This window comes from Oncorhynchus mykiss, chromosome 32, assembly GCF_013265735.2.
Source record: "Oncorhynchus mykiss isolate Arlee chromosome 32, USDA_OmykA_1.1, whole genome shotgun sequence".
Classification (NCBI taxonomy): domain Eukaryota; kingdom Metazoa; phylum Chordata; class Actinopteri; order Salmoniformes; family Salmonidae; genus Oncorhynchus; species Oncorhynchus mykiss.
Genome location: NC_050572.1, coordinates 23,471,368 through 23,615,546, shown reverse-complemented (window position 1 = coordinate 23,615,546; position 144,179 = coordinate 23,471,368). Strand labels below are relative to the sequence as shown.

Below are 144,179 nucleotides of genomic sequence, written 5' to 3'. Positions count from 1 at the left end.
GTGATGTCTGTGTTGTCCTGTCTGTCGTCCTGTCTGTAGTACTGTCTGTAGTCCTGTCTGTGGTCCTGTCTGTTGTTACACTCAACCTGTCTCCAGTGTTTGAGGTCTGGTGCTGTCTGTAGTCCGGTCTGTTGTTACACTCAACCTGTCTCCAGTGTTTGAGGTCTGGTGCTGTCTGTAGTCCTGTCTGTAATCCTGTTTGTAGTCCTGTCTGTAGTCCTGTCTGTAGTCCTGTCTGTAGTCCTGTCTGTAGTACTGTCTGTAGTCCTGTCTGTAGTACTGTCTGTAGTACTGTCTGTAGTGCTGTCTGTAGTCCTGTCTGTAGTGCTGTCTGTAGTCCTGTCTGTAGTCCTGTCTGTAGTCCTGTCTGTAGTGCTGTCTGTAGTCCTGTCTGTAGTCCTGTCTGTAGTCCTGTCTGTAGTCCTGTCTGTAGTGCTGTCTGTAGTCCTGTCTGTAGTCCTGTCTGTAGTCCTGTCTGTAGTCCTGTCTGTAGTCCTGTCTGTAGTCCTGTCTGTAGTGCTGTCTGTAGTCCTGTCTGTAGTCCTGTCTGTAGTCCTGTCTGTAGTCCTGTCTGTAGTGCTGTCTGTAGTCCTGTCTGTAGTCCTGTCTGTAGTGCTGTCTGTAGTCCTGTCTGTAGTCCTGTCTGTAGTCCTGTCTGTAGTCCTGTCTGTAGTGCTGTCTGTAGTCCTGTCTGTAGTCCTGTCTGTAGTCCTGTCTGTAGTCCTGTCTGTAGTCCTGTCTGTAGTCCTGTCTGGTGGGCGGCTACAGTATTTTTTCTTCCTCTTTTTTTCACCACGGAGAAAGAGAGGTAACTTTGAGCTTCAACCAGCACCTGTTCTCCTGATGAAAGTTCAAACTCAGACAATGCTTTGTACTTCTCCTTGAAGCATTTGATGTTCTACGCCTTCAGAAACTTACAACATCCATGGGGTATCCTGGTTTTCAAGCAGCTATTTAGATGACATGAAGCAAAATGTAGACATTTTTTAGAGCGCGAAAGAAAGGTAGAGAGAGGGAGCGAGAGAGAAATGGAGGGAGAGAGGGAGAGAGAGGGGGAACACAGACATAAAGAAGATATACATTGGCAAATTAATGTGTCAGCCTCGTGTCATTATTCGCTTGTTAAGTCTGAGTAAATGTCACCTCTGTTATAACTATTCTCATTTCAGAATCCAGACACATTTATAAAGATATGAAACACAGAGATAACAGAACTCCAACCCTTGTCCCCACTGAGTATCAATAAGTCTGGCAGTTCAGATTATACATTACCATTTGTTTGGGACATCACTCTTTAAATATAAGAGAGAGAGGAACGATAGAGTGAAAGAGAGAAAGATAGAGACAAGCGAGAAAGAGAGAAATAGAGAGAGAGAGAAATGGAGAGAGAAATAGAAAGCGAAAGAAATAGAGAGAGAGAAATAGAGAGAGGGAGAAATAGAGAGAGAGAGAAAGCGAGAGAGAGAGAGGGAGAGAGATCACACCATTCAGTGTTGTCAGGGTGACAGGGAGCAGCAGCAAATGCAGAGAGAGATCAGAGGTGAGGATCAGGGAGAGGAGAGGGAGAGGAGAGGGAGAGGAAGGTGGATATGAGTGAGGACAAGGTGCTTTAATCACTTCTTCCCCAGGCTGTAAAGGGCTGTATCTGTGGTGACGCCTGTGTTTATCTTCAGGAACGCTTGCCTCGCCACCACACAATTTATCACCTCTACTGAGAGATCTATCGTCCGTTTCTGAACGGCTAGCTACACAACTCTGACCTTGGGGGACCTTGTGGATACATGGGGAACTTTAACGAATGACTGACGGAGGCAGGAAGTTAAATCAAATCAAATCAAATTGTATTTGTCACATACACATGGTTAGCAGATGTTAATGCGAGTGTAGCGAAATGCTTGTGCTTCTAGTTCCGACAATGCAGTAATAACAAGTAATCTAACTAACAATTCCAAAACTACTGTCTTGTACACAGTGTAAGGGGATAAAGAATATGTACATAAGGATATATGAATGAGTGATGGTACAGAGCAGCATAGGCAAGATACAGTAGATGGTATCGGGTACAGTATGTACAAATGAGATGAGTATGTAAACAAAGTGGCATAGTATAGTATAAAGTGGCTAGTGATACATGTATTACATAAGGATACCGTCGATGCTATAGAGTACAGTATATCCGTATGCGTATGAGATGAATAATGTAGGGTAAGTAACATTTATATAAGGTAGCATTGTTTAAAGTGGCTAGTGATATATTTACATCATTTCCCATCAATTCCCATTATTAAAGTGGCTGGAGTTGAGTCAGTGTCAGTGTGTTGGCAGCAGCCACTCAGTGTTAGTGGTGGCTGTTTAACAGTCTGATGGCCTTGAGATAGAAGCTGTTTTTCAGTCTCTCGGTCCCAGCTTTGATGCACCTGTACTGACCTCGCCTTCTGGATGATAGCGGGGTGAACAGGCAGTGGCTCGGGTGGTTGATGTCCTTGATGATCTTTATGGCCTTCCTGTGACATCGGGTGGTGTAGGTGTCCTGGAGGGCAGGTAGTTTGCCCCCGGTGATGCGTTGTGCAGACCTCACTACCCTCTGGAGAGCCTTACGGTTGAGGGCGGTGCAGTTGCCATACCAGGCGGTGATACAGCCCGCCAGGATGCTCTCGATTGTGCATCTGTAGAAGTTTGTGAGTGCTTTTGGTGACAAGCCGAATTTCTTCAGCCTCCTGAGGTTGAAGAGGCGCTGCTGCGCCTTCTTCACGATGCTGTCTGTGTGAGTGGACCAATTCAGTTTGTCTGTGATGTGTATGCCGAGGAACTTAAAACTTGCTACCCTCTCCACTACTGTTCCATCGATGTGGATAGGGGGGTGTTACTGATATCTCCCACTTTTTACACTGACCTCCCCTTTCAGACACGCACAGGTGCAAGATGGGATACATTAGACTTGGTTGAATTCCATTTTCTCATGAAGTTAAAGTCTGAATAAAGTGATATTTACATCGCTGATCCACCATAAATGCTGTCACAGCATTGCTTCAGGTTCTACATTACTATGATACCATGCTGTTTTTTTGCCTGTGTGAAAATGCCTTTAAAGAAGCAATATGTCACTTTTTGGGTAACCAGACCAAACTCCCATAAAAATGTATGTCATAGATCTGTCATTCTCATTGAAAGCAAATCTAAGGAGTGGTAGATCTGCTCACAGTGTGCTGTTTTTATGCTTCCCGTTCTTAAGTTTCCTTTTTGCGTATTTTACCTTCGGTTTTGTAAAAACTGGGAAATATATTTCACAGCTGTTTAGATGGTACAGTGATTTAGATGGTACAGTGATTTTCTACACTATACTGCTTGTTTTGTCACATCAACTGAGATTTTGCAAACTATTAGAATGTTAGCAACCAGGAAATGGCAGATCGATTTCTGTATAGTGCATTTTTAAGTGTTATGAGTAACTATTGTCTTGCGGTAGGGATAGTATAAGCAGTAGACTATGAATATGGGGAATATGTCCAATGACTAGGAACAAGTGAGCAGAGCACATTAGTGAGCGTGGGTATTCTTAACTGTCCCTGAACCTAGGTGCTCCTGCCGAATCGCACTCTGGGTAATTACAGGAGGCAGCGCATCCAGCGTCGTCGGTTTTGGTAGAGCTGCTTTCAACTCTCTCCCTCTGTCTCTCCACCGTCTCTCACTCCATCTCTCACTCTATCTCTCCCTCTGTCTCTCCACCGTCTCTCACTCTATCTCTCCCTCTGTCTCTCCCTCTGTCTCTCACTCTATCTCTCCCTCTGTCTCTCCCTCTGTCTCTCCCTCTATCTCTCCCTCTATCTCTCCCTCTGTCTCTCCCTCCATTTCTACCCTTTTCAATTTGCTGCCTGGTTGAAGACGCTGGAGGAGAGACAATGCAAGGCCAGGGATGGAGCCTGAGAACGTAAGCAGGACAAAAGCTCCTCATAATGAAAAGTGATCGGACTAGGCTGAGTAGAGCTGCAGCCATGATAACCTCACTTAGTATATCTTACATTTAGAACAGAGAGAGAAGGAGAGACGTTTAAAAGAACTGGGGGGAGGGAGGGTAGATAAATAGTGGAGAGAGATGATTGGCTGCTGAGGGGAGGACAGCTCATAATAATGGCTGGAACAGAGCGAATGGAAAGGCATTATACACATGGTAACCATGTGTTGGATGTATTTGATATCATTCCGTCCTCCCCAATTAACGTGCCACCAACCTCCTGTGGAGTGGAAAGTGGCATGACGAGAATTTGAATTATTTATCTCAATGGATCATAAACCAACGATCGATCCCTCGTGACTGTTTAAAATTGTTATAGACGTAATTTATCAATCGATAAATTGTTATTCGTAAAGGCTAGTGCTTTTTATGAAGTCATTACAGAACCCTTATTAAAGACAATCACAAATAGTGGCAATGAAACACTAGTTAAGCACGTAATTCAAAAGTTGCCCAGACAAATGAATTTTGTCTAGAGTTAGTATGAACCAGTGTGCCAAAGGCTGGACTCTGCCTGGCAGAAATGGCACAGTTAAAAGGAATTTATCTCAGAGTGAACTTTAATTAAAGTACTAATAGCCCACAGCTTAAAGAAAGCCAAATAGGCAATTGCTTAATCTGTTTTAATTACTTAACTCTCAGATGAATTATTAATTGAATGTTATACAATGTGTTTGCCATTAACATTTCAAGCCAGGAATAAGGAATCAAAGTCTCCTTTAGGTGGAGGGGAGTCTGGGGACCAAAGAGACAAAAGGATCACATTTACAAAAGGTCATTTCCTGATAAACAAAAACACCACGTCTCTCCTTTTAAAAACACATTACTGTATCAAATGTCTAATTGTACAGTGAGCCTATCTGAAGACTTGTTTAAAATAAATTGAAATGATCCCATTTCCAATACATTCTATTTAAAACACGTTACCGCTCACGCCTGGCTGGTTAGATCTCTCTGCATCGATCCAGAGATTGATTACACTCAAGAGATGGTGGAGTTTGTGTGTGTATGTGTGCTTGTGTGTCCGTGAGTGTATGTGGGACGGGAGGACGAACAAGTGTCCCAGTTCAGCGGCTAGGAGGCGGGGAGTCTCAGAGCACTGATGGCTGTTCCTTCATATTTGATTGGACCACGTGTGGCTGGGTGGGTGGAAAACAGGTTCTTGCAGATGGCATTACTGACTGACACACACTCACCCCCCTCGAGTGCTCATCCTCCTCACACTCCTCTCCCTCCCACCCTCCCACTCGTTTGTATTTTAACTCTCCATGTACTGCACAAGTCCAGGAGCAATGGACCCCACCAAACAGCCTCCGTGCTGCCATGCTTTTATCTAGCTTCAAGCTGCACATCAAATCAGAAGCATATTTTGTTCAGTCATTACAACCTCATGTTGCTTTAAATGATGGAGACTCACGCATGTACGTTATGTTGTTTATTAACTGAATTCTCAATCAGATAATCATATTTCCATGTTTGAGGCAAGACATATTCCAAAGGGAAAAGGAACAAAATGGAAACACAAATGAGAAGCTAAAATCAGTGTATTTGATTTTCAGGTCCTTGAAGTGTGTGTGTGTGTGTGTGTGTGTGTGTGTGTGTGTGTGTGTGTGTGTGTGTGTGTGTGTGTGTGTGTGTGTGTGTGTGTGTGTGTGTGTGTGTGTGTGTGTGTGTGTGTGTGTGTGTGTGTGTGTGTGGGTGTGCGTGCGTGTGATTGTTCCTTCAGAACAGTATTACTAATCAAGCCACCACATAGAAGTTACTGTTTTGCTATGGGCATGTAAACACCCAGCCCTATAGCCACATATAGCGATGAAACATGATGCATATTAAATACAATCACAGATAAAAGAGGAGCAGAATGGTCCCTCAGGGAATAAATACATGAGCTAATTAGAATGTATTGTTCTTAAAGCAATATTATACTCCTACTTCATAGGAATACAATATTACAACGTGCAACTCTTTCTGTCGGCTTGGAAGCACTGATTGGAATAATATGAAGAGGACTCTGGTCAGGATGAATTCAAAAGCACTTTTCAGACTGCACTACAGAGCTCCTTTACACTTGAGCCAACATCTTCATTTACCATTATTGCCATCTTTGCCAACATTGGGGAAATTGCCTTAAAAGGTACATTGTCGGTTTCAAACGAGCCTTTGAATGAATCCCAGCTTCATTGTATTCTATTAATCGTTTGTGACTTTAACCTTGACTACAGTTAACCCCGGCCCATTTTACCTTCAACTCTCTGTGTCAAGACATCCCCTGCTTTACCAACAGGACCAATCAACTCTCTTTACCAAGCCTGAAACTTAAGGCTGCCATTATAAAGTCAGTTATGAGTTCATATGAACAAGATACCATATGTAGAGGGCACTTTTAATCAATATTGAGAGTCCAGTGTTGTACCGTTTTCAAATGAATTGATATATGAAAGAAAATAAAGAATTGTGTGATTGGATAAGTTAATTTTTTTGAGAGCATAGCAACACTAGCTTAAGGATGTGGCCGTTTGAGAATGAAATGCAGTAATGTGATTTCTCTGAATGTCATTGAGTGGGGTGGATCCACTAGTGGAAAGCTAAATGTGTTGTGTTTAACGTCGCCTCATTTGCTTTATGAAATACCTTCAGAAGTAGAGCAAAGGGCAACTTTCACAGCTCCTCGAGATGAAAAAGTTACTTTTTTCCAAACTCTGCACAGAAAAACTAATAATTACATTGTTGACTGCCTTTATTTGCTCCTTGATTGAGCATTGCAGGCAGACTGGAGCAGTCAGATTACTGTGTGTGTGTGTGTGTGTGTGTGTGTGTGTGTGTGTGTGTGTGTGTGTGTGTGTGTGTGTGTGTGTGTGTGTGTGTGTGTGTGTGTGTGTGTGTGTGTGTGTGTGTGTGTGTGTGTGTGTGTGTGTGTGTGTGTGTGTGCGCACATGCAGGTAGACAGAAGCAGGCAGTTTAATTAACTAGCTAATTGAAAACCTTTATTCTTAGAGCGCTGTCACTTTGATGGATGGCTGATTAAAGTCAATGAGATCGCTACCAGTACACACAGGGGCGTCTGAACCCCCAAAATCTGAGGAGGCACAAGATACGTGAGGATGACTGGGGTGTGGTCTTTTTCAAATAACTGAAACAACTTTTTCCTGCAATCGAGATCCACAATCATTATCCTTAATTCTATGTGAAAAAAAATATTTTTTTTGTATATTTTTCAGCATATCTAAGCATAACTATTAAGCTGTCTGTATCCTCCTCACTGGTGATTATTTTTTTAAAGAAAGAAAATATGCTTCTATGCATAAACGATTGAAAGGAATGTGAGTTTTATTCAGTACATTTAGTTATTGATTGCTTTTCTAAAGTCTACCATCCTTGCCAGCAGGCATACCAGCTAAGATAGTTTGACAAGCTAGCTGCTGTAGCTTGATTGATAGCCTGAAATGGCTTCTTGGTAGTTAGTTATGAGGTTGGGAGATTGGGAACGTATCTAGCTGGATAGCTAAAACGAACTTCATTTGAATTGTATTTAGTTATTTCACCTTTATTTAACCAGGTAGGAAAGTTGAGAACAAGTTCTCATTTACAATTGCGACCTGGCCAAGATAAAGCAAAGCAGTTCGACACATACAACAACACAGAGTTAGTTACACATGGAGTAAAACAAACATACAGTCAATAATACAGTAGAAAAATAAGTGTATATACGATGTGAGCAAATGAGGTGAGATAAGGGAGGTAAAGGCAAAAAAAAAAAGGCCATGGTGGCAAAGTAAATACAATATAGCAAGTAAACACTGGAATGGTAGATTTGCAGTGGAAGAATGTGCAAAGTAGAAATATAAATAATTGGGTGCAAAGGAGCAAAATCAATAAATAAATACAGTAGGGGAAGAGGTAGTTGTTTGGGCTAAAATATAGGTGGGCTATGTACAGGTGCAGTAATCTGTGAGCTGCTCTGACAGCTGGTGCTTAAAACTAGTGAGGGAGTTTCCAGTTTCAGAGATTTTTGGAGAGGCGGCCAAAGGAAGAATTGGTTTTGGGGGTGGCCAGAGAGATATACCTGCTGGAGCGCGTGCTACAGGTGGGTGCTGCTATGGTGACCAGCGAGCTGAGATAAGGGGGAACTTTACCTAGCAGGGTCTTGTAGATGACCTGGAGCCAGTAGGTGTGGCGACAATTATGAAGCGAGGGCCAGCCAACGAAAGCATACAGGTTGCAGTGGTGGGTAGTATATGAGGCTTTGGTGACAAAACGGATGGCACTGTGATAGACTCCATCCAATTTATTGAGTAGGGTATTGGAGGCTATTTTGAAATGACATCGACAAAGTCGAGGATCGGTAGGATGGTCAGTTCTACGAGGGTATGGTTTGGCAGCATGAGTGAAGGATGCTTTGTTGCGAAATAGGAAGCCAATTCTAGATTTAACTTTGGATTGGAGATGTTTGATGTGAGTCTGGAAGGAGAGTTTACAGTCTAATGAGACACCTAGGTACAGTATTTGTAGTTGTCTCCGTATTCAGAACCGTCCAGAGTAGTGATGCTGGACGGGCGGGCAGGTGCAGGCAGCGATTGGTTGAAGAGCATGCATTTAGTTTTACTAAGAGTTGTATGGCATTGAAGCTCGAAGGGCCAGAAGTATACAGAATGGTGTCGTCTGCGTAGAGGTGGATCAGAGACTCACCAGCAGCAAGAGCGACATCATGGATTTATACAGAGAAGAGAGTCGGCCCAAGAATTGAACCCTGTGGCAGCCCCATAGAGACTGCCAGAGGCCCGGACAACAGGCCCTCCGATTTGACACACTGAACTCTATCAGATAAGTAGTTTGTGAACCAGACGAGGCAATCATTTAAGAAACCAAGGCTATCGATTCTGCCGATGAGGATGTGGTGATTGACAGTCGAAAGCCTTGGCCAGGTCAATGAATACGGCTGCACAGTATTGTTTCTTATCGATGGCGGTGAAGATATCGTTCAGGACCTTGAGCGTGGCTGAGGTGCACCCATGACCAGCTCTGAAACCAGATTGCATAGCGGAGAAGGTATGGTGGGATTCGAAATGGTCGGTCATCTGTTTGTTGACTTGGCTTTTGAAGATATTAGAAAGGCAGGGTAGGATAGATATATGTCTGTAGCAGTTTGGGTCAAGAGTGTCCCCCCCTTTGAAGAGGGTGATGACCACAGCTGCTTTCCAATCTTTGGGAATCTCAGACAACACAAAAGAGAGGTTGAACAGGCTAGTAATAGGGGTTGCAATAATTTCGGTAGATAATTTTAGAAAGAAAGGGTCCAGATTGTCTAGCCCGGCTGATTTGTCCAGTGGTCCAGATTTTGCAGCTCTTTCAGAACATCAGCTGACTGGTTTTTGGAGAAGGAGAAATGGGGAAGGCTTGGGCGAGTTGCTGTGTTGGGGGGACAACAGTGCTGTTGACCGGGGTAGGGGTAGCCAGGTGGAAAGCATGGCCAGAAATAGAAAAATGCTTATTGAACTTCTCAATTATAGTGGATTTATCGGTGTTGACAGAGTTTCCTATCCTCAGTGCAGTGGGCAGCTGGGAGGAGGTTCTCATTATCCATGGACTTTACACTGTCCCACAACTTTTGAGTTTGTGTTGCAGGAAGCAAGTTTTCTAACTGCCTGTGTATATTGGTTTCTAACGTCATACAATTGCTAGGTGGCTAGTAGACATCAAGAATGAACCAGTAGGCTACCAGTAGGCTACATAGCTAGCTTGATCAAAAATGATACTCTAAGATTCCCTCCATCTTGTGCCAACATCAGCTCTTTCTAAGTCATGGTATTTTTTAAGAGATTGTCAGGTGGATAGGCTCTCTGCAAGGTTCTGTATGTCTTACCTATCATATAAGATTCCCTCAAAGTTACTCTGACGTCTATAAGATTTCAAGTCAACATTTTGTTATATGAAACGTTTAAGTTGTATTTGTGTAACGGTTCTCTTGAGGTGAAGGAGAGGCGGACCAAAATGCAGCGTGGTGGTTATTCATGTTTTAATTTATAAAGACACTATACATGAATAAACACATGAGAAAACAATAAACGTGAGAAAACCTAAAACAGTCCTATCTGGTGCAAACACAGAGACAGGAACAATCACCCACAAACACACAGTGAAACCCAGGCTACCTAAATATGGTTCCCAATCAGAGACAATGACTAACACCTGCCTCTGAGAACCATATCAGGCCAGACATAGAAATAGACAAACAAGACATCCAACATAGAATGCCCACTCAGATCACACCCTGACCAACCAAAACATAGAAACATACAATTTGGGGAGAAAAAGGGGTAAAAATGTAAAAAAGAAATGGAAACGTATTGCTACTGTTTGGACAAATGATTATACCCTAAATCAGCCAGATGCAGGCAAGATTGTGCAAGGCGGTATTGAATGTGTCACTCACTGTCTGTCACCTTGATTACTCCAATTTGTCTCTCGACAAGTTATAAACTTTAATTCGTTAGCTAGGTTGTAACAACCTCATGATGGGTATAAGGACAATTTGAGTATCATGTAGTAGCCTGAACCTATCGATGTTTCATTGAACTGGATGAATGGAATATGAATGACAGTCATCCAATATGCTGTAATAGAAATAAGGCCATGCTCATGAAAAAAAAATCGTCCTCCCCAACCTTAAACGGCACCAACCTCCACTGATGCACATAGATCATTCCATCTTGCCCATAACATGATAATTACTAGTGCTAGGCTAATTATACAAGTATAAACCGATTAAAATGGTCCCAAGTCAGACAGTCTCTGACAATACTCTGTGAAGATAATCGACTCAGGCCGTTTACCATATAAAAAAGGTAAGTTCCGGTCTACTTAAGGGGGTTGCTCTCCCATAGACACCGATGCAATAGCAGCTGAGCTACTTTGAATTTCTCATTGAATTTCATTATAACATTTTAAATGAGGGAGCCAGAGGTCTCTTCCGTCTCTGCTCTACCCTCTCCTCTACTGACGGATCCGTGCACCTCGGAAAGAACCACTTAATACTCTTTGCCTTAGTTTAGTAATTCATTTAACATTTGATTATTCTTTTTTTTGTCTGTACGTATGTTTTTTGTAAATGTTTTTTTGCTGACAAATATGAGGGGCCACGTGCCCCTGTGCCCCCTTTGGGCATGATGCCTCTGAGTACACAACAACCGCAAATCACAAGACCAAAAAGACCAAAACACAGCATCACAGAAACACACACACACCAAACCCACAAGTACTTCTAGCATGCTGTACAAGAGCACTTTCAGATTGGGAACAGGGACACATATATTTAATTGGAGGTTGTGGAGGAGGAGAGGAGAGGGAGAGAGACAGAGAGCGCTGCCTGTGTATCATGCCAGCCGCCGTCTCAAATTGCCTGGCTTCAGCATCTTTTGATGAGATTTCTCATTAGAGGTATATACAGCCCAGACTTTGGAAATATCACAGAATTAATTAAAATGATAGGAATGGAGAGAGTGGGGAGAGTGGGGAGAGTGGGCTGCCAAAGGTGGGACAAAAGAGGGACTCAGTGTAATCAATGTTCTGATCAGAGTACCATTGTTTCTGTAAATACCCCCTGTTGACGGCGGTGGCCAGCGGCGCTCTCTCGTTTGGTGTGTGTGTGTGTGTGTGTGTGTGTGTGTGTGTGTGTGTGTGTGTGTGTGTGTGTGTGTGTGTGTGTGTGTGTGTGTGTGTGTGTGTGTGTGTGTGTGTGTGTGTGTGTGTGTGTTTACCATGTATGATTGCCAGGCCGGTTGGTTATTTCCATTGATAAAGTATTCAGCCTGGATGCTGTGGTGAGCTTCAAAGGATCGACTTGCCAGGGCATTGAATGCTCACCAGGCTTCTGTGTTGTCAGACGTTTTTATCAGACATTTTCATCAGCAGTTTTTATCAGCCATTTTCAGATGTAGATGAACAGATTTCTGACTGTGTATTTCTCCCCCTCACACATAGTCTCTTGCTCCATGCTGAGAAAAAAATCCAGCCTCACAGTGGCAACCATTGTCCACTTCAGAACGTGTCTTTAGAGGTCACTTTAATAATGTAAAATACATATTTCATAAAAAACACGTACATATACAGTAAACTAACCTGTACCCCCACGCATTGACTCGGTACCGGTGCCCCCTCTGTAGCCTCGTTATTGTTATGTACATTTAATGTGTTACTTTTTGATTGATTTATTTAGTAAATATTTTCTTAACTCTATTTCTTGAACTGCCTTATTGGTTAAGGGCTTGCAAGTAAGCATTTCACAGTAAGGTACCTGTTGTATTTGACTATATGTTTCTCTCCTCTTCCCCAACAGTTTTGTTTTAGGCATTTTTTAATGACGTGTTTGCTTTGGAAGAGTCTCTCCATGTTCAGTGTCAAGTGATCTCTCCAGACACCATGCTTTTCCTCCTTGCCTCCTACACAGGTTCTTTAAGTTAACATCTCTTGCTGTGGCTTCAGGGATCTTGTTGCCAACTCTAGCAGTAGCAGGAAAGACCCCATTCCATCAGGGAACTGCCAAGCTTCACAGTAAAGACCCCATTCCATCAGGGAACTGCCAAGCTTCACAGTAAAGACCCCATTCCATCAGGGAACTGCCAAGCTTCACAGTAAAGACATCATTGCACGTTCAGGGAGCATGTGGCTTATTCTAACTCATGCTCAGTAAAGATCTGGTTCCATCTGTTTAATTACAGTGAAGATTATCAGATTATTATTGCTTTACCAGTTTCTGACGTTCCTTAGTCACATGATCAACCCAGGGGAAGGCTGACTGGCTGCTTAGCTATGGTGAGGAATCACAAAAGGATGGTAATGTAGGTTACGTTTCCCAGAGCAGGATCAATAGTGAAGTAGGCTAACTTCGATAAATACTTGAAAATGCCACGTGATTTTCTTTTTTAGTTATTGGTTAATAAAGAAGCTTTGGGTTGGTCAGAGTTTAATGAAGCTTTGGGTTGGTCAGAGTTTAATGAAGCTTTGAGTTGGTCAGAGTTTAAAGAAGCTTTGGGTTGGTCAGAGTTTAAAGAAGCTTTGGGTTGGTCAGAGTTTAAAGAAGCTTTGGGTTGATCAGAGTTTAAAGAAGCTTTGGGTTGGTCAGAGTTTAAAGAAGCTTTGGGTTGGTCAGAGTTTAAAGAAGCTTTGGGTTGGTCAGAGTTTAAAGAAGCTTTGGGTTGGTCAGAGTTTAAAGAGGCGTTGGGTTGGTCAGAGTTTAAAGAAGCTTTGGGTTGGTCAGAGTTTAAAGAAGCTTTGGGTTGGTCAGAGTTTAAAGAAGCTTTGGGTTGGACAGAGTTTAAAGAAGCTTTGAGTTGGTCAGAGTTTAAAGAAGCTTTGGGTTGGTCAGAGTTTAAAGAAGCTTTGGGTTGGTCAGAGTTTAAAGAAGCTTTGGGTTGGTCAGAGTTTAAAGAGGCTTTGGGTTGGTCAGAGTTTAAAGAAGCTTTGGGTTGGACAGTTTAAAGAAGCTTTGAGTTTGTCAGAGTTTAAAGAAGCTTTGGGTTGGTCAGAGTTTAAAGAAGCTTTGGGTTGGTCAGAGTTTAAAGAAGCTTTGGGTTGATCAGAGTTTAAAGAAGCTTTGGGTTGGTCAGAGTTTAAAGAAGCTTTGGGTTGGTCAGAGTTTAAAGAAGCTTTGGGTTGGTCAGAGTTTAAAGAAGCTTTGGGTTGGTCAGAGTTTAAAGAGGCGTTGGGTTGGTCAGAGTTTAAAGAAGCTTTGGGTTGGTCAGAGTTTAAAGAAGCTTTGGGTTGGTCAGAGTTTAAAGAAGCTTTGGGTTGGACAGAGTTTAAAGAAGCTTTGAGTTGGTCAGAGTTTAAAGAAGCTTTGGGTTGGTCAGAGTTTAAAGAAGCTTTGGGTTGGTCAGAGTTTAAAGAAGCTTTGGGTTGGTCAGAGTTGAATGAAGCTTTGGGTTGGTCAGAGTTTTGAGGTGTTGTATTGATATTTAACCACAGTAACCACACTATCAATACATGGTGGCAGTGGTTAAGAGCGTTGGGCCAGTAACCGAAAGACTTCTGGTTCTAATCCCTGAGCCAGCGAGGTGGAAAAATCTTCCCTTGAGCCAGGCAGTTAATCCCCAACAACAACTGTTCCCTGGGCGCAGCTGACTTCGATTAAGGCAGCCGTCCGCACCTCTCTTATTCAGAGGGGCTGAGTTACATGCGGAAGCACATTTCGGTTGAATGTATTCAGTTGTGCAACTGCCTAGGTATCCCCCTTTCCCTTCTACTGTAGATCTATCAGAGATTATGTTGAGGTGTTTCAATAATTAGTGAACTAAGATAGAAAACCGGGTTAGAGTTTCTCCCGAGCAGACGGAACTGCGTGTGTGACAGACTTAGGTGACTCAGCAGTACATTCCCTCCCCTGGTGAGCAAGGAAGCTCTAGGAACCAGGAAGCTCTAGGAACCAGGAAGCTCTAATCGTATGATAGGCTGACTGCCGCTCATTTTAAAGAGTTGGTGCACCAGGGAAGAGAGAGAGGAGGAGAGAGATGGAGAAAGAGAGAGAGGGGGAGATAGATGGAGACAGAAATGGTTCCAAAGCTCTCAGGTCAAATCTTTCTTGGTGAAATCTCAACGTCTTGATTTTTAAAGAGGAAGGGTTTGACAAAGAGACGAGATTACTCCATATGTTATGCTCAAAGTTATGATATGACTAAGATGTCTCACGGTGTTAGCAGAACATGTAGCTTCTTGAATAGTGAGTCATTGTTCACAACTCAATGTATTATCACTGCCTGCCTGGGAACAGGACAAAGATAGAATGAACCTGAAGAGACATTCAAATAATTACCTAACAATTACTCTTCACATCGAGTGGACACAAAAATTAATATTGATACAGCAAATGTCCCCCTGATATATCAATGGAGAAATTGAATAGCTTTAGGCATTTCTGGTGTGTATGTTCACATATAGTATGTGTTCTTGCAACATCACGTGTGTGTGTGTTCATGTATGTGTGTGTGTTGGCGACTTCACATGTTGTGTTGTGTTGTGTGTGTGTGTGTGTTGGCGTGCGCTCCTGAAGTGGAATTGCTCACGTTGGAACAGATAGGGAACAGCTGTGAGTAATTGTTTCGCTCAGTAGCTTAGGCTCATCCTGGTCCTTTATAGATAAGCTGCAGGAAATCTCTCTTGATGTCCTGGGAGAGGGACAGGGGAAATGAAGAGAGAGGGAGCGAGAGCGAGAGCGAGAGCGGGAGCGAGAGCGAGAGAGAGCGAGAGAGAGAGAGAGAGAGAGAGGGAGAGAGAGAGCGAGAGAGAGAGAGAGAGGGAGAGCGAGCGAGCGAGGGAGAGAGAGAGAGAGAGAGAGAGATAGAGAGAGAGAAGATGGAGAGAAAAGACCAGGCCATGGCTAGCTGCTGTTTGAACTGCCTCTTCAAGACCAGAGACTTCAAAATACTTGTTTCTATAGGCTGAAGGGATGGGTTAAGAACCATTATTCAAGGAATGGCTGGAGGGGAATAATTATACTGGTGTCGGTTATTGCAGGGGCCTTATTGGTGAGGGGTGTCAGTTATCTATCACTGAAGGGAGAGCAGAGGAAGGTGGAAAGGAATTGACGTCTTATCTTTTTCACGTTACAAGAATATATTAAAGCTATAGCCAACTCTCATCATCAGAGCACTGAATAATGGACGCTGCTTCCCCTCCAATGGACAACTGCATCAACGGGAATGTATAAGAGAGCCTATTGTGTGGAGTACATCATTCAGTGATGTGTTTATCAAGCAGCAGTAGTAATAACCTTCCTAAGGCAGATCAAATCACCAGCAATATTACCAGCCAGCTTCCTTCCGCCTTCCCTAAAGACCAGGCAGAGAGAGAATGGAGGTGTGTGTGTGTGTGTGTGTGTGTGTGTGTGTGTGTGTGTGTGTGTGTGTGTGTGTGTGTGTGTGTGTGTGTGTGTGTGTGTGTGTGTGTGTGTGTGTGTGTGTGTGTGTGTGTTTGTATATGCAGGCTTGTGTGTTGTCGCATGATTAATTATTTCATTTATTTTCTACTGGGCATGAAAGCAAGAGGAACCCTCCCGTTATGTTATCAGGCTCTCCCCACCTGCTAACTAATGATGGGATAAAGATGTTACCTTAACGACTACAACTGAGTGGCTAACAATATCTGTGAAATCGATTTGTTGAATTCAGTTTAATCACAGTCAGTCTATCCAGCAGCATCCTCAGTATCACTTTACAGAGAGAGACTATCTGGGCTGGACCAACAGTATTTTTCTCCCTTGCGGTACGGGGGTTAGGAGCGCATCGTTATTTGACAACCATGGTGAGATTGTGGCATTACATCCAGCTCTTAATGCTTGAGCTACATGAGAAGTAGAGACAAAAATAGCACACCTTTGACTAGTTTGCATTATCACTGGTGCCTTGTGCAAGCGGATTTGTGACTGACTGGGTATCGAACCCTCAAGGAAGGATAATCATCAAGAGTAGCCAACTGTAAGATGTCTCTACAACCACTGACGTCAATCATGAAGGAAGTGGACAAGGCTTATAAAGTACAGTAAATCTTCTTAATACAAACTCTTAATAAATGGCAGTATATCTCAAGTAACGAACACCTGTTAGAATGGAAGACGTACCATTATAGACAGTAAAGATATTATAAACACTAAAGACATTATAGACAGTAAACACAGTAAAGACATTATAGACAGTAAAGACATTATAGACAGTAAAGACAGTAAAGACATTATAGACAGTAAAGACATTATAGACAGTATAGACAGTAAAGACAGTAAAGACATTTAGACAGTAAAGACATTATAGACAGCAAAGACAGTAAATACATTATAGACAGTAAAGACAGTAAAGGCATTATAGACAGTAAAGACATTATAGACATTATAGACAGTAAAGACAGTAAAGACATTATAGACAGTAAAGACAGTAAAGACATTATAGACAGTAAAGACATTAGACAGTAAAGACAGTAAAGACATTATGGACAGTAAATACATTATAGACAGTAAAGACAGTAAAGACATTATAGACAGTAAAGACATTATAGACAGTAAAGACAGTAAAGACAGTAAAGACAGTAAGGGCATTATAGACAGTAAAGACAGTAAAGACAGTAAAGACAGTAAAGACATTATAGACAGTAAAGACGGTAAAGACATTATAGACAGTAAAGACATTATAGACAGTAAAGACATTATAGACAGTAAAGACAGTAAAGACATTATAGACAGTAAAGACATTATAGACAGTAAAGACAGTAAAGACATTATAGACATTAAAGACAGTAAAGACAGTAAAAACATTATATACAGTAAATATATTATAGACAGTAAAGACATTATAGACAGTAAAGACAGTAAAGACATTATAGACAGTAAAGACAGTAAAGACAGTATAGACATTAAAGACAGTAAATACATTATAGACAGTGAAGACAGTAAAGACATTATAGACAGTAAAGACAGTAAAGACATTATAGACAGTAAAGACAGTAAAGACAGTAAGGACATTATAGACAGTAAAGACAGTAAAGACATTATAGACAGTAAAGACAGTAAAGACATTATAGACAGTAAAGACATTATATACAGTAAAGACATTATAGAAAGTAAAGACAGTAAAGACATTATAGACAGTAAAAACATTATAGACAGTAAAGACATTATAGACATTAAAGACAGTAAAGACAGTAAAAACATTATAGACAGTAAAGATATTATAGACAGTAAAGACATTATAGACAGTAAAGACAGTAAAGACATTATAGACAGTAAAGACAGTAAAGACAGTATAGACATTAAAGACAGCAAATACAGTAAAGACATTATAGACAGTAAAGACAGTAAAGACAGTATAGACATTAAAGACAGTAAATACATTATAGACAGTAAAGACAGTAAAGACATTATAGACAGTAAAGACAGTAAAGACATTATAGACAGTAAAGACAGTAAAGACAGTAAGGACATTATAGACAGTAAAGACAGTAAAGACATTATAGACAGTAAAGACAGTAAAGACAGTAAAGACATTATAGACAGTAAAGACGGTAAAGACATTATAGACAGTAAAGACATTATAGACAGTAAAGACAGTAAAGACATTATAGACAGTAAAGACATTATAGACAGTAAAGACAGTAAAGACATTAAAGACAGTAAAGACAGTAAAAACATTATAGACAGTAAAGATATTATAGACAGTAAAGACATTATAGACAGTAAAGACAGTAAAGACATTATAGACAGTAAAGACAGTAAAGAAAGTATAGACATTAAAGACAGTAAAGACAGTAAAGACATTATAGACAGTAAAGACAGTAATGACAGAATAGACATTAAAGACAGTAAAGACATTATAGACAGTAAAGACAGTAAAGACAGTAAGGACATTATAGACAGTAAAGACAGTAAAGACATTATAGACAGTAAAGACAGTAAAGACAGTAAAGACATTATAGACAGTAAAGACGGTAAAGACATTATAGACAGTAAAGACATTATAGACAGTAAAGACAGTAAAGACATTATAGACAGTAAAGACATTATAGACAGTAAAGACAGTAAAGACATTATAGACATTAAAGACAGTAAAGACAGTAAAAACATTATAGACAGTAAAGATATTATAGACAGTAAAGACATTATAGACAGTAAAGACAGTAAAGACATTATAGACAGTAAAGACAGTAAAGACATTATAGACAGTAAAGACAGTAAAGACAGTATAGACATTAAAGACAGTAAAGACAGTAAAGACATTATAGACAGTAAAGACAGTAAAGACAGTAAAGACATTATAGACAGTAAAGACAGTAAAGACATTATAGACAGTAAAGACAGTAAAGACATTATAGACAGTAAAGACATTATAGAAAGTAAAGACAGTAAAGACATTATAGACAGTAAAAACATTATAGACAGTAAAGACATTATAGACATTAAAGACAGTAAAGACAGTAAAAACATTATAGACAGTAAAGATATTATAGACAGTAAAGACATTATAGACAGTAAAGACAGTAAAGACATTATAGACAGTAAAGACAGTAAAGACAGTATAGACATTAAAGACAGTAAAGACAGTAAAGACATTATAGACAGTAAAGACAGTAAAGACATTACAGACAGTAAAGACAGTAAAGACAGTATAGACATTAAAGACAGTAAATACATTATAGACAGTAAAGACAGTAAAGACATTATAGACAGTAAAGACAGTAAAGACATTATAGACAGTAAAGACAGTAAGGACATTATAGACAGTAAAGACAGTAAAGACATTATAGACAGTAAAGACAGTAAAGACAGTAAAGACATTATAGACAGTAAAGACGGTAAAGACATTATAGACAGTAAAGACATTATAGACAGTAAAGACAGTAAAGACATTATAGACAGTAAAGACATTATAGACAGTAAAGACAGTAAAGACATTATAGACATTAAAGACAGTAAAGACAGTAAAAACATTATAGACAGTAAAGATATTATAGACAGTAAAGACATTATAGACAGTAAAGACAGTAAAGACATTATAGACAGTAAAGACAGTAAAGACAGTATAGACATTAAAGACAGTAAAGACAGTAAAGACATTATAGACAGTAAAGACAGTAAAGACAGTATAGACATTAAAGACAGTAAATACATTATAGACAGTAAAGACAGTAAAGACATTATAGACAGTAAAGACAGTAAAGACATTATAGACAGTAAAGACAGTAAAGACAGTAAGGACATTATAGACAGTAAAGACAGTAAAGACAGTAAAGACAGTAAAGACATTATAGACAGTAAAGACGGTAAAGACATTATAGACAGTAAAGACATTATAGACAGTAATGACAGTAAAGACATTATAGACAGTAAAGACAGTAAAGACAGTATAGACATTAAAGACAGTAAATACATTATAGACAGTAAAGACAGTAAAGACATTATAGACAGTAAAGACAGTAAAGACATTATAGACAGTAAAGACAGTAAAGACAGTAAGGACATTATAGACAGTAAAGACAGTAAAGACAGTAAAGACAGTAAAGACATTATAGACAGTAAAGACGGTAAAGACATTATAGACAGTAAAGACATTATAGACAGTAATGACAGTAAAGACATTATAGACAGTAAAGACAGTATAGACATTAAAGACAGTAAAGACAGTAAAGACATTATAGACAGTAAAGACAGTAAAGACAGTATAGACATTAAAGACAGTAAAGACAGTAAAGACATTAAAGACAGTAAAGACAGTAAAGACATTATAGACAGTAAAGACATTATAGACATTATAGACAGTAAAGACATTATAGACAGTAAAGACATCAACTTTGAGTAATAGTTTGAACTGGATAGTGGATTGCAGAAAGCAGAAAGTTTCCAAACCATCAAATCACCAGGAGCCTTTGATAATCAGAGCACACTTGACGAAAGTTCTGATGTGCTCCGGAACACGAAGGGTGCAATTAGCATAACAATGACATCATTAATGGACACTCAACCGGCCTGATTGTTTAATTAGTGCTCTTTCTCTCTCTCTCCCTCTTCTCTTCCGCTTTCTGTCTCTCTCGCTCTCTGTATTGTCAAAATAGCCTGCTATCTTGCTTTACCAATCAAAGGCTCATCACATGGCATGTTTAAAGAGAGTCCGCCTCACCCCTTCTTGGCACCCCTCCCGCGCCCCGAACGCAGGCCAGATTACTCCTCGTTATCCTGCAGCTGTAAATAGCAGCCCCTGTCCTGGACTAGAATTTAAATTAAAACACTCACTGGATTAAAGACGCTACAAAAGGCCACTCACTGCAATCAGGCTCACTGATGAGGGTTTTCATGCAGAGGTTGGAGGATGAAAGCTGGGCGCTCGCTGCGCACGACCAGGGAATCGTTTTGTGTGACTCAGAAGCTGCTGCTGGTTCTTTAGTGTTCTCAAATAGACTTACCCCTGGCTGACTGTTTCCGGTGATTTTAAAAAGTACTGCATTTCAATGAATGCAGTAGAATAGCCATAGGGACAGTACATTCAGGATACGTTGGAATTCACTGGTATCTAACTTTGGAAGTGCAAGATTAAAGTGTCAGCAGATGTTGAACAAGATTTTCAATATATTGTGGGATGTAGTAATAAAACCAAAAGTGCGAAAACGCTAAACAACAGTTGTAACGATGAGTAACAAACGCTAACAATGCCTGCTAAAGGTCTTGACTTGATTGATCTCCTCCCATCCTCATTGACAGTCACGGAGTGGCCTATTGGAAGACAATATGACATGAAAAGTAATGTTTGATTTATGACACGGCCAATTTAAAATAATGATCAAGGATTAGCATGCTAGGCTAACCCCAGGAAACACCCACCTCTGCAAAAAAAGAAACATGATTAGAATTCATCAGTGACATGAGTCTCACCCTGCTACGACACGACATGGTAGAGGGGACGGTGTTGAGACACAGTGTTTTCAGGTGTTTGTTTTTATATCTTAAAGCCTCTTGCAGTTCCAGTGGGTGGATTATGACTGCTAGATCTTCTGTGGTAAAAAGTATTTTACCTCGTAATGTCAACACACCAACTCAGACAACACTATCACAACTGTCACAATGGGGGACTTATTCCTTCTCAAAAAGTGAGAATATATATCCAAGTAGGCCTACAATCTGTACATCCAATAACTAGAAAATGTCCATCAAATTCCACTATTGTCAATACTGTCATTGTCTCAATACTGTCATGTCTTTGTCATGTTCCAGAACCATTTTGAAGATGGTGTCACATAAGTTTAACGTGAAAAAAAAGACAAAAACCTCTCTGTGAAAAGTTTAAAAGGGGATCTATTCATTCTGTGAAGGAAGAAATCCCTCGTCTTGGTAGCAGGAAGAGAAGATGGCTGGAGGTGTTAATTTCATGGGTTAGGTTTTAAATTGAGCTTCACAATTTTCTCCCTGAGTAGATTAAAGGAAGAGGATGGAGAGAAGGAAGGCCTGGCTGTCCTCAGGTGAGAGAAGGTCTGGCTGGCTGTCCTCAGGTGAGAGAAGGTCTGGCTGGCTGTCCTCAGGTAAGAGAAGACCTGGCTGGCTGTCCTCAGGTAAGAGAAGGGCTGGCTGGCTGTCCCCAGGTGATAGAAGGTCTGACTGGCTGTCCTCAGGTAAGAGAAAGTCTGGCTGGCTGTCCTCAGGTAGGAGAAGGTCTGGCTGGCTGTCCTGAGGTAAGGGAAGGTCTGGCTGTCCCCAGGTGAGAGAAGGTCTGGCTGGCTGTCCTCAGGTGAGAGAAGGTCTGGCTGGCTATCCTCAGGTGAGAGAAGGTCTGGCCGGCTATCCTCAGGTGAGAGAAGGTCTGACTGGCTGTCCTCGGGTAGGAGAAGGTCTGACTGGATATCCTCAGGTAAGAGAAGGTCTGGCTGGCTGTCCTCAGGTGAGAGAAGGTCTGGCTGGCTGTCTTCAGGTGAGAGAAGGTCTGGCTGTCTATCCTCAGGTGAGAGAAGGTCTGGCTTGCTGTCCTTAGGTAAGGGAAGGTCTGGCTGGCTATCCTTAGGTAAGGGAAGGTCTGGCTGGCTATCCTCAGGTGAGAGAAGGTCTGACTGGCTGTCCTCAGGTAGGAGAAGGTCTGGCTGGATCTCGTCAGGTAAGATAAGGTCTGGCTGGCTGTCCTCATTTGAGAGAAGGTCTGACTGGCTGTCCTCAGGTGAGAGAAGGTCTGGCTGGCTGTCCTCAGGTGAGAGAAGGTCTGGCTGGCTGTCCTCAGGTGAGAGAAGGTCTGGCTGGCTGTCCTCAGGTGAGAGAAGGTCTGACTTGCTGTCCTTAGGTAAGGGAAGGTCTGGCTGGCTATCCTCAGGTGAGAGAAGGTCTGACTGGCTGTCCTCAGGTAGGAGAAGGTCTGGCTGGATCTCCTCAGATAAGAGAAGGTCTGGCTGGCTGTCCTCATTTGAGAGAAGGTCTGACTGGCTGTCCTCAGGTGAGAGAAGGTCTGTCTGGCTGTCCTCAGGTGAGAGAAGGTCTGGCTGGCTGTCCTCAGGTGAGAGATGGTCTGGCTGGCTGTCCTCAGGTGAGAGAAGGTCTGGCTGGCTGTCCTTAGGTAGGACGACCCCTCTCCATCCCTTTCCTCATCCTCCTTCCTCCTCACTCCTTCATCCTCTCCTCTCCCCCTCCTCCACATCCTCCACAGCTGGTCTCTTTCAGCTAACCTCAGGATAGTCTCTCTCACGCGCCAGACCTTGAGGTCCATCCTGAAAGTGGGGTTATACATATAGCTGGTGAATGAGACTGAAGCCTTGGGTGATATCATACCAATCACATCAACACTGCTGTGACTAAGTGGGTTTGACTGCAGTGCTAGGTAAATGCTCTGTTGACTACTCACAACTGTGAGCACAAGGTATATCCTTGGACGACCTATATTTTAGGATAATAGAATAGAATAACATTGAGTAGAATATCACTCACCTTAACTTCCCAGTGAGTTAAAACGTGTATCTACACTGACTGTTCTCATTAAGAATCAAAAACACAGTCGAATAATCAAAGATACTTTTTTGTTTTCTGTATGGTTATAATTTTCCCTAGGTTTTCCGTAGGTTATAATTTCTAATTAAATTCTCTCATCTAAATCTAATTTCAAAAGGTGGAGATGTGTTCTGCACATTGTAATAGAGTCAGAAATGGCCTACAACATAGTTAGATCAGCAAGTCAGCCTGGCTCTAAAGAATGATGGTGTTGTTTGTTTCATGTCCATTAGCAGAACAACCCCGCTTCTATTAATTCCTCAGCTTGGGTTTCATTCGAAATGGCACCCTATTCCCTCCTTAGTGCACCTAGGGCCATAAAGTGTTAGTAAAAATGTGTATGGGCTCTGGTCAAAATGAGTGCTGTACATAGGGAAACGGGCAACATTTGGAACCACACTTGGTTTCCTACCATTCTTCCTAATTAATTCGATTGGGTTTTTCCCGCTATGCAAGCCTCTCTCTGCAAATTAATGATGCAGAAACAAAATATTGTTGAGACACTGATGTGCTTCATCTACATGGGGTGAAATTTCTGTCATTAGAGAGGGAAAGCAAAGCGGCTGATGACTAGTTTTGTGGCTGCCAGTGAGTGTAGGGGTCCTTTGCCCGCGGGGTGTGTTCTGTCAGTGAATTGATTAGACCGCCAAAGAACTCTAATGACAGTCACGGTGAAAAATAATAAACGTATATTTGCATTTCCTATACAGATGCATCTCACATGGCAAGTCTGCCGCTTCTTACCACTCCCTATAGTAGGTGATTCTCCCTACAGATGTGAATGTTTGTATCAATGCCATCAAGAATAGCCATTAGAGACTCTTGTAGTCATGCTGTATTCTTACATTACTTATATATCAGTGTTTCCGACCTCTGTTTGAATTTGTGAAATGATTTCTGTGCCCTGGATGTATCACACCAACAGAAGCAGCAAGTCCAAGGGGTGTGCATGATGCTTTGTCATAAGGGGTTTTACAGGAATATGAGGCCAAAGTGAAACATTTGCAGTTAAATGGCTACAAAAAATATTTTCAATCACAATTCCTTTCTCTTCCCTTTGCACACACGCACGTCCATTAGCAGATGGGATCTAGGGAGGGATATTTCCTTACCTCATAACTCCCTTGGTTTGTTTTATTCACTGTGGCATCCGGCTCGTATCCACCTCGTCACGAGTCACTTCCTCCTTCAGCTCCTTCAACTCCACATCCTCCTTATGGCTGTAAAATATCTCTCTTGTTAATCTATGTTGAAATGGCTAATTATGTTGGATTCACTTCTCTGCATGTTTGTCTGTGAGAACATGCTTGGGATAACCCCCTCCTCACATACTAAACTATAATGTGCATGCACGGCCACAAACAGTAATGTTCTAGGGATTTGTTTCATCCCGTTTTGTTGAATGTACATTATAAGATCAGAGTGCATAGACACACATGAACCTAATAAACAAACGGACAGACATATAATTAACTCAGCATGCACAGACTTTTATTGGAAAAGAAAGGTCACCCAGTAGCCATGGTGTTTATCGTAGTTCCTGTACGCCACGACACAGAGAAAACAGTTAACAGTCAGTCAGTGAAAAATGATATTTGTGAACGGAACAGTTCAACGGAATTTACTGTTACGTGAGATTCAATCTGAATTCAGCCCCCTGGCATTTGCATATGAGAGGAAAACAAATGTCCTCCGACATTTCCTAATGGCAACCATCAGTAACTGTCACTTCATTACTGTAAGGAGAGCAACTGCTGAATGTTAGGAAAGAGAATAAGAGACAACAAATTCAACCCATACACTAGCATCTGTTTCAGAAGTCACCGTGGTAACACTTTGTTTGAAGGGTACCAACATAACATAAGAACTTCACAACACATTCAGAACGGTGTTCTGGCTCAGTAACGGTGTTCTGGTTCAGTAATGGTGTTCTGGCTCAGTAACGGTGTTCTGGTTCAGTAATGGTGTGCTGGCTCAGTAACGGTGTTCTGGCTCAGTAACGGTGTTCTGGTTCAGTAACAGTGTTCTGGCTCAGTAACGGTGTTCTGGCTCAGTAACGGTGTTCTGGTTCAGTAACAGTGTTCTGGCTCAGTAACGGTGTTCTGGTTCAGTAACAGTGTTCTGGCTCAGTAACGGTGTTCTGGTTCAGTAACGGTGTTCTGGCTCAGTAACGGTGTTCTGGTTCAGTAATGGTGTGCTGGCTCAGTAATGGTGTTCTGGTTCAGTAATGGTGTTCTTGTTCAGTAATGGTGTTCTGGCTCAGTAACGGTGTTCTGGTTCAGTAACGGTGTACTGGCTCAGTAACAGTGTTCTGGCTCAGTAACGGTGTTCTGGCTCAGTAACGGTGTTCTGGTTCAGTAATGGTGTTCTTGTTCAGTAACGGTGTTCTGGTTCAGTAATGGTGTTCTGGTTCAGTAATGGTGTTCTGGTTCAGTAACGGTGTTCTGGCTCAGTAACAGTGTTCTGGTTCAGTAATGGTGTTCTGGTTCAGTAATGGTGTTCTGGCTCAGTAACGGTGTTCTGGTTCAGTAATGGTGTTCTGGTTCAGTAATGCTGTTCTGGTTCAGTAATGGTGTTCTGGTTCAGTAATGGTGTTCTGGTTCAGTAATGGTGTTCTGGCTCAGTAACAGTGTTCTGGTTCAGTAATGGTGTTCTGGTTCAGTAATGGTGTTCTGGTTCAGTAGTGCTGTTCTGGTTCAGTAATGGTGTTCTGGGTCAGTAACAGTGTTCTGATTCAGTAATGGTGTTCTATTCCAGTAACAGTGTTCTGGTACAGTAACAGTGTTCTGGCTCAGTAACAGTGTTCTGGTTCAGTAACAGTGTTCTGACTCCAATGTGTGCCATGCCCGGGTTCACTCAGTGTAGAGGAAGAGCAATGTCTCCTCTGCTCCTTCTCTCACATCCACTGAGCCCCTCCATACATCATTGTCCTGCTGCTGACAGCCAGGCGCGCACAAACACACACACATGCGCAAAAGCGCACACCATTCAGTTATGTCTCTGTGCGTGTGTGTGTGTGCCTGAGTGCGTGCATGTGTGTGCCTGTGTGTGTGTTTTCCTGTGTGCGTGTTTGTGCGTGCATGTGTTTGAGTGCCTGCGTGCGCTCGTGTGTGTGTGATGGTCCCCACCTTGCTCTGATAGCCAGTGATGACGGATGGACGTCATTTATGGGGATGTATCAGCAGGCTACCCGCTTCGCACATCTGTCACCAGCTAAAGACATACCAGGGGGTAATTCATCTGGGCAGGACAGAGGGAGGGCCTGGGTGGTGAGAGGAGGGCCTGGGTGGTGAGAGGAGGGCCTGGGTGGTGAGAGGAGGGCTCATATAGAAACCAGGATGTAGGGATGCCGGGTCACCCTTAGTGCTCCAATACTGATCAGCATGGCCACAATCAGCCAACAAAGGAACAGCAGTCTCCCAGATGTGAAGATTACGGTGCACTATAATAGTGTTATCATAGTGTAATTGGCCCCAGATGTTACACGTGTGTGTGTGTGTTGTATTTTAAAGGAGGACATCTCGAGGGAGGGAACACTTCATTGCAATGACAGGTGTTTTCCCCAGCATCCCAGCGAAGCAGCAATACCTGTACTAACTAACCAACTCTAGGACACTGGTCTATAAGAGACATGATCCGGGTCTTGTTCAGTAGGGCACAAAGTTGCAAAATGTTTTAAAACAGAACACTCAATAAATATTCTGATAGTGCTTACCAACTTGAAAACATTTGCTCCTGTTGGTGCCTACTTAACACTTTCCATGTGTTGGGGCACATATCATTACATTCTGGCTTCAAATCTGGACTCAGTGAAATCTTCATCTGTTCTCTCCATCACCTCCCTCAACATCCAAGCTGAAAGTAGTACACAGGACAAAATCATTTAAGATGACAAATTTGCAGGTACATAGATTTGAAGAGGGTTTCCTGTCCTGTAGATGGGACAGACAGGAGTACAGAAGCAGGGTGTTTTCCCGTGCTCTCCTCTTCTCTTCCAGGCTAACGGAGGAGAGAGAAAAAGGAAAGCAGGTGAAAGTGTAGTAAAAATGAAAGAAAGTTATCCTCTGAGGACTTCCATGATGTTGCTAACTACTCTGTGCAGGGGTGCATAAAACGACCCCGCGACGACGCTTGGAGAGCAGGCTGTGTGTGTGTGTGTGTGTGTGTGTGTGTGTGTGTGCGTGCGTGCGTGCGTGCGTGCGCGTGTGTGTGTGTGTGTGTCGGCCGGGGCATCAATGGCAATTAATGCAAGTGGTGTCTCAGACAAGGAGGCTAATGAGTTTTAATACACATGCAGGTGAGGAAGAGCTGAGTCGCTGGAACCCATGACAGCCTAATTAGATGCAATTTACAATTCCAGGGGATTCTAATCAAAGTCGTTGGGCTGGCTGGCTGGCTGAATCGCTACCACAAATCTCTGTATGAAATGAATGGGTCCTTTTAAACGTGCCAATCTGTTGCCTTGATTGATAATTGGCTGTTATTTTTCTCTCTGTGTGAGCATCTCTCTCTCCCTCTCTCTCTCTCTCTCTCTCTCTCTATCTCTCTATCTATCTATCTATTTATCTATCTATCTATCTCTCTCTCTCTCTCTCTATCTCACACTCCCTTCCCCCTCTCTCCACCTCTCTCTCTCTCTCTCTCTCTCTCTTTCCTCACAACAGGATGGAATGGTAGATGTTTTGTGTATTTAAAAATGTCATTACATACGTTCCTTCATTACTGTGTTATAGTTCTGAGTGTGAATATAGGATAACTAAATGAATGTTGACAACTTATCATTACCATCAGGAATTGGCCTTGATGATATACTGATGGGCTGGTTTCATAAGACGCTCCCCATCTAACCTTAAAGAGCTTCAGAGGATCTTCAGAGAATAATGGGAGAAACTCTCCAATTACAGGTGTGCCAAGCTTGTAGCTTCATACCCAAGAAGACTCAGGTCTGTAATAGCTGCCAAGGGTTCTTCAACAAAGTACTGAGTAAAGGGTCTGAATACTTCTGTAAACGTGACATTTCTGTTTTTCTTTTTTTTCCTTCTAAATTTGTAAGACCTGTGTTTGCTTTGTCATTATGGGGTATGGTGTGTAGATTGATGAGGAAAATAACATTTTAATTAATCAATTTTAGAATATGACTGTAACGTAACAAAATTTGGAAAAGGTTAAGGGGTCTGAATACTTTCCGAATGCATTGTACATGGGCTTTCTATAGGAACCCCAAAGAAACAGGTGTACAAGGGAAACATACTTTGTGAAATGTCAATTAGCACACTTGTGCTAAGTGGTCAAATGTGTTTAATTGGGGTCCTCTGGTTTGTCAGGGAGGAAGAGATACATGCTCATGTTCCCTTGTGCCTGGTATGATATGGCTTTGTGTATGGGTTTATCACTTACCTAGTGATTCAGTGTTATTGGTTGAAGATTAAGGTTAGTGTACAAGGGACCTCTTCTATATACATCAATAGTAACTAAATACATACAGTAGTCATGTCCCCTTGTACCTGGTATAATATGGTGTCGTGTAGTAAGCAGGGCATAGTTAATCAATGTCTGCTGTTAGCCTCACTACATCTATCCACTCTCCCCAAGCGTGAAATTGCTGCTAATGATGTTAATCATGCTCTGTAATTTATAAAGCACCGTAGCCTTGTCCAGCTAAGCACATTTTGATCGTATGCACCACCACGGAGGTAAACATAGCTAGCTCTACAATACGTGTCCTATCATGGACGATCGCCTTCAAACGCATTTAGAATGCAGACAAAGCTAAGTAATGCAGATAGGCCGTTGGGGTTTGGTGGTACTACAGTACATCATGTAATTTACACATATAGTTTTGACATCTACTGAACTAACATTATGTTGTTTATAAATTGATATAATAAACATTTATTGGAAAATAAATTAGCTTCTATTTTGCTGTAACTATACATAATGCACAATTTTGCAAAAAGACAAATACTTATTTTGCTGGGTTCTGTTGCTAGATTGCATTCAATAATGTGTTTTAATCCCCATATTTGAGTGTGTGTGTTTGTGTCAATGTTCGTGTGTGTGTGTGTGTGTGTGTGTGTGTGTGTGTGTTTACAAAATGTGGCCCGGAGTACAAACCAGTATACACACTTGATCATTGCAGAGTTTTCAACAGCAATGTTCCACGGCTCACTGACATCTTGGCACAGTCACCAAAGCCTGAGCTGAATTTGAACATCTTTGATTTGCTATCTGTCCAAACAATGAGTAATCTGATTTGTCATGTCATTCTGAATGGGAATTTAGACTATTCATCTCCCCCTTTACAGTCCACGGCAGACCGACCGACCGACCGACCGACTGACCGACCGACCGACCGACAGACAGACAGACCGACCGACCGACAGACAGACAGACAGACAGACAGACAGACAGACAGATAATTCTCCCCCAGATTCACAGTTTTCTGAATAACATAATCAGATTATATTTTATTTCATCATTGACCTGCGCCACATGATACGAAATCTCACCAAGAGGATTAAAGACAGCTATTGAATACAAATCCATTCACATTTGCTTGAACATGACATCAAAACTTGAATTGACGTTTGGTGGGTTTAGAGAGTTTCATTTTGATCTTAATAGGATTTCCTGATCCTTCACTATAAGCCATGAGAAGAACCCTCCACCTTGTTTATTAATGCTACAATCTGTGATTTGTGTTTCAGCCCAACGGCAGCAATTTATATCACCAATTTTAATGACAAAACATTTCTGAAAATACCCCATATTGCACCTTTAAGAAGGCCTAAATGAATATGAATGTTTTCCAACAGAGTGTGAGGAGTCAATCATTCCATGGCGTTCGAGGAGGTATATGAAAAGGAAAGGTCAGGGATTATAGGGCTGATACAGTCTGTACTGCACTGTGGATCACTACCCAACAGTACTGGTGGTGGGAAACCACGACAACACAAAGACATGGCAAAGAATAACATCCCGGCTGTTGATATGTCAGTTTAGGATATTGACGATGAGAATACTGAGGGGGATTCGGTTGTTTGTGTCCGCAAAGTTGTAATATTTGTATTTGACTTGTCATTGCTGAATATTGACTTGATGAGAAGTTGGATTTCAAGGCACAGAAAAAACAGATGAAGATGTGGCATTTTTTGTACAAAGTGAATACAACGAATTCTGTAATTTCATGAATGCCTTACCAATGACATAGAAATATCCATTAGATTGGTCCTGTAATGGGCACTGTAATGGGGGTGATTTATCGCTTATTGCACATAAATAAGGGTGGCAAGTAGCCTGGTGGTTGGGCCAGTAACCGAAAGATTGCTGGTTCGAATGCCCGAGCTGACAAGGTGACAAATCTGTCAATGTGCCCTTGAGCAAGGCACTTAACCCTTATTTGCTCCAGGGGCGCCATCCTACTATGGCTTACCCTGTAAAACAACAGATTTCACTGCATCTATCTGGTGTAAGTGACAATAAAACATCTATCTATAATACCAGGCAAACACAAAGTAAATTACCAGATAATTATCATCATCATCACAACAAATACCAGATCAGATATGGTGGTTGAAGACCATGATGAAGACTGATCAGATACGGTGGTTGAAGACCATGATGAAGACAGATCAGATATGGTGGTTGAAGACCATGATGAAGACTGATCAGATACGGTGGTTGAAGACCATGATGAAGACAGATCAGATATGGTGGTTGAAGACCATGATGAAGACTGATCAGATATGGTGGTTGAAGACCATGATGAAGACAGATCAGATATGGTGGTTGAAGACCATGATGAAGACTGATCAGATACAGTGGTTGAAGACCATGATGAAGACAGATCAGATATGGTGGTTGAAGACCATGATGAAGACAGATCAGATATGGTGGTTGAAGAACATGATGAAGACTGATCAGATATGGTGGTTGAAGACCATGATAAAGACTGATCAGATATGGTGGTTGAAGACCATGATGAAGACAGATCAGATATGGTGGTTGAAGACCATGATGAAGACAGATCAGATATGGTGGTTGAAGACCATGATGAAGACAGATCAGATATGGTGGTTGAAGACCATGATGAAGACAGATCAGATATGGTGGTTGAAGACCATGATGAAGACTGATCAGATACGGTGGTTGAAGACCATGATGAAGACAGATCAGATACGGTGGTTGAAGACCATGATGAAGACAGATCAGATATGGTGGTTGAAGACCATGATGAAGACTGATCAGATATGGTGGTTGAAGACCATTATAAAGACTGATCAGATATGGTGGTTGAAGACCATGATGAAGACTGATCAGATATGGTGGTTGAAGACCATGATGAAGACTGATCAGATATGGTGGTTGAAGACCATGATGAAGACAGATCAGATATGGTGGTTGAAGACCATGATGAAGACAGATCAGATATGGTGGTTGAAGACCATGATGAAGGCAGATCAGATATGGTTGTTAAAGACCATGCTGGAGCCAAATATGATTTCCAATTGTGGGGTACATGGGGTTGACGTGGCAATGATAACCATAGGGACCAATGCCCATCGGGGGTATGCCAAACAATTGTTTGGTATTTGTTTTTTTCTCATTGGCAAGTTTATGACATTTTGTTGGAGACCTTATTTGAGACCTTATTTAATATTGTTCATGCTAGATATTGTAGTGTAGGCTGTGCATTTGACAGTAAAAATGGTTAATGTTGAGACAATGCATGACTCAAGCGTGCATTTTGAGTAGTAGGGTGTATTTTGAGTAGTGGGGTGTATTTTGAGTAGTGGAGTGTATTTTGAGTAGTGGGGTGTATTATGAGTAGTGGGGTGTATTATGAGTAGTGGGGGTGTATTATGAGTAGTGGGGTGTATTTTGAGTAGTGGGGGTGTATTATGAGTAGTGAGGTGTATTTTGAGTAGTGGGGTGTATTTTGAGTAGTGGGGTGTATTTTGAGTATTGGGGGTGTATTTTGAGTAGTGGGGTGTATTTTGAGTAGTGAGGGTGTATTTTGAGTAGTGGGGTGTATTTTGAGTAGTGGGGGTGTATTTTGAGTAGTGGGGTGTATTTTGAGTAGTGGGGTGTATTTTGAGTAGTGGGGGTGTATTATGAGTAGTGGGGGTGTATTTGGAGAAGCGGTGTATGTGTGTGTGTATTGCTTTGTGAACAAGCACTACATCAGGGTAACCTGTTCTTGGTTTAATGGTTGGAATGAAGTTGTTTATTACGTCTCTAGGTACTGAACGAGACTCCGCTACACCTCTACAACACTCTTAAGGTGTAATCTCCCTCTTCCCATTCCAGCTGCATCACATTGACCTAATAGAAATCTTTATGAGGCATATGTCTGAGGCCTGCGGATGAACTAGATGACAATCTAGCAGTCTATAAAATGTCTCCCTACCAGCACTACTGGCTCGCAGCTTCACCCAGGGATTTATATCACCCAGGGTGTATCCCAAATGGAACCACATTTCCTATGCACTGCACTACCTTTGACCGGAGCCCTTATAAGTAGTGCACTTTATAAGGAATGGGGTGCCATTTGAGATGCAGCCCAGGTCCTTAAAGCTCAGAGAAATACGATGGCCGTAGTCTACAGTCATTGTCCTTCAAGAGAAATGGGAAATAAAGGATCAGCTACGTTGTCTCCTCAACAGAGTGGAAGTCAGACATAGGGATGGACAGCATATGAGTATGTAGGAGGGTGGTTGAGTGTGAATGTCATAGTGTAAATCCAACCACCTTACCTTGAGTAAGGCCTTGTGCTGAAATGAGGACAATTTTTCTATAGAATTCCAACCCTGATATATTGCATTCAATGTTTTAGTTTTATTGCTGTTTCCCCCACTTTTCTACCACAATCAAAGATCCTGTAAATGGCACTGATGTGATGCAGCTAGCTAACCGCAGTGATTTTTCTTGATTCTGTTGAATGGCCATTTACAGTGCCAACACCAAATCAAATCAAATCAAATTTTATTTGTCACATACACATGGTTAGCAGATGTTAATGCGAGTGTAGCGAAATGCTTGTGCTTCTAGTTCCGACAATGCAGTAATAACCAACAAGTAATCTAACTAACAATTCCAAAACTACTGTCTTGTACACAGTGTAAGGGGATAAAGAATATGTACATAAGGATATTTGAATGAGTGATGGTACAGAGCAACATAGGCAAGATACAGTAGATGATATCGAGTACAGTATATACATATGAGATGAGTATGTAAACAAAGTGGCATAGTTAAAGTGGCTAGTGATACATGTATTACATAAGGATACAGTCGATGATATAGAGTACAGTATATACGTATGCATATGAGATGAATAATGTAGGGTAAGTAACATTATATAAGGTAGCATTGTTTAAAGTGGCTAGTGATATATTTACATAATTTCCCATCAATTCCCATTATTAAAGTGGCTGGAGTTGAGTCAGTGTCAGTGTGTTGGCAGCAGCCACTCAATGTTAGTGGTGGCTGTTTAACAGTCTGATGGCCTTGAGATAGAAGCTGTTTTTCAGTCTCTCGGTCCCAGCTTTGATGCACCTGTACTGACCTCGCCTTCTGGATGATAGCGGGGTGAACAGGCAGTGGCTCGGGTGGTTGATGTCCTTGATGATCTTTATGGCCTTCCTGTGACATCGGGTGGTGTAGGTGTCCTGGAGGGCAGGTAGTTTGCCCCCGGTGATGCGTTGTGCAGACCTCACCACCCTCTGGAGAGCCTTACGGTTGAGGGCGGAGCAGTTGCCGTACCAGGCGGTGATACAGCCCACCAGGATGCTCTCGATTGTGCATCTGTAGAAGTTTGTGAATGCTTTTGGTGACAAGCCAAATTTCTTCAGCCACCAGCTGCTGCGCCTTCTTCACAACACTGCCAGAACTTGAAGAAATCCCCACTAAATTGCCTTTGAACCGGTGTCACCACAGCCACCACGTTGCTGTACTCCATGAAGGCATCAGGGATGGACCTGGTACACTAGTGCAGTGAAAGCTGTGCATGTAGCAGACCACAATGATGTCAGACTGGTAATGTAATTACAAACCCATCTGTCTTTCATAGTATGACAAGCACAACATGTCCAATCATGGTTTCATTTAAATTCTAATTAGTTCGGTTCAATTTCACAGGCAGCTATGGCAATGCAGGCAGGCTCCATTGTGGTGTGGGAGCGAGCTGGAGCTAAGGATGGAGAGATAGAAACACCACCACCACTCCCTCTACTACCAGGAGACACAGCCTGGGACTGAGAGTTCTGTTCTGTTCCGCTGCTCACATTAATATACAGATTAGCATTTACAGTTATTGGTTTGAGGTGATTAACGGCAAAACAAAAAGGCTAGGAATGGGAACAGCTGATATCCAATCCATCATTTCAGGGCGTATCTGTCAGAGTATTGTACTGCTCTGATGAGTCTTACTACAGTACGTGAAAAGTTGCATTGGCACCGAACACACCAATGAGATTGGGATGATATTGGCTCCCGAGTGGCACAGCGATCTAAGGCACTGCATCTCAGTGCTTAAGACGTCACTACAGGCAGCCTGGTTTGATTCCAGGCTGTATCACAACCGGCCGTGATTGGGAGTCCCATAGGGTGGCGCACAATTGGTCTAGCATCGTCCGGGATTGACTGGTGTAGGCCGACTGGTGTAGGCCGTCATTAAGAATTTGTTCTTAATAAATCTTCTAAGGGATAGCCTCCTTTTCTTTAAATCACCTAAAATGACATACCCAAATCTAACTGCCTGTAGCTCAGGCCCTGAAGCAAGGATATGCATATTCTTGGTACCATTTTTTTAATTGGACCTTTATTTAAAACCAGATAGGCTTGCTGAGAAAAAGTTCTGATTTACAACTGCGACCTGGACAAGATAAAGCAAAGCAGTGCAGAACAAACAACACAACACAGAGTAACACATGGAATAAACAAACATACAGTCAATAATACAGTAGGGAAAAAAGTATATATACAGTGTGTGCAAATGAGGTAGGATACCGGAGGTAAGGCAATAAATAGGCCATAGTAGCGAAATAATTACAATATAGCAATTAAACACTGGAGTGATAGATGTGCAGAATATGAGTGTAAAATTAGAGATACTGGGGTGCAAAGGAACAAAAATAAATAATATAGATAACAGTATGGGGATTAGGTAGTTGGATGGGCTATTTACAGATAGGCTACGTACAGGTGCAGTGATCTGTGAGCTGCTCTGACAGCTGATGCTTAAAGATAGTGAGGGAAATATGAGTCTCCAGCTTCAGTGATTTTTGCAGCTCTTTCCTGTTATTGGCAGCAGAGAACTGGAAAGAAAGGCGGCCGAAGGAGGAATTGGCTTTCTCCATCCAGTGAAATATACCTGCTGGAGCGCATGCTATGGGTGGGTGCTGCTATGGTGACCAGTGAGCTGAGATAAGGCGGGGCTTTACCTAGCAAAGACTTATAGATGACCTGGAGCCAGTGGATTTGGCGACGAATATGAAGCAAGGGCCAGCCAACGAGAGCATACAGGTTGCAGTGGTGGGTAGTATATGGGGCTTTGGTGACAAAACAGATGGCACTGTGATAGACTGCATCCAATTTGCTGAGTAGAGTGTTGGAGGCTATTTTGTAAATTACATCGCCGAAGTCAAGGTACGGTAGGATTGTCAGTTTTACAAGGGCAAGTTTGGTAGCATGAGTGAAGGATGCTTTGTTGTGAAATAGGAAGCTGATTCTAGGAAACTAAGGAAACACTTTGAAGTTTGTGGAAATGTGAATTGAATGTAGGAGAATATAACACAATAGATCTGGTAGAAGAAAATACAAAGAAAAAAACTACCGTTTTTTTTCTACCACCATCTTTGAAATGCAACAGTAAGGTCCCACAGCTAGCCATCACTCTGGTTGTAATTCCGATGGCGTCCACAAGATGGCAAGAGTGTATGTTCAAACAGATAACGAATAAATTGAAGTATGATATAAACTACATTTAGTGTGAAGTCACCCAGGTACATTTGGGCAAATTGTGAAGGAGACATTTACAGTCACATTACATTTTCTGCAAGAATATTATCAAATCTGTATACTTGGACTTGATTTAGCTGTTCCAGTATTAGTAGCCATATTATAAGTTCAACATTTGCAAAACACCCAGTTTTCATAACCTCATAACTCTCCATATTCTCATAATTTTTGTCCAAAAGGAAAAGGCTTGCTGTCGCACAAGGTTAGCAGCTACAGTTTGCGACAGTTTGCGACAGATACGGGATTACTGATATGGGGATACTCGGGATACGGGGTTACTGATTTGGGGATACTCACATAAAGCCCAGTTCATTGGCTATCCAGCTAGCTTTGTTTGACCCCGATTGGTGCTTATTTGACAAAGATACAGTCGACTAAGTGAAGACCGCCCGCGTCTCTGACCAAATTTGGTGTCCTATAGGATATACTACACCCCTAATGATATAATGAAGTCTGGTTACGTTCTAGGATCTCTGAGAAATAAATATGAACGCTATTTGACTGGTTGAAACAACGTTTAGGGTTAAATTTTCACAGATTCCTTCCTTGCAAATTGAAAGAGTGGAAATACAAAATCGATCGTGCATGCTATATGGACCTTTGTAGGATATGTCACGGCTCCTCTGCAGTGCAGGGGCGGTTCCTCCTGCAGGCAGAGGAGGGTCGTTAGTGATTGGAGTCACCTGGGCTCAGGGTATTTAAACTGCTTCACTAATCACTCTTGTCTCTCTCTCTCTGCTCCTCGAGGTATGATCCTGTTTTGTTTGTTCCATTGTAGTTTTGCATAGTTTTCACTCAGTCATTCACACACACAGATTCACGCATCCTTGCACTTTACATACACCTTACATTATGATACTTTCACACCTCATTCCCTTTTCTTTATTTAAAGTTGATAGCTTGGTTTATAATAAATAAAAAAAATTATTGGCCTATACCTGTTGTTCACGTCCCCTCATTTTTGCCATAGGCTATGAGCCGGCCTGTGACAGATATGAAAAAGGATTTTATCTAACAAAACGACACTTCATGTTATCTCTGGGACTCTTTGGATGATAAATCAGAGCAAGATTTCAGAACGTAAGTACACATTTCATCTTCAGAGGTGAATGTATCAAATCTATTAAAAAAATAGTTTTGTTGTTAGGGGCACTCCTCAAACAATAGCATGGCATTTTTTTCCTCAGTAATAGCTATTGTGCATTTGACAGTGCAGTTATATTAACAAGAATTTGAACTTTCAGCCGTTATAGGACACTTATATGTACCGACATTTGTTGTTTCTCTTAAATCTGCGATCGTGACACAAGGCGCTGCATGATTTACAACTGTCCCGTTGACGGAACGCCTATCACTACCAAGTTCTTAGCTGACTTGCCTAGTTAAATAAAGTTTAAATAGATAAAACATATACATATATTGTTCAGTAGTTCACCACCATTACGTTCCCAAATCAGCTGAGTTAGTGTACAGTAAATTCAATAGGCTTTGGTTTGAAACACTTGATTCTGCATCAAAACTGGAATGATTAGACGAGTTCTTCAATGTGGGTTTCAAAGCTTGATTATTGTGCACACTTAATAGCATAGAGGTGGAGCTACTCGTTTGTCTTTGTTTTACTCTGTGTCTGTGTGTTTACTGTTGCTTTCTTGTTGTATGTATTCGGATGCAAATTAGAACTCATAACTGTATAAATATTGTCACCCGTGGAACATCAGGGAAGCTCCTTATTACATAATAGACGTTGATTTCTTTCTCTCCTCAGATTACTGGTCACATGTCTCTGAGGCAGAGGCAGGAAACTGGGACCGAGGCGAGGCGATGCTGGGTAAATGTGTTCCAGGCGATGGTTCTCCTCTCTGCTCTCTCTGTGTTTTGGTCATGATTAGCCTGTAATCAGCAAAGAACAAACTGATTATTAGCTTTGCGCCACTCAACTCCCTTCAGGGACTCTGCTCTCTCTCTGTATTTCATCTCCCTCTATCTCTTTCTCTATCCTCTCCCTCTCTCCCTTTCAATCTCCCTCTTTACCTCTTTCTCTCTCTCTCTCTCTTTCTCTATCCCCTCTCTCTCTTCCTTTCTCTCTTACTCTATCCCTTTGTCTATCCCCTCTCTCTCTGTGTATCTCTCTCTTCTCCTTAATCATTGGTATTTCCATATGTCAGTGGCGCCTCTCTCTATCTCCCCTTTCTCTCTCTCTCTCTCTCTCTCCCCTTCTCTTACCGCTCCTTAATCATTGGTGCAACATATCACCTGATTACACCTCAAAGTCTGATTACTGCTTGACGCCTGACGCATGGGCCTGACTTACAAGTCAACAGAACCCAGGGATAGGACAATTTTTCACCCCAAAGCTTCCTCACACAGCTTTCTGGTCCTGTGGGGAGAATGTCGCAAATCTGTCCAAACGCACACATACTATGCATACTATGGCATCCCTGTGCAAAATGTTGTGGGTATTTGTATTGCTTTTGCACATTTCAATAACGTGTTGTGAACAAGAAACAAATGAATACATCTCTACCTATTTCAAATCTTAAAGTCTCCCATTTAGCCTCAGCTCAGTGGGCTAACACATTCCCCAGTTCCATTATACATGTAAATGGGGTTTACTGACCCATCCAACCACGTCATGTTCATGGTATCCCCTGGATGGTACAACTTTGCTATTCAACCACCTAATGAATCACCCTACAACTGGTGTTACTCTGGACTGGTACCAAGGAGAAGAGCAGGCGGTTCAGCACACTTGATAAACCACCCGTGGTTCCATATGGCGGTGAAGGATTTGGAACAAAACACAACTACTGCATGAGGTGGAAAAAATCAATGACAGTGTTGACCCGGTTGGCGTCTCAGAAACCTGCGACACAGAGTAATACAGTTTTTCAAATGGTGACCTCTTATGGGAAACATGAAGTGGGGATGGTGTGCACTTGTGAAGCCCTGAAGTGTTGCCTTTTTACAGGAGCAAGCTGAGAATAGAAACTTGTGTAGAACTGAAGTGTTGCCTTTTTACAGGAGCAAGCTGAGAATAGAAACTTGTGTAGAACTGACATTACATTTAAACTGTGTTGGTCTTCAATGTGAAAGTATACTGTAGGTTGCCTATTATTATCACAGTTTTCAGCCTTTTTGAATTATTACGAATGATAACATTAATTTACATCTCCAGTGAAGCACAATTGCAATGGAAATTTAACGAGCCACAACTGAATGCGGTCTGAAACTTTAAGACCGCACAAACTCAAGGGAAAACACCCATCTCAACTTTGACGGGTCCTTTAAATGTCCCCGAAGAAGTACGTCCCCCACGCCAATTTTGCCTTTCAAATTACAGCTATCTAGGATCAACTAAATGAAATCTCGATGGCATAAAGGTTATGTATTATTCTCTCTTAGAGAAGCTCATTGAGGTCCCACGGCACTCCTTCATTACTGAGCAGATTGATCAGAAGATGGAGAGACGCTCTATTGAATCTAAATGACTTTCCTCGAAGCTCATTGGCTCCCAGCTAGAAGTCATTAATACCTCAGTCTCCTGGTGTCTAATAATATGGACCACCAAAACCATCAGCTTCATATTGACAAGTTTAACATCTCAATTGGATGTTGTTGTTTTTTAAGATGATGCCCACAGTGGGTTTTAACAAGGAATGTCTACTTTGTTCAGCGTAGTGGAGGTGGTGAAGTTCAGTTGACATAAGCTATCACCAACTTTTATCTCTCTTGTGTTTGTCTGCTTTGGAGCTGTACTTTCACAGTTATTCTTGCCACCTGAACACAGAAAAGAGAGGCTGGAGCATCCTCAGCATATCAGTTATAGCAAAGGACCACAGAAGCAAGGACTCGTCAGAAAATTTACTTCACACAATTCATCCTCAATTAATTTCGGAATTGACATTTCCTCCTAATTGTAAGGAGTGCAAATATACTATGGGGCGATGAAGGGCCTATATTGCCTTTTATAATCATACAGTACCGGGAATGTAATTATATTATATTTACACAACCAGGGTGTTATTTGCTTTGTTCCTAGGCATCTTATTACTGTGTGGACTCTGCATTGTTAATTATGCAGAGAAAATGAGTAGGAGCTGCTGCTTGCCTGCAGCCAGAAAATCAACCGACTACTTAGAGACCTAATACATTCTAATCTCCTCTCTGCGAGTTAAACAAATGTATATTCACTCGGCTGGTTCTGATTCGCTGCTGCAGCCGTGAGGTTAGTTCTGATTCGCTGCTACAGCCCCTAGGTTAGTTCTGATTCGCTAGCTGCAGCCTCAAGGATTCTGATGTAAACTGGCCCAGGGCTCTAGAGCTCCAGATTCACGACAGCACACAAACTAACATGCCACTGCCTACTGCCTAATTTCCTCTCAGCAGAATAACCGCTTTCGGTCTGTGTAAATACAATTAATCAGGAAGTAGGAAGTATTTAATTTCCTGTGGCATGATTAGGCCAGAGTTAAAGTTTATTTATTATTCAAAAGAGAGCAATGATGCAATGGGCTACAGTTCATGGGTAATGAATGCAAGAGGCATTGTGTGCAGAAGCATGACCCACCCACTCTATTAGATTAAGATGACCAAAATGGAAGAAGAAGAAGAAGGTCCATTGGAAATGTATATTCTGCTTTGTGCCATCTTCCTGGAGCTCTATTCGTCCATTCCAGCCTGGACCAAGGGAACTCTGCTTTCCAACCCCACAACACGAATTCTACACTCAACAATCACGATCACAGCTAAATTCTCCCATCTTTAGTTCCAAGTGCAGCCAAATGGTGTGAGATGCAGTAATTTAGTTTTCCGTGCTTTTATCTATCAACTCCAGTAGCTTTGGGTTTTTGAGTAGCCGCCTGCTGTTAGCTGTGTCTTAAAGGCCTCCACATGCTTCTTTGCTTTCCTCTTCTCGTTCCGCCTCTCCGGCTGCTCCATTAGTTCATTTGTTTGTTCCTAAAAAGGAGATGCACAACGTGATAAATCACTCTTATCAAGGTTAGGGATGTAATTTATTAACTTTTGAGGACATCTTCATATTAGCTTCAAAATGTCTGCTTATCTGTTCCACTACTTTATTAGCACACAGACACGGAAACAGACACAGACACGGACACGGACACGGACAGGGACAGGGACACGGACACGGACACGGACACACTCACCCTGCCGCCCCCTCTGCTCCAAGAAAGATAAGCTCATGCTGCCCAATTGTGCTTTTAAGATTCATTACTATCAGAGTAAAAAATAAATCTGTTAATTTTGCCATTGTTGTAAATCTGCAAGCTGAAAGATGTCACACAGAGATTTCATGTAATCTATTAGTTTCAATTCAAATGTAAGTGAGTCCTTTCAATAGCTTTTTAGGCAGAGCATTAGATGAAAACAGACTGCTTCGGGAGAAGTGGAGATTGCTGTGTTACAATACACCACTATTCAGTTAAAAATAGGCAGTTCCAAAATGATTGGCACCCTTGATAAAGATGATCAAAACAGACTATATAATAAATAATACAAATACTGAGCTACATAGTTTGCTCCAATGTTTTTATTATTATATCATTTTATACTAATACAATTGCTCAGAGAACTATATTTTGTTTAACAAATGATGGGCACTCCTGTTTTTAATACTCCTGTACCCTCCCCTTTTTCTAAAATGTTTGAGATTGGAGAACACATTGGGAGGGATCTTAGACCATTCCTCCGTACAGGATCTTTCCATATCCTTAATATCCTTCATCTGGCCTTAAGGACTGCCCTTCTTCAATGCAAACCACAGATTTCAATGGGGTTTAAGTCCAGAGACTGAGATGGCCATTGCAAAATGTTGATTTTGTGGTCAAGTAAGAATTTCTTTGTTGATTTTGATGTGTTTCCTTTGGTTATTGTCCTGCTGGAAGATCCACTTGTGGCCAAGTTTCAGCTTTCTGGCATAGGCAACCAGGTATTTGCCCAAAATGCCCTGGTACTTGATAAAGTGAATGATGCCGGCCCAGGCGGCATCTCTAGCCGCGACCTCTGAGCATGCACAGACCAGCTGGCTGGTGTGTCTACGGACAGATTCAATCTCTCCATATCCCAGTCTGCTGTCTCCACATGCTTCAAGATGGCCCCCATTGTTCCTGTACCCAAGAATGCAAAGGTAACTGAACTAAATGACTATCGCCCCCCAATAGCACTCACTTCTGTCATCATGAAGTGCTTTGAGAGACTAGTCAAGGATCATATCACCTCCACCTTACCTGTCACCCTAGACACACTTCAATTTGTTTACCGCCCCAATAGGTCCACAGATGATGCAATCGCTATCACACTGCACATTGCCATATCCCATCTGAACAAGAGGAATACATATGTAAGAATGCTGTTCATTGACTATAGCTCAGCATTCGACACCATAGTACTCTCCAAGCTCATCGTTAAGCTTGGTCCACCCACAAAGACAATAGCACCTCTTCAACCTCACAAAGCTGAAGAAATTTGGCTTGTCAACTAAAGCCCTCACAAACTTTTACAGATGCACAATTGAGAGCCTCCTGTCGGGCTGTATCACCGCCTGGTATGGCAACTGCACTGCCCACAATCACAGGGCTCTCCAGAAGGTGGTGCGGTTTGCACAACGCATCACTGGGGGAAAACTACCTCCCTTTCAGGACACCTACAGCCCCTGATGTCACAGGAAGGCCAAAAAGATAATCAAGGACAACAACCACCCGTTCCACTGCCTGTTCACTCCTCTACCATCCAGAAGGCGAGGTCAGTACAGGTGCATCAAAGCTGGGACCGAGAGACTGAAAAACAGCTTCTATCTCAAGGCCATCAGACTGTTTAACAGCCATCATTAGCACAGAGAGGCTGCTGCCTACATATAGACTTGAAATCATTGCCCACTTTAATAAATGGAATACTAGTCACTTTAATAATGCCACTTTAATAATGTTACATATCTTGCATTACTCATCTCATATGTATATACTGTATTCTATCTATTTCATCTTAGCCTAAGCCGCTCTGTCATTGCTCATCCATATATTTATATTTATATATTCTTATCCCATTCCTCTACTTAGATTTGTGTGTATTTGGTATATGTTGTGGAATTGTTAGATATTACTTGTTAGATATTGCTGCACTATCGGAACTAGAAGCACCAGCATTTCGCTACACTCTTAATAACATCTTTTAACGATGTGTACTGTATGTGACCAAAAATGTTTTGATTTGAAGTGAAATAGCCCCATAACCTCAAAGATCCACCACCATATTTTACACTAGAGATGAGGTTATTTTCTGCATATGCATCTGTTTTTTCAACGCCAAACCCACCACTGGTATGCATGGCCAAAGAGCTCTATTTTCATATCATCTGACCATGGAGGAACGGTCTAAGATCCCTCGCAATGTGTTCTCAAATCTCGTAAAACATTTTAGAAAAAGGCTCAGTGTCATTATCCTCACAAGGAGTATTGAAAACAATCATTTTGTACCCTATCATTTTTAGAAATACATTTTTCTGCTTGTTAATTAAACACAATCTATGTTTCTGAGCAATTGTATGTCAAAAGAGTTAGTGCAGGGTCAATGCATATTGTCCGGGTAGCTATTGGTTAACTATTTAACAAACTATTTTAGCAATCTTATGGGGGTAGCGCCTTGCGGTCGGATGCCAAGCAGTTGCCATACCAAGCGGTGATGCAGTCAGTCAAATTGCTCTCAATGGTGCAGCTGTAGAACATTTTGAGTATCTAAGGGGCCATGCAGAATCTTTTCAGCCTCCTGAGGGGGAAGAAGTGTGGTCGTGCCTTCTTCACAACTGTGTTGGTGTGTGGAACATGATAATTCCTTAGTGGGTTGGACACCGAGGAACTTAAAGCTCTCGACCCGCTCCACTATAGCCCCGTTGATGTGGATGGGGGTGTGCTTGGCCTACCATTTCCTTCAGTCCACAATCAGCTCCTTTGTCTTACTGACGTTGAGGGACAGGTTGCTGTTGCACCACACTGCCAGGTCACTGACCTCCTCCGTATAGGCTGTCTGATCATTGTCGGTGATCAGGCCAACCACAGTCGTCATCAGCAAACTTGATTATTTTTATAAATTTTTCTTAATTTAACCTTTATTTAACCTTTATTTAACCAGGCAAGAAATTCTTATTTACAATGTAACCTGGACGCTGGGAGTCGGGAAGCAAGTGCAGGTGGGGAGTTTGATAATAAACCGAACATGACATGAGTAGCGTACAGACATGAAACACATAGTCAATACTGCCTGGGAAATGGAACTAAGGGAGTGACAGATATAGGGGAGGTAATCACTGAAGTTATAGAGTCCAGGTGTGCCTATAGATGAAGCGCCGGTGCGCATAATGATGAAGGCCAGGACCGGTGGTTAGTGAACTGGCGACGTCGAACGCCGTAGGGGAGGAGTGGGAGTAGACGTGACACGCTGGGCCTGTTGTGCGCCACCCTATGGGACTCCCGATAACGTCCGGTTATGATGCAGCCAGGGATCGAACCCGGGATCTGTAGAGACGCCTCTAGCACTGCGTTGCAGTGTCTTAGACCTCTGTGCCACTCAGGATCCAAAATGATGGTGCTAGAATTATGCGCTGCCAAGCAGTCGTTGGGGATCAGGGAGTACATGAGAGGACTAAGCACTGCCATGACCGTCCTGTGAGTATCACAATGGGTCAGATCAGCTTGGCAATTGTTGACAATAACCAGACCTTCTCTCACCCACAGAAAAGGCGAGGAGGGAACTGGGCTGGGTAAACAGTTCACACCTGTTGTAAATTACAGGAGAAGGGGGCTCTTTCTCCCCCTCCAGTCAAATCCACCAGAGGAATGTCTTTGTTAAACAGGCTTTTCCAGACGAAACTCTGACACGGTCAAAAGTGGATACTGGTGAATGTGGGGAATGGTCAGTGGGGAGCTATAGAAAACATGTCATATTGGTTTTCATTTTGTGATGTCATTAAAAATTGTATGGATGAAATACTGTATATTTGAAAGTATATATCCCCTTTATCTGTCAAGTTTCCATCCAATATGTTGTGCATATAATATGAAAAAGGATGAGTGTATTTTTGTTAAGATTTGAATGTGATTTTAGGAGCCATAAGAGGTAATAGTTTTAGATAACTTTGTGCATAGTAAGTAGCCTTGCCCTGAGTGAGGTCAGAGAGCGTGTCAGACTGACGGAACTGTCCTCTTTGGCCAGAGGGCATGAAACAATTGCCAACAGAAATTAACATTAGACCAGGAAAGACGGGGAGTTGCAGCACACGTCTAAAGTGGTTTAAATGCTGAATCTCATAGACCAGGAAAAGTGAGGCGGGAGCTACACGTTTGAAATGGTTGGAACTTTGAACCTCAACAAGTGGTGAAGAAATAAAATCACCTTCCATTAGACCAGATCATTGCCAGGTTGCAGCTGTGTGTGTAAACTGGTTTGAATCCTGAACCTTAAATAATCAACACGAGGTGTAGGTGATATGGCATTGGTATGGCAGATTAGTTCTCCTAAGTCAGATATTGAGAAAAGGGAATCTAAGTGAGACTATCCTACTACGCTCATCACCAATGGGAACCATCTTCCACACTGAACAACAGTAGAAGAGAGGACCCTGACTTGAACACAATCTAACATCTCTGGAGAGACCTGAAAATAGCTTTACAGCGACTCTCTGCATCCAACCTGACAAAGCTTGAAAAGATATGTAGAGAAGAATGGGAGAAACTCCCCAAATGTAGGTGTGCCAAGCTTGTAGCGTCATACCCAAGAAGACTATAAGCTAAAATTGCTGCAAAAGGGGTTCAACAAAGTACTGAGTAAAGGGTCTGAATACTTATTTAAATGTGATATTTCAGTTTGTGCAAAAATGTCCAAAAACCTGTTTTTGCTTTTTCATTATGGGCTATTATATGTAGATTGAAAAAACTATTTCATCCTCTTTAGAATAAGGCTGTAACGTAACAAAATGTGGAAAAAGGGTCTGAATAATTTCTGAATGCCCTGTATAGTATTCAGAGTTTTGACGCAAGGCTCGCAACCTTGGCAAAACCATATGGTTATGGGCCTATAGCCTTCACATAATAATGGAGTCAGATAGTACATCATATTAGGGTCATAGACCCTCTACACCATCTCTGAATTCCTCAGACAAAGCACATTTTCTCTATTCTACAGATATACCAATATCAGCATAACCCACTCGGTCGGAGGGTTGCTTGCTCTCATTTGAATGACATTGGTTTCCTGACAATAGCATTCATTTCCTCTATATGTAAATTTCTTCCTAATGTGAAACCCCACTATAACTGGTAAAACTGTAGAAAGTTAATGAACCCTTTGTAATTGCAATTGCTATAGCAACAGTCATACCTGGCCACGCTCTGATATTACGCCAGCTCGACGGTCTCTTTTCCCCCCAGTGAGCAGTGGGTCGCAGAAAAACCAAAAGCCAGATTAAACTGCTTTCATTATGCAGAGGAAGCGGTCTCCTTTGAGCACAAATAGGTAGGAACACAACGCATCGTTAGTCTCTGAAAAATGAAGCACTAGCTAACATCATTAAGGGCCCACAGAATGTAGTAACATTTTAATAGACTATCTCACTTTGGGTTCTCATTGGATTCTAATGTCCACAAACCAGATGCCCTAATGCAATCAAGTCACCCCAGAAGTAAAATCATGGTGTTATACATTTCCAATTGCTAATCATGCAAGAATTGCATAAAAACTTGTTCATAATGACTGCAATGAGATAATGTGTGAAACAAAGTGTTCCTCTGCCCTGCTGTGATTTCCACTTTCACCACCTTGTGATTTAGCAATTAGCAATTTAAAAAACTTTCCTTATTAAAATACTTGTATTTTCAGGCTTTTGAGACAACCAAAACACTGGACAAAACAATGTATCTTGATTAACACACCTACATACAAAGTCTAGAGAGAAAACTTTATCTGAAGTGTATGAATGTGTACAGTATATTTATCTATCCGGATGAGTCATAGGGATGTCACAGTGTAAACCTGACACCTGGAGAACACATCTGGGAAAACAACCATTCATTTCAACTGAATTTCATTTTGCCATCTTGGTCATTATGCCAAATCCATCTCTGTCACAATCCCAAGTAGTAATCACATTTGGAAAAGAATTGACAAATGATGAAGAAGAAGGAATGTATCAGTGCATAGAAGACTCAATAAAACAAGACTTAATCTTTGGAAAAGCAATTCGCTCACTTCAGCGAATTGAACCTAAAAACTAGACTCCACAATAACATTAGGGAACTGGGTAAAGAGACTTCCTTAGATCCCCAAAAAAACAAGTAATGAACTCAATGACTGCAAACTCCTCAGCTATACTCCTAGGGTCGTTCTATGACCACTGTGACGAGGATGAGCCTGGCAAATTACTATCCTGCCACATCAAGAAGTTAAATTCAGACAGAGCAATTAATGCAATTCAAAGTCTGAAAAGGGGGAATATCTTTGGACCCCTGTGGAAATAAATAATACCTTTGCATTCTAACTTTTATAACGGCTTTTATAAAGCTAGATCCCCAGAGAGTCCAGCTCATCGGCAATCTATTCTAGATGGAATTAATATTCATTCCAATTCAGAGGATATGCAATTAGACCTGGGTGATAATGTGGATGTTCAAGAACTACACACTGCTACACACTACAGACTTACACGGAGTATACCAAACATTAGGAACACCTTCTTAACATTGAGTTGCATCCCCCCAAGTCGGTCTATGTCGTGGAAAGAGCATGTTTTGTACACTCAGTGAATAAGACTATTGAACTCTGATACCATAATGTAATTTGACTTGTGGTTGGCCATAAAGAGAACTGTGGGGGTAGCAATTTGCAGGACAATATCCCAAAGGATGATTTTAAGAAAAACAATGTAAAAACTACAGTTGTAGCTGACATTTGAGCATTCACTGAAACATGTCATCCTCCCTCAATGTGGACTTCCCTTTCTGAACAACAGAGGGAGGCACAGGGAGAGAGAGGGAGAGAGGGGAAGAAAAAAAGAGAGGAACCGACCGAAAGACAGAGAAAGAGGGAGAGAGAGAGAGAGGGAGGGAGGGAGGGAGAAAGAGAGGGTAGAGGGTGACAGGTTGTCATATAACTCAGTGTCAGCCTGGCTACTGCTGCTGTCTCGTTTATCGTTGATGTTAATTGCAGGTGACAGGGCTAAGTACCAGGCTTTGCACATGACAACAATGACTCCTAAAGAAGTTCTTCACGGTCCCCTCGTCATTCGCTCGCTGTGACAGTACTGATTATGCAGGCTAAGAGTTTGTCAAGTTCGCATTCATGGAGTTGGCCACACAGAGAAAGCTCAGTATCGGGCTGCATTGACACATCTATTTTCGTGAAGACAGATGTTTAAGTGAAGAGTGTGGAACTTGGATTTCAAATCATTGATCGATTCAATAAACCATGATTATTATTAATATTAGGGTGTATCATAGAACAGAGCTCTTACGAAAGACCTGTAGATCATGTGCATGTGAACAGCTATTAGCAGTTACCAATGTAAAACTCCTGTAAACTGCTGTGGACTTTGTCTCGGTTGGTGTTCCAACCTCCTCTCTCTCTCTCTCTCTTTCCTGACCTCTCCATCTCCCTCTCTCGCCAACCCTCCTCCCTCTCCCTCTCTCTCCAGCCCTCTCCCTCTCTCTTCAGCCCCCTCGCTCTCTCTTCAGCCCCCTCCCTCTCTCTTCAGCCCTCTCCCTCTCTCTTCAGCCCCCTCCCTCTCTCTTCAGCCCCCTCCCTCTGTCTCTCCCAATTCATTTTTAATTTAAGAGGTTTTATTGGCATGGGAAACGTATGTTTTCATTGCCAAAGTAAGTGAAATAGATAATAAACAAATGTTAAGAGTAAAGAATAAAGACATTTCAGATGTCATATCATCATCATCATATCATACAGTGTTGTAATGATGTACAAATAATTGAGGGAAAATACAAATAAATAAATAAACATATTTCACCCAATAGATATGGGAGTTTATCAAAATTGGATTCTTTGTGGGTCTGTGAAATCTGAAGGAAATATATGTCTCTAATATGGTCATACATTTGGCAATAGGTTAGGAAGTGCAGCTCAGTTTCCACCTCATTTTGTGGGCAGTGTGCACATAGCCTGTCTTCTCTTGAGAGCCAGGTCTGCCTACGGTGCCCTTTCTCAATAGCAAGGCTATGCTCACTAAGTCTGTACATAGTCAAAGCTTTCCTTAAGTTTGGGTCAGTCACTGTGGACAGGTATTCTGCCACTGTGTACTCTCTCTTTAGGGCCAAATAGCATTCTAGTTTGCTCTGTTTTTTTGTTAATTCTTTGCAATGTGTCAAATAATTATCCTTTTGTTTTCTCATGATTTGGTTGGGTCTAATTGTGTTGCTGTCCTGGGGCTCTGTGTGGTCTGTTTGTGTTTGTGAACAGAGCTCCAGGACCAGCTTGCTTAGGGGACTCTAGTCCATGTTCATCTCTCTGTAGGTGATGGCTTTGTTATGGAAGGTTTGGAAATTGCTTTCTTTTAGGTGGTTGTAGAATTTAACTTACCTTTTTTTTTATTTAGATCATTAGCGGGTATCGGCCTAATTCGGCTCTGCATGCATTATTTGGGGTTTTACGTTGTACACATAGGATATATTTGAGGAATTCTGCGTGCAAAGTCTCAATTTGGTGTTTGTCCCATTTTGTGAATTCTCTCTCTCTCCAGACCCCTCCTCTGCCCCTTTTTCCAGCCCCCCGTCCCTCTGTCCCTCTCTCTAACCCATCCCTCTGTTATAATTCAATCTCAATTTAAGGGCTTTATTGGCATGGGAAACATATGTTAACATTACCAAAGCAAGTGAAGTAGATGAATAAACAAAAGTGAAATAAAAATACAAATTGACAGTAAACATTACAATCACAGAAGTTCCAAAAGCATAGACATTTCAAATGTCATATTATGTCTATATACAGTGTTGTAACAATGTGCAAATAGTTCATGTACAAAAGGGAAAATAAATCAACATAAATATGGGTTGTATTTACAATGGTGTTTGTTCTTCACCGGTTGCCCTTTTCTTGTGGCAATAGGTCACAAATCTTGCTGCTGTGATGGCACACTGTGGTATTTCACCCAGTAGATATGGGAGTCCCCCCCCCCCCCCCCAAAAAAAAAAAAAGAAATTGAATTATTCGTGGATCCGTGTAATCTGAGGGAAATGTGTGTCTCTAATATGGTCAGAAATGTGGCAGGAGGTTAGGAAGTGCATCTCAGTTTCCACCTAATTTTGTGGGAAGTGTGCACATAGTCTGTGAGAGCCAGGTCTTCTCTTGAGAGCCACGTCTGCCTAATATGGCCTTTCTCAATAGCAAGAGTTAGCAGTTGATGTTACTCTTCATTAACACAGACACCAAAGCAAATCAGGGAGAGGAAAATAGGTTTATTCCAAGAGGAGAAATCATAGATGTTATTTTGAGAGGTAGATGTTCATTCTCCTTTCCTCAGTAATTCTCTCCACAGAACAAAGTGACAGGATGTAATTTATAACCCCTCCCTAGCCTGTGGTTCACCACTTAGACCAAATAACAAGTATCCTGTTTCAGGCTCAATGTATAGAAAAATTCCTCCCATGTCTCTAATCCATTGATCATTAATTCCCTATTACAGAAAAAAACACTATTTCCATTGATCGTTAATTCCCTCTTGATCTTTAGTCCTCTGAGTTGTGTATTATCTTAAGCTATTCTTACACAAGGTTATGCTCATTGAGACTGTACATAGTCAAAGCTTTCCTTAAGTTTGGGTCAGTTACAGTGGTCAGGTATTCTGCCACTGTGTACTCTCTCTTTAGGGCCAAATAGCATTCTAGTTTGCTCAGTTTTTTTGTTAATTCTTCCCAATGTGTCAAATGATTATCATTTTGTTTTCTCGTGATTAGGTTGGGTCTAATTGTGTTGCTGTCCTGGGGCTTTGCAGGTTCTGTTTGTGTTTGTGAACGGAGTCCCAGGACCAGCTTGCTTAGGGGACTCTTCTCCAGGTTCATCTCTCTGTAGGTGATGTTTTTCTCTCTCTCTCTCTTTTTTTTTTTCTCTCTCCCCCAGAGTGCACAGTCAGGGGTCTGTCTGCTTATGTGCTCTGTATCTAAGCACCTAGAGGTGTGATCTATGGAAGGGTAATGGCTATGGTAATGGTCCTGAGAACTGGCTGTTCAATAGAAGAGCATGATTGAATCATCTAAGGAGATCCACCCCTAGGGAAGTCATTAAACGTATCGAGAGCTGGGGACTACAAGGTTCTATCTGCAAAAAGATGATTCTGAGATAATTGTTTTTGAAGTTCCAATGTTTATTTTGTACTGTTTTAAACTTAACATACATTGGGGTATTTACAGTACAATATAGGTAGAGAACATTGACCAGAACAAGGCAATAGCTCAATTTGGACAAAATTCCTGATAGAACCTTACCGTCCCAGGTCCTCAATATATGTAGCATTCTCATAATGGTGTGAATAATGTCCATACCTTTCATAGGACTAATGTAGAGATTAGCATGATTTAACACAAATTGGTGAAATAAAATTGTGTGTGTGTGTGTGTCGTGTTCAGCCTTCTCTCGCCAAAGCCTCTCATCTGATTGATGTAGATCATGTTTCAGATTGTCTCCCATGATTAGACTGATACATACTGGTGTGGTTTCTTCTTCTTGACGTCTTCTCTGGCTGCTTGTCTTCTCCTCATGTTGTTGCACATTCTCTCTTTTTTTAAACATGTCCCTCCATCCTCTCATCCTTCTGGTCAAACAGGAGACAGACATCCTTGATGATCAAAACACAAAATAAACATATCCTATTTTTCAAATCATTTGTCCAGAAAGCGAGATATATTATATTCATTCATCAAGAGTATTTCCAGGCTTGTATCAAAAGATCCTTCAATTGTATATCCAATTGAGATTTTCATTCATGAATTCATGAATAATAAGAAGTTATTATCAGTTACAAAACAACCCACTCAAAACGCAACCTGAATAGGTGAGTTTCCCCTTCCATTACCATGAAACAATGCTCTCAGTCAATGGAACAGTGAGTTCATATATCTATTACGTGACGTAGACCGTGTCAATGATAATAATATAGATTATTATTTATAGTGAATGAAACATTGTTTAAACTGATCATTTCAAGTGGTTATTTTCAGTGGTTCAGGAATTAGAAACTAAAACCCAAACACACTTGAAACCCAACCTAAAGCCATAGCTTTCATAACCACCCTCTGTAATATCCCCCAAAATACATAAAAGCATAGTAAACGCATAAAGAAACTCCCATGTATGTAGAAATACAGAACAAAATCCCCACACCCTTGAAACCCAGATTTTCAAAACCATCCTCTATGCTAAAAAGACCAAAAAACATTTGCATTTATAGGGTCTGCTCATACACATGGTGGTCCTAATCAGCCACTTATGTGGTGCCATTGTTTTGTTTTTATTTGCGTGTGTATGATGGAGAAATTAGTTCCTGTCCATCAAGCACAATAGAGCTGTCACAACCAATGAAGAAGGCCATTTGTTTGTAGACATTCCCTTGCAATGCATTTACACCAATACCACAAACCGAGGGCAAGGTAGACCCGCAAATCAATATATATTGGATACAGTCCAGATCCTGCCTCTCCGATCCCTCTCTCGCTCTGGTTAGGGAGGTTGTTTGTAAGAAATTCACCCTGGAAGAAAGTCTAAACATGAGAAAACCATATTTAGTCCCCTGACTGCAAACCATCATTAAGCCATGACAACCACATCATTATGAAATGGTGACTGAAGAGGTTGCTAATGATTTGACCTGACCTGACCTTGACCTGGCGCAGATGTCTCAAGAACATCCATGGCCAGAGGGCAAAGAATCAAGCCCAAGACCAGAGGCGATGGCACACTTTACTATAGAGGCCTTATGTTCCTCGAGGAACGAAGTCTTGGATGAGCTGGATGAGCTCCTATCAACAGGATCTTTTTTTTTACCTTTATTTACCTATCAACAGTTACTGAAAAAATTGAATATCCTGTTTCTCAGAGTCATGGCTGAACGTGGACATGGATAAAATACATCTCACTGGTTTTTCAATGCATTGTCAAGACCAGACGGCAGACTCGAGTAAGACAAGGGAGGAGGTGTGTGTCTCTTTGTTAACAACAGACGGTGCGCAATCTCTAATGTTAAGGAGGTCTCTGAGTTTTTGCTCGCCTGAGTTAGAAAAAAGACCTCATGATAAGCTGCAGACCATACTATGTATTTACCAAAAGAGTTTTAATGTGTATTTTTTTTAACTTTCTATTTACCACCAGAAACCGATGCTGGTGCTAAGACTGCTCTCAACGAGCTGTAAAGGGCCATAAGCAAACAAGACAATGCACGTTCACATGATGTTAATGCAAGGAAACTTGTAAGCTATAAAAATCCATAGAGAGTCGCAAACTCTCTATATATAAACTCCCAGAAATGTAAAGCACCAACGTTAGTCAGCACCTCTATTCAAAATAATATTATCTGGGTGTGCGCCAGCTCATGCTCACACACCAAATGTGAATCACCACCTGGATTCGGTCTTATGTAGCAAAATGAAATGGTGTTTTTTACATTGGATAAAAGTAGAGACTCAGAGCTACAAAATGGTATATCATACACTACAGGAACAATAGGAAAATAATTCTGCTTATAAAGTTGATCAACTTGTTTGAGAAAATGGCCTTTGAATGTTTTATTATCTAGAGAAGAGCTATTCTTTGTCTACACCCATTCAGCATAGTTCACACCCTCTTAATTTAACTTAAGGCTTCCCGCTAGCGGGACAACTACCCGTGAAACTGGAGGGCACGTAATTCAAATAATTAATCATAAAAAATGATGGATATTAAACATTTAGGAGCATACAAGTGCTCGGTTGAAAGCTTAAATTCTTGTTAATCTAACTGCACTGTCTGATTTACAGTAGGCTTTACAGCGAAAGCATGCCATGCGATTGTTTGAGGATGGCGCACCACTTCAAAATATTTTTTCCCCAGCACAGGTTTCATAAATTCACAAATAGCGATTAAATATTCACTTATTTTTGGAAAATCTTCCTCTGATTTGTCATCCAAAGGGTCCCAGCTACAACATGTAGTGTTGTTTCGTTAGATAAAATCTTCCTTTATATCCGACAAAGTCAGTTTAGTTGGCACCATCGATTTGAGTAAGCCACTCATTCAACATGCAGAGAAAGGAATCCAAAAAGCTACTGCTTTGTTAAAACAAGTCTAAATACATATCTATTTAATCCCCAGATACCCTAAAATGTAATTAAACTATAATATTTCATACGGAAAGAAGTATGTTCAATAGGAAAACAATAACAAAACAACAACAAAATGTCCAAGTCTGTATCCCTGTGGTAAAACTCGTATTTCTTCCTCGTTTTGGAAGAAACAAGCCTGAAACCTTGAACGACTACTGACTTGCGACAAATGCCTAGTTTCCGGAATCGGGTCACAAATGTGTTTGATGGACCACGAGAAAAGAGCAGGAATAGGCTTTTGTAGGCTACAGTCCAAGCTATGTCTTCCAATGCTGTGACTGCTGTCGACATCCAAAGATTATCCAACTTGAATAAAGGCTTGGAGGTAAGGATGACAGCAGTGATGTAGTCTACGGCGATACGGATATCACTTATTATTGATATCTACATAGCGCATTGATGTGAATCACATCGCTGCTGTCTCATTTAGCTATGGGCGCCTTACGGATTGTGATTATTGTGGATGAATCCAATAATGGTTGAATTCTAGAAGTTTAAGCTGCCTATCAATAATTGTTTTGGACAGCCAATGAAAAAAGCGCTCCTGCAACAGCTGCATAATGCAGATCCCAGCCTATGGAATGAAAGTGAGGCTTTTATTGCTTAATCTAATTCATGCTGATACTTTTTTTATTTTTTTATCCAAAGGGCTAATGGACACATGTTCAAACTGGCACACTTTTGATGGACTTAAAATGGCAATCTTTTGTTGCTACATCCATTTTTGGACTTAAATATATATATCCATTGATTCTTGAAGAATATAACTTGTACAGTGCCTTGCGAAAGTATTTTGCGACCTTTTGCCACATTTCAGGCTTCAAACATAAAGATATAAAACTGTATTTTTTTGTGAAGAATCAACAACAAGTGGGACACAATCATGAAGTGGAACGACATTTATTGGATATTTCAAACTTTTTTAACAAATCAAAAACGGAAAAATTGGGTGTGGAAAATTATTCAGCCCCTTTACTTTCAGTGCAGCAAACTCTCTCCAGAAGTTCAGTGAGGATGTCTGAATGATCCAATGTTGACCTAAATGACTAATGATGATAAATACAATCCACCTGTGTGTAATCAAGTCTCTGTATAAATGCACCTGCACTGTGATAGTCTCAGAGGTCCGTTAAAAGCGCAGAGAGCATCATGAAGAACAAGGAACACACCAGGCAGGTCCGAGATACTGTTGTGAAGAAGTTTAAAGCCGGATTTGGATACAAAAAGATTTCCCAAGCTTTAAACATCCCAAGGAGCACTGTGCAAGCGATAATATTGAAATGGAAGGAGTATCAGACCACTGCAAATCTACCAAGACCTGGCCGTCCCTCTAAACTTTCAGCTCATACAAGGAGAAGACTGATCAGAGATGCAGCCAAGAGGCCCATGATCACTCTGGATGAACTGCAGAGATCTACAGCTGAGGTGGGAGACTCTGTCCATAGGACAACAATCAGTTGTATATTGCACAAATCTGGCCTTTATGGAAGAGTGGCAAGAAGAAAGCCATTTCTTAAAGATATCCATAAAAAGTGTTGTTTAAAGTTTGCCACAAGCCACCTGGGAGACACACCAAACATGTGGAAGAAGGTGCTCTGGTCAGATGAAACCAAAATTGAACTTTTTGGCAACAATGCAAAACGTTATGTTTGGCGTAAAAGCAACACAGCTACACACTGTCAAACATGGTGGTGGCAGCATCATGGTTTGGGCCTGCTTTTCTTCAGCAGGGACAGGGAAGATGGTTAAAATTGATGGGAAGATGGATGGAGCCAAATACAGGACCATTCTGGAAGAAAACCTGATGGAGTCTGCAAAAGACCTGAGACTGGGACGGAGATTTGTCTTCCAACAAGACAATGATCCAAAACATAAAGCAAAATCTACAATGGATTGGTTCAAAAATAAACATATCCAGGTGTTAGAATGGCCAAGTCAAAGTCCAGACCTGAATCCAATCGAGAATCTGTGGAAAGAACTGAAAACTGCTGTTCACAAATGCTCTCCATCCAACCTCACTGAGCTCGAGCTGTTTTTCAAGGAGGAATGGGAAAAAAATTCAGTCTCTTGATGTGCAAAACTGATAGAGACATACCCCAAGCGACTTACAGCTGTAATCGCAGCAAAAGGTGGCGCTACAAAGTATTAACTTAAGGGGGCTGAATAATTTTGCACGCCCAATTTTTCAGTTTTTGATTTGTTAAAAAAGTTTGAAATATCCAATAAATGTCGTTCCACTTCATGATTGTGTCCCACTTGTTGTTGATTCTTCACAAAAAAATACAGTTTTATATCTTTAAGTTTGAAGCCTGAAATGTGGCAAAAGGTCGCAAAGTTCAAGGGGGCCGAATACTTTCGCAAGGCACTGTAAATTCCTCATGAGCTTAGTTCAACTGTCACACTCCATGAGAACCCAAAATATAAACTTGTTTTTCTCCAATGTTTGTAAACATTGTAAATGTAAACAAACACTGTAAAGCCTCATAACATTTACTTTTGATATCATGGACGGTCAGTCCTTACATCCATAGCTCTGTCTATTCATCTGAGAGGGGTTACATTTCTCATGGCCCATCCCTCAGTTTTTTGCCAAAACATAGGTGGGGCGGCCACTTGTTATTGTTTCATCTATGTATTTCCCTATAAACAGCTGCATGTTATCAAGATGTCAAAGTGTTACCAACACAAAGGTAAACAATAGGCCTACAGCAAATGCATCATATGGCATTAGTTGTTCACATGTAAATAGCCCTTTACAGTAGTGCTCAAAGCATGCCATTCCATGAGTGCTGCATTTATTTTTCAACTCAAATCAATGAGCCCCATCAGTCCTCCATGACAATAAGTCCTTCGTTCTGGGGTTATGCTCAGGTAAAACAATTTGGCTAATCTATACTTCCATATTTCCAAGTCCTATTCTTGAAGATCAAGGGGTATAACATTTATTGGAATGACTGGAATTTTAATAGACTTTGGTTTTTAATGTAAAGATATAATTTAATCTTATTATTATATGTAGTAGAAAGTGATGGGTTAGAAGAAGCCCACATAACCAACCCATAAAGTAAAATGTAACATCCATATATGGCCAGCTATGTAAAATGTAACATTGATTTATCCTGCAATAGATGTCGTTCAATTGGTAACATACATTTTTGTCTTCTTCTAACGCCTCTTAAAGGGAAAGTAATCTAAAAGTAACGGAATGTAATCAGATCGTTCCAAAAGTTACGTTACTGATTAAAATTTTGGACAGGTAACTAGTAACTGCAACGGATTACATTTAGAAAGTAACCTACCCAACCCTAGCTACCTCAAATTCCTACCCCTGCACATTGACTCGGTACTCCCTGTTTGTAGCCATGTTATTTTTTACTCATTATTGTTATTCATTATTCACTGTGTATTTATTTCTCATGTCACAATTTTATTATTATTCTATTATTTTCACTCTACGTTGTTGGAAAAGGACCCGTAAGTAAGCATTTCAGTTGTTTATGAAGCATGTGACAAATACAATTTGATTTGCTGTAAGTATTAATGATTTGATCAATCAATTGAACTGAAACAAACGTATTTTAGGCAGCAGGAACAGAGCTGGGCAGAGGAGTCTACCATAGCTATACACTGGTAGGAGTCAAAATACATCTGTCTACACCCAGTCAGAACTCTCTACCCCCAGTCAGAACTCTCTACCCCCAGTCAGAACTCTCTACCCCCAGTCAGAACTCTCTACCCACAGTCAAAACTCTCTACCCCCAGTCAGAACTCCATACGCCCCAGTCAGAACTCCATACCCCCAGTCAGAACTCCATACCCCCAGTCAGAACTCCATACCCCCAGTCAGGACTCTCTACCCGTCAGAACTCTCTACCCCCAGTCAGAATTCTCAACCCCCAGTCAGAACTCCATACCCCCAGTCAGAACTCCATACCCCCAGTCAGAACTCCATACCCCCAGTCAGAACATTCCCCCAGTCAGAACTCCATTCCCCCAGTCAGAACTCTCTACCCCCAGACAGAACTCTCTACCCCCAGTCAGAACTCCATACCCCCAGTCAGAACTCTCTACACCCAGTCAGAACTCTCTACCCCATTCAGAACTCTCTACCCCCAGTCAGAACTCTCTACCCCGGTCAGAACTCCATACCCCCAGTAAGAACTCCATTCCCCCAGTCAGAACTCTCTACCCCATTCAGAACTCTCTACCCCCAGTCAGAACTCTCTACCCCAGTCAGAACTCAATACCCCCAGTCAGAACTCCATTCCCACAGTCAGAACTCCATACCCCCAGTCAGAACTCTCTACCCCAAGTCAAAACTCTCTACCCGCAGTCAGAACTCTCTACCCCCAGTCAGAACTCTCTACCCCCAGTCAGAACTCTCTACCCACAGTCAAAACTCTCTACCCCCAGTCAGAACTCCATACCCCCAGTCAGAACTCCATACCCCCAGTCAGAACTCTCTACCCCCAGTCAGAACTCTCTACCTCAGTCAGAACTCTCTACCCCCAGTCAGAACTCTCAACCCCCAGTCAGAACTCCATACCCCCAGTCAGAACTCCATACCCCAGTCAGAACTCTATACCCCCAGTCAGAACTCTCAACCCCCAGTCAGAACTCTCTACCCTCAGTCAGAACTCTCTACCCCCAGTCAGAACTCCAGACCCCCAGTCAGAACTCCATACCCCCAGTCAGAACTCCATTCCCCCAGTCAGAACTCCATTCCCCCAGTCAGAACTCTCTACCCCCAGACAGAACTCTCTACCCCCAGTCAGAACTCCATACCCCCAGTCAGAACTCTCTACCCCCAGTCAGAACTCTCTACCCCATTCAGAACTCTCTACCCCCAGTCAGAACTCTCTACCCCGGTCAGAACTCCATACCCCCAGTCAGAACTCCATTCCCCCAGTCAGAACTCTCTACCCCATTCAGAACTCTCTACCCCCAGTCAGAACTCTCTACCACAGTCAGAACTCCAGACCCCCAGTCAGAACTCCATTCCCCCAGTCAGAAATCTCTACCCCCAGACAGAACTCTCTACCCCCAGTCAGAACTCTCTACCCCCAGTCAGAACTCTCTACCCCAAGTCAAAACTCTCTACCCCCAGTCAGAACTCTCTACCCCCAGTCAGAACTCTCTACCCCAGTCAGAACTCTCTACCCCCAGTCAGAACTCTCTACCCCAGTCAGAACTCCATTCCCCCAGTCAGAACTCTCTACCCCCAGACAGAACTCTCTACCCCCAGACAGAACTCTCTACCCCCAGTCAGAACTCTCTACCCCCAGTCAGAACTCTCTACCCCCAGTCAAAACTCTCTACCCCAGTCAGAACTCCATACCCCCAGTCAGAACTCCATACCCCCAGTCAGAACTCTCTACCCCCAGTCAGAACTCTCTACCTCAGTCAGAACTCTCTACCCCCAGTCAAAACTCTCTACCCCCAGTCAGAACTCCATACTCCCAGTCAGAACTCCATACCCCCAGTTAGTACTCTTTACCCCCAGTCATAACTCTCTACCCTCAGTCAAAACTCTCTACCCACAGTCAAAACTCTCTACCCCCAGTCAGAACTCCATACCCCCAGTCAGAACTCCATACCCCCAGTCAGAACTCCATACCCCCAGTCAGAACTCTCTACCCCAGTCAGAACTCTCTACCCCCAGTCAGAACTCTCAACCCCCAGTCAGAACTCCATACCCCCAGTCAGAACTCCATACCCCAGTCAGAACTCTATACCCCCAGTCAGAACTCTCAACCCCCAGTCAGAACTCTCAACCCCCAGTCAGAACTCTCTACCCTCAGTCAGAACTCTCTACCCCCAGTCAGAACTCCAGACCCCCAGTCAGAACTCCATACCCCCAGTCAGAACTCCATTCCCCCAGTCAGAACTCCATTCCCCCAGTCAGAACTCTCTACCCCCAGACAGAACTCTCTACCCCCAGTCAGAACTCCATACCCCCAGTCAGAACTCTCTACCCCCAGTCAGAACTCTCTACCCCATTCAGAACTCTCTACCCCCAGTCAGAACTCTCTACCACAGTCAGAACTCCAGACCCCCAGTCAGAACTCCATTCCCCCAGTCAGAAATCTCTACCCCCAGACAGAACACTCTACCCCCAGTCAGAACTCTCTACCCCCAGTCAGAACTCTCTACCCCAAGTCAAAACTCTCTACCCCCAGTCAGAACTCTCTACCCCCAGTCAGAACTCTCTACCCCAGTCAGAACTCTCTACCCCCAGTCAGAACTCCATTCCCCCAGTCAGAACTCCATACCCCCAGTCAGAACTCCATACCCCCAGTCAGAACTCTCTACCCCCAGTCAGAACTCTCTACCCCAGTCAGAACTCTCTACCCCCAGTCAAAACTCTCTACCCCCAGTCAGAACTCCATACCCCCAGTCAGAACTCCATACCCCCAGTCAGTACTCTTTACCCCCAGTCAGAACTCTCTACCCTCAGTCAAAACTCTCTACCCCCAGTCAGAACTCCATTCCCCCAGTCAGAACTCTCTACCCCATTCAGAACTCTCTACCCACAGTCAGAACTCCATAACCCCAGTCAGAACTCTCTACCCCCAGTCAGAACTCTCTACCCATTTCAGAACTCTCTACCCCCAGTCAGAACTCTCTACCCCAGTCAGAACTCCATACCCACAGTCAGAACTCCATTCCCCCAGTCAAAACTCTCTACCCCCAGTCAGAACTCCATTCCCCCAGTCAGAACTCTCTACCCCATTCAGAACTCTCTACCCACAGTCAGAACTCCATAACCCCAGTCAGAACTCTCTACCCCTAGTCAGAACTCCATACCCCCAGTCAGAAGTCTCTACCCCCAGTCAGAACTCTCTACCCCCAGTCAGAACTCTCTACCCCATTCAGAACTCCATACCCCCAGTCAGAACTCCATTCCCACAGTCAGAACTCCATACCCCCAGTCAGAACTCCATTCCCCCAGTCAGAACTCTCTACCCCCAGTCAGAACTCTTTACCCCCAGTCAGAACTCTCTACCCCCAGTCAGAACTCTCTACCCCCAGTCAGAACTCTCTACCCCCATTCAGAACTCTCTTCCCCCAGTCAGAACTCTCTACCCCAGTCAGAACTCCATACCCCCAGTCAGAACTCCATTCACCCAGTCAGAACTCTCTACCCCATTCAGAACTCTCTACCCCAGTCAGAACTCCAGACCCCCAGTCAGAACTCCATACCCCCAGTCAGAACTCCATACCCCCAGTCAGAACTCCATACCCCCAGTCAAAACTCCATTCCCACAGTCAGAACTCCATACCCACAGTCAGAACTCCATTCCCCCAGTCAGAACTCTCTACTCCCAGTCAGAACTCCAGACCCCCAGTCAGAACTCCATTCCCCCAGTCAGAAATCTCTACCCCCAGACAGAACACTCTACCCCCAGTCAGAACTCTCTACCCCCAGTCAGAACTCTCTACCCCAAGTCAAAACTCTCTACCCCCAGTCAGAACTCTCTACCCCCAGTCAGAACTCTCTACCCCAGTCAGAACTCTCTACCCCAGTCAGAACTCCATTCCCCCAGTCAGAACTCCATACCCCCAGTCAGAACTCCATACCCCCAGTCAGAACTCTCTACCCCCAGTCAGAACTCTCTACCCCAGTCAGAACTCTCTACCCCCAGTCAAAACTCTCTACCCCCAGTCAGAACTCCATACCCCCAGTCAGAACTCCATACCCCCAGTCAGTACTCTTTACCCCCAGTCAGAACTCTCTACCCTCAGTCAAAACTCTCTACCCCCAGTCAGAACTCCATTCCCCCAGTCAGAACTCTCTACCCCATTCAGAACTCTCTACCCACAGTCAGAACTCCATAACCCCAGTCAGAACTCTCTACCCCCAGTCAGAACTCTCTACCCATTTCAGAACTCTCTACCCCCAGTCAGAACTCTCTACCCCAGTCAGAACTCCATACCCACAGTCAGAACTCCATTCCCCCAGTCAAAACTCTCTACCCCCAGTCAGAACTCCATTCCCCCAGTCAGAACTCTCTACCCCATTCAGAACTCTCTACCCACAGTCAGAACTCCATAACCCCAGTCAGAACTCTCTACCCCTAGTCAGAACTCCATACCCCCAGTCAGAAGTCTCTACCCCCAGTCAGAACTCTCTACCCCCAGTCAGAACTCTCTACCCCATTCAGAACTCCATACCCCCAGTCAGAACTCCATTCCCACAGTCAGAACTCCATACCCCCAGTCAGAACTCCATTCCCCCAGTCAGAACTCTCTACCCCCAGTCAGAACTCTTTACCCCCAGTCAGAACTCTCTACCCCCAGTCAGAACTCTCTACCCCCAGTCAGAACTCTCTACCCCCATTCAGAACTCTCTTCCCCCAGTCAGAACTCTCTACCCCAGTCAGAACTCCATACCCCCAGTCAGAACTCCATTCACCCAGTCAGAACTCTCTACCCCATTCAGAACTCTCTACCCCAGTCAGAACTCCAGACCCCCAGTCAGAACTCCATACCCCCAGTCAGAACTCCATACCCCCAGTCAGAACTCCATACCCCCAGTCAAAACTCCATTCCCACAGTCAGAACTCCATACCCACAGTCAGAACTCCATTCCCCCAGTCAGAACTCTCTACTCCCAGTCAGAACTCCATACCCCCAGTCAGTACTCTTTACCCCCAGTCAGAACTCTCTACCCCCAGTCAGAACTCTCTACCCCCAGTCAAAACTCTCTACCCCCAGTCAGAACTCTCTACCCCCAGTCAGAACTCTCTACCCCCAGTCAGAACTCTCTACCCCCAGTCAGAACTCCATACCCCCAGTCAGAACTCCATACCCCCAGTCAGAACTCCATTCCCCCAGTCAGAACTCCATACCCCGAGTCAGAACTCCATTCCCCCAGTCAGAACTCTCTACCCCCAGTCAGAACTCTCTACCCCCAGTCAGAACTCTCTACCCCCAGTCAGTACTCCATACCCCCAGTCAGAACTCTCTACCCCCAGTCAGAACTCTCTACCCCCAGTCAGAACTCTCTACCCCATTCAGAACTCTCTACCCCCAGTCAGAACTCCATAACCCCAGTCAGAACTCTCTACCCCCAGTCAGAACTCTCTACCCCCAGTCAGAACTCTCTACCCCCAGTCAAAACTCTCTACCCCCAGTCAGAACTCCATACCCCCAGTCAGAACTCTCTACCCCCAGTCAGAACTCCATACCCCCAGTCAGAACTCTTTACCCCCAGTCAGAACTCTCTACCCTAAGTCAAAACTCTCTACCCCCAGTCAGAACTCTCTACCCCCAGTCAGAACTCTCTACCCCCAGTCAGAACTCCATACCCCCAGTCAGAACTCTCTACCCCCAGTCAGAACTCTCTACCCCCAGTCAGAACTCTCTACCCCATTCAGAACTCTCTACCCCCAGTCAGAACTCTCTACCCCCAGTCAGAACTCCAGACCCCCAGTCAGAACTCCATACCCCCAGTCAGAACTCCATTCCCCCAGTTAGAACTCCATTCCACCAGTCAGAACTCTCTACCCCCAGACAGAACTCTCTACCCCCAGTCAGAACTCCATACCCCCAGTCAGAACTCTATACCCCAGTCAGAACTCCATACCCCCAGTTAGAACTCCATACCCCCAGTCAGAACTCCATTCCCCCATTCAGAACTCCATACCCCCAGTCAGAACTCCATTCCCCCAGTCAGAACTCTCTACCCCCAGTCAGAACTCTCTACCCCCAGTCAGTACTCCATACCCCCAGTCAGAACTCTCTACCCCGAGTCAGAACTCTCTACCCCCAGTCAGAACTCTCTACCCCATTCAGCACTCTCTACCACCAGTCAGAACTCCATTCCCCCAGTCAGAACTCTCTACCCCCAGTCAGAATTCTCTACCCCCAGTCAGAACTCCATACCCCCAGTCAGAACTCCATACCCCCAGTCAGAACTCCATTCCCCCAGTCAGAACTCTCTACCCCCAGTCAGAACTCCATTCCCCCAGTCAGAACTCTCTACCCCCAGTCAGAACTCCATACCCACAGTCAGAACTCCATTCCCCCAGTCAGAACTCTCTACCCCCAGTCAGAACTCCATTCCCCCAGTCAGAACTCTCTACCCCCAGTCAGAACTCCATTCCCCCAGTCAGAACTCTCTACCCCAGTCAGTGAGAAGACATCTAATTGCTAATCTATAATCCTTTTAATATGCTCTTGCCTTTTTGCAATTGATCCATCGCCAGCCGTAACAGCACCACCAGAGGCTACAGTGATCCCATCATAGGTGAGGCTGCAATACATATGGCTCTAAGAATCCAAACACCTGTATTACCCTTGCCATCAACTCTTTCTCTCTCTCTCTCTTCACCCAATGCGTCCGTCAATTATTTTTGTTATTGATAACCTCGTCAAGCAGAGACAAAAGGGAGAAAAAAATAGTCAGTCACCATTTCTACTTTTTTCTACCATTTCTATAATCAGCGTCAATAAATGTTTGGCTCATATTCACTGTGTGTAGGCCTAATATTAATGGTGTTATGCCTACTGAAACTGGTGGAGCAGATGCCCTCTCAATTCGATCCATTTGTAAATTAAAAAATAAACAAGGTATAGCTTATTTTATTGATTCAAATATAAAGAATATGGCCTTCAGTGTCCACTCCAAAACATCAGATAACACTTATGCATATCATTCTCTTTTCTTGGACGCCATAACAGGTTATTCACTTCATGCCAACGTGCATAAGAATGTGTATAGATCACTCTCTCAACAGTGAAGGGACCTCTGACCCTTTGAAATTAGCCAATCTAAAGCAGCGGTCAGGTCACTCTCAAGGTTGTTGTCGGCCCAAATGGTGAACTCCATTCAATTACATTTAAAATACCTGAATATAACCACAAATTGGCTTTTAACGAATGACAACCAGATTTTAAGATTGAAGAGATTAATGAAAATATATATTTATGAACAAGAATATTGCTCTGTGTCTTGTCATTGGGCCTAGATTCAATCCGGGCCGCGGCAGATCCACGTTATAGCGCGATGGACGTTTCAAGGCAATTTCCGATTGAGCAGACATATGCAGCTTTTACCATGAATGTGGTCTCCGCGAATACAGGTACATTGCCTGTAAAACGTGCATAGAGGACAAAACACGATCAGATTGTATTTGGCCCTTGGTTCAGTTACACCACTGTCGTGATTATCATGCATCAATAAATGTGAATGTAATATTGTTTTAGTTTTACTGATATTATAGCCCCAGGCGCATAAATTAATACATTGATATACATGAATACATTGAAATGTCAGTATATATCAAGGTAATATACATCATACATCTTTATATAATATTAACTGTACAGTTTAAATTGTACCCACATAACACGTCCACAGGGGCATCTGTCTGCATTCATAAATAATACATAAATATCCTTCTAATATATATAAATATCATCCACAATATAATGAAACATTGAAGCATAACCCTCAGGTTATATTGACATCCCACACAAAGTGGCCCTCCTCTGGAGTCCACTTCATTAACCCTGGTCAATAGAACCCAGAGAAAGAGAGAGAGAGAGAGGGAGAGAGAGAGAGAGATTGAGAGAAATAGATGGAGAGAGAGCGATAGAGATGGGGGGAGAGAGAGAGACAGATAGAGGGAGAGTGAGATGGAGAGACAAACAAGCAAACACATTTCAATCTGCCTATACCGGATCCAATGACCCAGAATAATGACCTCAAGGCTTAACTCAGATATCCCCATTTAAATCCAAAAATAAAATTCAAAATGTCTCTAAGAATGTTTGTTTTTTGTTAGATTTTCAGTTTCCAGAGGCCAAAGTTGGATCTGTGTTTGTAGCTATGTAGGCTAGACGAGACTCGAGAGGTCAGGATTTGATCATAAAGGCAAGATTCTGATAAAAAGGTTGAAAGATGAGGAAGTCTATATGAGGCTGAGCTGGATGAGGTGAATAAAGGGTGTGTACTTATCAAATTAATTAATTTATCTAAACAAGATTAAAATAATATAAGGTTTAATCAGACAACCTTCCTTCCAAAGCCCCGAGGCTCTGCTCTGTCTTTCAGACACAATCAGTATTCATTAATATATATTTTATGGTGTTATTGAAGTTTTAATAAGAATAACAAACAACGGGTAGGAAAGACTAACACTCTGGAAGTCAGGCACTCTGGCTCCCTCTGGGAAACGGTTATTATTATTAAGTGTGAGGGTAACCTTTTATCTCTCTGTCACTTACAGTTATTCATTTAGTTTTAATGGATTTTGGAGGGAGGGAGGGAGGAATGAAGGAAGGAAGGAAGCAAGGAAGGAAGCAAGGAAGGTGAGGTTGTGGAGGGAGGAGTTAGAGAAAGTTAGACAAGCTACAACGATTGCCTCAAGACAGAACAAATTTACTATATTATTTCTCACAAAATTTAAATATAGTAATTTAAGTTGGACTTTTTAAAAGAAATGTTATAAAGCTACTGCTTTGATTATATTTAAACTACTACTTAGTATGAATTTTACTGTAATCAGATTTTAAAAAAAACAGATGTCGGAAGTAAATTCAGACAACTTTGAAGAACTGACATAGTGTTACAAACCATCCACTGTCTGGCATGTACGTTCTATGCTCAAAAATACACCTACGAACCAGAACTTTGATTCCCGGTTCAATCTACACATGAAAATGTCATGGAAAATTGATGTGAAATTTCTGCTCCTATGAGAAATGCATTATGGCTTCTGCTGCCGGTAGTACGGGGGAAATAACAGGGGGGAAATGGCAGTTGCTCCTGATGATGCTTTCAAATAAAAGGTTATTTTCTCTCTCTCCCGACGGGGTCAATGATTTCTCATCCTGTTCCTCACTCAACCCAAAGGAGATGTTACATCTGAATATCAAATATAAGAGGCTTGAATACCAAGTATAAGAGAACACCGAGAGACTTTAGCGCACAGACAATCAGGGCAGAGACTTCAGCGCACAGACATTCAGGGTACAGACAATGGATGATGATGACTCATTGGCAACCAATAGGAAGTGAGATGGAAACAAGAGGAATACACATTTAGGTTTAACATAACATGAGCATATTTATGTCTCTTCTCAGTAATTGTCAAATTAGCTCTGGGGCAATTTTACCTGAACCGATAAATGAGCTCAACTAATGAACAAACACTATATAGTGAAGTGTGAACTTTATTGTCTTATCTGTTCTGAGTGGAAATGTCCTGAGGATGTTTCAGTCCTAGAACAAAAACAAAGTCCTGAAGAACAAAAGTCTATGAGGGTGGAAGTGTCCTGAAGTGCACCTTTATTTGCCATTTCAAATTCAGTGGTAATTTAGCCACCACCATCGTCCAATCCCAAGCTTTACAGGAAATGATGAGCAACAATTTGGAGGTGAGCAGTAATGGTGGCAGGTGAGGAACACAGTGGCGAAGATTCAGGAGTGATTAATGGAAACTCATTTTTCATGGCAATTAAAATGATTAAAGCCGGAGGGCCTTTCTGCAGTAACTCCGAATTGCTCCAGGAACAAGGCGGTGCCACAAAGCTGAAGAACCAAAATTGCATTAGTAGTCGAGGAGAACTGTATTAAAATGCAAATGTACAGCTGTTAATAGTTCTTCAAAAACAATAATCCCCCACCGTCAGTCATGTGTCAAAATGGTTAATGGAAAAATACCCCAGAGACACGCAAGGTCCTTTTTCCATTCTGACTTTGATTAAAGGAAGAAATTCTGCTCTGGGAAAACTGTTCAGGGCTGGATGGGACTGGGTCTCTGTCCCAAATAGCACCTTTTTCCCTATGTAGTGCATTACTATTGATCAGGGGCGATAGGGATTTTGTCAAAAGAGGTGCACTATTTAAGGAATAGGGTGCCATTTGGGATGTATCCTGGGACTGGATGGGGATAGGATTGGCAGAGTATGGCTTAATGTGGACAGGATCCCAAACTCATTGTTCAGACTTCCTGATTCCAGAGATATGCTTTCTCATGGGAATAGCCTATCTGTGTTGCCGACAAGGGAGAAGACGATCCCATCTCTACAGCTCTAAATCTGACGTGCATGTATTAAAGACATTCATCACCCCGTTGTGTTTAGCACTTAACCTGTATTGAGTAACGCTTAAATGAAATGCTTATGATACATCTGCCTGCCTGTGAATGAAGAGGGAGGTTAGGGAGCAGCTGTGGCTGAAGGAGTGTCACACAGAAAGACATAATTGAATGAATAGTCTACTTGGTTATTCTGTCACTTCATTATGATTCTGCTGGGGGTTATAGAGAGATGAGAGTCTTCTCTCTCACCAGAGGGCAAAATGCCGTTTTCACTCCAACTAGACAGCATGGGCCATGGGGAGACAAGTTGTTGTTGCACATTGAAGCAAATGTATTAAGGACATTATGATTCGTTATGAAACCTCAGATAACACAGAGACTAAGTAAAACATGTATGTCTGTTTATGACCAATCACCCATCCCTGATCATCAAATTGTGTCTGGATATGTGTCTGTCACTGAATAGATATAATGGCCACGTTAAAGGGAACCTTCACCTCTAGACACTATTTGGGGTGTTTTCCCAGTCCCCCTACATAATTATGAGAGGGTGTTTCAGGCATAAGTATGCATTATAGATGTATTTTGCCATTTTAGCATTGGGAAAGTTCAACCAATGACATCATTGGTTGACTGAGTCTGCTGTCTGATCGAAAAATAAATGGATTCATGTGTTGAAGCAATTATTGTGGTCTTTATTTTGCAGATTGCACGATCAGGTGATCACCTGAGTAGATATGACAGTCCTTGTTCATTAGAGCTACTGAACATGTCTCAATGGTGTTCCTATCTGTCAAAACATTGCAGGATATCTAGGTTGACTCATTTTCCCTAGCTTTGTAAAGACTACAGCCTGATGGGAGCCATACTTCCTTGTCCCCAGCCTCGAAGGCAGGCTTTTCAAAATGGGAGTGGTGCTAGTTTACAGGTTCACGGGAGGTATGTTACCGTGTACTGTCTACCTGAGACTGCTAAATAATTAGCTACAATGGCTACTTCAATCCAACAGTTTCATCTGAGTGTACAAATCAGTATGCCTACCTCCCAAAGTCCAGCACTACTACTGGGCTTGTGAAAGCCACACACTCCTAACTGACGGCCACAGACTCCAGAAAACCAACAATGGCGAGGGTGTTACTTGCTGATATGTCCAAAGCCTTTGATCGAGTAGATCACACAAAGCTCCTGCAACATCTGTCTGACATTGAACTGTGTCCAAGGTTACTAGCCTGGCTCCACAGCTACACCACAGGAAGAAGACAGAGGGTGATGGTTACTAGCCTGGCTCCACAGCTACACCACAGGAAGAAGACAGAGGGTGATGGTTACTAGCCTGGCTCCACAGCTACACCACAGGAAGAAGACAGGGGGTGATGGTTACTAGCCTGGCTCCACAGCTACACCACAGGAAGAAGACAGAGGATGATGGTTACTAGCCTGGCTCAGCAGCTACACCAAAGGAAGAAGACAGGGGGTGATGGTTACTAGCCTGGCTCCACAGCTACACCACAGGAAGCAGGCAGAGGGTGATGGTTACTAGCCTGGCTCTACAGCTACACCACAGGAAGAAGACAGAGGGTGATGGTTACTAGCCTGGCTCCACAGCTACACCACAGGAAGAAGACAGAGGATGATGGTTACTAGCCTGGCTCTACAGCTACACCACAGGAAGAAGACAGAGGGTGATGGTTACTAGCCTGGTTCACAGCTACACCACAGGAAGAAGACAGAGGATGATGGTTACTAGCCTGGCTCCACAGCTACACCACAGGAAGAAGACAGAGGGTGATGGTTACTAGCCTGGCTCCACAGCTACACCACAGGAAGCAGGCAGAGGGTGATGGTTACTAGCCTGGCTCTACAGCTACACCACAGGAAGAAGACAGAGGGTGATGGTTACTAGCCTGGCTCCACAGCTACACCACAGGAAGAAGACAGAGGATGGTGGTTACTAGCCTGGCTCAGCAGCTACACCACAGGAAGCAGGCAGAGGGTGATGGTTACTAGCCTGGCTCCACAGCTACATCACAGGAAGAATACAGAGGGTGATTGTTACTGGCTGACTGATCATGAAGAAACATGAAGACTAACCATGAAGATGTGTAAAACATGAAGACTAACCATGACGATGTGTAAAACATGAAGACTGATCATGAAGATGTGTAAAACATGAAGACTAACCATGAAGATGTGTAAAACATGAAGACTAACCATGAAGATGTGTAAAACATAAAGACTAACCATGAAGATGTGTAAAACATAAAGACTGATCATGACGATGTGTAAAACATGAAGACTAACCATGAAGATGTGTAAAACATGAAGACTAACCATGAAGATGTGTAAAACATGAAGACTAACCATGAAGATGTGTAAAACATGAAGACTAACCATGAAGATGTGTAAAACATGAAGACTGACCATGAAGATGTGTAAAACATAAAGACTGATCATGACGATGTGTAAAACATGAAGACTAACCATGAAGATGTGTAAAACATGAAGACTAACCATGAAGATGTGTAAAACATGAAGACTAACCATGAAGATGTGTAAAACATGAAGACTAACCATGAAGATGTGTAAAACATGAAGACTAACCATGAAGATGTGTAAAACATGAAGACTGATCATGAAGATGTGTAAAACATGAAGACTGATCATGAAGATGTGTAAAACATGAAGACTAACCATGAAGATGTGTAAAACATGAAGACTAACCATGAAGATGTGTAAAACATGAAGACTAACCATGAAGATGTGTAAAACATGAAGACTGACCATGAAGATGTGTAAAACATAAAGACTAATCATGAAGATGTGTAAAACATGAAGACTAACCATGAAGATGTGTAAAACATGAAGACTAACCATGAAGATGTGTAAAACATGAAGACTAACCATGAAGATGTGTAAAACATGAAGACTAACCATGAAGATGTGTAAAACATGAAGACTGATCATGAAGATGTGTAAAACATGAAGACTGATCATGAAGATGTGTAAAACATGAAGACTAACCATGAAGATGTGTAAAACATAAAGACTGATCATGAAGATGTGTAAAACATGAAGACTAACCATGAATATGTGTAAAACATGAAGACTAACCATGAAGATGTGTAAAACATGAAGACTAACCATGAAGATGTGTAAAACATGAAGACTAACCATGAAGATGTGTAAAACATGAAGACTAACCATGAAGATGTGTAAAACATGAAGACTGACCATGAAGATGTGTAAAACATAAAGACTGATCATGAAGATGTGTAAAACATGAAGACTAACCATGAAGATGTGTAAAACATGAAGACTAACCATGAAGATGTGTAAAACATGAAGACTAACCATGAAGATGTGTAAAACATGAAGACTAACCATGAAGATGTGTAAAACATGAAGATGAACCATGAAGATGTGTAAAACATGAAGACTGATCATGAAGATGTGTAAAACATAAAGACTGATCATGAAGATGTGTAACCATACAATAAACCATGTTCATCTGTAAACTAAAAACAGTTACACTCGGAGTCAATAATTTTGCGTCGGGCTGTTAGTAAAGACGTGAAAGGCGGGCTGTTAGTAAAGACGTGAAAGGCTTGAGGGGGGCTGGACTCATAGACAGTAGAGTTGTATATTTTTGTTTATGAGCACCTACAGTTGTGTGGACAAGCACAGCCACCAATGGAGTGAATAGGCTAGAAGAGTCCCTTTCCCCCCATGCCAAGGAACTGACTAGCTAGAGAAAGGGGGATACCTAATCAGCTGTAAAACTGAAATGTGCCTGCCGTATTGAACCCAAAACCTCTGAATCAGACCGGTGCAGGGGGTTGGCCTTAATCAATATCCATGTTGGGAACAGTGGGTTAACGGCCTTGCCCAGAAAGACAGAGATTTAACTGGTCAGCTCGGGGATTCGACCCAGCATACTTTCAGTTACAGGCCCAACGCTCCTACTCGCCAGGCTACCTGCTGCCCTGGCAATGTCAGCTACATTTCCTCACACCTCTTTTCTGCTGCGCTGATGTTGGCTGATCGGATAGCATCCTCTTTGAAGTGAAATGGAAAATTGATAGAATAGCATCACTTGTCAACGTTTGATGATATGGCAACCTCATCAGTTGAGAATTTTGTTCCGTTTAAAAATCCTCTGGCTACAGACATTTCGATTTCTTACGCCTCCATGGGACGGTCCTGACGTCCTGAAGTCGCTATGAATTCTGGATATTGTAGTTTGCTTACAACCAGGCGATGTAGATTGCCTGTTTCTATCATTGAGACATAGAAACGCTCATATGTGGCATACAAAAATTCTAAATTTGTATGACATATTAAATGGACATATATAGTGAAATAGAGCAGAGTGACATTTCCATTTAATATTGTCTCGATCAGTGTGGTCAGATAAATTCAATCTGAATTTTATCGATAAAGATAGTGGCTGTATACACACATGAAACAGCAGGGAGCTTCGAGCCCGACTGTGCCGCGAAAGCATGTTCGAACGGCATAGCCCGCGCTTATAAACCGCTCATTGCGCGAAGGAACAGGAACGCGTTCACCGGCCAAGTACATGCACTGTCGTGGATGCGAGGTCCGATCACTTCTGACACCAGTGTAATGAAACAGCAGAGTGCAGGTCTCGAACCCTCGATCTTTGAGCACGAGGTCCGGTGCGCTATCGACTGTGCCGCAACAGCAAGCTCGAGGGGTAGCGTCGATTTCCGTGCTTATAAACCCAGGGTCGTTACACTACTATTCCTTGTGGAGCAATTTGTCTGTAATACAGTATGTTTGAGTGTATACGTTCAAAACATATGCCAAATATCACACATTAGAGTACATCCCTGTAGACTTGTTAAAAGTGAATAATTCAGGGCTAAACTTTAGGAGGCCTACTCCTTAATGAGGCCGGCTGTAAAAGCACCCTGCAGACAGCCGATGAACACACAAACCTGGCACACACTTTAATTACTGATAAATTGTGAGCCAGATAAACGCAGCGAGGAGCGTATTTCTCCTCCAGAGGGTTCTAATCGCTGTAAAGCCGAGTGCTGATCCTAACTGCCGACTACGAGGCTTCCATGGCAGGTGCCACTGCACTGAGGAGTCCCACAACAGACGCTGCTATCTGCTATTGACTCCAAACGGCACTCACTCACAATCTCCTCAATCTCTCTCACAGGGACTGGAACACAACTTGGCTTCCATGCACAACTTATCTCTGTAGACTATAAGGAAAACACGGTATCATAGACCAGAGTGACTCTGGGAAGAATTGAAGCTTAAACTCAGGAAGTATAGAGCTTACTGTTTATGTATTGTATGGTCTTCTGATTGGTCTTGGAGTGAATTTGAATGAATGGTGTGATCAGTTTTGCTTTGATGAAGTTGGAAAAAGTTTGGTTCTTGTCTTGATCAGGAAGATCAAGGCCCAATTCTAAGAAGTTCCGGCATTTATAGGCTCTATAAGGAATGGTAGATCAGGATAACATTTATTTTTATACATCTTTTTAAAACGTTACAGATTATGTGACATTATGATGCGCTAAGAAAAGCATGGAGCTCAGTTTGATCTGTATCTTTGGAGTGAGATGTGTGAATACTGAGGAAATCGATTAAATGTATACTATGCACTATTAGGTACAGCATGTTGGAAGACTCTATTAAGTTGAGAATAATTATTGCACATGCTTCAATGTCTGGCAATTGAGATATCCTTTAATATCTATTGACCTTGAAATCCTACCATCATTATAATCATTGAGACATGCATATAAAGAAATCACACTCAAGAACATTAAACTGATAAAACGTCCAGTCTTTTTATTCATATCTACACCTCCATCCCATCCGTCCCCCATAAATAAATGTTTTAGTCATACAGTTGATGAGTACGTATAATATATTTAGACAGTTTTACAGCGTATGTACAGGGTAGCTGTTTTCAAGGATTCACGTCTACATCATCAGCAACATCAGTGTCTTTGTTTGAGGAACCAATAATGAGTATTCATGGAATGAGAGAGAAAGGGAGAGAGAGTGAGTGAGTGAGTGAGTGAGTGAGTGAGAGCGAGAGAGCAAGAGAACGAGAAAGAGAGAGTTTGTGGGAAGAGGGAGACAGCTTTATGTGGGCATATACAGACGCAGGTCAATTCGGGATAAACTATGTACAATACAAACCATTCATACAAATTAGGCTCTCTAAGACATAAAATTCATTACATTACATGTTTTATTAAGTCAATGACAATGAGCAAAGCCCCAAGTCAATCATAACTGAATATTAACAATAAACCTCATAAGGCTGTGATTTTCTAATAATAATCTGAGCCAAGATTTATACAGGGACACTCCAAATAAGCTGAAGAATGAACAGCATCATTTCTGAACATGTAAAATGCTTAATTTTTTAAATCTTTTTTTATAAAACATGCCTGCGGGAGAAGCCTGCTCAATGCTAGCTCAATGCTAAGTCCGTCAGGCCATGGGACCATCTCCACCTGATGCTTCGATTGCACACCGACACACTCCTCTTCTTCAGCTCTCTCGCCTTTGGGGTCAAAGGGTTTGGAAATGTGTGGGGATCTTGAAGGCCTTCAAGGATAAGAGTCTGGACTGTTATTTCTGAGAGAGCGGAATTGAACTACTTTGAATGAAGAGTATTGCAGGTGCAAACAAAACACAGGATCCTGTACGTTGCAGTCCAATTGGTAGCTCACAGACCTGAACTTTCATACAGAAAGTTGGCCCTAAGGAGCAAAGTAAGAAATACTCAAAGGAGAAAATCTAGGCATTTAGAAACAAACTGGACCAAGCAAATTTACCTAACATAACATAAAAAGTTGTTACAAACTAATAAGACTTACATGAAATGCTGATTTTACTTAGTTACAAATGGAACTATCAACCTCAAATATGTACACATTATGCATCTATGAAATCATTGATGGAAAAAAGGTATGAAAACAATCAAACAAATGGATTATAATCAATATTATTTGTTTAGTCCTATTATTTGTATACTAATAACATAATTATAATTATACAAATAATAATGGTTTTGCACAACATTTGAAAGAAAAAAAGTACTGCTCCCATAAATATTCACTTTCTGTATTGTCATCAAAAGTCTTCATTTCATATATAGGTAATTCATTCATTTTACACATTCTTTTATGTTCAGAACATTACAGCTAACATATATTTCTCTGGGTGGGGAAAAATAAGAAGCCCCACTAAGTAACTTTCTGCTCCACATTGGGGTTGTTGTTGTGGGAGTGGTCAGCCAGAGGGGAAGTAGGGAGTTTCACTGTGGTAGTTGTAGTCCGGACAGACTTTCTGCACCAGCTTGTAGTCAGTGCTGTAGAAGGAGATGTAGATGCAGATTACTTTAAAGGGCTTGGAACAGAGCCAGGAGACGTGGCTCTGAGTCTGCTCCTGGTAACATGTCTTGGACGGGTCGAAGTTACACAGCGTGTTCCTGGCACCCTTCTCCACCTTCTCGTACTCGATGCGGCAGTTGAAGGACTTGGAGTCCTTGGCGTCAATCACGGACTGCTGGGCTGCCACGTCGAACTCCACGATCTTCGTTGGCGGGACGAGACTCACAGACACGTTTCCCTGGCCTGTGGAGTTGTGTCTGAAGTAGACGCTGAAGGTTCCGTTGCCGTGGTCCACAATCTTCCCGGTGATGAGGAGGTTGAGCTTGACTGTCTTGATGTTGGAGTGGAAGTCTCCCCAGCCAAACATCTTCTTGAACTTGCCTGTCTTGACCATAGGCCGCCGTTTGGCTCTAGGTCTAGAATCATGGAGGTCGGTGGAGTTCCTCAGCCAGTCCCAGAGGTCCTGCTCGGAGTAGGGTTCCGGGGTGTCGTAGCGCAGGTCCAGGGCCGTGGTGTTCTCTTTGCCATGGAGAGTCTGTGACAGCAACCTGCTGATTGACAGGTCCTTGCCGCTTTCTGTCCATATGTGTTTTAACGTTGACTTGGGGCTGCCCGATTTGAGGAGGTCTCCTTTGGAAGCATGTACACTTGTCACCTGAAACAAAGAGAGAAGAGGAGATACGTTTCTCTAACTGGTTTGTCATAAATTTAGAGGCTGTTACAGGAGACACGGTAGTACTAAAGACAATTAAACATTTATCTAAACAGGCAACGAGACAGATATTAATATCAGATTCGGAAAATATTGACTTCACATTCAGGCCCAGCACACAGCTTTCTACAAAACTGACCGATCAAAAGGGATTCTAAAGTAGGGAGATACTGGTAATCCATCTTCCAACAATCTTCAATTTAAAAAAGTAGCAGACAGCCCCCATTTGGGATTTAGAATGTGAGAGACAGAACACAGCGATCCACACTCTCTCTCTCTCTCTCTCTCTCTCTCTCTCTCTCTCTCTCTCTCTCTCTCTCTCTCTCTCTCTCTCTCTCTCTCTCTCTCTCTCTCTCTCTCTCTCTCTCTCTCTCTCTCTCTCTCTCTCTCTCTCTCTCTCTCTCTCTCTCTCTCTCTCTCTCTCTCTCTCTCTCTCTCTCTCTCTCTCTCTCTCTCTCTCTCTCTCTCTCTCTCTCTCTCTCTCTCTCTCTCTCTCTCTCTCTCTCTCTCTCTCTCTCTCTCTCTCTCTCTCTCTCTCTCTCTCTCTCTCTCTCTCTCTCTCTCTCTCTCTCTCTCTCTCTCTCTCTCTCTCTCTCTCTCTCTCTCTCTCTCTCTCTCTCTCTCTCTTTGTCAGTCAGATAGTAGAAGGGATTTCCACTTGGCTCCCCCAGATAGATAAATGCAGTGGCTATTCAGTGAATAAAGACCAGACTATTAAACACAGAGCGCTGCTTGGATTGATGATTGATGAACCCCCAGGATTTCACCATTTAGCCAAGATGAGCGGAATTAGGTTCATTCAGGCCCCGGCGGCGGAAAGTGACATTGATTGGCTGATTTCTACTGTAAGACATGACAGCAGATCCGTCTTGCCCAGGGTTTTTGCATTTTGTGGGCCGAGGCACTCCGGGGTCGATATGTAGAAAATAAGGTTTCGCTACCAATAAGTTTGCTCTTTGGACATGAATTTACTTCCTCCCTACAGACAAGTTTAAACATATCATTGTGTAGGGGGGAAATATGCCTATATGGTTCACATAAGGCGCTTGGTGTAGAGAGAAAAAAATAAACAAAATCAAACGTTGAATGACCTGGGGTGTGTTTTGAATTGCACATTAAAAGCCATTTGAACCTAGCTTGGAGTAGAGTAGAACATTATCATATCATTTCTGTAGGAAGCGTTCTTTGCGCACTGGCAGAAGTGGGATCTTAATTTGAGCTAGTTTGCTACAACAGGAAAATAATCCTGCAGCAACAGGAAATGTGAATAATTATGTGGATTATAATGAATAATTATAGTAGTTACAGGTGACATTTTACAACCTCTATTTTAGCCTTGTTTCTATTGACCACAGGGTAATGGGTACAGTATTCCACTCTGAACCTGCGTATGAAGAATAGCCTTAAGCCCTGACTGCTTGAAATACCTTGAAATACCAAATTCATTAGTTCCCATTAAACTACATATTGCTACTAAACATACACAATTTCATTGATTACATGAGGAGATTACAATACAAATGTATTGATCAGAAATCTTCTCTGCATCTGGTTTAAGTCAATGGAAATGTTTACAGATGAATTGAGATAAAATATGAAGGAAGATTAGCCTACTGAACAGGGCCGAATAGATGGATGTTGATTAAGGCAGCCCTCCGCAACACTCTAATTCAGAGGGGTTGGGTTAAATGCGGAAGACACATTTCAGTTGAATGCATTCAGTTGCACAACTGACTAGGTATCCCCTTTCCCTTTACTTTCCCTTTAATGGCATATGCAATAATGTGTATTTTTTGTTGTTGTTGAGCTCATTCATTTGCATGATGTGATGGCACACTAAAATGTGGATATTTATCCATACTTACTGTTTGTCCATTGTCCTCTATAGACAGCCACCACACAATATACACACACACATCGATCTATGAAGCTTTGGGCAGTTTATCTGACTTCATCATCCAGCATGCGTTGGGCCTTGGGCCAATGTGTTTGACTCCATTTTACAGCATGCTTTGGGCCATGGGCCAGTGTGTCTGCTGAGGCTCAGTGCTGCCAGATGGGTAGTTTACCTTGGGGGACGGAGGGTGCATCTGGTAAACATGGACAGCACTCTGGCCAGCAGAGGCCTGAGCCTCACAGCTGACTATAGGCCAGGCTCAGACAGATGGCTTCCCCTGGGCCTAGGCTATAGGTATAGGGAGATGGCTGGGTCAGAGAGAGCTGTACATGCTCTGTGTGTTCAGGATGTAAGTCATTACACAACGCAACAGCAGTCGACACAGTGGTTCATCAATCATCAACAGCAGATGCTATGGAATGACACACACATACATGTACGCACACATGAACCCATAAATGCACAAACACACACATAAAAACACACACACGCACTATAGCAGGATACCATTTGACCCAAGCAGCAAGAAGACTAATGTGCACCTATAGTGGCTGGTTGAACTCCACTCCAGGTCACAATACTGTTAGTCTGTCTCTACTGCAAGCTAGCTGATAACCATCACAACTCAGCTAGCTGATAACCATCACAACTCAGCTAACCGATAACATCACAACTCAGATAGCCAAAAACCATCACAACTCAGCTAGCGGATAACCATCACAACTCAGCAAGCTGATAACCATCACAACTCAGCTACCTGATAACCATCACAATTCAGCTATCTGATAACCATCACAACTCAGCTAGCTGATAACCACCACATCTCAGCTACCTGATACCCATCACATCTGACTTCCGGCGCCGACAGAGATGGCCGCCTCGCTTCGCGTTCCTAGGAAACTATGCAGTTTTTTGTTTTTTTACGTGTTATTTCTTACATTAGTACCCCAGGTCATCTTAGGTTTCATTACATACAGTCGAGAAGAACTACTGAATATAAGATCAGCATCAACTCACCATCAGTACGACCAAGAATATGTTTTTCGCGACGCGGATCCTGTGTTCTGCCTTACAAACAGGACAACGGAGTGGATCCTATGCAGCGACCCAAAAAAAAAAAAAAAAAAAAAAAAAAAAAAAAAAAAAAAAAAAAAAAAACGACTCCGAAAGAGAGGGAAACGAGGCGGTCTTCTGGTCAGACTCCGGAGACGGGCACAGCGCGCACCACTCCCTAGCATTCTTCTTGCCAATGTCCAGTCTCTTGACAACAAGGTTGATGAAATCCGAGCAAGGGTAGCATTCCAGAGGGACATCAGAGACTGTAACGTTCTTTGCTTCACGGAAACGTGGCTTACTGGAGAGACGCAATCCGAAGCGGTGCAGCCAACAGGTTTCTCCACGCATCGCGCAGACAGGAAAAAACATCTTTCTGGTAAAAAGAGGGGCGGGGGCGTATGCCTTATGACTAACGTGACATGGTGCGATGAAAGAAACATACAGGAACTCAAATCCTTCTGTTCACCTGATTTAGAATTCCTCACAATCAAATGTAGACCGCATTATATACCAAGAGAATTCTCTTCAATTATAATCACAGCCGTATATATCCCCCCCCAAGCAGACACATCGATGGCTCTGAACGAACTTTATTTAACTCTCTGCAAACTGGAAACAATTTATCCGGAGGCTGCATTCATTGTAGCTGGGGATTTTAACAAGGCTAATCTGAAAACAAGACTCCCCAAATTTTATCAGCATATCGATTGCGCAACCAGGGGAGGAAAGACCTTGGACCATTGTTACTCTAACTTCCGCGACGCATATAAGGCCCTGCCCCGCCCCCCTTTCGGAAAAGCTGACCACGACTCCATTTTGTTGATCCCTGCCTACAGACAGAAACTAAAACAAGAGGCTCCCACGCTGAGGTCTGTCCAACGCTGGTCCGACCAAGCTGACTCCACACTCCAAGACTGCTTCCATCACGTGGACTGGGAGATGTTTCGTATTGCGTCAGATAACAACATTGACGAATACGCTGATTCGGTGTGCGAGTTCATTAGAACGTGCGTTGAAGATGTCGTTCCCATAGCAACGATTAAAACATTCCCTAACCAGAAACCGTGGATTGATGGCAGCATTCGTGTGAAACTGAAAGCGCGAACCACTGCTTTTAATCAGGGCAAGGTGTCTGGTAACATGACCGAATACAAACAGTGCAGCTATTCCCTCCGCAAGGCTATCAAACAAGCTAAGCGCCAGTACAGAGACAAAGTAGAATCTCAATTCAACGGCTCAGACACAAGAGGCATGTGGCAGGGTCTACAGTCAATCACGGACTACAGGAAGAAACCCAGCCCAGTCACGGACCAGGATGTCTTGCTCCCAGGCAGACTAAATAACTTTTTTGCCCGCTTTGAGGACAATACAGTGCCACTGACACGGCCTGCAACGAAAACATGCGGTCTCTCCTTCACTGCAGCCGAGGTGAGTAAGACATTTAAACGTGTTAACCCTCGCAAGGCTGCAGGCCCAGATGGCATCCCCAGCCGCGCCCTCAGAGCATGCGCAGACCAGCTGGCCGGTGTGTTTACGGACATATTCAATCAATCCCTATACCAGTCTGCTGTTCCCACATGCTTCAAGAGGGCCACCATTGTTCCTGTTCCCAAGAAAGCTAAGGTAACTGAGCTAAATGACTACCGCCCCGTAGCACTCACATCCGTCATCATGAAGTGCTTTGAGAGACTAGTCAAGGACCATATCACCTCCACCCTACCTGACACCCTAGACCCACTCCAATTTGCTTACCGCCCAAATAGGTCCACAGACGATGCAATCTCAACCACACTGCACACTGCCCTAACCCATCTGGACAAGAGGAATACCTATGTGAGAATGCTGTTCATCGACTACAGCTCGGCATTCAACACCATAGTACCCTCCAAGCTCGTCATCAAGCTCGAGACCCTGGGTCTCGACCCCGCCCTGTGCAACTGGGTACTGGACTTCCTGACGGGCCGCCCCCAGGTGGTGAGGGTAGGCAACAACATCTCCTCCCCGCTGATCCTCAACACTGGGGCCCCACAAGGTTGCGTTCTGAGCCCTCTCCTGTACTCCCTGTTCACCCACGACTGCGTGGCCACGCACGCCTCCAACTCAATCATCAAGTTTGCGGACGACACAACAGTGGTAGGCTTGATTACCAACAACGATGAGACGGCCTACAGGGAGGAGGTGAGGGCCCTCGGAGTGTGGTGTCAGGAAAACAACCTCACACTCAACGTCAACAAAACTAAGGAGATGATTGTGGACTTCAGGAAACAGCAGAGGGAACACCCCCCTATCCACATCGATGGAACAGTAGTGGAGAGGGTAGCAAGTTTTAAGTTCCTCGGCATACACATCACAGACAAACTGAATTGGTCCACTCACACAGACAGCATCGTGAAGAAGGCGCAGCAGCGCCTCTTCAACCTCAGGAGGCTGAAGAAATTCGGCTTGTCACCAAAAGCACTCACAAACTTCTACAGATGCACAATCGAGAGCATCCTGGCGGGCTGTATCACCGCCTGGTATGGCAACTGCACCGCCCTCAACCGTAAGGCTCTCCAGAGGGTAGTGAGGTCTGCACAACGCATCACCGGGGGCAAACTACCTGCCCTCCAGGACACCTACACCACCCGATGTCACAGGAAGGCCATAAAGATCATCAAGGACATCAACCACCCGAGCCACTGCCTGTTCACCCCGCTATCATCCAGAAGGCGAGGTCAGTACAGGTGCATCAAAGCTGGGACCGAGAGACTGAAAAACAGCTTCTATCTCAAGGCCATCAGACTGTTAAACAGCCACCACTAACACTGAGTGGCTGCTGCCAACACACTGACACTGACTCAACTCCAGCCACTTTAATAATGGGAATTGATGGGAAATGATGTAAATATATCACTAGCCACTTTAAACAATGCTACCTTATATAAATGTTACTTACCCTACATTATTCATCTCATACGCATACGTATATACTGTACTCTATATCATCGACGGTATCCTTATGTAATACATGTATCACTAGCCACTTTATACTATACTATGCCACTTTGTTTACATACTCATCTCATTGTACATACTGTACCCGATACCATCTACTGTATCTTGCCTATGCTGCTCTGTACCATCACTCATTCATATATCCTTATGTACATATTCTTTATCCCCTTACACTGTGTACAAGACAGTAGTTTTGGAATTGTTAGTTAGATTACTTGTTATTACTGCATTGTCGGAACTAGAAGCACAAGCATTTCGCTACACTCGCATTAACATCTGCTAACCATGTGTATGTGACAAATAAAATTTGATTTGATTTGATTTGATTTGATCTCAGCTACCTGATAGCCATCACAACTTAGCTAGCTGATAACCATCACAACTCAGCTAGCTGATAACCATCACAACTCAGCTAGCTGATAATCATCACATCTCAGCTACCTGATAACCCTCACAACTCAGCTAGCTGATTACCATCACAACTCAGCTGGCTGATAACCATCACAACTCAGCTACCTGATAACCATCACATCTCAGCTACCTGATACCCATCACATCTCAGCTACCTAATGCCCATCACAACTCAGCTAGCTGATAACCATCACAACTCAGCTAGCTGATAACCATCACAACTCAGCTAACCGATAATCATCACATCTCAGCTGCCTGATAACCCTCACAACTCAGCTAGCTGATTACCATCACAACTCAGCTAGCTGATAAACATCACAACTCAGCTAGCCGATAATCATCACATCTCAGCTACCTGATAACCCCCATAACTCAGCTAGCTGATAGCCAACACAACTCAGCTAGCTGATAGCCATCACATCTCAGCTAGCTGATAACCATCACAACTCAGCTAGCTGATAACCATCACAACTCAGCTACCTGATACCCATCACATCTCAGCTACCTGATACCATCACAACTCAGCTAGCTGATAACCATCACAACTCAGCTAGCTGATAGCCATCAAAACTCAGCTAGCTGATAGCCATCACAACTCAGCTAGCTGACAGCCATCACAACTCAGCTAGCTGATAACCATCACATCTCAGCTAGCTGATAACCATGACAACTCCGCTACCTGATACCCATCACATCTCACCTACCTGATATCCATCACATCTCAGCTACCTAATGCCCATCACAACTCAGCTAGCTGATACCCATCACATCTCAGCTACCTGATACCATCACAACTCAGCTAACCGATAACATCACAACTCAGATAGCCAAAAACCATCACAACTCAGCTAGCGGATAACCATCACAACTCAGCAAGCTGATAACCATCACAACTCAGTTACCTGATAACCATCACAATTCAGCTAGCTGATAACCATAACAACTCAGCTAGCTGAAAACCATCACATCTCAGCTACCTGATACCCATCACATCTCAGCTACCTGATAGCCATCACAACTTAGCTAGCTGATAACCATCACAACTCAGCTAGCTGATAACCATCACAACTCAGCTAGCTGATAACCATCACAACTCAGCTAGCCGATAATCATCACATCTCAGCTACCTGATAACCCTCACAACTCAGCTAGCTGATTACCATCACAACTCAGCTAGCTGATAAACATCACAACTCAGCTAGCCGATAATCATCACATCTCAGCTACCTGATAACCCTCACAACTCAGCTAGCTGATAGCCATCACAACTCAGCTAGCTGATAGCCATCACATCTCAGCTAGCCGATACCCATCACATCTCAGCTAGCCGATAACCATCACAACTCAGCTAGCTGATAACCATCACAACTCAGCTAGCTGATAACCATCACATCTCAGCTACCTGATACCCATCACATCTCAGCTACCTGATACAATCAAAACTCAGCTAGCTGATAACCATCACAACTCAGCTAGCTGATAGCCATCAAAACTCAGCTAGCTGATAGCCATCACAACTCAGCTAGCTGATAGCCATCACAACTCAGCTAGCTGATAACCATCACATCTCAGCTAGCTGATAACCATGACAACTCCGCTACCTGATAACCATCACATCTCAGCTACTTGATAACCATCACATCTCAGCAACCTGATAACCATCACATCTCAGCTACTTGATAACCATCACATCTCAGCTACCTGAGAACCATCACATCTCAGCTACCTGAGAACCATCACATCTCAGCTACCTGATAACCATCACATCTCAGCTACCTGATAACCATCACAACTCAGCTAGCTGAAAACCATCACAACTCAGCTAGCCGATAACCATCACAAGTCAGCTAGCCGATAACCATCACAACTCAGCTAGCCGATAACCATCACATCTCAGCTAGCTGATAACCATGACAACTCCGCTACCTGATACCCATCACATATAAGCTATCTGATATCCATCACATCTCAGCTACCTAATGCCCATCACAACTCAGCTAGCTGATACCCATCACATCTCAGCTACCTGATACCATCACAACTCAGCTAGCTGATAACCATCACAACTCAGCTAGCTGATAAACATCACAACTCAGCTAGCTGATAACCATCAAAACTCAGCTAGCTGATAGCCATCACAACTCAGCTAGCTGATAGCCATCACAACTCAGCTAGCTGATAACCATCACATCTCAGCTAACTGATAACCATGACAACTCAGCTAGCTGATAACCATCACATCTCAGCTACCTAATTCCCATCACAACTCAGCTAGCTAATAGCCATCACAACTCAGCTAGCTGATAACCATCACATCTCAGCTAGCTGATAACCACCACAACTCAGCTAGCTGATAGCCATCACAACTCAGTTAGCTGATAACCATCACAACTCAGCTAGCTGATAACCATCACAACTTAGTTTACCTGATACCCATCACATCTCAGCTACCTAATGCCCATCACAACTCAGCTAGCTGACAACCATCACAACTCAGCTACCTGATAATCATCACATCAAAGCTACTTGATAACCATCACAACTCAGCTACCTGATAACCATCACATCTCAGCTACCTGATAACCATCTCATCTCCGCTACTCGATAACCATCACACCTCAACTACCTGATAACCATTGCATCTCAGCTACCTGATAACCATCACATCTCAGCTACCTGATAACCATCACATCTCAGCTAGCTGATAGCCATCACAACTCAGCTAGCTGATAGCCATCACAACTCAGCTAGCTGATAACCATCACATCTCAGCTACCTGATTCTCATCTCAGCTACCTGATAACCATCACACCTCAGCTACCTGATAACCATCACATCTCAGCTACCTGATAACCATCACATCCCAGCTACCTGATAACCATCACATCTCAGCTACCTGATAACCATCACATCTCAGCTACCTGATAACCATCACATCTCAGCTACCTGACAACCATCACATCTCAGCAACCTGACAACCATCACATCCCAGCTACCTGATAACCATCACATCTCAGCTACCTGATAACCATCACATCTCAGCTACCTGAGAACCATCACATCTCAGCTACCTGATAACCATCACATCTCAGCTACCTGATAACCATCACATCTCAGCTACCTGACAACCATCACATCTCAGCTACCTGACAACCATCACATCGCAGCAACCTGACAACCATCACATCCCAGCTACCTGATAACCATCACATCTCAGCTACCTGATAACCATCACATCTCAGCTACCTGAGAACCATCACATCTCAGCAACCTGATAACCATCACATCTCAGCTACTTGATAACCATCACATCTCAGCAACCTGATAACCATCACATCTCAGCTACCTGATAACCATCACATCTCAGCTACCTGACAACCATCACATCTCAGCTACCTGACAACCATCACATCTCAGCAACCTGACAACCATCACATCTCAGCTACCTGATAACCATCACATCTCAGCTACCTGAGAACCATCACATCTCAGCAACCTGATAACCATCACATCTCAGCTACTTGATAACCATCACATCTCAGCAACCTGATAACCATCACATCTCAGCTACTTGATAACCATCACATCTCAGCTACCTGAGAACCATCACATCTCAGCTACCTGAGAACCATCACATCTCAGCTACCTGATAACCATCACATCTCAGCTACCTGATAACCATCACAACTCATCTCTGAATGGACAGCTGTCACCAATGACATGCCAAAATCCCCTCATACATAATTTAGTGGTGATTCAGAAATAGCACCCTATTTCCTATATGCAGTTGGGCACTTGTTTTGCCCAGCCAAGCCCACTACATAGAGGTCTGGTCAAAAGTATTGCACTATAAAGGTAATAGGGTCCAGAAGATATGATGGAGTGGATGTTTTTCTTCAACTAGTCCAAACTCATCCATTCATTAAGAGTTTGAGAACAAAATGGATGCCTTAAAATTGTTACAACTGATGCAGTCTAAAAAGATACACAAAGCTGCAATATGTAACTTTTTGGCGATCCAGCCAAAGTCACATAGAATGTGAGTTCTAGATCTGTCATTCTCATTGAAATCAAGTCTAAGAAGTGTTAGACCTGTTCTATGTGCTTTATACAATGATTCTCTACACTAAACTTGTTTATTTTGTCACAAACTAAAATTAGGCAAAATATTTGAATTTTAATAACCAGGGAACGACGGAGTGATTTCTGCATATTGCACTTTGAACTACAACAGCAATCTATAGCTCCTTAGGCTGGAAAACCAATATTTACTGTCCTTTAGCGATGGCAGACTGTTTTCATCTATGGAATATTAAAAGTCTTTACAGTGCTGTGATGCTACAGTATATATTCTAATAAAGAGAACATTGATTGTGTGGCTTTAGTTAAGTACCGTATCGTTCTGTTTAAACAAATGAAGACATGGTCTAAGACTTAATGCAAACACCACAGATAGGGTTGACAACATGTCAGCCTTTAGTCTAACAGATAAACACACCCCTTATTAACACCCCCTGAAATCAATATCCAGAGCCCCTTAGCAATATCTTAAATTGAAACAAAATGATTTTATGTGGGGGGCAACAGAGTTTGGTTCAACCTACAGTACATAATGCCAGGGGAAATACTGCGCCTCGTGACCCCAGTTTAGGATGTGCATGTTAATGATGAGCATGAGAGAATGAGAATATGATCAAATTAAACTATCAAAATGTAAGAATGAACATGATTATAATTATTATTGCTACATCTGAGTACTGATTAGCAGAAATCAAGGTTTCACTAGGCGTAAGTTCATTAACAGAACATCAACCATAGTTTGAGCTATGACATTCACCGCAGTACATTAAAGAGTTTCATACTTGAATAACATGACATGATATCACACATATAAAGCTGTCCTACTTAAGGTCTGCCCAAAAAAGTGAAGGCATTGCCCATACTTAACATATACCACAATGAAACTTTACAATTAAATTATATGGTTTATATTTTTCACACGACACACATTTCATACTGTTAAAAAACAACCTTCTACTTAGCCTATTGGACAACTGAGTTGATGTTAATATTAGAAAATCTAATTTAGTCTTCTTTTGCAAAAGAGAGTCGACAAAAGATCGGAGAAGAGATGAGCTTCCTAACGTTCTACGTAGCTCTTATTGAAAACCTCCAATCATATCCATGGTAAAGAAACTGCAAAGCTTTTCCTGAGATGTAATTCTAGGGGAAGAATGAAGTCCGGCAGACTATAATGGGTTGAATGAAAATAGCCCTCATGAAAGACGATGGAGAAAGGGAACAGAAAGAGAGGGAGAGTCGACAGTTCTGTAAGAAGGAGAGAGAAGGACAGTGGAGGAGTGACCCTGGGCATACATACAGTTAACCTCCAATTGAGTAAAGTATTATCAGCGAGAGTATAGAATCTTCTTTCAGTATTGATTGGCCAGCTGTAACTAACAAGAAACGGGATCTTCACAAGACAATACTCATAGCTAACCACATCCCTTGCAGCCACTGTAACCTTGTATGCATTTAAATATTTCCTCTGAACATTTTTTTTTTTTTTGTCATTGATGACTTTTTGTAATTCTTGAATGCAATGGAGAATGTGAAACTATTGCTCTTTCTTACAGAACAACAACACTCTGTTTTCTTTTGAATCAATATCACTACTGCCAACCTCTTCAAATACATTATTTTTGCTATAGATTCAGTCAGAACCCATTCAACAAGGGCATCATTAGCTGACAGTCCCCGATTTCAGGCACTAAACTTTAACAAAACAACGTTTTATTTAAACGTTTTTATTGATTTGATCAAACACTATACATCTGACCGTATGTTGGCTCATACAGTTGGGATCCTGTCCTCTATTCCCCTACTATTAGTACAGGGCCGTAAAACAGAGTCATCACTAACATGACTACTCAGTATGCTTGCCTTGAGCTGAAACCATTGGTGCTGGAGAGCAGAGCCGGCACTGCAGAGAGCAAGACAGCTGTTAAGCAGTGCTGTAATATCACATTGTGACCATGCACTAGAACTGCCTAATGGTCTTGTAAGAAGGCTGTTAGGTGCACAATTAAAGCAGACTCTTCTTCACACTTCTTACTGTGTATGTGCCTGTGTGTGTGTGCGTGTGTGGATGAGAGAATGTGTGTGTGGATGAGAGAATGTGTATGTGTGTGTATGTGTATTTGTAAAATGACCATAGGCTCCCTGTGGCATCGGTAAGTAGGTAATGTGATAGAAAAGCACAGTCCCAGATACACAGTAAAGGAAGTGGAGCAGAGACCAGTGTTTTAAGGTGATCAGGGGCCTGGAGCTCCAACCAACCAAGCAACCAACCAAGCAACCAAGCAACCACACTAAAAGGACATTTACAAACTGTTTGTTCCCTTCCACCATTGTTGTGCTTTATGTTGGTATCTAGAACAAATATATGAACACAAAAGTGGCATTTGCTGTGAGCTTTTAAATGTAATCAGCTTGTGTGACTGGCGCACGTTGTCTTGCTCTCCTCCCTACTGCAGCAAAAAGGCACCACAGCAGAGCAAGTGTTCATTGCGCTGAATATCATTTCAGCCATTTATTTTCTTACTGAACATCTCTGTTACCGATATCCCTAATTTGTTGAGGAGAAACATTCCCTATTTCCGCAACCCTTGCTCTCTTTACGTGAAACATGTAAGCATCATATGCATATGACCAATAAGGCTTGACCTATAGCCTATCATAATGACGTCAATAAAATGGTTATAACAAACTCCATACACATTTATATCGACACCAAAATGGATGCGGAGGAGGCAAAAAGGAAACTCGAAACGGGTGAATGTTTACTGGATGCTCAGGAGGTAAAGGGGAAGTCAGATCTGTGGAACACAAAGATTTGAGATCACAAAAAAGGCAGGTATAATAGCAAGCGTTAGGTGAGTATTATGTGTGCAAATAGTTATCTTAGATTACAATATTATAATTTTGTCTGAACATTTGGAACAGTGGAAACATTTAAGTGATATTGCCCAAGAAGCTGGTGTTTGAAGGATATATTGCCACGGGTGTTGTTAGGCCCGAAAACCAGCTTCAAGGGCATTATCACTTTTATACAACGGGTTACCAACATATTCAAATAAACATTATTTTGATGAATTTATTCATACTATTTCATCCTTCCACAAGTTATAGTCACCACACAAATCTAAGGTTGCTACCCAAGCTGGCTGGTCGTTTGTTCTATCAGTTCGGTTGCCAGAGACGCGACCCAGTCGTTAACTATTTTTGTTCTGCATCTATGGACACAACCCAGTCGTTCATTCTAAATGTTCCATTATCATACTGGCTAGCAACGTTCTTATCCCTTGCTTGCTATCTAGCCAAATACGGATAACTTACTATCACATCAAACAGTGCAGCCAGAATAACAGCAGCTACATTTGCATTTCTTTAAGCTGTTTTCTAGTGACATTTACATTTGGATACATCCGTAACAATGATGTACGATTTCGCCTGGTATGGGAAATTTGCTCTCTCGTCAGGACACTGTTGTTCAGAGGAGCTAGCCAACAACACAGCTAACACAATCACTTAAAACAGAAGCTGGAAAGATTTCAATACTGAAACAATGTTGCAAATGTCAGAGAAACAGACAGCAAGGTTTATACAAATCTCCGCTGTTAAAAACCAAATGCTAGTCTAAAAGAAATGGGAGATAATGTCTAGATGCTTTTTATTGTGGAGATCAAGTTGATAAATTGACTGGCTGGGTTGATGAGACAATGGATTGCACATTGAGATGGACAGTCTAAATAGGCATTTCAACGTCATAGCCTTAGACACTGGTAACTTGTGGAATAGTCACCGGCTGGAATGCGGTTTTAACCAATCAGCATCCAGGATTAGACCCACCCGTTCATATAACACAAAATAAATAAGTTTACCAGAGCATTGACATCACCAGACCCGGGCTTTCGGGGTACTGAATCCATGCTGGGATGATGTAAAACAAACTAGTCTACACTGCATTACACACTGCAATGAATACTCCAATCATGAGCCCTGGCCTGCCCTGCCTTTTTAGTGCTGCTTAAAACCAGCATTTCTGTGTACGGTGGCACTTTAGGAGGTGGAGTCGAAGTGGTTTTCCAAAGTAATTTTTGATTCGTCCAAAGAAATGTTCATTCTCTGAGGGAGAGAGTGCAAAGATGAGAAGGACGTTGGTAACCTTCATTAGCTTGCCACTACAATAGGACATTTTGTTAGCCCATGATGATGTTATTTAGAGTTACTGAACTCACAGTAAGCCAGATTTGAGTAACTTGTTGTTGACTCAAGAGCTGCACCGACAGATAAGATAAAATACTAACTAACGTTAGGGACTACCCAGTCTAGCTAGCAGTGCTGCTAACATTAGCTATCCAGTACATTTTATGAGCAGGATTTTGACAGTAATTGATTAACTATCTAGACACTGAATCCAACTGCTGGAACTCAGTTCACCATCCGACAAGTATCACTAACTAACCAATTACTGTCTAATCAAGTACTGTCCGAATATGCAAAAAAAATGATAATAAAGCTAGCTACCTAACTTAAGGCTAATATGACATTAGCTACTTTTGTTAACATCAGCTAAATTACAGTAGCTAGCTAAAAAACAAAGCAATATATACAGTGCCTTGTAAAAGTATTCATCCCCCTTGGCATTTTTCCTATTTTGTTGCATTACAACCTGTAATTGAAATAGATTTTATTTGGATTTCATGTAATGGACATACACAAAATAGTCAGAATTAGTGAAGTGAAATGAAAAAAAAGATTTGTTTCATAAGAATAAAAAACAGAAAAATGGTGCATGCATATGTATTCCCCCCCTTTGCTATAAAGCCTTAAATAAGATAATTCATTAAATAAAGTCCCCCTGTGTGCAATCTAAGTGTCACATGATCTCAGTATACATACACCTGTTCTGAAAAGCCCCAGAGTCTGCAACACCACTCAGCAAGGGGCACCACCAAGCAAGCGGCACCATGAACATCAAGGAGCTCTCCAAACAGGTCAGGGACAAAGTTGTGGAGAAGTACAGATCAGGGTTGGGTTATAAAAAAATCTCAGAAACTTTGAACATCCCACGGTGCACCATTACATCTATTAAAAAAAAAAAATGGAAAGAAAATGGGACCACCACAAACCTGCCAAGAGGGCCGCCCACCAAAATTCACGGACCAGGCAAGGAGGGCATTAATCAGAGAGGCAACAAAGAGACCAAAGGTAACCCTGAAGGAGCTGCAAAGTTCCACAGATGAGATTGGAGTATCTATCCATAGGACCACTTTAAGCCATACACTCCACAGAGCTGGGCTTTATGGAAGAGAAGAAAATAAGCAAACACGTTTGGTGTTCGCCAAAAGGCATGTGGGTGACTCCCCAAACATATGGAAGAAGGTACTCTGGTCAGATGAGACTAGAATTGAGCTTTTTGGCCATCAAGGAAAACATTATGTCTGGCGCAAACCCAACATCTCTCATCACCCCAAGAACGACATCCCCACAGTGAAGCATGGTGGTGGCAGCATCATGCTGTGGGGATGTTTGTCTGCAGGGACTGGGAAACTGGTCAGAATTGAAGGAATGATGGATGGCGCTAAACACATGGATAATCTTGAGGGAAACCTGTTTCAGTCTACCAGAGATTTGAGACTGGGACGGAAGTTCACCTTCCAGCAGGACAATGACTCTAAGCATACCGCTAAAGCAACACTTGAGTGGTTTAAGGGGAAAGATTTAAATGTCTTGGAATGGCCTAGTCAAAGCCCAGACCTCAATCCAATTGAGAATCTGTGGTATGACTTAAATATTGCTGTACACCAGTGGAACCCATCCAACTTGAAGGAGATGGAGAAGTTATGCCTTAAAGCACATATGTCAGAGTCAAGGCCCGCGGGCCACATCCGGCCCGCAAGAAGGTTTTTTACGGCCCCTGGGATGATCTTGATTTATTATTAGAACCGGCCCGCAGCAAGCCGGCAGCCCGCAGATCTTTTACACGCACCAATACTACATTTCCCACAATGCAAAGGTGACGCACCGAGCAGTAGGCTGCTTCATTTCAATATTTATTGGCACAGCAGTCGTCAGCATCACAGTAAAATTAACTTTCAGATACCCATCAAAAATGGCAAAACGGAAGGTGGATACTGAGAACCGGGGGTTTCAAACAAGGTGGGAGTCGGAGTATATGTTCACGAAGGTAGCTGGAAAACCTGTGTGTCTTCTGTGTGGAGAAAGTGTGGCGGTACTGAAAGAGTATAATCTGAGACGACATTATGAAACGAAACACGCGGACAAAAACAAGAATATGGACATGGAACAAAGGCTACAAAAGGCAGAGGAATTAAAACGAGGCCTCAAATCTCGACAGGCTCTGTTCAAAAAAGCCAAATCACAAGGCCAGGCTGCTGTCAAGGCCAGTTTTATTTTGGCAGAAGAGATCGCTAAATCAGCCCGGCCATTTACGGAGGGGGATTTCATCAAAAACTGCATGATTAAAGTTTGTGACGAAGTTTGCCCAGAAAAAAGGCAACTCTTTTTAAATGTGAGTCTGAGCAGAAACACCATTGCCGAGAGAGTAGACCAGTTGTCCATCAATCTAAAAGAGCAGCTTGTGAAAAAGGGAAAAGATTTTATTGCATATTCCTTGGCTGTGGATGAGAGCACCGACATTTCTGACATTGCCCAGTTGTCAATTTTCATCCGTGGAGTGGACTCCAACCTAAGCGTGACAGAGGAGTTTTTGGCTTTACGTCCTATGCATGGCACAACTACGGGGCATGATTTGTATGAAGAGGTGTCAAGATGTGTAAATGAGATGGAGCTGCCTTGGGAAAAACTCGTGGGTTTGACAACCGACGGAGCACCTGCGATGTGTGGACACAGGAGCGGACTGGTGGCGAAGATACGGGAAAAGATGCAAGAGGAAAACGCGACAGGTGAGCTGACAGCTTATCATTGTATCATACACCAGGAAGCGTTGTGCGGTAAAGCCTTGAAAATGGAGCATGTAATGAGCATCATCACGCGCACAGTTAACTTTATCAGAGCCAAAGGTTTGAATCACCGCCAGTTCAAGGCATTTCTGACGGAGTTAGAAACGGAGCATGGTGATTTGCCTTATCACACAGAGGTGCGATGGCTAAGCCAGGGAAAGGTGCTTCAAAGATGTTTCGAGCTTCGTGAGGAGATTTGTCTGTTCTTGGACAGCAAAGGGAAAGACACAACACAACTCCGAGACGAAATGTTTCTGTGTGAAATGGCTTTTCTGTGTGACATTACGAGTCATCTGAATGCAATAAACTTGCAGCTGCAGGGTCGGGATCGTGTCATCTCTGATATGTACAGTACAGTGAAGGCATTTAAAACCAAACTGACTCTGTGGGAGACGCAGATGCGGAAAGAAAATTTGAGCCACTTTCCCAGCTGCCAGACCATGAAAGAGAAGCTCTCTACCAGTGCGTTCCCGAGCACACAGTTGGCTGATAAAATAGGTATGCTTGCCGCTGACTTTCGACGCCGATTTGCTGACTTTGAAGCACAAAAAAGCAGGTTGGAACTGCTCGGTAACCCATTTGCTGTTGACGTGGAAAGCTCACCACCAAACCTCCAAATGGAGTTGATTGACCTCCAATGCAATGATGCACTGAGGGCAAAATATGCGGCAGTGGGTGCTGCGGAGTTCGCCCGTTTCCTCCCCGGCACAATGCCCCAGCTGCGCATCCAGGCTGCTCAAACGTTGTCTATGTTTGGCAGCACATACCTGTGTGAACAACTGTTATCTTTGATGAACCTGAACAAAACATCACACAGAAGTCGACTTACTGCTGAACACCTCCACTCAATTCTGAGGATTTCTTCAGCTCAGAGCCTTACCCCGAACATTGATGAACTTGTGGAAAAGATGGGACACCACCAAGTATCACCCTCAACCTCAAACAAGTGAACATTACTGTGCAATCACATATTTAGAGTTTTTACTCAGTTCAAGTTTAAAAGTTAAAATTTAATATTTGTTTTCACTGCATGTTACTTCTCCTTAAACAAAGTGTTGTTTTTGATTAATAGATTTTTGCACTTTATTTTTTTGTATTTCAATCCAATTATATTTCAAAAATATTTCAGTTGAGTGGATGATAGAAAATTGCTATTATTGTTTTTTCTTTGAAGTAAATTTAGCCCACTTTTGCTAAAATAGAAAATATAGTCTACTGATGGTGCCTTGAATACCGGTTTCTTTCATTTAATGTTCATGTTATGGGGATATTTATATAAAGGAAATTTGTCTTTTGTGTCTGTTGAAAATTAAAGATTACTGACAGAGCCATAAGAAAATATTGCTTTATTTATCTGATCATATTGTAATATATTTGTTAGGTTTTCAGTAGGTTCAATTAGGTTCACTAGACTATATGCGTCATTTAAAAATTTTTCAATGAACAATCGAACAGTCCGGCCCTCGTCTTGTAGCTGATTTTTTTATTTGGCCCTCCGTCCATTTGACTTTGACACCCCTGCCTTAAAGAATGGGCAAAAATCCCAGTGGCTAGATGTGCCAAGCTTATAGAGACATACCCCAAGAGACTTGCAGCTGTAATTGCTGCAAAAGGTGGCTCTATGAAGTATTGACTTCGGGGGGGTTGAATAGTTATGCACGCTCAAGTTCTGTTTTTTTGTCTTAATTCTTGTTTGTTTCACAATAAAACATATTTTACATCCTCAAAGTGGTAGGCATGTTGTGTAAATCAAATGATACAACCCCCCCAAAAACATTTTAATTCCAGGTTGTAAGGCAACAAAATAGGAAAAATGCCAAGGGGGTGAATACATTCGCAAGCCATTGTATAAGATGGACATAGATCATTTATTATTGAGGAAGAGGTCGAGAGATGCAGCTCAGCAAACACAGAGACGGTTGTTGTATTTGCAGGAGTAAGTGAATCGATTTTGTGTGTGTTTACAATACAATTATGTAGCAAGTAGCTACATAGATGGGTTGGCTGACAATGTCACAAACAATTTGTGAGCTTCTATGGGGCAGAAGTCAGCCTGTTGTGATTCTGGATGGCCAGATTGATAACAAGAATGACAAACTGACATGTGGGGAATTGTAAGTGGCTCATTTCAGCATGTTTCATCAAGTTATCAAATAAAATGTTAAAATCACATTTTATTTGTGTGACGCTTGTCTGAAGAAGTGGACCAAGATGCAGCGTGGGGTAGGTTAATCATATTCTTTAATGATCACCAGAAAACCAAGAACGAGAGAACCAACGAAACATACTGTCATGTACTGTCATGTTGTGTCTTGTTTCTGTCCTTTCCCTTCACCCTGTCTCCCTCTGCTGGTCGTTGTTAGGTTACCTTTTCTCCCCCTCTTTTCCCCAGCTGTGCCTTGTCTCCTCCTAACTACCTCGTCACCCCTTTTCCCACCTGTTCCCTTTTTCCCTCTGATTAGTCCTCTATATCTCTCTCTGTTTCTGCTCCTGTCTTTGTCGGATTCTTGTTTGTGTTGTTCATGCCTGAACCAGACTATCGTCATGTTTGCTGCAACCTTGTCCTGTCCTGTCGGAACCTGCCGGTCCATCTGAGCCTACGTTTTGTTTTGTTATTAAAGAAGCTCTGTTTACGTTAATTCGCTTTTGGGTCCTCATTCACGCACCGTAACAGAAGAATCCGACCAAGAATGGACCCAGCGACTTCGGATCCTCTCCACTCAGCCGTCGAGATCCAGGGAGCGATGCTAGGCAGACACAAGCAGGAATTGTCTGCTGCTCGGCATGCCGTTGAGACCCTGGCCACCCAAGTCTCCAACCTCACAGAACAGGTTCACCATCTCCGCCTCGATCCACCGGCCACTTCCAGGGCTTTCGAATCTCCGGAGCCCAGAATCAATAACCCGCCGTGTTACTCTGGGGAGCCCACTGAATGCCGCTCGTTCCTCACCCAGTGTGATATTGTGTTTTCTCTCCAGCCCAACACTTACTCCAGGAGCACTGCTCGTGTCGCCTACGTCATATCTCTCCTTACTGGACGGGCTCGTGAGTGGGGCACGGCAATCTGGGAGGCAAGGGCTGAGTGTACTAACCAGTATCAGGACTTTAAGGAGGAGATGATACGGGTTTTTGATCGATCTGTTTTTGGGGAGGAGGCTTCCAGGGCCCTGTCTTCCCTATGTCAGGGTAATCGATCCATAACAGACTACTCTATTGAGTTTCGCACTCTTGCTGCCTCCAGTGGCTGGAACGAGCCGGCTTTGCTCGCTCGTTTTCTGGAGGGTCTCCGCGCAGAGGTAAAGGATGAGATTCTCTCCCGGGAGGTTCCTTCCAGCGTGGATTCCTTGATTGAACTCGCTATTCGCATTGAGCGACGGGTTGATCTTCGTCACCGAGCTCGTGGAAAGGAGCTCGCGTTCTCCGTTGCCCCCCTCTCCGCATCACTACCATCTTCCTCTGCCGGCTCGGGTGCTGAGCCTATGCAGCTGGGAGGTATCCGCATCTCGACTAAGGAGAGGGAACGGAGAATCACCAACCGCCTCTGTCTCTATTGCGGTTCTGCTGGTCATTTTGTCACTTCATGTCCAGTAAAAGCCAGAGCTCATCAGTAAGCGGAGGGCTACTGGTGAGCGCTACTACTCCTGTCTCCCCTTCAAGATCCTGCACTACCTTGTCGGTCCATCTACGCTGGACCGGTTCGTCAGCTTCCTGCAGTGCCTTAATAGACTCTGGGGCGGAGGGCTGTTTTATGGACGAGACCTGGGCTCGGGAACATGACATTCCTCTCAGACAGTTAAGGGAGTCCACGGCCTTGTTCGCCCTGGATGGTAGTCCTCTCCCCAGGATTCAGCGTGAGACGCTACCTTTAACCCTCACTGTTTCTGGTAATCATAGCGAAACCATTTCTTTTTTAATTTTTCGTTCACCTTTTACACCTGTTGTTTTGGGCCATCCCTGGCTAGTTTGTCATAATCCTTCCATTAATTGGTCTAGTAATTCTATCCTCTCCTGGAACGTCTCTTGTCATGTGAAATGTTTAATGTCTGCTATCCCTCCTGTTTCCTCTGTCTCTTCTTCACAGGAGGAGCCTGGTGATTTGACAGGGGTGCCGGAGGAATATCACGATCTGCGCACGGTGTTCAGTCGGTCCAGGGCCACCTCTCTTCCTCCACACCGGTCGTATGATTGTAGTATTGATCTCCTTCCGGGAACCACTCCCCCCCGGGGTAGACTATACTCTCTGTCGGCTCCCGAACGTAAGGCTCTCGAAGATTATTTGTCTGTAGCTCTTGCCGCCGGTACCATAGTCCCCTCCTCCTCTCCCGCCGGAGCGGGGGTTTTTTTTGTTAAGAAGAAGGACGGGTCCCTGCGCCCCTGCATAGATTATCGAGGGCTGAATGACATAACAGTGAAGAATCGTTATCCGCTTCCTCTTATGTCTTCAGCCTTCGAGATCCTGCAGGGAGCCAGGTTTTTCACTAAGTTGGACCTTCGTAACGCTTACCATCTCGTGCGCATCAAGGAGGGGGACGAGTGGAAGACGGCGTTTAACACTCCGTTAGGGCACTTTGAATACCGGGTTCTTCCTTTCGGCCTCGCTAACGCTCCAGCTGTCTTTCAGGCATTAGTCAATGATGTCCTGAGAGACATGCTGAACATCTTTGTTTTCGTTTACCTTGACGATATCCTGATTTTTTCACCGTCACTCCAGATTCATGTTCAGCACGTTCGACGTGTCCTCCAGCGCCTTTTAGAGAATTGTCTTTTTGTGAAGGCTGAGAAGTGCTCTTTTCATGCCTCCTCCGTCACATTTCTCGGTTCTGTTATTTCCGCTGAAGGCATTAAGATGGATCCCGCTAAGGTCCAAGCTGTCATTGATTGGCCCGTCCCTAAGTCACGCGTCGAGTTGCAGCGCTTTCTCGGCTTCGCGAACTTCTATCGTCGTTTCATCCGTAATTTCGGTCAGGTGGCAGCCCCTCTCACAGCCCTTACTTCTGTCAAGACGTGCTTTAAGTGGTCCGTTTCCGCCCAGGGAGCTTTTGATCTCCTCAAGAATCGTTTTACATCCGCACCTATCCTTGTTACACCTGACGTCTCTAGACAGTTCATTGTCGAGGTTGACGCGTCAGAGGTGGGCGTGGGAGCCATTCTTTCTCAGCGCTCCTTCTCTGACGACAAGGTCCATCCTTGCGCGTATTTTTCTCATCGCCTGTCGCCGTCGGAACGTAACTATGATGTGGGAAACCGCGAACTGCTCGCCATCCGCTTAGCCCTAGGCGAATGGCGACAGTGGTTGGAGGGGGCGACCGTTCCTTTTGTCGTTTGGACTGACCATAGGAACCTTGAGTACATCTGTTCTGCCAAACGACTTAATGCGCGTCAGGCGCGCTGGGCGCTGTTTTTCGCTCGTTTCGAGTTCGTGATTTCTTATCGTCCGGGCTCTAAGAACACCAAGCCTGATGCTTTATCTCGTCTCTTCAGTTCTTCAGTAGCCTCCACTGACCCCGAGGGGATTCTCCCTGAGGGGCGTGTTGTCGGGTTGACTGTCTGGGGAATTGAGAGGCAGGTAAAGCAAGCACTCACTCAAACTCCGTCGCCGCGCGCTTGTCCCAGGAACCTTCTTTTCGTTCCCGTTCCTACTCGTCTGGCCGTTCTTCAGTGGGCTCACTCTGCCAAGTTAGCCGGCCACCCTGGCGTTCGGGGTACGCTTGCTTCCATTCGCCAGCGCTTTTGGTGGCCCACCCGGGAGCATGACACGCGTCGCTTCGTGGCTGCTTGTTCGGTCTGCGCGCAGACTAAGTCCGGTAACTCTCCTCCTGCCGGCCGTCTCAGGCCGCTTCCCATTCCCTCTCGACCGTGGTCTCACATCGCCTTAGATTTTGTCACCGGACTGCCTTCGTCAGCGGGGAAGACTGTTATTCTTACGGTTGTCGACAGGTTCTCTAAGGCGGCTCATTTTATTCCCCTTGCTAAGCTTCCTTCTGCTAAAGAGACGGCACAAATCATCATCGAGAATGTTTTCAGAATTCATGGCCTTCCGTCAGACGTCGTTTCGGACAGAGGTCCGCAATTCACGTCTCAATTTTGGAGGGAGTTTTGCCGTTTGATTGGGGCTTCCGTCAGTCTCTCTTCCGGCTTTCACCCCCAGTCTAACGGTCAAGCAGAACGGGCCAATCAGACTATTGGTCGCATCTTACGCAGTCTTTCTTTTCGCAACCCTGCGTCTTGGTCAGAACAGCTCCCCTGGGCAGAATACGCCCACAACTCGCTTCCTTCGTCTGCGACCGGGCTATCTCCTTTTCAGAGTAGCCTCGGGTACCAGCCTCCGCTGTTCTCATCTCAGTTCGCAGAGTCCAGCGTCCCCTCCGCTCAGGCTTTTGTCCAACGCTGCGAGCGCACCTGGAAGAGGGTCAGGTCTGCACTTTGCCGTTATAGGGCGCAGACTGTGAGGGCTGCTAATAAGCGTAGAACTAAGAGTCCTAGATATTGTCGCGGTCAGAGAGTTTGGCTCTCCACTCAGAACCTTCCCCTTAAGACCACTTCTCGCAAGTTGACCCCGCGGTTCATTGGTCCGTTCCGTATTTCTCAGGTCATTAATCCTGTCGCAGTTCGACTTCTTCTTCCGCGATACCTTCGTCGCGTCCACCCGGTCTTCCATGTCTCCTGTATCAAGCCCGTTCTTCGCGCCCCGCTCGTCTTCCCCCCCCCCCCCCCCCCCATCCTTGTCGAGGGCGCACCCATCTACAGGGTCCGTAGGATTTTGGACATGCGTCCTCGGGGCCGTGGTCATCAGTACCTAGTAGATTGGGAGGGGTACGGTCCTGAGGAGAGGAGTTGGGTTCCCTCTCGGGACGTGCTGGACCGTGCGCTGATCGATGATTTCCTCCGTTGCCGCCAGGTTTCCTCCTCGAGTGCGCCAGGAGGCGCTCGGTGAGTGGGGGGGTACTGTCATGTACTGTCATGTTGTGTCTTGTTTCTGTCCTTTCCCTTCACCCTGTCTCCCTCTGCTGGTCGTTGTTAGGTTACCTTTTCTCCCCCTCTTTTCCCCAGCTGTGCCTTGTCTCCTCCTAACTACCTCGTCACCCCTTTTCCCACCTGTTCCCTTTTTCCCTCTGATTAGTCCTCTATATCTCTCTCTGTTTCTGCTCCTGTCTTTGTCGGATTCTTGTTTGTGTTGTTCATGCCTGAACCAGACTATCGTCATGTTTGCTGCAACCTTGTCCTGTCCTGTCGGAACCTGCCGGTCCATCTGAGCCTACGTTTTGTTTTGTTATTAAAGAAGCTCTGTTTACGTTAATTCGCTTTTGGGTCCTCATTCACGCACCGTAACACATACAGCCTTGTAGGGCTCAACAGCAACAATACAAGGACAAGATCCCACAACATAGATGGGGAAAAAAGGCTACCTAAGTACGAACAACAGTTCGGCCAAACACAAAGAAATACAACACATAGAATGCCCACCCAAATCACACCCTGACCAAACCAAATAGAGACATAAAAAGGCTCTCTAAGGTCAGGGCATGACAATTTGTCACATACACATATTTAGCAGATGTTATTGCGGGTGTAGCGAAATGCTTGTAGTAAGGTGTTTAGTCCCAGGTTCCTCATTGATATCATGTCTTGTTTTGAGGTGTTTGGACTGATTTCATGTCAATGCAAATATGGCAAAAAATTTGCTAGCAGCAAACCAACAACTCTAATGATGTATTTGAGACAACAAGTAATTATTGTGCAAATTTATTTGTTTGCAATAAACATTGGAGACGAAAAATAGCTTACATGTTGTCAACTATCTAAGCCAACCTCATCTGTTTTTCCCCATGGTTGCATGCATGTTGATTGTGTTGCTAAAGCGACAGAGAGAGAAAGAGAACACAGGTATTGGGCTTAGTGAAGGGTAAGACAGTTGAATATTAATTGGGCTTAAGATTGAGTGAACTGCTAATAACATTAAGACACAGAAATTATCCCAGATTTTACCTTTAGCTCAATGCATGTTGTCTGCTGTTCATATTATGTGTGTGTGCTCGCATATTGCTTCTGTATGTTTGTCTGTTCAGAATACTCCATATCGCTATGGCCCTGATACTATGCCGTCTCTGTAATAATATAGGGGATCTAGAAAAATAACATTTCAGAAAGCAAGGAAGAGAGGGAAGCGAGAGAGAGGAGCAGACAGGACAGAGACAGAACACAGGAGGACATAGAGAGAGACACACGTCATATTCCTTTCAAGCCAGAGGAAGTAGTTCTGGCTAAACATTACCTCTCAAAAAAGAAAGAAGCCACTTCTGACATGTCCTGTGTGTATGAATTGTTAGACCCTGATCTGTTCCCATCACTAAAGGCAATCATACAGGCCGCGCTGACTATGCCAGTTAGCAGCTATGAGAGATCTGTCAGTGCATTAAGATGTCTACTGACAGATTATTTCACTGTATCACAATTCCAGTGGGTCAGAAGTTTACATACAGTAAGTTGACTGTGCCTTCAAACAGCTTGGAAAATTCCAGAAAATTATGTCATGGCATTAGAAGCTTCTGATAGGCTACATGACATCATTTGAGTCAATTGGAGGTGTACCTGTGGATGTATTTCAAGGCCTACCTTCAAACTTAGTGCCTTTTGCTTGACATCATGGGGAAATCAAAGCAAATCAGCCAAGACCTCAGTAAAAGAATTGTAGACCTCATCTGTACAAACAATAGTACGCAAGTATAAACACCATGGAACCACGCAGCCGTCATACTGCTCAGGAAGGAGACGCATTCTGTCTCTTAGAGATTAATGTACATTGGTGCGAAAAGTGCAAATCAATCTCAGAACAACAGCAAATGACCTTGTGAAGATGCTGGAGGAAACAGGTACAAAAGTATCTATATCCACAGCAAAACGAGTCCTATATTGACATAACCTGAAAGGCTGCTCAGCAAGGAAGAAGCCACCACTCCAAAACCACCATAAAAAAAAGCCAGAATACGGTTTGCAACTGGACATGGGGACAAAGATCGTACTTTTTGGAGAAATGTCCGCTGGTCTGATGAAACAAAAATATAACTTTTTGGCCACAATGACCATCGTTATGTTTGGAGGGAAAAGGGGGAGGCTTGCAAGCTGAAGAACACCATCCCAACCGTGAGGCACGGGGTTGGCAGCATCATGATGTGGGGGTGCTTTGCTGCAGGAGGGTCTGGTGCATTTCACAAAATAGATGGCATCATGAGGCAGGATAATTATGTTGATATATTGAAGCAACATCTCAAGACATGAGTCAGGAAGTTAAAGCTTGGTCGCAAATAGGTCTTCCAAATGGACAATGACTCCAAGCATACTTCCAAAGTTGTGGCAAAATGGCTTAAGGACACCAAAGTCAAGGTATTGGAGTGGCCATCACAAAGCCCTGGCCTCAATTCCTATAGAAAATATGTGGGCAGAACTGAAAAAGCGTGTGTGAGCAAGGAGGCCTACAAACCTGACTCAATTACTCCAGCTCTGTCAGGAGGAACGGGCCAAAATTCACCCAACTTATTGTGGGGAGCTTGTAGAAGGTTACCCGAAACGTTTGACCCAAGTTAAAAAATTTAAAGGCAATGCTACCAAATACTAATTGAGTGTATGTAAACTTCTGACCCACTGGGAATGTGATGAAAAAAATAAAAGCTGGAATAAATCATTCTCTCAACTATTATTCTGACATTTCACATTCTTAAAATAAGGTGTTGATCCTAACTGACGTAAGACAGGGAATTTCTTCTAGTTTTAAATGTCAGGAATTGTGAAAAACTGAGTTTAAATGCATTTGGCTAAGGTGTATGTAAACTTCCGACTTCAACTGTACTAACACGCTTGGGAAAGCATTGTTAATTTTTAGTTGGAGAAAGGATTGTATGCTGGTATGTACATATGTGTAAAATTGTGAAGTGTTATTGGAGGGGGTGTATTAGTTTTTGTGTAATTAAATGAGTAGAAATATTATCCTGTAGCTAATTGACCTTGGAATCTGGGATTTATTGCCACAAATATATGAAATCCAATTTTCAAGTGCATTTGGTGCCTGCGTTTGTACATAATGTATCTGCAAAAGTTATCCTCCCCACACTCTACAGTTATAATACAAGTTTACTGCTAATGTGAGTTTACGCAGTTCCAACATAATCCCAAAAATGGCAGTTCAAAATCCCAATAACTAAAACATTATTTCATGCAAAACATTAATTTGTGGTCTAGGCTGGCACCCTTTGGATTGTTTTGGAACTGCACAGTGCGCGCAGGATAACTAGCTCACAATAGTTAGCAGTAATGGGACCAACATCAACATGAAGCTTTTTCTTTACTGCTAAATCAAATATTGGACATTGTTTATAAAAAGATTACAACAAAAAAATGACAAATACTTTTTACAACAATTTTCTTCATGGAAAATTACGATATAGTTATGCACTTGTAATTAGTACTTGCTTATAGATTTGTTTTAGATGATTAACACCATATTCCATGGTTTACTGACCACAATCCATTGAATTAATATTAAGAAGTGTTGATTATTTGGCGTCAGGAGAGCATAGCGCATGGAAGAAAGCAGTGAGCTATGCAACATAGCCTTATGTTTCTGCACAATGTTCTCTGCTAGCGTGCGAGGCCAAGAGTGCAGGGCGCTTCATATTGGTTGAGCAGGGATCAAATCCCCCCCACCCCGAGTCAGCCCCAGGTCTTCAGGGCTAAGCCCGGGATGTTCTGAATGTCTAGTGACGTCCCTGCACCAGAGAGTTCTAACAAGAAAAAATATATATATAGTGTATATAAAGCCTTTATTACAGCAGACTAAAAACAGTTGCATGCATTTATGAATTGCGGTTTATGTACTGTTTATGCTAATTCTTATTAAAAGCTCCCTTTGTTATTTAATTGCTTGATTGCATTTCAAAGCATGAATGTCTCCTATTCTGTCTGGTGGCATGAACGAAAGAGTGATTGACTGATACAGCAGCCTATATATTGAATTATAAACTTGGCGGTTCGAGTCCTGAATGCTGATTGGCTGACAGCCGTGATATATCACACCATATACCACGGGTATGACAAAACATTTATTATTAATGCTCTAATTATGTTGATAACCAGTTTGTAATAGCAATAAGCCACTTCAGGGGTTTGTGGTATATTGTCAATATACCACGGCTAAGTGCTGTATCCAGGCAGACCGCGATGCGTCGTGCAGAAGAACAGCCCATAGCAATGGTATATTGGCCATATACCACACCCCTTCATGCCTTATTGCTTAAATATAGGCACATTTTTTTACGATATTTAGATTTAACAGGATGCGTTCTTAGGCCTACAGCTTGATGGTGGTTATACAAGGCTAATATACAAAGCGTACTAATGATAAACAAAATTACTTATTATTATAATGACGATCATGGTAATTATAATGACAATAAGAAGGAGATCAAGAAAAAAATAAAACTGTGAAGGACCTCGGCATTACTCTGGACCCTGATCTCTCTTTTGACGAACATATCAAGACTGTTTCAAGGACAGATTTTTTCCATCTACATAACATTGCAAAAATCAGAAACTTTCTTTTCCAAAAATGATGCAGAAAAATTAATCCATGCTTTTGTTACTTCTTGGTTAGACTACTGCAATGCTCTACTTTCCGGCTACCCGGATAAAGCACTAAATAAACTTCAGTTAGTGCTAAATACGGCTGCTAGAATCCTGACTAGAACCAAAAAAATGGATCATATTACTCCAGTGCTAGCCTCCCGACACTGGCTTCCTGTTAAGGCAAGGGCTGATTTCTAGGTTCTACTGCTAACCTACAAAGCATTACATGGGCTTACTCCTACCTATCTTTCCAATTTGGTCCTGCCGTACATACCTACACGTCACAAGACGCAGGCCTCCTAATTGTCCCTAGAATTTCTAAGCAAACAGCTGGAGGCAGGGCTTTCTCCTATAGAGCTCCATTTTCATGGAATGGTCTGCCTACCCATGTGAGAGATGCAGACTCGGTCTCAACCTTTAAGTCTTTACTGAAGACTCATCTCTTCAGTGGGTCATATGATTGAGTGTAGTCTGGCCCATGAGTGTGACGGTGAACGGAAAGGCTCTGGAGCAATGAACCGCCCTTGCTGTCTCTGCCTGGCCGGTTCCCCTCTCTCCACTGGGATTCTCTGCCTCTAACCCTATTACAGGGGCTGAGTCACTGGCTTACTGGTGCTCTTTCATGCCGTCCCTAGGAGGGGTGCGTCACTTGAGTGGGTTGAGTCACTGATGTGATCTTCCTGTCTGGGTTGGCGACTCCCCTTGGGTTGTGCCATGGCGGAGATCTTTGTGGGCTATACTCGGCCTTGTCTCAGGATGGTAAGTTGGTGGTTGAAGATATCCCTCTAGTGGTGTGGGGGCTGTGCTTTGGCAAAGTGGGTGGGGTTATATCCTTTCTGTTTGGCCCTGTCCGGGGGTATCATCGGATGGGGCCACAGTGTCTCCTGACCCTTCCTGTCTCAGCCTCCAGTATTTATGCTGCAGTAGTTTGTTACGGGGGGCTAGGGTCAGTTTGTTATATCTGGAGTACTTCTCCTGTCTTATCCGGTGTCCTGTGTGAATTTAAGTATGCTCTCTCTAATTCTCTCTTTCTCTCTTTCTTTCTCTCTCTCGGAGGACCTGAGCCCGAGGACCATGCCTCAGGACTACCTGGCATGATGACTCCTTGCTGTCCCCAGTCCACCTGGTCGTGCTGCTGCTCCAGTTTCAACTGTTCTGCCTGCGGCTATGGAATCCTGACCTTCTCACCGGACGTGCTACCTGTCCCAGACCTGCTGTTTTCAACTCTCTAGAGACAGCAGGAGTGGTAGAGATACTCTTAATGATCGGCTATGAAAAGCCAACTGACATTTACTCCTGAGGTGCTGACTTGCTGCACCCTCGAAAACTACTGTGATTATTATTATTTGACAATGCTGGTCATTTATGAACATTTGAACATCTTGGCCATGTTCTGTTATAATCTCCACCCGGCACAGCCAGAAGAGGACTGGCCACCCCACATAGCCTGGTTCCTCTCTAGGTTTCTTTCTAGGTTTTGGCCTTTGTAGGGAGTTTTTCCTAGCCAACGTGCTTCTACACCTGCATTGCTTGCTGTTTGGGGTTTTAGGCTGGGTTTCTGTACAGCACTTTGAGATATCAGCTGATGTACGAAGGGCTATAGAAATTTGATTTGATTTGAAAAAGGAGGCTATAGGAGCGAGAGCTGCGTGCATATTATGTGTGACAAACAGCTGCTGTTAGATCAAATAATATTTGATTTATTTGTGTTGCACCATTATTTTTACATAATATAATCATATACAATTTCAGTATCACATATCTTGGAGTGATGGACTGTGCCATCCCCGTAGCCTCCGCAATGGATCAGTCCACTGAGCCATGCGCAAATCAGACTGGTGAATATACACTGCGACTGCTCGAATAAAGAAATCTCGGTTGACCAACATCCTATTGACCAAACAATCGACCAGTCGACTAAATGGGGTCATCCCTACTATCTATCAAAGAACACTATGTGAGATTTTCCTGTATTTCCATTTCTATATTAAAGCCAGTCCCTATCAGATAAGAACTCTAACCGTAACAACACATTGTGAGAACACATGTACAGTGCCGTAACCTGACTTCCTCATACAATAGACCCTCTGTTTGTCAACTTTATCATCTTCTGCTGCATGATGGAAGTCTAATCTTCCATTTTCAGAGTCTCCATCTAGACTTTTCTTGTTGATAATTACATGGTGATTGAGTAAAGGAATGTACATTTACAGACAGCTTGTGTACCACAGCAGATGATCAGGTAGGAAAAGTACAGTGGTATCCTATAGCACCACTAATTTACAGATTATTTTTATGAACTTCTATAGCCAGACAGAAATGTGTGATAAGTTTGTGTTTAAATATTGATTCTAATACCCAGACAGACAATGATGTTTGTTTGTGTTCTAGAATCCTGATTCTAATACATCTTGAGGCTCCATAAATCAAAGCTGGCTTTATGTTGTCATTACGCAGATGGCACGATGCCAAATTCACCCCAATTAGACCTGAGGAGGAGAGTTAAAGGGGGGAGAGTGTTCCCTCAAAGGGAAGAGAGGGCACCTGTTCACCTGTCATATCCTCATAGCCTCTTCTGATCAGTGACTGAGCGTTTTCCCCTCCTCAGAGCAGCTCGTTCCAATGCAGAATTAATGAAGGCAAACAAAGCTAAAGTCTCCTCCTCTTCCTCCCCTCACTGGCAGCCCAGAGCATGCAGCCCTTTGTGTGCTCATTCTCTCTCCACTTTGGTCCCTCTCAACAAATCTTCAGTGTCACACTTAATGAGATTTTCAGTTTGTAAAGTAGGTAGAGCAGCAATGCCCTCCCTTCCCCTCTGTCGCTGCCACCACCATCTCCCCTAATGTGTCTAAAGTGTCCACTTCTTCTCTGTAAGTCGTCTTAGTCTTATGCATTTTTAAGGCTTTTAAAAGCACATTCAATTATTCACTGTACAAATACGAATATCTGGTGCATAATACAAAATGTTATGGTATTATAATATTAGTTCCATAATTTATAATGATCTGTTTGAGAGAGGTCTTGACGCAGCGACAAAACAAGGAAGGAGTCATTTAATCGTGTTTCGACAGAATTATGCAAACATACAAAATTAATTTCCTTAGCTAAGTAAATGTCAATTAACAATTTGCTGATTAGCATAACACTAAATGACGGCTAATGATCTCCTCTTACAGGACATGGAGTGTAGCGTGTCATACAGTTTTACATTTTGATTTTAACTGGGTTAAAATGGGTTAAATTGGACCTTAGGGATGGTTTCCTGGACCCAGATTAAGCCCTTGAGAGTGATTGATATCAGATTAACCCACAATTCAAAGTTAATGTCTTGCAATTGGATATGATTCCTAAACTGACAAGCGTGAGTGTGTGTGTGTGTGTGTGTGTGTGTGTGTGTGTGTGTGTGTGTGTAGTAAACAAGACACACACACACACACACCACAACAGCACAGTCAGCTGACCTTTCAGAAACACAACACCATTGCAAAACAGCTTAGAATTATTTTCTACAGTGCCCTTTATTTATCCAGGTTAGTTTCACTAACCAGGTTTCCATCCAACCTTTTTATGCGAGTACAGTACATGTCGGATAATTTTTTTAATGACAGGCCTGATGGAAACAGGACATTTTTCAGTAAACTTTCCAAATGTCAGCAAAACAAAACATGCTAGACAAGGTGGGATCTTTTCGAGTCGGTAAAATGAATGATGTGAGAAATGCAAGTATTGATATAATAACCATCATATGAAAGTAAACTTGGAGTCACGCGATGATATGTTGTGTGGTCCTCCCACTACGACTCGGGAAAGCATGCAGTTTATTAGGCTACAGATGAAACATGCTCCTTTCCAATAAATACTGAGTGTCTTATTCTGGTGACATGATCGTTGACACTTAGCTACCGCTTGACAAAAATAATCATGCTCTTTTGTCCATAATAACAATCTCATCATGTAGGTTGCGTGCACTGTTGGCTAGAGCAATACCAGAGTCGGCACATTCACTATATACCGCAAAAGATTTTTGTAAGATATTGCGATAGAAACCCATTTAACTTGCCTTTTTTATTCGGTACATGGGAATTTAACCCCAAAAGGTGTTTTATGTGCACTACGTCAACAAGTCAATTTGATGGAAACATCTCTGGAGGGAAAATAGGCATGTTGTTTTTAATGCAGATTTTTGAATATTCGCATGAAAATCAGTCAATTGGATGGAAACCTAGCTACTGAGAGAAAGGTGATTAGTTAGTTAGTAGACTAAGATTACATGTATTCCTCGAACCTTTCTTACAGGCAGAGAGGGCTTGTAAATAGACTTGTAAATAGTCTGTAATAAGAAACACAGGAGAACCCTGCTTATGAGCGGAAGAATGAAGATTTCATCCTGTGAGGTAACGAGAAGGTTCCAGGAGTCAGGTAAAGGAAGATAGAAAGAAGAGAGAGAGAAAGAGAGTCAGTTGATCAGGGAAAAGGAGAGAGGGAGAAACAGTCAGAGAGAAAGAGAGAGAGAGACACAATATATATATATATATATATATATATAATATGACATTTGGAATGTCTTTATTGTTTTGAAACTTCTGTATGTGTAATGTTTACTGTTCATTTTTATTGTTTATTTCACTTTTGTATATTATCTAGCTCACTTGCTTTGGCAATGTTAACACATGTTTCCCATGCCAATAAAGCCCCTTGAATTGAATTGAGAGAGACAGGGTAGAGAAAGAGAGAGAGAGACCCACATTAAAAAAATACTACAGTTTACTGTAGAATACTACAGTACATACTATAGAATTCTGTAGTAAACTGCAGTGTGCTGTAGAATACTATACTACACACTGTAGTATCCCTCGATCATGTGTAGTTCTAGGTCATTTTGTAGAATACTGTAAAATACGATAGTAAATACTGCAGTATTATCCAGAAAAAAACATTGTATTACATTTTACAGTAATGTCTGCAAAACACTTCACAGTCCGCAAAACAAATAGTAAATACAACAGTATTTCATTTCAATATACCATGCACCATTCTCCTCCCCCATGTCCCAATTTTTGCCACCCATAAGTGAGAAACTTATTCCAAGAAAACAGTAGACTATATATTGTGTTCGATACAGGGTACATACAAGCTCTGAACTAACCATTTTAACCCCAGTCTTTAACTACCTTCTTCGTCAAAGATAATAAAACAAAAACACTGCAGTAAATAATATAGTATACTACAATCCGCAAAAACACTACATTAATTACTATAGTATATATGACAGTTTTTATACTATAGTTAACTGTAAATACTACAGTATAATACAGTAAATACTTCAGTCCTCAGAAAACACTACAGTGAAGTCCGCAAAAACCCTGCAGTGAATACTATACGATATAAATATATTAATGCTACATTATTTAGACTCTCTAATAGTATGTTTTATATGGGGTGTAGAGAGAGAGCGATGGGAATATATCGACTTTTCTCTTTGGGGAGTCCTCCTACATTCTCATGCATGTTCCAGTCATTGTTGGAAATCAAAGTAAACCCATAATCCAATAAACTGCCATTTCTGTTTCCAATGACCCCAGCGGACCTCATTTTAAACCCATGACAAGTTTCAATCAATATGATTTAGTGGTTGAGGACACTAATAACTCAGGTGGAAGAGACGAAACAAGATGGATTTGCAGGATCACACTAACACACACACACACACACACACACACACACACACACACACACACACACACACACACACACACACACACACACACACACACACACACACACACACACACACACACACACACACACACACACAGAGAGAGAGAGAGAGGATCCCTTCACTCCTCCTGTATTGGGCGTCTGTAATTGCATTTTATAAATTAGTTTTAGTTTCAAACTTTCCTCCATTGATTTTTGGTCAGGAGGTGACACAGTACAGTGTGAAAAGGAGGAGGAGAGGGAGAGAAAGGAGAGGTGTCAATAGCAGCCCCTTGAGGCATATCCCACGGGCTAATACATTAGATTAACGTCCAAATCCGATTGAATTATTGACAGTGCAATAAAATATCAATGTGAAACATGCCAATGCTTGAAAGCCTATTGTTCATGTATGGTTGATAGATATAGCCATACACAGTTGAAAGCATTTCTATCACACACAATAAAGTTTACCAATATTATTGGGATCTATAAAGAACATCTAAAAACATGAAAAACAACAACATTTAGCTAAATTCAGAAGAAAAAAATCACAGAAAATGCTTTTATAATCACCAGAAAAACTTTCACTATTTCTCAGAAGTCCCAAAAAGAGAGTCTTCCTAATGAAACCTGAAACAGCCAACTTAATTCCATTTAAATCCAGCCAAATTACTTTCTATTCAAGGCTTGCTGCCCAGGCTACGCTGATTTAACAAACTACAGATAGTACTAGCTAAGTGATTGAAGTTAATTTTCATTTCAATGAAGTAGACAGGTCTGCCAAGCACTAGCCTAGCCTAGCATCTTAGTGCTCCCACTGGAACTGGCTTCAAGGGATTTAGTTCAGAGGCAGAGAGGAGGGCCATGGTTACACACACGTACACACACACACGCACACACACACACACGCTAATGCATGGGATCTAGAAAGACTCAATCTTAAATGAACAGCGGCTAGTCCAAGATCAGCCCTTATCTGCCTGAGTCTATGTGTACGCGGTTGTGAGTGTGTGCGGGTGTCTACCTGCGTGCCTAGTGTGAAGCTCTGTCCCTAAGGCAGCAGCTACTATTCCTGGGATCAAGCAAAATTAAGGCAGTTATACATTTTAAAAACATTACAATACACTTATCACAACCTGTTAAGTGTGTGCCCTCAGGCCTCTACTCTGCTACCACATATCTATAACACAATCCATGTGTACATGTGTGTATAGTGTGTATGTTATGGTGTGTTTGTATGCATGTGTCTGTGTTTGTGTTGCTTCACAGTCCCCGCTGTTCCATAAGGTGGATGTTGATCCGTTTTTCATATGAACATCAAGACAGTACAGTGGACAGGTAGGCCTCCTCTCCTCTCTTCTAGAGCTCAGAGTGCTGATGTGAAAATCAAAGGCCTGTGTCAGGACTGAATGCAGAGACCGTCTCCTCTAGAGGGGAGAATCAGAGTGAACATCATGTTCTGCATTTCATTTCATGCCATGTCATGTCCTCTCTCATGTTAAAAAGAGCAACATGGGACTGTGGTCCCTCATCTGCACCGAATAATTCCCCTCTTACATGTTTGTCACGCCCTAACCTTAGAGATCCTTTTTATGTCTCTATTTTGGTTTGGTCAGGGCTTGAGTTGGGGTGGTTATTCTATGTTTTGTGTTCTATGTTTTCAATTTCTGTGTGTTTGGCCGGGTGGGGTTCTCAGTCGGAGGCAGCTGTCTATCGTTGTCTCTGATTGAGAACCACACTTAGGTAGCCTTTTCCCACCTGTGTTTTGTGGGTAGTTGTTTTCTGTTTTGTGTGTCTGCACCAGACAGAACTGTTTCGTTTGTTCCACTTTGTTATTTTTTTGTTCTAGTGTTCAGTTTTATTAAAAATCATGAACACGTACCACGCTGCACCTTGGTCCTCTTCTTCAAACAGCCGTAACAATGTTCTACCTAATATAATGAGTTTGAACTGGTTGAGGGGCTGACTAACATCATTACATCAAAGCTGCAGTGGTTATGTGACCTGTGAAGGCTAAACCTGCCAACGCGCCACTACTTAATGAAATGGCAGTTGTAGACTTGAATCAATTACACTTCCACACAGAGCCATCCCATTTAGGACTATACTGCAGTGCATCCAAGCAGGAAGAGGCCACTGTCCCTCAGGTATGCTGTCACCATGCCAACATGTACCCCTCAGACACTGGGGACAGACAATTCCCCCTTTCCCCCACACACACACACGCACGCACGCACGCACGCACACACACACACACACACACACACACACACACACACACACACACACACACACACACACCAGAGAAAGACCTAGGCCTGTAGAAATGGCAGTATAGCAGACAAGCATCACTAGAGACTAAGGATTATATCATTATGATTAGTTGGCTTTGCACAGAATCATGGTGCAGGGATGAATGCCAAGTAGACAGCCAGCACACTGAGGTCTTCATCATTTACACACAATGTGATGTTGTGGAATGTAATGTATTGCTATGCTTGGGAGACACAAGACACATTTCCCCAAAGGGTTTCAATACAGTAAACTATTGTCTGAGTATTCACTGTCTGACTTGACCTTTTAAAAGCTACACTATTTTACTTTTTGGGCGACCAAACCAAATTCACATAGAAATGGGAGTTACAGATCTTTCATTCCCGTTGAAAGCAAGTCTAAGAAGTGGGTGATCTGTTCTACTGTATGAGCGCTATTTCTATGCTTCCCGTTCTGAAGATTAGTTTTTGCATCTTTTACTTTTTGTTTTCTACACCAGTTTCAAACAGTTGAAAATACAATATTTTGGGTTATAGAAAATACATTTCTCAGCAATTTAGATGATACAATTATTCTCTACACAATGACTGCTTGTTTTGTCTCATAAACTGAAATTAGGCAAACTATTACAATTTATTGCAATTTCTGCGTATTGCATCTTTAATAGATGGCCAACCACGATCCCCAGCAGGGTTCTTCATCTCAACCGTGCAACCTTGTGTGTAGCCAAGTTGACAAAATAAAACCAATCTGTCAGACAGTACACGGTCCTGATTTAGCAATTTATACAGTGCTTGCTTCTAGAACAGCCAGTGAAATTTGAACAAAAGACTGTTCAGGCTGTCTTTGTCTATGTGGAGAGCTAGCCTATTGTCCAGTTCCACGACAGAGCTTTTGTAGACGATCACATCCATTTAAAATCACACACAGGCACGCACGCACGCGCAAGCACACACACACATGTATGCACACACTCACATACATGCACACACACGCATGCAAGCACACACGTCTTTTTGTAGAAGTGACGTCCATTTAAAATTGTCTTTGTCCTCCCAGTCTGCCTTTCAGCCTGGCGCCATGCTCCATTAATCACACAAGACAGACAGAGCAATGCTGCAGACATCCTTACACACACACACACACACACACACACGCACGCACGCACGCACGCACACGCACACACACACACACACACACGCACACGCACAGTCAAATGGACACACGCAAGCACACACTGATGGGGAACAAGGCTAATCTCACTTTCTAGGAGGTGATGGGCCTACGCCAGATCTACAATGTGTGTACAGTCCACCTTTAATGCTGATCTTGTAATTTACGTAACTTACTGTCTATCAGCCACAGAATTAGATGTGCGCTTGCCTGTTCTTATTTTCTCTTTTTGTCCTCAGATAAAAGGACACTGAAAGAGTTCACCAGGAAGTACACAAGCTACAGACTACAATACCCAGTACTATATACACTATACATAGCTCTATATGCTGTATGGCTCTGAATACAAACCCTTGTCCAACACTGTGAAGCAGTCTTAGTGGAAACACATGAGCGATTCAACAGTGAGCAACATTATTCCAGTCCTTCCCCGCGCTTTAGTCGTGAATAGAAGGACAACAGCAGCACAACATCGGACGGCCACAGATATTCCTAGTCTGCTGACTAGGAAAAGCTGAGCAGAGCAGCTTACAGTGCTGTGGGTGTGATGCATAGCCAGAGAGAGAGAGAGAGAGAGAGAGAGAGAGAGAGAGAGAGAAAGGGAGGGGGAAAAGATTATTCAGAACGACTTACATTTACAGGCTGTGCAGAGAAAGCAGCAGCAGCATTACAAATGAAAGTGGATTTTAAATGCTAGATTTAACCTTAAATGGTTTTGCTATGTGGTTCTTATCAACTCTTTACAATGGTACGGGAGGGTCAGCTCACTGCGCCTTTATCCAGCCCAGGAAATACCATTTTCTGGGCAGAATTACACCTGAATGGATGAACACCTGCCGAACAGTATTTATTCTTCAGCTCACACTGCAAAACAAGAAATTACACCTCCCTCTTGATAACTCGCACACAGATTTAGAGTAGTGGAGTTGGCTCCCAATCTACCATTGACTTATTAGGCGCAGTACCTGTGATGCTCCAATAGAAAGAATCCTTCATGGACAATAACAACTGATGTGATGTGTGGCTTGGAATCTAAATGTTTGAAATACCCTTGAAAACTTACAGCGTATGAAATAGACCCTTTGGCCTCAAGTTTCATTTGGCAGCAGATGAAGCTTGCTTGGAGTTAAATTAGACCTCCCTCGCGCTCTTTACCATATTTTCCCTATATTTTAGATTTGTTCCTCCCTCACTTCCCCCTCTTTCCCTTCTTTCTCATTTTCCTCCCTCCTCTGCTTATCCTTCTATTGTGGCAGCAGCATGCTGCCCATCCTCCATCCATGCATTTGGATTTCAACTTAACTCTACCCAGCCAATGGATAAATTGTCACCTCGTCGGATTCTTAAAAATCGTAGTTCTGCTTGTGTCACATTCTCTACTACAACTTGATTGCATTATCTCTGTTTCTTCCCCTGACTGAAAGCTGCTCGTTTTAGTCCACCCATTGAGAGGAAGCTATTTAAACCGAAGATTATGGAACCAATTTCAGCGCTCCCCCCTCCCCCAGTACACCTGCTACTCACGTCTTCTATTATAGGTCTAACGCTTCTCTAAACAGACTACAAACATATATAAGGAAGGATTGAGTTGTTGAGAGCAGTCATGCAGACTTCATTTAATGGCTTAGGACATCAGCAGACTTCGGGTATGATTTGATGAATGACTATCAAATGTGGTGCCCTGAAGCGAAAGATCAGGAGCTTGTCTTAGCCTACTTCATGTGCAACACAATGAATATGTAACAGCATTCATTAATTTAAAACAGAATAGGACTAGAAACATTAGAGAACATTATTGTAAGCCATAAGAACAGGACCAGAAGACATGAGAAAAATATCATAATGATTGGGAATTGCTTTATTGTCTGGGCCATTAACTTGACACTTTCAGACAAATACTTCTTAGAGTGTGTATCTGAGTCTAAGAAATGGTGAGTTAAAAAGTACGGGGAATGTGGGGAAAGCATGCATTTTCCTTCGGCAGGACCTCACCATTCTGTATATTTTGAGAGTAGTTTTAGAGGCAAAAAGCACAATTTCTGGGAATCTCTTTTCCAATATGCTCAGCATGCCACATAGGTAAATCATTTCTGCTTGACAGGCATGAGTGTGTATGGCTGTCCGTCACTCCACAGAATACTCAAAACGGCAAAATACCATATCCTCCCACACCCACACTTATCACACACACACACACACACACACACACACACACACACGCACACACACACACACACACACACACACACACACACACACACACACACACACACACACACACACACACACACACACACACACACACACACACACACACACATTGAGAGGGAGATTATGAGCACCTGTCAGTGGCCCTGTGAAGCATTGGCTGTTAGGGACGCTAATGTTTTAAGTAATGGCATGTGAGGTCTGGCAGATCATCTGTGCTCCGGCAGAGCTGAGGGCCGGCTGCTGAGAAGAACACACCAACACACACACACCTCACTGCCTGTTAGTGGAACTCCCATCAGAGGGCATTGATTTGATAAATGCTCCAGCATATACAGAGATGAGAGAGAGAAAGGTTATGAGAATATTTATTCAAAACGACTTACAAGGAGAATAACCAAACTCTCTTAAAGTAAAAAATGTCAGATGGTTTCATTTCAGAAGCATGTACGGAAACAAACATGTTGTATGTTTCATTTTTTATATCTTGCAGGTTTGTTTGGCAGGTTGTCAAATGATGTCAGAGGATGTGACATCATGTGGTGATGTCATCGTGAATATAGAGCTGATAGTGGTATTGAGTTTTTTCTCTCTCCAGACAGAGTATTCTATCATTATGCATGTTTTCTCTGCATAGTTGAACAATACACTATAAGTGGAATTATTTTACAATTCTCATAAAGAACACATTTGTGGTCAACGTGAAACGCTGCACACACAAAGACCAGCAGCAAACAATAACCTAGACATCGCATCTAACTCTGAGAAAAGAGACTTTCATTATAGAATAGAGAGCGATATAGTGATAAGGAGATGGAGGTAGAGGGAGAGAGCGAGACAGAGCGAGAGAGAGAGAGAGAGAGAGAGAGAGAGAGAGAGAGGGACAGCAAGGGAGCGAGAGAGAAACATAGAGAGAGATAGAGAAGCAGAGAGAGAAAGAGAGAGAGATAATCAGACAGACAGAGACAGAAAAAGACAGACAGAGAGAGAGAGAGAGAGAGAGAAGCAGACAGACAGTGAAAGACACAGAGAGACAGACAGAGAGAGAGAGACAGACAAAGAGAGAGAAGCAGAGGCAGACAGAGAGAGAGACGCAGAGAGGGTAAATGAGAAAGAGAGATAATCTCCTCCATCTTATTTCCCAAAACAGAGAGGTGTTCTGATGACACACTAAAGGATCAGTTTTATCTCAGAGACAGATGAGTGACAGGTGTCAGCTCAAACCCTCCACCCCAGAACACCTCATAGCTATTCTCTTTTTTTTCTCCTCTCCTCGATGGCTGGATGCCGATAAGAGACGAAGATATAATTGTAATTCTGAAAATCAATAGTCCTGGAATCTCCTGGGCTGTAAAGGCTCAGTGAAGTAATGTAGTGTTGTCGTTCGCTGTATGCTGGAGTGATATGGTCAATTCCACAGTGTGTGTGTGTGCATGCAGATTGTTTTCTCTTTCATGGTCCTGTAGCATGAGTCCTCACTCTTCAATTCTCCAACTGAAGGAGACAATCATGAAATAAAAAAGTATGTAGCTGGTTTGACTTATCAGTAGCGGTGCATGGGTATAATCACAAGCCAGTAAAACAGTCATATTACAACCTACGTTGTGATGATAGCGTTGTTTGCTCTATTACCCATTTATTTATATGCCACCGTGATATACAATAAGGCCGACACAACAAAAAGGCAACAGTCACACAGTGGCGGAATAAATTCAACTACACACACGTTGGTTTCATCACAAAACCAGAAAGCAAGCATCTGTCCGTTGAAGTCCACAAAGCAAATATTGCATGTAACAAACAGTTACATGACCTACAGCATGATCAAGCAAGGCAATGGTTCTGACAGTTTACTAAACTAGTGATTTAGAACCACGGAGAGTTAAAGCAAGTCAGCACGAAGACAACAGGAACACTGCCTCTGCTATTCCAGCACCAGTTAAACTTAAACAATTAGAAAACATCAAATCAACAAGGCTATATATGCTTAGTTTAATACAGTGAAAACAAACCAAAAACAAATGAGGTCCTATCAATGTTCCAAAATATCATGTGGCTGTCCATGGTACTGATTTCATTATTATACCTTTACTTCAACAAGAAACACAGACTGAGACCAACGTCTCTTTTACAGCTGGGCCCTGCATATATATGTTTACACATACAGTTTAGGAACAATGATTATAAAACTACACAAGACAAACAAAAAGATCACAGATAACACACAAAAAATACAGCAGCAGATTGTTACATTTCCACACAGGTTATTCTACCAACAGCACAATAACTTGATTTACCCGAAACAGTTACAGGCAATACAAAAATAAAAATCCTCCAATAAATGTTTAAAATGGGCGACAGGGGGACAAGAGTCTCAAGTTTAAGTTTAGTCTGCAGGCTATTCCACAGGCAAGGAGCGTAACAGGAAAAGGCAGCCATACCCGACTCTGTGGAAACCGCATGGGCCTCAAGTGTAATCCATGCTTGAGACCTGGTTTTAGGAATTCTAATTCTAATATTGATGAGTGATGATAAATAAGAAGGTAGCTTATTCAGAAGTGCTTTATAGACAAACACGAGAGCATGTTGTTCTCGTCTCACGGACAGCCGAAGTCCAACCCACATTTTGATATAAAACACAGTGGTGAGTTCTGTAGCTAGCACCCGTAATAAACCTAAGTGCGCAATGATAAGTAGCATCAAGCAATTTAAGTTTTGATGCCGTAGCATGCATGTAAATAATATCCCCATAATCTATAACAAACATAAAAGTAGCTTTCACAATTTGTCTTATATTTGTAGAGGACAAACATGTCCTGTTTCTATAGAGGAAGCCTAGCTGGATTTTTAGCCGTTTACAAAGTTCATCAATATGCATTTTAAAAGACAGTTTATCATCCAACTATATCCCTAAGTATTTATATGCAGAGACCTGATTAATTTGAGAACCATCTAAGCTCATATGTGACCCTTGTAATATTTTAAAATCTGTATCCAATATTGCTAATTTTTGGTCAGCCATTGAAGCGATAGAGTACATGACAGTGTCATCAGCATATAAATGAATTTGACACTTTCTTATCTCATCACCGATATTGGTTATGTAGAGAGTGAACAGTAATGGACCAAGAATAGAACCTTGTTGGACCCCTTTAACCAACTCCAATGGCTCCAACTGGATGCTGTCGACTCTAACAGCCTGACTTCTATCCTTTAGATAGTCGCCTGCTCTAAAGTGTCAAAAGCTTTAGACAAATCTATGAACAAGGCGGCAAAGTACTTTCTATTATCTAGGGCATTAGTAATATAATTTACAACACATACAGTGGCCGTAATAGTACTGTGTTTAGGCCTGAAGCCAGATTGATTACTAGAAAGAGTATTGTTAACAGTTAAAAAAGATTGTAATTGCCTATTCACCAACGACTCTAGAATTTAAGCCAAACAGGAGGGCTTAGAGATTGGCCGATAATTATCCAACTCACTACCATCACCTCCCTTGAGGAGTGGTAAAACAAAAGCTGTTGTCGAAGATTTAGGAATCTTTCCTACGACCAATGTTTGATTAGAGATATGTGTCACTACACCAGCAATAATAGGTGCCACACACTTGAGTAAATATGGATCGAGATTGTCTGAGTGTGTGTGCATGTGCACACGCAAGTAGAAAAACATGTTGTTGACACCCTACTTGTAGACTGAACACCAATGCCATCCTCCTCGCTGTCCTTTTGGCAAAATGGTCTATGATGTCCTAGACTAGGCTACCTGGCTTAAATGCTTGCTAGCCTAACTTCCTTGCATGGGGAACAATGAACCAGGTAAGTTAGTGAGCTAGTTAACGTGAGCCTACTACATCTACAGCTATCCTACATATTGAACTTGTGGATTCAATATGAATTTATGGTTTGATCAGAATCGCTGATGTCCAAATCCTCATCTCCATCCATGGCTTAGGAAAGGCCTGATTTAGCTAGCTAGCTACTGCAGGAGGACAACAACACATCACAAGCAAATTATTTTAGATGCCAAATGCTCGCTGGCATCAATTAATGAAATACCACAGTCGCAACATTTTATTCTCTTCTTGTCCAGACAGCATCAGATACAGTTGAAGTTGGAAGTTTACAATCACTTAGGTTTGAGTCATTAAAACTTGTTTTTTTCAACCACTCCACAAATGTCTTGTTAGCAAACTATAGTTAAGGCAAGTTAGTTGCTGGGTCAGGAGTTTACATACACTAAGTTGACTGTGCCTTTAAACAGCTTGGAAAATTCCAGAAAATTATGTATTGGCTTTAGAAGCTTCGGATAGGCTACAGGACATCATTTGAGTCAATTGGAGGTGTGCCTGTGGATGTATTTCAAGGACTACCTTCAAACTCAGTGCCTCTTTGCTTGACCTTATGGGAAAATCAAATCAAATCAGCCAAGACCTCAGAAAAAAAATTGTAGACCTACACAAGACTGAATCATCCTTGGGAACAATTTCCAAATGCCTGAAGGTACCACGTTCATTTGTACAAACAGTTGTGCGCAAGTATATACACCATGGGACCACACAGCCGTCATACCACTCAGGAAGGAGACACGTTCTGTCTCTAAGAGATGAACGTACATTGGTGTGAATAGTGCAAATCAATCCCAGAACAACAGCAAAGGACCTTGTGAAGATGCTGGAGGAAACAGGTACAAAAGTATCTATATCCACAATAAAACGAGTCCTATATTGACATAACCTGAAAGGGCGCTCAGCAAGGAAGAAGCCACTGCTCCAAAACCACCATTAAAAAGCCAGACTATGGTTTGCAACTGCACATGGGGACAAAGGTCGTACTTTTTGGAGAAATGTCCTCTGGTCTGATGAAACAAAAATAGAACTGTTTGGCCATAATGACCATTGTTATGTTTGGAGGAAAAAGGGGGACACTTGCAAGCCAAAGAACACCATCCCAGCCGTGAAGCATGGGGTTGGCAGCATCATGTTGTGGGGGTGCTTTGCTGCAGGAGGGTCTGGTCCCCTTCACAAAATAGATGGCATCATGAGAAGGAAAATTATGTGGATATATTCAAGAATCATCTCAAGACATGAGTCAGGAAGTTAAACCTTGGTCGCAAATGGGTCTTCTAAATGGACAATGACCCCAAGCATACTTCCAAAGTTGTGGCAAAATGGCTTAAAGACAACAAAGTCAAGGTATTGGAGTGTCCATCACAAAGCCCTGACCTCAATTCCCATAGAAAATATGTGGGCAGAACTGAAAAACCGTGTGCGAGCAAGGAGGCTTACAAGCCTGACTCAGTTACACCAGCTCTGTCAGGAGGAATGGGCCAAAATTCACCCAACTTCTTGTGGGAAGCTTGTAGAAGGCTACCCGAAACGTTTGACCCAAGTTAAACAATTTAAAGGCAATGCTACCAAATACTAATTGAGTGTATGTAAACTTCTCACCCACTGGGAATGTGATGAAAGAAATAAAAGCTGAAATAAATAATTCTCTCTACTATTATTCTGACATTTCCCATTCTTAAAATAAAGTGGTGATCCTAACTGACCTAAAACAGGGCATTTTTATTTGGATTAAATGTCAGGAATTGTGAAAATCTGAGATTAAATGTATTTGGGTAAGGTGTATGTAAACTTCTGACTTCAACTGTAGCTACTCATCTCTCAAATTATTTCTCCAGTGTGACAGGTACAGCCACTTTTGAATTTAAGGAAAATTATAAAACTCAGAGAGACGAAATGTCAATGTTTTGTAAAAATTTTTATTGATCACATTTTTTGTGGGAAGCCTGGCTTCTGTTGGCATCCTTGAATATAAGCCACTGTTACATATTGATTGGTAGGTCATTTTAAGATAATCAGTACATAAGTGTGTGTAGTAAATGTAATTAAATGATCATTATAAAAAGCTAATAAAAACAAAATGTTCCCTAGACTCGTTCTGATCAATTTGTTCCAACTCAAACTCATTGCATCACCTCGTGACACAAGAGTATTCTGGGAACAGCCTATAAGTGATAAGCTAATCAATAACAACACTGAGTTATGAGGTCAGCAGACACTTTCTGACGAGGGTAGATGTATTATTAGAAGATAATAACTCAACTTAAGCTTAAAGAAATACTTAAGAAATAGTTCACAAAACGGATTATTTATTTCCGCGGTTGGTGATAGTGGCTAGGTAAAAAAATCCAACTTGCATTCCGTCATTGTCATAGACTACTTAGAAGGTAAGAAACCAAGTACATAATCTTGTAATTTTTGTGAACTACCCCTTTAATAACAGCAGTATTGTGTCAGTTTGCTGTTACACGTATAGACTTTATTGTTCATCATTCTATTCTAAATCATGAAGGTACAACTCCACCAATCAGATCCGCTTCCAGTCTGATGCATTAATGTGCTGCTCGTTTGCCTGGAGTGACAGCGAAAACACAAACAGTCAGACTGTTGAAACCAACACAAGCTGACACACACATACGGGTGTCAACGACAACAAACTGGATGCTCACAAACAGTGCAATAATTGAAGCAACATGACAATCAAAAGACATGGTGGCGCTGTCCTCCTCCTTCTCTCCTCCTCCTCCTCTCCTCCTCCTCTTCTCCTCCTCTCCTCCTCCTCCTTTCTCCAATAGTCTCACCCTCTTTTCCTTCCGGTTTTCATTTTCTCTCCCTTCTCTCACTTAAACTTGTAATTTAATCCTCAATGAATTTCCTCTTCACCTCTTTTTTTTTTTACATTTGGTCAAATGATCTTCAAAATGCAATAGTGCTATTCAATGTGCCATGTAGAAATAGCTAGCACAGTAAGGAAGTCTGTGTGTAGCTGGTGTATAGGAGTCAGGTGCAGGACAGCAGATATGAGATAATAAACTCATTTTACTCAACATAATATAAATGCAATACAAAAACAGAGCCCACAATAACGGACCTTCCTACATAGAAACAATCCCTCACAAACAAACATGTGGGAACAGAAGGTTAAACCTGTTAGAGCTCTAGGGGCGCTATTTCATTTTTGGATAAAAAACGTTCCCGTTTTAAGCGCGATATTTTGTCACGAAAAGATGCTCGACTATGCATATTCTTGGCAGTTTTGGAAAGAAAACACTCTGAAGTTTCAGAATCTGCAAAGATTTTGTCTGTAAGTGCCCCAGAACTCATTCTACAGGCGAAACCAAGATGATGCATCACCCAGGAATTAGCAGAATTTCTGAAGCTCTGTTTTCCATTCTCTCCTTATATGGCTGTGATTGCGCAACGAATGAGCCTACACTTTCTGTCGTTCGCCCAAGGTCTTAGCAGCATTGTGAAGTATTTGTAGGCATATCATTGGAAGATTGACCATAAGAGACTACATTTTCCAAGTGTCCGCCTGGTGTCCTGCGTCGAATTCGGTGCGCAATTGCCAGCTGCTTCTACTTTACCATTTGATTCAGGGGAGAAAGCATGTGTCCAAGAACGATGTATCAATGAAGAGATATGTGAAAAACACCTTGATGATTGATTCTAAACAACGTTTGCCATGTTTTCAGTCGATATTATGGAGTTAATTTGGAAAAAAGTTCGCGTTTTGAGGACTGAATTTTCGGATTTTTTTTGGTAGCCAAATGTGATGTATAAAACGGAGCTATTTCTAATACACAAGGAATCTTTTTGGAAAAACTGAGCATCTGCTATCTAACTGAGAGTATCCTCATTGAAAACATCAGAAGTTCTTCAAAGGTAAATGATTTTATTTGAAGGCTTTTATGTTTTTGTTAATGTTGCATGCTGGATGCTAACGCTAATGCTAACGCGAAATGCTAACGCGAAATGCTAACGCTAGCTAGCTACTTTTACACAAATGATTGTTTTCCTATGGTTGAGAAGCATATTTTGAAAATCTGAGATGACAGTGTTGTTTACAAAAGGCTAAGCTTGAGAGATGGCATATTTATTTCATTTCATTTGCGATTTTCATAAATAGTTAACGTTGTGTTATGCTAATGAGCTTGCTGATAGATTTACACAATCCTGGATACAGGGGTTTTTTCATAGCTAAACGTGACGCAGAAAACGGAGCGATTTGTCCTAAACAAATAATCTTTCAGGAAAAACTTAACATTTGCTATCTGAGAGTCTCCTCATTGAAAACATCTGAAGTTCTTCAAAGGTAAATGATTTTATTTGAATGCTTTTCTGTTTTTTTGTGTAAATGTTGCCAGCTGAATGCTAATGCTAAATGCTACGTTAGCCATCAATACTGTTACACAAATGCTTGTTTTGCAATGGTTGAGAAGCATATTTTGAAAATCTGAGATGACAGTGTTGTTAACAAAAGGCTAAGCTTGAGAGCTAGCATATTTATTTCATTTCATTTGCGATTTTCATGAATAGTTAACGTTGCGTTATGGTAATGAGCTTGAGTCTGTATTCACGATCCCGGATCCGGGATGGGGAGATCAGAAAGGTTAAATAATGAACAGGTAATTGGGGAATTGAAACCAGGTGTGTAAGTGACTAAACAAATGGAAAATGAAAAGTGGATCGGTAATGGCTAGAAGGCTGGTGACGTCGACCGCCAAACGCCGCCCGAACAAGGAAAGGGACCGACTTCGGTGGAAGTCGTGACAGTATCCCCCTTGACCTGTGGCTCCAGCAGCGCACCGATACCGACCTCGGGGACGACCCAGAGAAAGAGGCGTAGGGCGATCCGGATGGAGACGGTGGAACTCCCGCAGCAACGAAGGGTCCAAGACGTCCTCCACCGGCACCCAGCATCTCTCCTCCAGACCGTACCCTTCCCACTCCACGAGGTACTGAAGGCCCATCGCCCGACGCCTCGAGTCCAAGATGGCTCAAACAGCATACGCCGGGCCCCCTTGATGTCCAGAGGGGGCAGAGGAACCTCCCGCACCTCAGACTGTTGGAGTGGACCAGCCACCACCGGCCTGAGGATAGACACATGGAACGAGGGATTAATACGGTAATCTGGGGGAAGCTGTAACCTGTAGCATACCTCATTCAGTCTCCTCAGGACTTTGAATGGCCCCACAAACCATGGACCCAGCTTCCGGCAGGGCAGGCGGAGGGGCAGGTTTCGGGTCAAAAGCCAGACCCTGTCCCCCGGTGTGAACACTGGGGCCTCACTGCGGTGGCGGTCGGAGCTCGTCTTCTGCTGCCTCACGGCCCGTTGCAGGTGCACATGGACGGCATCCCAGGACTCCTCCGAGCACTTAAACCATTCGTCAACCGCAGGAGCTTCGATCTGGCTCTGATACCACGGTGCCAGAACCGGCTGATACCCCAGAACGCACTGGAAAGGAGAGAGGTTAGTGGAGGAGTGGGAGTTTTGGTCCATCTCTGCCCATGGGATGAATGCCGCCCACTCCCCCGGCCGGTCCTGGCAAAATTACCGCAGAAACCTACCCACATCCTGATTTACTCTCTCCACCTGCCCATTACTCTTGGGCTGAAAACCTGAGGTGAGGCTTCCCGAGACCCCCAGACGTTCCATGAACACTCTCCAGACCCTGGACGTGAACTGGGGACCCCGATCAGAGACTATATCCTCAGGCACCCCGTAGTGCTGGACGACATGAGTGAACAGGGCCTCCGTAGTCTGTAGGGCCGGAGGGCCGGAGACCGGGCAAAGGGAGGAGACGGCAGGACGTAGAAAACCGATCCACAACAACCAGGATCGTGGTGTTGCCCTGTGATGGAGGAAGATCTATCAGGAAGTCCACCGACAGGTGTGACCACGGCTGTTGTGGAACGGGTAGGGGTTGTAACTTCCCTCTGGGCAGGTGCCTGGGAGCCTTGCACTGGGGGCACACCGAGCAGGAGGAAACATAAACCCTCACGTCCTTGGCCAAGGTGGACCACCAGTACTTCCCACTAAGGCAACGCACCCTCCGACCAATGCCAGGGTGACCAACGGAGAGTGACGTGTGGCCCAATAGATCAAACGGTCGCGGACAGCAGACGGAACGTACAGGTGCCCAGCTGGACAATGAGTGGGAGTGGGCTTTATGCGTAACGCCTGCTCTATGTCCACGTCCAACTCCCACACCACCGGTGCCACCAGGCAAGAGGCCGGAAGTATAGGAGTGTGATCCATGGACCGCTCCTCTGTGTCATACATTTGGGACAGTGCATCTGCCTTAGCGTTCTGGTAACGTGGTCTGTAGGACAGAGTGAAAACAAAACAGGTAAAGAACATGGCCCACCTTGCCTGGCGAGGGTTCAGTCTCCTCGTCGCCCGGATGTACTCCAGATTGCCTCAGCCGACCACTGCAGCCGCACTGGCAAACCCTAGAAACCGCTGCCTTCCTTTACCGTGGTGGGAGTCGGCCAATTACGCACAGCTGAAATGCAGTCACTCTCCATCTCCACCCCTGAAGTGGAAATGGGGTACCCTAGGAAGGAGACGGACTGTTGGAAGAACAGACATTTCTCAGCCTTTACGTACAGGTCATGCTCCAACAGTCGAGCAAGCACCCTGCGCACCAGATGCACATGCTCGGCGCATGTAGCGGAGTATATCAGAATGTCGTCGATATACACCACGACACATTGCCCATGCAGGTCAGGGAAAATCTTGTGAACAAAGGCCTGGAAGACTGATGGAGCATTCATCAACCCATACGGCATGACTAGGTACTCATAGATACACGACAGAGGATATAAGTGACTCCTGGGAAGTGCTGCGTCTACCAGGAGATGTAATCGCACAATTCCCCCTTCGATGAGGTTGTAATTTAGGTTGTAATTTAGTCGCCCTCTTCTTACAGAAGGCGAGAGCCAAATCTGCATTTTCTGAGGGGATGTGCACGGTGGAGACCTGGTCTGGACTTTCCACGGCAGTTGCACCGATGGAAACCCCAACACACCTCCCTGAGCACTCTCGTGACCACCCTTTGAGAGCCCTCTGTTGCCACAAAATAGTTGGGTCATGACAGGCCAACCAGGGTAGGCCTATCAACAGGGGAAACGCAGGAGAATCAATAAGGAAGAGATTGATTCTCTCCTTATGACCCTCCTGCGTAACCATGTCTAGTGGAGTGGTGGCGTCCCTAATCAGCCCTGATTCTAATGGTCGACTATCTAGGTCGTGCACAGGGAAGGGCATATCCACAGGAACAAGGGGGTTCCCTAAACTATGGGCAAACGAACGGCCAATAAAATTCCCTGCTGCGCCTGAATCTATGAGCGCAGGGAATGCAGGGAAAACTCAGGAAATGAAATAAACACATACATGTGAGCAACAGGGGGCTCTGGGTGAGCCTGGTGCCGACTCACCTGGGGTGACACGACAGTGCCCTGCCTGCTGCCTTGACTCTCTGAGAAACCCCCCCAGCACCGACCAGCAATGTGCCCTCTGCGGCCACAGATGGTGCAGGGAATGGCCCCTCCTCCGGTCGCCCTAAGTGCAGCACCTCCCAGCTCCATGGGCGTCGGAGCGGAGGTGGATGGAACTGACAGGCCCTGATCCGGACGTCCGCGGGCCGTCAGCAGGTTGTCCAGCCGGATGGACATGTCCACCAGCTGGTCCAATGTGAGGGTGCTGTCTCGGCAGGCCAACTCCCAACGCACGTCCTCGCGCAGACTGCACTGGTAGTGATCGATCGGGCCCTGTCGTTTCATCCCGCGCTGGCAGCCAGGGTCCGGAAGTCCAATGCAAAATCCTGTGCGCTCCTCGTCCCCTGCCTTAGGTGGAACAGTCAACCTGCCACTTGACCCTCAGGCGGGTGGTCAAAAACTGCCCGAAAGCAGCGGATGAACTCTGCATAATGGTCCAACGCCACATCTCCCTCACTCCATACGGCATTGGCCCACTTCAGGGCTTGGCCTGAGAGGCAGGAGATGAGGGCGGACACGCTCTCACATCCCGAAGGAGCCGGGTGGACGGTCGCCAGGTAGAGCTCAAGCTGGAGAAGGAACCTCTGGCATTCGGCAGCCGTCCCATCATACTCCCTCGGGAGCGTGAGCCGAATCCCGCTGGACAACGGGTGAAGGAGGGGTGGACAGTGGGACCGGCTGTAGTGGGGCTGGTGGAGGCACTGGACGACCTCCTCCTTTCTCCCAACGATCCATCTCTGCAGCACGCAATCCATGGCGGTTCCCAGATGCTGGACGCGCTCCTCTATCTCTGAAGGGAGGGCGTCTGCTCCTGCTGACTCCATTCTTTCGGGTGAGTGATTCAGTAAGGAAGTCTGTGTGTAGCTGGTGTATAGGAGTCAGGCGCAGGACAGCAGATATGAGTAAATAAACGTATTTTACTCAACATAATATAAATGCAATACAAAAACAGAGCCCACAATAACGGACCTTCCTACATAGAAACAATCACTCACAAACAAACATGTGGGAACAGAGGGTTAAATAATGAACAGGTAATTGGGGAATTGAAACCAGGTGTGTAAGACAAAGACTAAACAAATGGAAAATGAAAAGTGGATCGGCGATGGCTAGAAGGCCGATGATGTCGACCGCCGAACGCCGCCCGAACAAGGAAAGGGACCGACTTCGGCGGACGTCGTGACAAGCACAAAAAATACCAGACAGATCTAATGGTACATTCAATGTTTCTCATAAAATATTCACAAAAATCAGGGGGAGAGAGAGATGCTCAAGTGCTTCAAATTTCCTCTCTCTCTTAATCACATTTTCCTGGATCTTGATAGCTTAGAGGTCGAAACAAGAAGTGGTATCACAACGGAAGTTAATTGATTAAGCGGATTAAGGAGCACACACACACACACACACACACACACACACAGACACACACACACACACACACACACAGATGGAGACATGATCATGAGAGGAGCTGAATGGTACCAAGGCCACACAGACGAACTGTGGTTAGTCTCCCTGATCAATGATTACAATTGTGACAGTGTGATGACTCTGGTTGATTAAGACTGAAACATGACTTTAACAAGCAGAGGAGAGGACAATCAACTGATTCAGTGGAGGAATGTAATCTACTGTAAACCAGGGCCTGGTCAAATATAGTCCACTAAACAAGGAATAGGCTGCTGTTAGGAACACTTACTAAATTATGTGGAATTATATAGAAACAACATGGTAACAATATCTACAAGACCATTACCTAGGAATGACCTGTAAATGTAAAGCACAATCCTGTCATGACTGGCCTGGAAAACCATTCCCAGAAAGGCATCAAATCGGTACCAGTGGTGCTCTCTCATGGAAGCTTTATGTTCCACCTAGGAACAAATATGATTAAGTAATCCCTGTCAAAATGTGTTTGTTTAAACTAGAGATATGTTTAGTTTTGTTGCATGGGCATAATCCACCTCATCCACCAATGGTGGCCTGGAAGGTGTCTGAACTACAACGGTGTTGGTCAGACATCCCGAAAATCGGTATTCTCACGAAAACGTCTGTTGCATCCGAACAGTTTTGTTTACACACCAATATGGAAAGGTGAGACTCTCACGAACACATATGTGTCTGTTGTTTTGCTCTAGGATGCCCACAAGCTCCACAAGACTAATCTGAATGTACCCTGGTACCAGTTAAGAAAATCTGTTTTTCCATGTATGAATCTGTTATGAAATATGTTTCTATGGGCTAATCTGGAGCAGAGGGTGCAACCGAAAAACTTTAAATCTAAGGTGCTGTGCTATTCTGCCAACAGACAGACAGACACAGCATTTACAGTTACTTGGAAGTGTGTTCATCCCCCATGGATTTGATCATAAAGCTCTTCCAAACGTAGCCTGATTAAAACAGCATGAACGCTGCTCTTCCTATGGACACATTGTTCAGTGTGGTCTAACCAGGGTATGGAAACGTACCCCTGAAGCTAGAATGGCGCTAGTGCTCCCCATGGCCAGTCTCTGTTACTGAAGGGGAAAGATCAGGAAGATAAATCCCATCAACGGGCTTCTGGCCTGTAGCTGTGTATCTCGGACGGTGCGGCAGACACGACCCTGTGGATAGATCCATCACCACTGGTGTGTTACAGGGACGGAAGTTTACACCCCTCCTCCCCTTCCTCTTCTCTCCCATCCCTTCCCCTCTTCCTAGACCCAGCCAAGCAGGAGTGCTTCCCCCCTCTTCCCCTCCCCTAACTCCTCTCCCCTTCCCCCCACCTATCCCCCCCCCCCCCCCCTTCCCCTATCCGCTCCCTGCCACATAGACCCAGTCAAGCGAGAGTGTCTGATCTCTGCTCTGTTAAAGTGGTCAATCAAGCCCATCAGCAGGCTTATGCAATCCATCACCACTGCTGTTAGGTACAAATGCCATCACTAGTCAACACACATTCACTACAGCTATTCACTAAGACGGGAACAACTCCCAGTCTACTGAATGCCTCTGTTTTCTTCCATGCATATGCTGGTGCTGGCATGTTACAACAACCAACCATGCCTAAGGAAAGATACTGGGAAACAGGACAGAGACAAGAGGCAAGACAAGGGCTATTTCCAGAAAACCCAGCTTGAAAATTGATACAGGCAGCGCTAGCAATGTCGATAGAGATTGTTGAATGCTTCTGCCAACAACAAAAACTTCCCTTTCAGCTTTCAAAACACAATTATCTTTTCAGAGCACTAAAGAAACTTCAGGCTCGTCCTGGGAGTAACTCTGGTCATGGAAAGCAGGTTGTCAGTGGGTCATCTCATTTATTTCCTGCCTTTAGAAACAATTTACCAAGTAGCTCTACTCTACAGCTCTACAGTTCTACAACACTACAACTCTACAAAGCAGCCCTGGGTTCATACCCTATTCAAAATATTTTAGATATTTTGAAAGATTGTATTTGTTTCTGCTCAAGCCTGCCAGGTGTACCAGATGGGCGAGGGTTTCTGCTCTATCCTGCAAGGTGTACCAGATGGGTGTGGGTTTCTGCTCAAGCCTGCCAGGTGTACCAGATGGGTGGGGGTTTCTGTTCAAGCCTGCCAGATGTACCAGGTGGGTGGGGGTTTCTGCTCTATCCTGCCAGGTGTACCAGATGGTTGGGGGTTTCTGCTCAAGCCTGCCAGGTGCACCAGATGGGTGGGGGTTTCTGCTCGATCCTGCCAGGGGGACCAGAAGGGTGGGGGTTTTAAACGTTGGAACTATTCTATTGGTTCCAATGTGCCAGGCAAGCTCAATCAAGCACAGATAAGGTATTTGAAATAATTCAAATAGTATTTGAACCAAGGTAGGTCTGCTACAACGCTCCTCCTATCAAGAGGCTACAGATAGACTTCCCACAGCTCCCAGACAGAGAATAGCAGAATAGTGGAACAGACAGAGAAGAGTTCCCCAGAGGTTCAAACCTCAGGTCAGGCCAGGCCTCAATTATATTTTGCAGAAACAGTCAGTGCCCTTCAGTGGTTAGCTCCAAATATGACCCTAGACCTCTGAATGTGATTGAAAAACTAGAGCAGTGCACGGTGGGGAAAGATGGAGGCTGTTGTCATTAATCACATAGAATGCATGCGTACGAGCAGACATGGATGCACGCAAAAATGCACACACACACCCAGAGACACATAGTGTCAGATCCCAAATGCCTTCACAGTCAGGGGTCAGGGATATTTTGGTTGTTTAGATGGTATGTGCAGGTTAGGGGTCCGGTCATCAATGAAAGACTTCCAAATTAAAACACTATAAAAGATGACAACTGTGCTGTAAATATTTGCCAGCTTCCCCCAATAGGATTTGAATAAAGAAAACTGTAATGATCCATGCAGTCAAAAATGAACCAATGCCCGTCAAGGGGCGATTCCAACAACTATAGACCATTATCATTGACTTTCTGCCCCAAACCAAGGTCAAGTACACACACACAGCTTACTGTCTCCTATGCAGGGTGTTATTGGTCCAGGGAGGCTTGATAAAAGAGAAAGGAGTGTTGCCCCCAGGTCACACGTGTCATCATAAGTGGACCACCAGGTGTGTCATCATCAGTGGACCACAAGAGCAGTACAGCAGAGGAGCACAGCAGAGTCAGGTCACCTTGAGGTGTGAATTACAGAGGTGCACCACACGGGGTCTTCTGAGACACACACACACACACACACACACACACACACACACACACACACACACACACACACACACACACACACACACACATACACACACACACACACACACACACACACACACACACACACACACACACACACACACACACACACACACACACACACACACACACACAGACACAGACACAGACACACACACACACACACACACAGGTGGCAGGTTTCTCTTCTGAGACACTTCCAGTCTCTGATCGAAGGGTCAAAGGTAACTGAAGCATGTTTTTAGAGTCTAAATAAGATAGATACCAAGTTAATTCAACTTAAAGCATATTTTTCCCCTCCACATTTAAACCTAGATTTAAACCCGAAAACCAAGTAATTAGTTGAATTCACATTTCATAAAAACTCTATCAAAAATCTACCAAAATTGGATGTTGGGTATGAAGTGTACATCATATACGACCTCAGCTATATCAAGGAGCCAAGCAACTGACAATACATCATAATGCTGACGTATTGATATTAATTAATAAAAGATACATACATAGATCATTTCTAGGAAATATTCACAACAATAACAGATTCCTCTTAAAGTGTGATTTCCATCAAAGATAATGTGATTGCAGTGGATGGTCAACGGGCATGGAGACAATTGGTTGTATTCTAATGCTGGTCGAGAGCTACTTGAGTTCCTCAATGAAAGTAGATCCTTCACTGTTAATTCACATGTAACATAGCTGCTAGCGGACCACTTGGCTGTGCTGTGAAGGGGCTGGGAGTTTAATATAGGATTATAGTGCTGTGTGTTAAGAGACTGAACTCTCGGCCATGCCCCTTTACGGCTCTGCTCTCGGCCTACAGTATGTGGACTTCTGGATAAAGGTAGTGCTACAGTTTAGGGAACAGGGTTCCATTTAGGATGCAACCAATTCAACATAATTGACAACCTTATAGTCTTCCACACACAGTGTGCCCAGTGTAGGATCTCAGTGTAGCATCCTCTCTCTCCTCTCCCACTATTGTAGGTCTTCATTTTAGCCAGTTTGCTACAGCAGGCAAATAATCTTGCAGTAAAAGGAAATGTGAATTATTATGTGTATTATAATTACTGTAAATTGTTGTAGGGGTTGATACATTTTTCGAAAGGGAAAATCTCATCTGAAATTTCAAAGTGGAAATTACAAACTTCAGATGCTTTTTTTAATCCTCAAATACAGTTCAGGTTGGACATGTATTGCATTGCATGGAAGTTGTCTTGCAACAAGGTGATCAAATTAAGATCCTACATCTGTATATTTCCCAATAAATGGGAATGAAATGCCTGACAAAAATCATAAAGTAATTTGTGTTCAATGAAAGGACAGAATCACAATTGGACTGATATGCGTTCTTTGCTGATGTAATGTAATATTGCCTGACAAGACTAAAATGCAAGCAGTATTTCCCCATACACTGATCTGTGTGTGGCAATCCCTCTCCCACTGTGCTGACTGCTTGCTATGGCAGGGCTGGTCGCAACATCTACAGCATGTTCTGATGGTTTAATACTACTAACAATTAGGGCCGGGACGATACCAGTGTCGCAATACTTGTTAGTATTGTGGCAAGGAAACAAAGCACTAAATGGATTTAACAGCACTAATGTTGGAATCAAACTTCATTAGCTATGTTGTCATTCAGAGTCACATGTATGCATATTCCAAGCTATAGCACACAATATTTTACATACAGTAGGTTTTTAAAAGAACCAACGAGTTTGGTCTTCTTCGTGTTTTCATTTTTGCTATGGAAAAGATATTGCGGTACTTGAATCTTCACAGCTCCACTAACAAACAATGGTGAGAGGCTGGCCAAACATAGTGCACTATACAGGGAATAGAGTTCCATTTAGGATGCAGCACTGTCGGTGTCTCTCCCACTGCGCCAACTGCTTGGCATGTCAGGCCCTCTCGCCAGCCTGTTAAACAATGATGGGGTAGTTGTAATATGCCTGGCCTAAAGCAGTGCACTATTTAGGGAACAATGTGCCATTTAGGAGTCATTATGTCTGTGTCTGTCTGTCAGTCCCTCAGGAACAGAGCCTCCTCATTGCCCCCTTAGAGGAAGTGAGACATGGCCGAGAACCCCCACACACACACACACACACCTGCCAGTCACTGACAGCCCTGTGTTGCAGCCATAGGAGCCACCCTGCTACCAGTCATGGGGCCAGAGAACATGCTGTTGTTCACACTAGCTGTCAGTCAACAGAGTATCATCAGCAGCCCCTCTGCTGGGAGCAAAACCACCCTAAAAGCATGTCAACTATCTGACTGGGTTTTATTGGAGCTGGCTTGATCAGAAGTAAGATGCAGAAAAAAACACAAGCACACACACACACGCACGCACACACACGCACCTAGGAAGGCACCGATAACTCCCAACTAAGCCGAATAATGAATACAATCCTATTTTAATTACATTTTGTAGCCATAGGTGACCATATTCATGTGTGAATGCCGCCCTCGCAGAGAGGCGTGCGCTGTATTATACCACTGAACACCTGCATCAACTGTTCTTCAGAGCGAGCACAGTGTTATCCAGGTCAAGGCGCGCCCCGCTCAGACAAGAGGCTTAGAGACGAGACAAGAGCTTTTAACACGAAATAAAACCGTCAAAGTTCAACGGTAATCCCCGTAGGTATGGATAAACCCGACAGTTTAACTGGAACAGTTTAACTGTCTGGAAAATAATAATCTAGGTTTAGTGGAGCGCAGACATGGAGAGAGCAAATATCCAGGTGTAGAATTAAACTAACATGAACCAATTCGTAACTATAAGACAATATAATCAAAGATCTCTTTACAGTCGACTGAAAAAGCCCTACCTTTTTATGAAGCAAAAGACAAACTGAACCAAGGCTATACATTACAAAGACTACATTTTCATCCCAAAATCTGCAGCCAATATCATTATGTGAAAAGAAACCCTAATCAATTTGTAATATATCCTACCATGGAATATGTATATTGCGTTGTACTGAATTGATTAAAAAAAAACTTTTCCACAAATGTAAAATTAAGTAGTCCTAGGCCTATGCCTAAATTGACAAACCATTTCAGGGCGAAGAAAAGTTGAAAAGTGTCAAATGGCACTTGTCAAATTTGTCATTTCGAATTATTAGGCCTATGTGAATTCAGGTTTCATCATCAAGCCTACATCTTCATTGGTTTGAATGAACAAAACGGACTTTTAAAACATTTTTGCGTCCCACTGCAATGATGTGTTCAATTGGGACTCATTCTACCCGGCTGTTTTAAGACGCGTAAAACAACGGTCTTGAATATCAGAACCATGGACAGCTCCCGGTGCCGAATGAGAAAATCCACTTGATAATGCTCCTTGACTCGTTTGATTGGAATTCAGAGGTGAAATTCTATGCGAGAAGAGGTCAAATAAAAAGGGGGAAATGATTTTAAGGTGCCTAATCTATTATACGATAATATTCCGTTATACAGAGAAATGTCATTTGGCCTATAAAATCTGTGATTTTATGTTTACAGTGAAGAAACATTTACGTAGCGGAAAATTACAGGTCATGCTTTGGTCTATATGTTGCATCTGAGATGTTGGTGTTCACATCCTACAAGATAGTCTAGCTGTATCCTTATCAAAGCCCATATAAAATAAGCCCAGGTGTAACGCAAAATATAGATGACATTTAAATTCATTTTATTATGATTACTAAATGTTGCGAGATTTTTTAATTGTATAGGTCCTGAGCACCTCACTCTTAATAATTACATAAGATATCTTCCTGTAAATGTGTCAAAAATTGTAAAACCCTTTGTAGGCCTATCTATATGCTTACATTTTAAGCATAGCCCAACGTGCCATGGAAGTTTTCAGACTCATTTTAGATAATGTGGTAAAATAATACCCCACGGACAACTAACAATAACGACCTGTTTTGCTGAATTAAAATTTAAATTGGCTACGCAATTAAATCCTATTCCGTCAAGCCGATAGAAAACAACCAGTAAATGAATTAGCTTGATTAGAATAATTTTAGTTTGAATAAATGTCGTTTTGCGTGAGGATTATGCAGATGAAATAATTCGAACCATTATTTAAATGTCAATAGGACAGTTGTAAGAGAAGTCAGTTGAAATAGGCGTATTTCGTGAAATCTAAAATGTGTCGGGGAAAAATGTCCTGTGGTAAGTTCAAAGGAAATAGACAGAAGCCTACCCATTGTGTGTGTGTGTGTGTGTGTGTGTGTGTGTGTGTGTGTGTGTGTGTGTGTGTGTGTGTGTGTGTGTGTGTGTGTGTGTGTGTGTGTGTGTGTGTGTGTGTGTGTGTGTGTGCGAACTGTATATTACAAAACATTTGACTTACATGAATTTTAACACCGGGCAGTTTAGTTTGACACAGTGCTGCCATAGACCTGATAGCAATAGCCTCTTAAAGGAATAAACATTTATTTTGAGTTGCGTAGAGAGACTGAGTGAGTGAAGGGAGAGAATCCGCGCTCAATTCCAGTAAGAATCAAAGGAGGATTAATTTAGGTGTATGATGTGGCATCTGCTAGTCTTAGTGTCAAGTTAGCTGGGTTAGGGATAGGGAACAGAAGCTTAGGCAACACATTTTTGTGTGAAGACATTAGGCTACTATCCTCAAGGTGTCTGCAGAATTCACACGAAAGCCGAACGCTTGTGTGTTTATTTGATTTTTTTGCAAATTATAATATAGCCTACTTGGAAAGTGAGTTCATTTGAAATATTTAAGTGGCATTCCTTTTTTTATATCAGAGTCTTCCTGTTACTTTTTAACAAAACTTTGGTGCATGAGAAACCTGTGTTTTCTTTCCACTCAATGTCTTAGCATAAGTTAAATGATATCACATTATGCTCGCTTTGAGATCAGCAAGATGGAGCTGGGTTGTCCGGGCCACGCACCAAACAACTCTCCTCCATGTTGTGTGTATTATGACTGCTATGAGTGGGATCATTGTTTATGTGGCGGACCGAAAGGAAAAAGCGTTACTGACAAAAATCAAAAGGAGAAACTGAGAATTTGAAAGGTTCCTTCAGGTTGACGTGTAGCCTTCAGACGCACCTGCCGGTCGTTTTTGGTTTGTTATGACGCCCCCATGAGACGGTTTGTTGGAACTGCAGCACAATCTTGTCCGTTTTCAGCTAGTGTGCGGGAAATAATGTTTTAATTTTACACTTTAAATGTGTTATTTCTTTGACACATGTGTTTAAAAAAATCATCAGTCAAATATTAAATACTTATTCAGTCTTACAACCAAATATATTAATTTTGAAAATTAATTGGACTAATTAGTCCTATTATTTGGACACCATAGACCACAGTTCTGAAATAGAAACGCATACAGTAATGTTAAATGTCTCAGTCATGATGATGTGCAATTTAAACAGTTGTATTTCCCCCCAATACCCTGATACAGGACAACGGAATGTTTTTATGCAATGAACAGGACATGCCCCTGAAGTGAAGAGTTGTCTTCAATAGTTCTGTCAGTGATGTGCATTTCATAAGAAATCGTTTTTACACATGAGATTTTAGTAAAATGTGTATCTGAAAGACCACAAAACACAGAGACAACAGTGAAACGAAAACGTATTTATAAACACAAACAAAACCACTACTCACCAGGTAAAACGCTGGAGTTAGGAGTAACACCGCACACCAACACGTCGCCTGCATTCTTCCTGGTCTCAAACTTCCACTAGTTTCCCTTCGCTGGCTCTTTGTCTGTGAAGACCATAAATCCACGCGTTATCCGCTTTTACACAACCGTCAAGACCCTCACCAGCCTAGGCGAAAATGAAATTATACACCCCATGACCACTGAAGCTTAGCCTACACTTGGAGACAGATATTGGACGAGATGGGGGGGAACAAATAACGATTACAAAGGAATTAATCCAGAGAGCAGGGCTGAAGCAATGTCATAGTTCAATGAAAGATGAAAATTCGATTCAGAGCAAACATAAGGGATCAGTCCTTGATTTGATTGTCTTGCTGCCTGCCGTGCGAGTGAGGCTCGCCTAGCAGTTCCTTACTGAAAAGGAGAACAGTTAAAAGTAGAGTCAGATAAATAACGGACGCTTTATAACCGCGCCTCTGGAAAACGCGTGCCTACAACACATCCGGGCTGAGAGAAACACCGTAGCTCCACACATAATATGAGCGAGAGAAGAGGAGGGAGGGGAGGAGAGGAACGAGGGAAATATAAAAAACGGGGCGAGATTGGTCCGAGACGCAAGGATCACAGAGTAGTCTTTAAACAGCCACTATAGCTCGACGGAAAAGCTGTTCATTTACTGACTGGCGGTAGAGTGGTGGGGTTGGTTGATAGAGATAAACGAGCCGACATTCACAGAGAGCCACAGTGCGTATACAGTATGACTCCAGGACAAACAAACTCACTAGGCTATAGCACCAGCTCCCTCCCTCAATATGTATGGACAGATCACTGCCATATAAACCAGCACGGCTGGACAATGACATTGTTTTCTTGTAGACTATAGGTTATGTGCAGAATTTTGACTAACCAAATGCTAATGCATACAAACATGGACCTACTGTATATTTAGTAACAGTCTAAAACATATAATTAAATTTAGCCGTGAAAGATTAGCCTACATTGACAGAAGTGCTAAATGTAGCCTTATTGAGGATGTTCAAGACCTTGGAAGGGTTAAGCGGAACACTTTGATGTCACTCAAGTGGAAGGCGGGGCCAAAGAAGTAGACTACTTGAGGGACTCTGGGGTCTTATTATGTGGATGGTCCATAGCTTGACTACCACAAGTGCAAAGTCAATTCATGTCTATGTGCACATGCATGTGCGTGTTGCTATCATTGTGCAGTATCAAACTATACGTAAAGGCACTGTCAGAGTACAAGGTTAAAGGAGAGTGCACCACATGCTGAGTGTGTGATTGTTGCAGGCAGTATAGATAGATTCCTTTCAAATGCCATTCTGGAGAAAAAAAAGGAGGGGAAGAGAGGAGAGGAAAAGACAGGGAGGGTAGTTCTGGTTGAATAAATCGGTGGTCCTCTCAGTGCTATAACATTGTGGTGGTCTGCTACTGTCACTATAACTCACCCCTGGGCCTGATGGATTCCTGTTCTGAATGGCTTAGGTAGCCTGCACAGGAGAGAGAAAGAGAGGGAGAGGGACTAGCCTTCACAACAGCTGCAGCAGCACCAGACCCAGGGGGATAAATCTTTAGAGGCCTGCCATGATGCTGAATCCCAGCCTGGGGTCTGCTGCTACCCTGATACCCCTCATTCTGGAAGTACAGGACTGGTGCCCAAGATCCAGAGGCCCTACCAAGCGACGAAAGTGCTGGTTTAGGATCAGTTCTTACCTTTGAGTTCACAATGAATATGACTACTCGTGTGGACTCTAAAACGCTTAATATATGCAGACCCAGGTTTGAGGTTTCGATACTAGTGATTCATCAGGAAGTGAAGTGGAATAAAAAAAATGGGGACTTGGCCAATGTTTTCTTGGAGTATAATTTGCAGCATATGCTCCCGATGTGATTTATTGACACAAATACACAACGCATAGGACCTTCGCCAGGTCCTTGGCAATAGTCGCTCTGCCATGTTTCAGAGCCTAAAACATTTTTGAAAGAGAATAATGTCGGGGCTCAAGGATTTTCAAGGGCAAAACAGCATTACAGAGCATCAAATCAAATTGTATTTGTCACATACACATGGTTAGTAGATGTTAATGCGAGTGTAGTGAAATGCTTGTATCATATTGAAGAGTTACAACTGAACTAGTCAATTTTGCAACATCAGAGATACGAGAGAGAGAGAGAATCCATTGAAAGGCGCTATGTGAACTAAACACTGAGCTGCAACGTTCTCTTCCTCCTGATCCCCCCCCCCCCCCCCCCCCACACACACACACGCACACACACTTCTCTTTCTCTCTCTCACTCCAGGAGACACCCTAATTTAAAGGGATAATCAGGAGTTGGTGCTAATTTTCCCTGGCACACCTTTGGTGCCCATTCACTGCAGTGCAGAGCAACGGGCAACGAATTACAAACTAGTCACTTCCCTAATAGTCCTACCCAGGATGGAGGGCGGGACTGGGACGGTGAGAAAGGAAGGGGAAGGGGATGGAAAGAGGACTAATGAAGGGGAGAGGGAGAGAAAAGAAGGGGGCTGTGGAATGATCTGAGTGACGTTGGCAGTACGTATAGGAGACCGAGCCTGATCCGTCCGGTATTATGAATACGCCCAGCTGGCATGGCTCATTGCCCGATCGTCAGGGCAGATGTTGGGAGCAGAGGAGAGGGGAGCAGGTCCCTTAGCTTCAGGCCTAACCATGATGTGGTGGTGGCAGGGATCTGTGGCTGCCATGTCTATGCCATCCTGCCAGCCATCTGGCATCTGAAGTGCCCACTCCACTCCGCTCTGACTAGACACCCAGAGAGGGACAGACAAGTCTAACATTAGTTTTTACCCCTGACCAGAATGGATGGGTGGTGGGTAGTGGGAGGGTGCCTGGTGGGTTGTTATGGTGGGAGGGTGGGCACATCGATCTGCCATGTGTGGGTACAAAGTGCGGACTTCCTGGAGCTTGTGGCGGAGGCTGCCAATGTCTTTTATGTGGATGTGCGGTCAGGCGGGCAGGCGGGCGGGAACGTGCAGGCGGCGGGCGGATGGACGGAGGGATCTTGGAGATGACAGAGACAAATGCGGGATCAGAATGACGGTCACAGGATGCAGCTGGCAGCCATCACCATCGAGTACTTCCTCCTCATCACAATTAGACCCACTGTGTGTTACTGTGTGTGTGTGTGTCTGACTGACTGCAGCCTGCAGGCTCTTGGAGCCAGAGGAGAAAGACAGGAGGAGAAATGGAAGAGAGGAAGAACTATGTTTGAATGCTTGTCATTCTGTGGATGAAGTCTTGCAGATGCACTCCAAATTCTCTAAATGAAGGGAGAAGTGGGACAATTAGGGAAATGTTTCTAGTTTAAGCGTTCACAAAAATGGGAAATAAAAGGTTCTCAGCTGACAAAAAACATACAAGGAGCTAAATTCTGCTCCCCAATGTATGTCAGTCCAGGCTATTTATCTTCCAGACATCGTCAGCAGGAGCATCTGGCAGTGGCCTCTCTACTGGTTACATCACTGATGTCTTGAAAAACAGACACAGACAATTCAGCTAGTACTTATCTAGTACTTATCTAGTACATGGTTTTGTCTGTTGGATATTTAAAGTGATGTCAGGCATTCATCACCAGGCCTCGGCAGACATAAATAACTTTCCTGGAACCAACTGGCAAGTGTCTTCACTGACATTTTCAACTTCTCCCTGACCAAGTCTGTAATACCTACATGTTTCAAGCAGACCACCATAGTCCCTGTGCCAAATAAAGCGAAGGTAACCTGCCTAAATGATTACCGCCCCGTAGCACTCATGTCGGTAGCCATGAAGTGCTTTGAAAGGCTGGTCATGGCTCACATCAACACCATCATCACAAAAACTTTAGATCCACTCCAATTCACATACCGCCCCAAAAGATCCACAGATGACACAATCTCAATCGCACTCCACACTGCCCTTTCCCACCTGGAGAAAAGGAACACCTATGTGAGAATGCTGTTCATTGACTACAGCTCAGCGTTGAACGCCATAGTGCCACAAAGCTCATCACTAAGCTAAGGACCCTGAAACGAAACACCTCCCTCTGCAACTGGATCCTGGACTTCCTGACGGGCCGCCCTCAGGTGGTAAGGGTAGGCAACAACACATCTGCCACGCTGATCCTCAACACTGGGGCCCCTCAGGGGTGCATGCTTAGTCCCCTCCTGTACTGTACTGTTCACCCATGACTCCAGTACCATCATTAAGTTTGCTGATGACACAACAGCGGTGGGCCTGAACACTGACAACGATAAGACAGCCTATAGGGAGGTCTTCAGAGACTTGCCAGTGTGGAGCCAGGACAGAAACCTCTCCCTCAACGTGAGCAAGACAAAGGAGCTGATCGTGGACTACAGGAAAAGGAGGGCCAAACAGGCCCCATTAACATCGACGGGGCTGTAGTGGAGCAGGTCGAGAGTTTCAAACTATCATGGTCCAAACACACCGAGACAGTCGTGAATAGGGCACGTCAACACCTTTTCAGGAGACTGAAAAGATTTGGCATGGGTCCCCAGATTCTCAAAAAGTTCTACATCTGGTTGCATCACCACCTCGTATGGTAACTGCTGGGCATCTGACCGTAAGGCGCTACAGAGGATAGTGAGTACGGCCCAATACATCACTGGGGCCAAGCTTCCAGGACCTATATGCTAGGTGGTGTCAGAGGAAGGACCAAAACATTGTCAAAGACTCCAGTCAACCAAGTCATAGACTGTTCTCTCTGCTACGCCAAGCGGTACTGCCAAGTCTAGGTCCAAAAGGCTCCTTAACAGCTTCTACCCCCAAGCCATAAACCTGCTGAACAGTCAATCAAATGGCCACCCGGACTGTTTACATTGAACCCCCCCCCCCCCCCCCCCCGCTGCTGCTACTCACTGTTTATTATCTATGCATAGTCACTCTACCCCTACCTACATTTACAAATTACCTCTAACCTGTACCCCCACACATGGACAGTAAACTTAATGTAAAAATCTAAAGTAACACCATAGAATAACAATAGTAGACACTATATACAGGTGGTATATAGTGTCTACTATTGTTATTTTATAGTGTTACTTTTGATTACATTTTTTACATTA

The 144,179-nt window shown here is 43.0% G+C and overlaps 1 protein-coding gene across 1 annotated transcript; it reads right to left on the bottom strand.

Annotated features, from left to right (window-relative positions):
• Positions 1–74,734: 74,734 nt before the first annotated feature.
• On the bottom strand, positions 74,735–139,773 carry LOC110488130 (neurexophilin-1). Its single transcript, XM_021560163.2, has 2 exons — positions 139,066–139,773; positions 74,735–76,971 (listed from the first exon to the last, which is right to left on the bottom strand). Exons 1-2 carry the CDS (start codon positions 139,117–139,119, stop codon positions 76,216–76,218), a joined length of 810 nt encoding a protein of 269 aa, XP_021415838.1. The 5' UTR covers positions 139,120–139,773; the 3' UTR covers positions 74,735–76,215.
• Between the last annotated feature and the right edge of the window lie 4,406 nt (positions 139,774–144,179).

What these genes read in the sequence shown, in the direction of transcription:
- LOC110488130 (XM_021560163.2), bottom strand. Translation starts at nt 139,119, where the DNA reads ATGCAGGCGACGTGTTGGTGTGCGGTGTTACTCCTAACTCCAGCGTTT. An exon ending in TAACTCCAGCGTTTTACCTG is followed by an intron (nt 76,972 to 139,065) that starts GTGAGTAGTGGT and finishes TCTTTGTTTCAG; the next exon opens with GTGACAAGTGTACATGCTTC.